Genomic DNA, 144,179 nt, shown 5'->3' on the forward strand with positions numbered 1-144,179 from the left:
GTGGCAAGAAATTGAACATATGAAACAAAGACTGTCTCTGACACTGAATCACAATGGTGTCATAAACAGGAAGGGAAAAAGACTAGAGATTGTGGTGAGTTCAAGATATTTGATATAAACTGTTACACGTTACCCAATTATCTTAATGAAATAGTTTTCCATGAATATTCTGTACTTTTTCTCCAAGATGTTTTAAATCAGTAAATCAGGAACTAGAGATATAATTACAAGTAGAATACAGTATGAATACTCCTACTCTGTATTTAGATAAGCAATATACATTAAAACAATCTGTTTTAGAAATAAATGCCAGGAAATGGAAACCTTCATACTGAAGATAATTGGTCAAAAAGTATTTCTCAAAACCCTATTATATATGAGGAAATATAGTGTAGTCAGTATTTATCACACACTTTGACAGCTAAGGAAGTTACTCAACCCTGTTTTGAGTTAAAGGAGGGATAACGGCATCCATCTCATGTCACTGTCCACAGGATTGAGTGAGTCAATACATGCAATGTACATGGAATAGTAACTGGCATGTAATAAGCACCCCAAATTTTATTTACCCTGTGCAAGGCACTGGGAAAAAGAAGACTGCAAAATAAGTAAGAATCACCAGTTCTAAGAATTTACAATTTAGGGAGGCAAAAGTAACTTACATGTGACAATCTGAGGATTAAGTGTAATACTAATGACTAGTAAAGATGCAAACTTATCAACTCAATGTTTTAAGGAAAAGGCTTTCCTGTTATTTTTTGTTCGTAAAACACAATCAGACAAGTAACAGTTGGCAGTGGGTGATTTTTCCTTCAATCCTTAAATTAATTCAAGTATAACTAACTGCATACTTGAGACTCAGGAAATCCACAAACTGAAGATGAAAATTACTAATCAAGAGCCTCACCAAATCACTCACTTAAAAGAAAAAGGATGATTTAGCAGTACTGGGACTAGAAGTGAGAAGCTACCAAATTCTAGGCCAGTGATTTCAAGACTAACACCATTGGTTCTGGAGTTTCTGGTTTTATGTATCACAGTCAATATTACATTGACTTCCATATTTACATCTTACTGGAAGACTACGGGAAGGCTCAGACTAGAAAAATACAGCTAAAAGCACTTAGCACGAACGGTCTGGAAACCCTTCTTTCCAACTCTACATAAAATGGCCTGTCAAAATAGCCTGTATTTTGTATTGATAAATTATGTAGGGCTTAGCTAGAGCCATATAGCTACTTAAAATTCCAATTAAAACATTTTTCCAGATCATATAAAAGAATCTAAATCTTTCCACATAGGGTCTAAAGAAGTTTCCACCTTAAGAAAACCTAAATCCAGAGACTGAGATCTGAATCCATTGTAAGTTTATGGAAATAATCTACTGATGTATTATTTTGTCTGGCGGTTGAGTCAGTGACTTACAAACAGATGCTCAATAAATATATGCCAAATAAATGTGAAGAGAACCACAATCCAGAAGGTGTTGTTTCCTAGCATGGCCACCGTGCTAACTGCATCGAAACTGTGTAAGTAACGAAGGTTATGAAGATTTTGGGGGATGATGGGAGAGGCAGGAAGGACAGGTATAAGATGAGATAGGCCCGGAAGAAGAAATGTTCATATTTTCTAAATCCTTCATCAGAATTAGCAATACACAATTATTTCTAAATAATGTCTTAGGAAATGTTTTTGTAAAGGTCTGGAGAATCATTATGTTTATTTTTTCTTTTCACATTTTTATCACTTTCTCCAAAGCATATTAATTATTCTTCATTAAATTTACCTTGTCAAAATAAAATGAATTCTGAATTAATATTTTTATGTTCCACTTGACAGTATTTTGGTTGATTTTGTCTCCTTATCTGACATCATTTGAAAACCAAAATTCACAAGTTACAACTATCATAAACTAACATTTCCTAGAAATTATCCTTTCATTCATAAAAAAAAGCTTTAGTCTGTAACTTGGGACTTAGCAATGTCACTAAATCTTTTATAAATATTTTTACTTTTAATACAGTATAGTAGTCTGGGAGAAACATAATTATTATGGCAGGATTTTTCCAACACGGAGAATAAGGATAGCTACAAGACACACAGATGTTTTAGGGACACCCATCGACTCAATGAAATACGCAAAATCTCTAAAAACATATGCAAACTTTTTTCTAAGAACGTAGCACTCAACTTACATGACCACCTTCCACAACCCACATGAAGCAGTGAAGAAGAGGTCGGCTAAGTCTGAAAACAGAGATATCCTAAGGAAAACATGACAGTGTGATCTGCATTCATTTTTAGGATCTACTTAGCCATATGACCTATTTTGTTAAAACACAATGTTTTTGACTTTTTTAAAGCCACTGTTCTTGAAATTTTTTCTGACTCTATTACAATTTCTTATTGTTACTAGATAACTAAACTTCTTTTAGTATAAAAATGCTACCTTTCTGAAAACCTAGGAACATTTCCTGATCTGCTATCTTGTTTGCCATTTGCAAGTTGATTTAATAAATTAAATATGACTTTTCCCCTTAGTATTGGTATTTTTGGTAAGAAGACACATGAAGTGGGCCGGGCGCAGTGGCTCAAGCCTGTAATCCCAGCACTTTGGGAGGCCGAGGCGGGTGGATCACGAGGTCAACAGATCGAGACCATCCTGGTCAACATGGTGAAACCCCGTCTCTACTAAAATTACAAAAAATTAGCTGGGCACAGTGGCACGTGCCTGTAATCTCAGCTACTCAGGAGGCTGAGGCAGGAGAATTGCCTGAACCCAGGAGGCAGAGGTTGTGGTGAGCCGAGATCGCGCCATTGCACTCCAGCCTGGGTAACAAGAGCGAAACTCCGTCTCAAAAAAACAAAACAAAACAAAACAACAGAAGACACATGAAGTATGTTATTTCAGGTTCTAGATTCTAACAAAGTATCCTAACGTAACTATTAAGATTTTTTTTTTATTTTAACAAAAAGGGATACATACCATGTATGCCCAGCTTTTAGGCTATGGCAAATTAGCCTATAGCAAGTAAAGGTCCAGATGGTCTCTGCAGTCTGACTACCCAGCTATGCTGAATGATGTGCAGAGTACTGTATTCTCCTCTATGACCGACTTCAGACTTCCAAACACAGTTGGGTATATCAGAACAGAGAACTAAAGCTGGGTTATTTATCTGCCATTCCCTAGCATAAACAGACTAATGGGCAAGATTAGAGTTCAATCCTGGCACTGTGCTTTTGACTATTCTCACAAAAGCCTGATCAAGCTTCAAGCTTCACTAATAGATTTCAATTCCTCTAGGTCTTTCTTCTCCAAATACTGTTTCTTCACACACTTCCCCTACAGTGTTTTCCAGGCAGCCTCAGGAATCTCAGGCTCTCTTACTGACCTCTAGGCTTTCAAGGTCAGTATATTTCTCCTCCCAAATCTGAGTCATTCTGGGGGCCTAAAAGTTTCTGAGCATTCAAGTATGAAATTCAAACAAACCATGCAACTGAAAAACCAACACTGATGAGAAGAACCAAAGATAAACCCTAGAAGCAGAGAAATCTTCTGTACACAGTATGTAAGCTGCTTTTTGCTCATTCATTAATGCACTCACTCCAACATTAGGCTGTACAGTGCGCCCAGATCTAGAGATTCACATGAAATAAAACAGCATCAATCCTCAAAAATCTTAGACTGTCAAAAAAAATTGAAATGTTTAAGTTTGATTCAAAACTATGTGCAGAAATTGCAGCCTTATTTGGGCTTTACACAAACTCAAAAGTACAATACTAAAGATACCTAGAGGAAATCATTGCCCTTTTTAAGTATCTGTAGTAATAGAAATGGTTTTTAATTTTATTCTTTACTTAGGATGTTTATCTATTACACTTTATAATGACATTTCAAACTAAGGAAAAAAGGTAACTCGGCTTTCAAAACTCAAGCTGAGGTACAGGATGAATAAAGATGGACTTGTGACCTGATTGTGTACCTTTATAAAAGTATGAGAGGAAATTATTTTGCACACTGCTATTTTCTTTATACTTAATTACATTACAATGATAGTGTAACTAGCAGTTATAAAATTTTCTCTGTTCTGGTTAAATGCCTAAAACTTTAAGAGCAACATAACTGTAAATGAAATCTGAACAATACACTATTCTTATAGCAGACAAAAGGGATTTCCCTCCTTTATTAAGTTCCTATTTTAGGACATATCAACTCATAGTCCTCATAAGAGGCAAGCATTAAAAAAATAAAAAAGATGAGTTTTTAGCCTCCTATTTCCAAAATTCTTATGAGTCTCCCTGCAAGACTATGAGCCAAAAAAAAAAAAAAAAAGTAACATGTACAATACATCACCGCATTTTCCAATTCAGTTTTTTTCCCAGACGGTACTTCTATAAATTAGATAAACTAAGTAAATCAAGATCAGCAAACTGTTAGGTGACGAACAATTTAAACTTCCAGCATGTCAACAATTTGGCAACTCAACCACGCAACGCAAACCTAGTAACACAAAGGCAAAAAAGTCAGGATTCTGAGTTACAATGTGGGAGTGTATGTGTACTTATGTATATGTGTATACCCATATTATAAATGCATGCCTTTAAAATCTCAACAGTGCATTTCCTTTATACTGTAGTACCGTAAACTCTCTATGAAAGTGTTGGTTTAAGCCTAGGTAAGAATAAAGTCTGTTTTGAGCATTTATCATTACCCAAAACAGTTTGGAAAATACTGCAGATTACAAAAGATATTTAGCTTGGACTACAGCTGATAACTCTGAAAAACGTTTCTGAAATATTTAAAGAGGTAGTAAGTTTTCTTTACCTGTTAAATTACTGGACTTTTTTGCCAAAAAAAAAGTCATCTAAATTTTCTAAAATGAGAACTCTGAGTTTACATTAAACATCTCTAAAGTATTTAATAGTTTTAAAACATACTATGGTGAGATGCATTTGTAAAATAGTTACCCAGAGTCAGTAAGAAACTTAAAAAGGAGAAGCCTAGAACATTATTAATCCTTTCCCACATGAAAAGTGCAGATATTAACAGAATATTCACTAAGTAAAAGGAAAATATTACCTGGTTTCTAAGGCACACAGTTAGCTATAACATCTAAAGTGGGATTTATTTGCATTAAGCTTTCAGAACATTTGTTGCATTTGGGCAGAAATAGGTATGTATTCACATAACATGTAAGTCTGTAGTCCAGAAAGGTATTTCAACTAAAATATGTCACTTCTCACATCTGAAATCCTTTCGACATTACTGATGCAGTACTTGGAAGAGTGTCTGTACAGAAGATTTCTTTTCGGCTGACAGTCCTTCATGCTCGAGAGTCAGATAAACGCAGTTCTCTTTCGTTCAGCAATGCCTCATTTCCAGTACATCAGGCTTGGTCAGTTCCACTCTCCAATGCCTGCTTTACGTTGTGTCGTACTTCGTTGGTACCACATAAAGTGATTACATTATAAAAGGACTCTAGATCACTTTGTTCAAATGTAACAGCTGGTTTTGGTAATGTTCCAGGAACAAGGGAACTCTCTCCCACAATTCGCAGGTTGATAAATTTGATTTTCCAAGTATTCTCCACAAAAGGGCAGCGGATGAGTCCAAAAATTTGTTCAAAAATGCCCAAACAAGTGTTCCCTCGATGGACAGTCCCAGCAACTCCAACCATAACCAGCCCATGAGGAGAAGATGCACACTTCAGTCCACGTGAATCTAGGTTGGGGCTGAGAAAAAGAAATTCTTCTTTTACTAGTGACAGCAAACGAAGGCTCACAATTTCTGCTCCATGGTAGTCCATCACATTTTGTTCTGATGTGTTGTAATAAAACCTAAGCTTTACATCATGCCAGAAGTGCTGTGGTCCCCATTCATCTTGAGGTGGTCCCAGAAAAGGATTCTGAGAATTAAGAAGTCCAAAGAACCAATGACAGAATTCTTCTCCTAGGCGATGAAAATCAACGTTTTCAGCTTTTTTATCTTCTTTCACCTGCTGATTGAAACAAATAAAATAAATACAAAATAACACTAAGTTTGAACTTTCATATCTATTTTACTATTTAGTCTATTTCAGAGTTAAGTTTGAATATACTGATTACAGCAGAGAGAAGTGAACTATATGTGACCTTGCTGAACCTATCAGGCATAATAAAAATCTTTTTTCAAAAAGAGAAGAACCATTTTAGAAACTTCCAGCTTAAACTGCTGAAAATTCAGCCATGAGAGTAGGGTTTAGCAAGGCCTCTTAAAAAATCAGTATGCTTTGGGAGGCCGAGGCGGGTGGATCACGAGGTCAAGAGACCGAGACCATCCTGGTCAAAATGGTGAAACCCCGTCTCTACTAAAGATACAAAAAATTAGCAGGGCACAGTGGCGCATGCCTGTAATCCCAGCTACTCAGGAGGCTGAGGCAGGATCCAGGAGGCGGAGGTTGCGGTGAGCCGAGTTCGCGCCATTGCACTCCAGCCTGGGTAACAAGAGCGAAACTCCGTCTCAAAAAAAATAAATCAGTATGAATAGTCAATAATAATGATTTATGTAAGTGTTTCCTCAGATTGTGGCAGTGTTTTCACAGGTGTCTATCTCTGTCAAAACCTTCAAAACGTTCACTTTAAACAGATGCCTTTTGCATATAAATTAATAAAGTTGATATAAGTAAGCATTTTCATTGTCTTTAAACAGATACTCTAATGGCAACTGAAATGCGTTATTTTCTATAATTGGGATTAATTTTATTCTCTTTTTAAAAAAAAAAAATGTTACTGTAAGCCAGGCGTGATGGTTCATGCCTGTAATCCCAGCACTTTGGGAGGCTGAGGCAGGCAGATCACTTGAGGTCGTGAGTTCAAGACCACCCTGGCCAACATGGTGAAACTCCGTCTCTACTAAAAATACAAAAATTAGCTGAGTATAGTGGTGCATGCCTGTGATTCCAGCTACTTGGGAGGCTGAGGTAGGAGAATCACTTGAACCCAGAAGGCAGAGGCTGCAGCGGGCCGACATTGTGCCACTGTACTCCAGCCTGGGTGACAGGGCAGACTCTGTCTCAAAAAACAAAAACAACAAACAAAACAAAAAAGTTACTGTAAAAATAAATCTGATTCACTAGATCTCATTCGTTCATCCATGTGCTCCAGAGCACAGTACTATTAAATGGTAAGAGGTCTTAGGTTTACTAAGCATCTGCTATTTAATATAGTGGGCACTGTGCGTGGCACTTAAGAGCCATTTCTTCCTATCTTCACAATAAGCCCTAGGACACAGACATTATTGTTATGATCATTTTACAGATTAAAAAAAAAAGGTTCAGAAAGGTCATTATTTGCCTAGTATATTGCAGACCCTAATTTGAAGTCATAACTGTATGATTTCAAAATCAATGCTCTTATCAGTATATAAAGCTCTTAGAAGACCCTTTCCTAATGTGAAGGCAAAGCTTCCTCACCGTGAAACCTCATTAATTCAAATAATGTGGTATGTAGTTTAAAAATCTGCAAATTACCTAGAGATCAGCTCAAGCAACACTTAAGACGTTTGTGCAATACCTAAAATGTACAGGAGATACAAGGGACAGAAGCAGCCAATGGCCACTGGAGAAAATGTCTACAACAGGACTTTTTCCAGTTAAAAATAAATCCAGCATCAAAAAGATTTCTATGCACAGGGAGCACATCAAAAAAAACAGCTGACACATGATGGGCTTAACACCTAGGTGACGGGTTGGCAGGCGCAGCAGACCACCATGGCACACGTTTCCCTATCCAACAAACTTGCACACATATCCCCGGAACTTAATTTTTTGTTTTAAAGTAAAAGTAAAATTTTAAATTTTTAAAAAGTAAAAAAAAAAAAAAAAAATTAGGTTCCTTTCATGACATTTTTGCAATACCAAAAAGTCTTAAAAGAATCTGCATTAGAATTCTTCTAAAGTAAAAAGATTACACAGAACTAGAGGACTAAAGTTAAATTAACTGTGCAGTTTAATCTTTAAAAATCGATTAGTCCTCATTTGATACTGATTGATATTGAAAAATACTTTCCCCTCACACATCAGTAGATGATTATATATGCAACACTCTATGTCAGAAATACTTCTTTCTTTAGTTGCTCTACTGATCTTCCTTCAGGTTAGAATATGAAATAAAATTAAAATTTTAAAATATAAATAAAACAGGCTGGGCATGGTGGCTCATGCCTGTAATTCCAGCACTTTGGGAGGCTGAGGCGGGAGGATCACTTGAGGGCAGGAGTTTGAGACCAGCCTAGGTAACATATGAGAACCTATCCCTACAAAAAAATTTTAAAAGTTAGCCAGGCATGGTGGTATATGCCTGTAGGCCTAGCTACTCAGGAGGCAGAGGTGGAAGAATCACTTGAGCCCAGAAGTTCAAGGCTGCAGTGAGCTATGATTACACTATTGCACTGCAGCCTGGGCAACAGAGTGAGAATCTCTTAAAAAATAAAAATTTTAAAAACCCAACAAACATTATCAATCACGTTCCCCAAGATCTATGCTTATCTACAAAGTTTCAGACAGAACAGAGTTTCAGAATATAACCATAAGATCTATTTTACCTGTCGAAAGAATTGCATGTCCTCTGTCTTTGTAAGTGGCTCTGGTATTTCCTTCAATTTCAGTTGTGATTGCTTTTGCCAGTAATCTTTTGCATGCTGAATAAGACTGTGTTTTTCAGTAGCTGGAGGTATAATAATCCCCTGCGTTGCCAAGTACTTAAATATGATGTCTCGGTGGACTTTTCTACGCCTCAGAAGTTCTTCTGCACTTTGACTGTATACTAATATTGCATGAACAGCATCTAGAAAGAAATTTCAAGATTAATAAAAAATCATGAGGCACTTACAAATTTGTGCCAGGTCAGTAGAAACTCTATCAAAGATTATTTACAAACTCTTGTCACAGCATTATTGCTGCTGCATGATAGCCCTCATTTTTAAAAAATAGGAAGTCTATTGTCAGTTTTTAAATTTTAATGTCTTTATGCCTTAAACTTCCCTTATCTAAAATCTCTTCTTTTCACTTCCCATAAATGACAGTGGAATTCTAGCATTTTCTCTTAGAGGACTGAATTTTAAGAACACATTCAAGCCAGAAAAAATATTTTTTCTAATAAGGCCAACAGTCCTAAATTCACAAAGAACCTCTAAAAATAGGGAAAATTACAAAATTTTAGATGTCAAGGAATTTTAGTCCTATCTCCTCACTCTACTGATAATGAAAGTTGAGGCCATATTAGGTATCAATTATTATATTTCCAGAAAGTGGCAGAACCAGGACTTATATTTTATTTTTTTATTTTTATTCTTCTGAGATGGAGTCTCACTTGTCACCCAAGCTAGAGTACAGTGACGTGATCTTGGCTGACTGCAATCTACATCTCCCAGGTTCAAGTGATTCTCCTGCCTCAGCCTCCCAAATAGCTGGGGTTACAGGTGTGCACCACCACATCCAGCTAATATTTGTATTTTTAGTAGAGACGAGGTTTCACTATGCTAGCCAGGCTGGTCTTGAATCCCTGGTCTCAGATGATCTGCCCGCCTTGGCCTCCCAAAGTGCTGGGATTACAGGCATGAGCAACATGCCCGGCTGACTTGTATTTTAAAAAATTTATATTAAACACAGACCAAAGAATAATTCAGACATGTGCGAGTTACACGGAATGGCAATAAAGCGAACTCCCATATGCATACCTCCTAGCTTAGGACATAAGAAATTACCACTCTTTGAGGTCCCCAATTTGTCCCTCCCTAATGCTATTGCTTTCTTCTCATCCACCTCAGAGTAGCTACTATCCTAAATTTTGCTCTAGGATTCCCTTTTTTTACAGTTGTACAGCATAAGTATGTATCCCTGAACTATATTTGGTTTGATATGGTTAAAATTATGCTATAATTCAATCCATCCATATACAGTATACAGCTTTCTGCAATCAGCTTTTCAATTAGTATTTTCTGGATTAATCTAATACATAGCTAACTCGTTTTCACTGCTATATCGTGGTCAGTTATATGAGTGTATACAAGGCATCTAACTACTCTGTTTACAGACTTCTGTTCTGTGTGTCCAATTACAAATGCCGTTACTGTGAACATTCTCCTAGGTATCTCCCAATGCACAAAGGGGCAAGCAGCAGAGCATCATCCTGGAGCTTGTTAGAAACAGAATTTCTGGGCCTACCCTAAAATTAATGAATCAAAACCTGCATTTTAACAAGATCCCTGAGAGAGTCAAAAGGTTTGAGAAGACTAGGTCTCAAGTATGTGTCTAATCTGCCATTCTAGGAGATGGCAAATTTGTTTTTCAAAGTGGTAGTTTTAACTTACACTCCTTCACTAGCGAACTGCTTCACCCGATCATGAACACCTGAAGTTACAGTTTGTGTGTGTGTGTGTCTATATAGATTTTTTTTTTTTTTTGGCCAATCTGGTACATAGAAAAGACAACTTCTGTTTCCGGTTTTCATTTCATTAGTTTCCAAAGACGCTGAATATATTTTCATATGCCTGTTTTTTTTCCCCCTAAGAAATGTTGCTTCAAGTCATTTATTTTTTTTTCTTATTTGCTTTTAGATCCACTATCAACTAAACGCAGCATGTTGTCCATTATAATTTTAAATTCAAACTCACCATGATTGTAAAAAGGTGAAAGCCATGTAAAATAAATGCTGAAGAACCATATAAGTCTAAAACTATTTTCTGTCTTAATTCTTTGGAATTGCCTCTTTTAGCGTCCACGGTTCAAAGTGACAAATGGCTTTCTTCAATGCCAAAAATGAAATCCGACTTAAGCAGAAAAATCCAGTTTTAAAAGGGTAGAATCTTTTAAAAATAATAATATACTAAAATGGGGATCTGGAATTTTTCACGTTTTGAAGTAAAATTCAGCACATTTGAAATAAACCTAGCTACCCGATACGCAGAATGAACAAACGCTTTCTATTTTTACATGGACTAGTCACGATCAGGCTTAGTACCCTTAAAAACCCACAGGAATCTGTATTCAGCTCGCTTGTATGTATTCCTAGTACGAAAATCGGCTCAGGAAAATGTCGGCTCCAGAAGACCTGGATCCCAGGTACCTAGTATCTGCCTTTTTATTCCAGAAGTTGCTTTCTACCAGAGGCTGATGGGAAATGTTTGCCATCCCCTTCCCCCTCAAACTTGAAGGTGGAAGCAGCTGACTCCCTTCAGCAGATCGAAACTGAAAATGCAAAACATTCTGGCTCCCCAGAAAGTTTTTAAAAATTACTACTGACTTAGGTGAATCCTCGAATCAACAAGCAGTGTCCATATTACTGAAATGGATAAAACCAGGAAGCCCAACCACGGTCGCCGCCGCCACCTCCCTCCCTTGACCCCGCTGCCCAAGTCTGCGTCGTGGTTTCAGAGCTGTGGATCTGCGGCGACGGCGGCCAGGATTCCCGAGGATGCTGCCTTAGCGGGGTCGGGGACTAAGTGGGTGCTGGGCCTCGAACCCCTTCCACTCCCACGCTCCAGCGACCTGGGGTCGGCGTGAGGCCTGGGGAGAGGCGGCCGCCTCCTACGTGAAGGGCCTGCTCTTACCTTGGCGGCTCTCAGGCTGCACCAGGCGGTTGGTGACGGTGTCGCACAGGGCCATGATCTCGTCGTTGTCCAGTAGGCCAAGTAGTTTACGGCAGCCCTCCATCTCTGGAGAGCTGAGTCGCGACATGTCGACCCCCGGGACGGGGGAGCAGGACGACGGCAACAACGTCGCCCCTGCCGCCCAGCGGGCCGGCGCCTAGGCAACAGACACCGGAAGTGCCTTCCTAGTAGCTCCCGGTCCGAGGGCCTTGAATATTCCAGGCCCCTGGGCGGAAGTAGTCGCCAAAGAGGTCGATCGAGAATCGAAGTGCTCCCACTAGAGGTTCCGGGCTGGGGACGGAGCGAAGTCCCACTATCTCAGTTAAGGGAAGTGCCGGGTTTACACGGAGAACAGAGGCGTTCCGCCAGGGAGCCGACTCCCGGAAGAGAAGTCCCTCCTCCAAAGCGGCGTCCCGGAGCGCTGCGCAGGTGCAGGTGCGTGGAAAGCGGCCCGCCACCCCGGCGCCCGGCGAGCTCCCGTGATGCCGCGGGGCCGGCCAATGGAGTCGGCTCCTCCCCGCCCGCGGGCCGGGCCCCCGGGAGCGCTTGAATGTCTTCTGCGGCCACTTCTGAGTTGGGTGAGCCGGCAGTTTGATTCCTTAAATTACGTAAATTAAAATAATTTTGTTTTGTTTAACAGGATAGTATGAAAAATTAAAAATAGGTAACCCACTGTGCCTGCCCGCCTTCCAGCGGACTTTCAAACACGCCGGGACCGTCTCCTGCCTCCATTCCCCTTGTTGCCTGCTCGGCCTTAGGAGAGGCGATGTCGTGCGCAACTTAAGGTTGGGGGTTCTGGTCGCCAGATGACCAGGCTTTTACCCCGCCGTTTACTGTGACCGTCAGCACGCTCCGTAGCCTTTTCCCCTTGATGTTCTGAAGTGGATCTAGTAGGGACGCCTACCTCTTGCTGTTGTGGGGGCAGGGTGCAGTGCATGGGGCTGGGAGGAGCTGTTATCACTATTGGCATTGTAGCAACACACATTTCCGAAATAGTCATGCCCTGCCAAACTGGAGTCAGACCAAGTACATTGTCACTTGCCTTTTTCTCTTTCTGTTTTTAAGTCCTATTTTTGTTCCGTTGACATTTAATTAGGGCATTGCCATTAGTAGCTGAAGTGTACACATCTGCAGATCCTGCTGAGCAAATTTAACTTTGTTTAAAATATCATGACTTGGCCGGGCGCGGTGGCTAACGCCTGTAATCCCAGCACTTCGGGAGGCCGAGGCTGGGAGATCACAAGAGGCCAGGAGTTAGAGACCAGCCTGGCCAATATGAAGAAACCCCGACTCCACTAAAAATACAAAAAACTAGCCTGGCATAGTGGAAGACACCTGTAATCCCAGCTACTCGGAGGCTGAGAGGCAGGAGAATCGCTTGAACTCGGGAGGCAAAGGTTACAATGAGCCGAGATCGCGCCACTCACTGCACCGCAACCTGGGTGCCAGAGACCCTGTCCCCAAAATAAATAATAGCTAATTATCAGTCATATAGTGTACATGTAGTCTTTAAAACAAGGCATTCAAAATGTGTTCGAATTGTCAGTGGATGTTATTTGGGGTACCATTTACTCAACGTGTAGCAATTCTTCATTGTTTAAATTGTTAATGAATGCCTACATTGTTAGGTATTGAAGGTTGAGACAGGACCCTGGCCTTTCAAAGAGCTTTTGGGAGTGGTATTAGTAAGAAGATTACGAGTGCTAAAATACGTTGGTGTGGGACCATATGGAGGGCATGTCCTAACTTCTTTCATTCGTTCATTAAAAAGTTTATTATTGAGCACCTACTTGCCAGTTATTGTTCTTTGTTCCGGAGACAAAAAATGCTTGCATTTTGGTAGAAGGAAATACACAATAAACATATAAGAAACTATATGCTCGGCCAGGAGTGCTATGGAGAAAAATAAATCCAGAAGACGGGGATGGTAGAGGATGTTAGTATTTTATGCAGGTTGACAGGAAAGCTTCTTTATGTGACGTCGAAGATCAAAGAAAGTGAATGAACCGCAGGAAAAGCATGTTAGGAAGAAGCAACAGTAGAGATTTTGAGGAAGGAGTCCAGGAGACTGGAGCAGTTTGAGCAAGGAGGAGGCAATGAGCAACGTGGTTGGAGTTGCAGTTACGACTCATCTAAAGCAGGGTTTCTTCATCATAGAACTATTGACATTTTTAGCAGGATGATCTTTTGTTGAGGAGATTGTCCTGTGCATTGTAGGATGCTTAGCACATCCCCATCCTCTACCCACTAGGTGCCAGTAGCACCTCCTTCCCGCGCTGTGGCAACCAAAATTACCTCCAGACATTGTTACATGTCCCCTGCAGGGCAAAATCACCCACAATTAAGAGCCACTGATTTAAAACCTGTCAAGTTGCTTTTCGAGATGATGAAAATGTTCTTTTTTGCTGTCCAGTACAATAACCATCAGCCACATGTGGCTCTTAAGGTTCTTAAAATGTGTTTAGTGCAATGTAGGATCTGAATTTCAAGTTTTATTTGAATTTAAATTTTAATAACCACACATGGCTAGTAACTACTGTCTTGGATAGTCTAGGTCTAGAATATTCTAAAGCATTATATGGACTTGGGGCTTTTATTTATTTATTTATTGAGACGGAGTTTTGCTCTTGTTACCCAGGCTGGAGTACAATGGCGCGATCTCGGCTCACCACAACCTCCACCTCCTGGGTTCAGGCAATTCTCTTGCCTCAGCCTCCTGAGTAGCTGGGATTACAGGCACGCGCCACCGTGCCCAGCTAATTTTTTGTATTTTTAGTAGAGACAGGGTTTCACCATGTTGACCAGATGGTCTCGATCTGTTGACCTCATGATCCACCCGCCTCGGCCTCCCAAAGTGCTGGGAGGGGCTTTTATTTTTTATCTTTGACTTCCTTACTATTCTGTCAATCTCTCCAGACTAGTCAGTGGTTCCCTTATCATTTGTTCCTTCAACTTGCCATACATGGTCTTGCCCCAAAGCATTTACTCTTGCTCCTGGCATATTCTTCCCTTGGATATCTGAATGGCTCTTACCTATACTTTATTCAAGTTCCTGCTCAAAAGTCACCTTATCAGAGAGGCCTCACCTCATCATCTTGCTTAAAATCACCACTGACATCATGCTTACTTACGCATTTCCTCCACACTTTATTTTTCTTTATAGCACTCATACTGTATGTTTGTTGTCCCCCAGTAGAGTCTGAGCTCTGTGAAGCAAGGAGTTTTGTTTTTCATTGCCTGTTACATTGGCCAGCACATGGCAGGTATCCAGTGAATATTTGTTGAATAAATGAATGAGCTTTGAAGGTACTGGCAGGTTTTAAACAGGGATAACATATCTGACTTGTCTCAGAACAGGATTACTTTGGCTGCTGGTGTGAAGACTGAAGGGAGGGAAGGGTAGAAGCAGGGAACTCAGTTAGGAGACAACTATAATAGTCCAAGTTAGAGAAAATGGTGCTTGAATTAGAGTGAAAGACATGATATTAGTCAGGGACTGTTACAAGGTTTTGGTTTGAGCAACTAGTTGCCATTTATTGAGAGGAGGAATGCTGGGAAAATCAAGAGATCTGGCTTTCTGGCAGAGTGGTGATGCTTAGGAAGGATTAAATCAAAGAATGAGAGATGAGATGGGGAGAAAGGTGAACAACCAGTAAAGGGGACAGTAGTGAAAAATGCATGGACTAAAATAGCATCCTGAGAGTAGGTGGGGTTTCAAATATGGCTGGAGCCAAAGACAGGGTATAGGAGCCATAACATGAAGAGAAATTTAGCAAAATTATGTATCAGTGGAATATACAGCTCTCCACAACCATAAAACATTCTAGCTAGAATTCGCATATGACGGACCCCACATCTCTTGGCACTGTCTCCACTAAATTCTGTTCCGGTAGGAATACAACTTGAGCAAAAAAACAACAAAAAACCCTCTAGAGCAGTTTGGGATATGAGATTGTACTACTAAAGTATCCTTTCACCCAACAATTTAACCTATTCATAGGGAACTTCTTTAAATGTCTTGGAAACTAATTTTTAGAAGGTTCTATAAATTTAAGGGTAAACAGTTTATCTTCTCGGGAAATACAAAGAAGCTTATTGCTTTAGATCTATGATTTTCAAACCTTAGCTTGTATCAGAATCACCTGGAGAATTTGTTAAGGCAGATGGCCTCCAAACTGACCACAATTTAGCATTTCTAACAAATTCCCAGCTGATGCTGGCTCTGCTGCTCTCGAAACCACACTTTTAAGAATCAGTGCTAGAAGATAATACTACATCAACCAGAATTCTCTCTCCCAGGCTTCATCCTTTGACTCTGAAATCACTGATCCTCAGGCAAATCTGACCCTATTTGGATTATTAGATCCACTCATGCTCTGCCTTTCTAGGGAAAACTGTGTGGCACAATGGAAACATGGTTTTAGGACACATCTGATTTTTCAGTCACCCTCTCCATTTATTAACTATGTGACTTTAATCAGGTTAACCTTTCTGAGCTTTGGTGTCTAAAGAGCAGAGTTCATATTTACCCTTGAGTTGTGAGAATTAGATGGAGCTTATGTAAACAAGCCATTTCTTCCTCCAGTGTGCAGTACCCATCAATAAGCCATGAAACTTTCTACCATTTACAATTTTTATTCCAAGTATTAGTTGATTGTTTGAAATCTTGATTTACAGTTAAAACATGTTTTATCAGTTGATTCTTGAAATCAGTACAGATACTATGCTATGAAAAGCAGCTTAAATTGGTTATCTTGGAAGCTTATTTAGTAGTATTTACTTCCCAGAATTCCTCAAATTTCAGAAAAGGAAAATGAAGTTATCTAAACCCCAATAACTCTGTCCAAAAACCACAATACGCTCATTGTTCTGAATATGGAATATATTGAGTCTAAGATCATACAACCATAAATCAGACTGATAATCTTAGATCTCAATTCTAGAATGCTTCAGTAACGTTTTCATAGAGTTTCAAGGCATAATGCTTGTAATATGCACAAATCATTTTATCCCATTATCTACTGCAGTGTGATCTCATTATTATCGAAAGTATTTTTTTCCCTACTTAGAGCCCCATTTTATCCAATTGCAAGTTACAGCAAATAGTATGGAGGGTTTTCCTTTGTTAGTGAGCCAAAACAGTAGGAGCCCTCTTGCTCAAGGGCATCACTTTTGGTTACAGCTTATTGACTTAAATATTTCCCCATTGAAATTATTTCCTAGGAAGTAATTTTCATCATCATTTATATTGTAATATTTCAAAATGATTTCAGTCTTTGTTTTTTTAAGTTGTACCAGAAGCTCTTCATTTTCTGACAGATTTATCTACTCTCTTACCTTTGGAGTGTTCCTACACTTACTAAGTTTGCAAAGTACTCTATCACACCGAACCCACTTACCTGAAGTGACTTTAGTAAAACAGAATTCTGTCAGCTTTTATTCCTGCATACAGGCATTCATTATAATGTCCAAAAGTGCCTATTTTGTGTAAAATTTTAGATGTTTCTATTTTTGATAACGTTTTAAAAATCACTCAATGCAAGTATGGTGACTGAAATATGCCATTCCTTTGTGAGACATAATAGGTATCATTTCATGTATACCTCATATAAGTCTAATTCCTTCTGAAAGCAATGTATGTACTACATAAAATTGAACACTTGATTACCAACAAGGACAATGTTTTATTGAACAAATCTATGTACAGTACAAAAAATTTCTTGAAATGAGACACTATTGTTGATTTATTGCAGTTCAATGGCTCAGTTTTAATTTGTACTCTTATAAAATGCAAAGTAAAATAATTTAATGTTCAACAAGGAAGCACAAATTTCCTTTCTTGCTGAATCTGTAATATCTTTCACATATTAACAATTCCAAAATGCATATGCAGCATTTTACTCATTCTGAAAAGGTGTTTTACAGTACCAAATAAATTAAAAAATAAACACTATCATCCCTTTTAGGTTTTTCATCCATACAACAGTATTAAACGGAACATGAAAGGAGTACAGCTGAACCTTCAGTGTGATTTGAAAAGAATCACAAGTTCAATGATACAAATTACTTACGTATTATATAATTGGTGGTTTTGGAAAAATGAATATGGCTAAAGCCCAAAGTACCAGTGTCCTTGTCCACGGAAATTCCCCTTTTTGCCTCCTCATAATATCTGAGCAGCAAAAATTCAGATTTGCTGTCTTCTTGACCTTACTGACACACAGCGGAAATTTAACATTTAATTTTTTTGAAGGAAATTTTTATTTAAAAACAAAGATTTGAAACTTGGTCCATGTAGGATGAATACATCCTCAAAACAGGAGAAGAAAAGGAGAAGAATCTGAGGAATAAGAAGCAAACTTCCTTTTTTTCTGAAGCTCAAATTAGAACCCTTGGAAGTTTATGCACTCTATAAAAGCAAAATGATGTAGGTTTATGTTTTAAAAGACACAAAATAAAATGAACACATTCTTTCAATAGCTATTTGAGAAGTATATAAACCGAGGTTAGAACAGTGTGGTCAAACAGAATTTTATAAAACATTCCTTGGTTTAGTTATATGTAAACCAGTTTGATCTGTCTTTCAGAAATAATTTTCTCTTAGCAACACAAAAGTAGAAATAAACCTCAAAGACAAGTAACAAATGGAATACATTTAAAACATCTTGGCATGAACAGTAAAAGTAATGAAAATGGAATACTTTGTGGGCATGGATTTATGTCAATTGTACAACTTGTAAAAAATGTGATAAAATATTAAGTTAAACTTCTGGAAAATGTACAAAGCAGAAATTATATTTAAAAAAACTTCACTGTTCAAATAAGCCAGTTTCCAAACAGACTTTTTATTATATGACATACTTTTAGAATGAACTGAAATAAAAATCATTACATTTTTAGTATCAAGAAATACAAAAAACCTTTTTTTTAGCTGACCTTAAAGAAAAGATTTTAAAACTTGATTATGAATTGTGTTTAGTTACCTAAATGTAAATTCCACAGCCTAATGTAGGCTACATAACAAAAACAAATTTAAATTTGGAATGGACTTAATGGCCATCATTGCATAGTAGTGAAAGTTAATGATAAACTAATAAAAGCCGGGAAATTAAAAAAAAATCATCTGATCTATCATGATCTGGAAATCCTAATAAAATACAGATGCTACCTGGAAGAAATTCCCCACTTTCAGAAGCTCTAATATAGTAGGGTCTGATGGGATTATCTGCCTGGAACAAAGATTTTATTATTTAGAATAACTGGAATATTTGACATTGGGACAGCAGGAGATCTGCTTTGAAACAGTTTGGCTTTTTATCACTGTTTTAGATTTCACACTATTAGGTAAAAGAAGGCTTTAAGCATCTTCCTTTCAATAATGGACAAGTGGAAAACATCTGAGGGCATTTTTAAAAATATTTATTGTTTTAACAATTTATTAAGTTAAAATCTTCCCTGGGAAAATAACTTATCACCAAGGAAAACAATGCATGAATGTATTTTATTGTGTTCTTCTTGTGCAAATGCTTCCTTTTACATATAAAAATTACTATTCAGACCAGACTCATCACTAATGAATTAAAAAACAGGAATAGTATGGCTTATTTTGGAATTACCTCTCCTAATAGAATAAAATGAATGAATTCTCAACCTGATTCTTAGCTGATTTTTTGAGCCAGTTGTTTTAATAGGACTGTACTTAGATAACTCACATTAATGTCTAAAGGACCTTACTATGAATCATCAAGCAATGTCCTAACATATATACAAATAGAAATATCCCAGTGTGCTTTTACCATTATTCACATTGAAGAATTTGCAATTCAGTGTTTTCCTTCAACTACAAAGCCTGTAAAGGTCTTAGATTCCTTTCATCTCCCCAGAGTTACTGATGGGGTTTTTCTATTTTATCGACACTGCTGCCCTTTACATGTAACTAACATATACCACAAAAGTGGTTGGTGGGAGGTTCTATCAAGAGCTTACTAGCAAAGCATTGTGTTTTTTTGTTTTGTTTTTGAATTTTCAATGCTGGCATGCCATTCATTGAACTTTGACCTAATTAGTCATCTGGGAACCAGTTAGAATCTTTAATTGATAGCACTGTGGTAAGTTAATGTATAAGTTTCTAAATCATATCACAAACCAAACAGCAGCGGTTCCTTAAACCATGTTTGACCAGAGGGAGGGGACATAATCTGATTATGCATGACAAGAAAACAAACCCCATTTGTAGAATAAGACTTTAAATTGTTTATTATTGTAAATCACCCCCCTTCCCCACACACACTTTTTCATAATGGGTTAACTTCTCCCTTTCTGTAAGGCCATAGCTGGTTTTCTGATTAGTTGCCTAAGCATGTTTCTCATATAAGCGAAACTGAACATGCTGCTGCTATTAATCATAAACTTTTTAAAAATGTGGCTTTCTGGAAAACTGGTACTTTGGGAGTTTTATAATAACCCTTTTGGAGTCTAAGCCAGCACATCTCCTCTGTGAGTTCATTCTAGAAAATGTGCTTTGTCTTTATCTTTAGTAATCCGAGACCACTCTAAAATTAAGGCCATCAGGGAAATAGCAAACTGATGATGCATTTTCTTATAGTGCTTTTTTCACACTACTGCTTGATTGGCAGATCTTTCTGAAACATTTTTATCAGGCACCTGTAAAATGGAACACATCTGTTAATTCAAGTTTTACGACGTTTGACTGTAATTCCAACTCAGATTCCTGTTTAATTTATACCCTGTCATTTTAAAGGATACTGATATTAGTAGAAAAGTAAGCTCTTTTTCTGATTTTGTCTCTCAATTATTTTCTGTTCTTGTTTTACTTCTATTTTTCGAATAGACACACTCACTTGATTTATATTCTGAAATGCATATGAAAAATAATTCCCATCAAAATTACAACTTTCATTACATGAAACTTGGAATGAAGAAAAACCTTTGATACAATAATGGAAGAAGTATAATCAGAGAATATGAAAAACCCGTGTTCAGGTTCTGCCTTGCAAGTTCATAGGCAAATGCCTATCCCAATTACCTGTGAATTTCAGTTACCTGATCTAAAACAGTAGTATTAGCATCACCTCACACTGGTTGTATGTATTAAAGAAAATAACACATGGAGTAGGGCAATCTCAAGGATCTATAATCGTTATATTTATGCCATTTTCTCTTTCTACAGATATATCTACTAAGAAGACAAGACTTACTTTCATCATCTGAATCAAATCCAAAGAGTGTCTGACATTTCTTTTGTGCAAGATGAGCCTCAAGTGCTTCTGCATTACAGTAGGTGGTCAGGCATTTGCCACATCTTAATCTTTTCACTGATTTTTTATACACGTTATCTTGATCAGAACAGGCATCTACTCTATCAGTCAGAAATTTTCTGCGTTTTGGCATACTGAGATACCGTTCATCAAGGTAACTGGGAGGCAATGGTCTGACGTATGGTTTTGTTAAAATTAAGCCATACGAAGTATGTTCACTTGTCAAATTTGGTTTGGAAGGTGCCTGAGATACTGGCAAGGTATTGTGTTCTTGTGGTACAACACTGGGTAAAACGGAACCATTTTCTGTCCTGATTCTGTTTGTATCCATTTTCAAAGCAGGATTTGACGAAACTAAAGGTGTTTGCTCTACTTCACTGTGTCCATTGACTAAATCACTACTACTACAATTATTTTCAGAATTTGGCTCTATGTCAGGCATCTTTTGGTCTATCAAGCTTATATTTGAAACAGTGTCATCAGAACGTTCATTTCCATTCTGAACTAAACTGTCTGTTTTCTTTTCCATACTTTCTATACATGTCTTTGGTTCTGTAGAATCTTTCCTTGATTTGCTAGTAGAAACTGGCAGACTAATAGTTTGTTTCTCATTACTAGATGAGTCTTTTTCCTGATGAATAGGATCTGAGTCTGTATGAACATCCCAAAGAATTGTTTCACTTGGTTGTGCAGATGATTCTGGTGTTTTACTTAAATAGTGCTGAGCTTCATGTTCATATAGCAGAGGAAGATCTTCAAAAAGCTCATGGCATTCTGGGAAACTACACTGAGCTTGAAATATCCTGTGACTTTTTATATGCTGGGCAAGCTGGAATGGCAGCTTAAATGACTCATTGCAATTAAAATGCAAACAAAAATACACATTTGGATAGCTATGTCTATTAAGGTGGTCTATGAAATGCTGAGAATCTTCAAACTGCCTTTGACAATATTTGCATTTTCCTTTGCTCCACTTCATTACTGTTTGTCGCACATTTAAATCAGTTGGATGTACGGTCATTGCATGTTTATTTAGAAATCCAATTCTTTTAAATATTCGGACACAGCCAAGAGCAGGGCACTTAAAGTTTCCTTCTTGATCTGTGGCATATATGTCCTTTGGATGGCACACAATTCCATTGATTTTATGAATTATTGAAGTTTCTTGATTCAGGTCATAATCATCTTCTTCATAATCACCTTCTTCATCCTCTTCCTCCTCATAATCATCCCCACATTCAGGTAAAGGCTTCAAGACATTATTTAAAGAAGTATCAGGACTGCCATTTTCAATAACATCTTCTGGTACACTTATGGGAATTTCAATGAGTTCAGCCACATGCTCAGGGGTGACTTCCTTGTTTCCGTCACTAGAAGAAGTAAGAGTCTCTACTGCCAAATCCTTCCTATCAGAATTCCCATTTTCAAATGAAATGGAAGAACAATTTATTTCTTCCAAAGCAGTGACTTCCTGATCATCCTGTTGAGCTGCAGCAATTTGCTGTCTCTGTATCTTCTTAACATGATTCTTTAAATGCTTCTGCATAAGTCCTCTGTTTCTAAATTTCCTACCACATATTACACATGCAAAACTGCCTTTTTTCTGATGAGCCTGGGCATGCCTTACAATGTGACCACCTAGAAATTCCTTGTTACATAACATACAACGATGCCTTGGGACATTGTGATCTACTCTGGAAGTATTAAGAGCTGTAAGGTTTTTCTTCGTATTGATTTGACCTTTAGGCAGCACTCCAGATGCATCATCAGGATCAGTCTCTCCAGTGCTCTGATCTGTAAGAGAGTCAAACCCTTCATCCAATCCTTGCTGTTCCACTGTCCTTTTTAGATTACCTGCATTATTTTCCAGTGTGCTTTCGCTTAGAAATCTAACTGCTGATTTATCACTCAATAATGCTACACAGTTTTTCTTAATCATTACAAAGTTCCAAAATTCAGGGTCAAAGAACAATCCCTTTTTCAAAATTGGAAGTAATTCAAAACGAACACGATTTTGAACACTACTTGTGCCTTCATTATATTCTTCATCTGGACGTTTGTAAAGCTCTTCAACAGTACGATATGCTTCTAAGGAGCGCTCCAGAAAAAATATTGAGAGTGCACAAATCCTGAGGATCTCCAAATCATTTGGCAAAAAATGTGCAATTGTTTTATAAATCAGACATTTTGTTTTGGGGTCATCATGAAGGTCGAGTTGCAGAGCACAACCACATATTTCCACACAAATTTGCAAGCCTTCTTCTTCAACCTGTAAAAAGAACAATATTAGTGCTAAATACTTCTTTTCTTCCAAAAAGATGGTTATACTAGTCCATCTTTAAAAAAATACAACTCTTAAAATGAAAGCTAAATAAACATGGTATTCCAATGTGCAATTTTCCTTATTTAGCAGCCTTCACTCTTTATAGACCTTTCTCTCTTTTTTTTTTTAACCTTGGGAATAATCTGGAATAGATAGCCTTTTAGCTTCTAATTTGTTTAATTTTCATGTCTCACAAGCCCTACTACCCATAATACAAAATAGACTTATGGTGATTCATAAACTTATGGTGATTAAGATTTCTTATACTTCTAGACCCCCACTTATTATTTTAGGTACAAATCTCATATTCTTTGAGAGAAGGGTCAAAATTACATGTATTTTAACAGATTTGTCAATTTTCCACATCAAGAAATAAAGTAGGCTTAAAAAAACTGCCAGTGGGAACTTTTATTAAAATGCTACATGAAAAAATACTACCTATTTTGCTTATTAAGTAATGTTATTTATCCAAGTTGTCGACCCATCTTAGTTATAGTAGTGTCTCTAGTGGTTTGGAATAATCTAAATGCTTATTTTGATTGGAAGAGACACCACAATAATGTCCTTAACATCGTATTTATGTACATACACCATACTGCCTACATATGGTATATTATAGATTACAGGGAGGACTACCACCTTCCTAGCCTCACGTTTTCTTAGTCTCTTACATGCTGTGTAACCCTGCAGAACTACTTACCACTCCCACAGGCAGACCTTAACTTTACGTATCCTATTCTCACTTTATCCCGCCAGTTAAATTCCTACTGATCCTCCTATTCATTCTTTGAGAATCAGTTCTTCTCTGAAGGTCTCTGCCCTGAAGTACAGTTAAAATTCCCCATTCTTTCCACCAAGAATAACTTATTTTTTTAAAAATTTCCATTTTTGTTTTTTTTTTTGAAACAGAGTCTCGCTCTGTCGCCAGGCTGGAGTGCAGTGGCGCAGTCTCGACTCACTGCAACCTCTCTGCCTCCTGCGTTCAAGCAATTCTCCTGTCTCAGCCGCCCGAGTAACTGGGGCTACAGGCGTGTGCCACCATGCCCAGCTACTTTTTTTTTGTATTTTTAGTATAGACGGGGTTTCACTATATTGGCCAGGATGGTCTTGATCTCTTGACCTTGTGATCCGCCTGTCTCGGCCTCCCAAAGTGCTGGGATTACAGGTGTGAGCCACCACGCCCGGCCTCCATTTTGTTTTATAAACATCTTTGTATGTGTGTATCCTCACCCAACTTAGAATTCCTAAATTACAGGGGACAGTTTCTCATTTTTTATATTTCTCTATTGTTAGCATAACAGTTGGTGCAGTAAGCTCTGAATAAACGTCTGCAGAATGAGTGAAAATCAGACCTCTTCCATGTACTTAGATAAGCCCATCATCTACAACCTGGAATCCTTTCTGAATTCCAACTTATTTCTAAATGTCAAATATAATTAGACTTTACTACCTAGATTTTTCAGCTACAGCAAATTCAAAATCCATTCATTCAAAACAGAATTCCTTTTCTTTCTGCAAACTTCTGTCTATATCCTCTATCTTTTTTATTATTTTATTTTTTTGAGACAGAGTCTTACACTATCACCCTGGAGTGCAGTGGCCTGATACTGGCTCACTGCAACTTCTGCCTCCTGAGTTCAAGCAGTTCTCCTGCCTTAGCCTCCCAAGTAGCTACGAGCCATCATGCCTGGCTAATTTTTGTATTTTTAGTAGAGACGGGGTTTCACCATGTTGGCCAGACTGGTCTCAAACTTCTGGCCTCTCGTGATCCGCCCAACTTGGCCTCCCAAAGTACTGGGATTATAGGCATGAGCCATTGTGCCCAGATTACGTCCTCTATCTTGGCTCATAAAATTATAATGTATACAGATGCTCAAGTTTAAAAATGTTAGTATTATCAAAAAAGAGAACAGGCTACTTCCTTACCTGAAATCTTTTGATGGTCCCAGGATATTTAGGAATTGAAGTTTCAGTTTGTTCAATGAAATGCATGAATTGTAGCATTCACAACCCTTTAAGTATCTCCAACAACCACTCCTACCACACACAGTCTCTCCGTTAGTCTCATCTCCCTCCCACTTCCCCACATTTCTGTGTTACCCTTTGTCACCAGATGGTTGTAAAAAACAAATAATAAAATGAAGAAAAAGTGCTCTGTAAACTATAAAAGTCTATACAAATGTTAGTACTATTCTCATGTCATTAAAACCTCAGCTTGAATATTTCTTCTGTGAACCCTTTTGAGATGTGCCATCTATAATGTCTCCTGAGCTCACATAGTATTTATGACTCTTCACAGTACTGAGGCGATTGAATGATTTATTCCAACAAATCTAAGTCTTTTTAGTAGAGTATAAACAGTTAAGCATCATATTTTAATACTTATTTTGTCTTTGAATTTTCCTTTTATAGTATATTATGAGGTTTACCACACATGTGAAAATAAGAAAGCTCTGTGATGTCTGGCAAAACCTCACTTACATTGTAAACTTTCTATAATAATATATCTCAATTTATGGTATAAATAAGAATCATGGTACAAAAATATGGATACATCTTTATTTTTTTAAATTAAGTTTACAGGTGATTCTAATGCACATTAGAGGTTAAGATGTGTTCTGTAACATAGTTTTCCTTTTTTGCTGGAAGGGGAGGTTAACTTTGAGAATGCATTTGAATGATAATTCACTATTTAATAAGCATACCATGAATGCAATTAGCAAAATAAATTAGAAATAAAGAAGAAAAAAACAAAGCCTCTGATAGAATGCTGCCAACTTTGTATCATGGTAATATGTCATTGCATGATCACACATCTAATGAGTAATGTGATAATGAATGTGATAAATGCATAGATACGTAAAAAATTAAAATGTAAACACGTCCTTATGTATTTAAAAGTGACCAACATAAAGATTCAGTTTAATGGTGCTACCTAAAATGCAAAGTGGTTTTATCTTTATACTCAAAGTCCTATTGATATTTTGGGGGAAAAACTAAAAGATCTGCAGGATCCTCTTTCATGTCTACATGGCCTTAAAATCTTCCTTTCCTTCAATTTTAAAATCAAGTAAATTTTATTAAAAGAGATTCAAGTTTCAGTGAACTGTTACTTCATTTTAAATTCAAGGGATAAATATATCCTATTTACCTCATCTTTAATGATTTTCATGAAAGGAAATATGACTCTCACATTAGTTGCTGTTCTTAAAAGCTGGTAGCACTGATCTACAAAAACTTGTTTGGAAGGATGAGATTTAAGCTGTAGTTTGCTCCATATGAAAATCAACTCCCTGTAAATGAGAAAAAAAGAGAATTATCACAAATATAGTTGATTTAAATACAGACATTAGCTATCTTTCCCTGATTCTACAGTGCCCTGGCTGGAATGTATATGAGTGTAAATACGTATTACATTCACCCCCAAGCTACTTCTGCTACCTATATGAGAGTAAAATAAGTTGGGAGAGAAAGAAAGATCAGAAATTACAATGTACAGTGGTAAGGAACAAATTCAAACAATATGCTGGCACACCTAAGATGTTTCCGTATTGGATCAAAACAGAAATTCTAATCCAAATGTAGCAATACTGATACTACTTAAAAATAATAAACTTTGGCTTTTAGTTAAGATTTTACTTCTAAGGTTAGAAACCAATGTTGAAGACTTTCTATAAAGAAACGGTTCATATTTTTCATTTTCAGTTTATTAAGATATCAGATGTACTAAATAAAACTGCAAGTATGTTATAGAATTGACTAAGAAATAGTATGTTTCAGATTTTCTACTTTTAAACAGGCAGGCTATGGACCATTTGAACTGTTTCATAGGTAGATTCTGTTCTAAAATATGGCCACTTATTGATATATATATGATACACAAGGCTAGGAGCACTGGGTTTTGAGGCAAAGGCAAATCACATGATAGAGCTGATATGTTTGGATGTCACATTTTAGCAAATTAGAAGTCTTTAAAATGTCATAAAAGTGTACAAAGCATCATAATCTAAAAGTATTAAAATAATGAAAATATTTTTAAAAAGGGATTTACTGAGCATATGCTTTGAGTTCAGCACATACAGGCATTAAATCTAAGGAGAGCTTGATTACCATCATGAGGGTGCACATAGTCTACTTAGACAATACAGAAAACACAAAACAGAAAATGACAACAAGCAACACATGAGAAGTAAAACCAGAATTCCACTTCTCTTTCACACTAGCTATTTATTAAGTTTCAGTGCACGAACTCCTTTTTTGCACCCATACTCCTTTAGAACTCTCACGAGGTTTCATGCCTTCCTACCACGTCTCTAGCTTTTACTGCTTTCCAGTTGTCATGCTTGGGTATTTCCATTTATATTGCTTTCCATCCCCTTAACCCACTCATAACTAGTCATATTCCTGCAAAATTGATGATTTCCTAGATCAGTCACTGACAGTAAACATTCCTCTATCCTGGTCTGGTTCTAACCTGTGTATCTTGCAGGGTCTTACATTTCAAGTCTACTTTTGCTCTCATCTATATCATTCTTTCTCAATGTTACCACATTAGGCCCTTTGATTTTACAAACATACTTCTACAGTGGTTTCTAACCTGATCTGTTTTCAGCCTCTCGGATTACATTTCATTTAGTGCCTACTCAATATGCTCTATAAAGTTAATAGCAATAGAAATGTGGGTTTTAGAGTTAGAAGGTTCAGGATTTAAACCTTCTTAGGAACTCCTTACTCTCAGCTAAACTCCTTCATTTATTCTCACTTTTGTTTATGCTGACTGCCGTACTTGGAAAGTACTTCATTCCTAAGATAAGCTTTTTTTTTTTTTTTTTTTTTTTTGAGACAAAGTCTCACTCTGTCGCTCAGGCTGTAGTGCAGTGGCTGGATCTTGGCTAACTGCAACCTCTGCCAGCTGTGTTCAAGCGATTCTCCTGCCTCAGCCTCCTAAGTAGCTGGGATTACAGGCTCCTGCCATCATGCCTGGCTAATTTTTAAATTTTTAATAGAGACAAGGTTTCACCATCTTGGCCAGGCTGGTCTTGAACTCCTGACCTCGTGATCCACCCACCTCAGGCTCCCAAAGTGCTAGGATTACAGGCATGAGCCACCACACTCAGCTTATCTTTCAAAGGCTCTATATCAAGTATCTCTTCAGGAAAGCCTTCATGAATACCCCAAACTAAAGTGATACCTACTTCAGGAAAGATCTTATCCCTGTTACTGATTTCATGCCTATCATATGCCTCCTTGTTTAGATTTTATAGGTCCTACCTATTTCCCCAACCATTAATATATTGTAAATATATACCCTGACACATTGTTTAGTCAGTGCAGTGGCAAGAACATGAAATTGGAAATAAGAGAGACCTAAATCTCAATACAGCATTATACACTAATTGGAGTGGCATACCCAGTTCAATAAGCCACCCTTTTCCAGGAAAAGCCCAATACACAAAGGTAGAATAGCAGTGGCCATGTCTCCACTGTAACCCTCCTCTGCACTCCCCTTCAGATATTAATTCAGGGGTGAGAAAGTGATCCCCGCCAGGCTAGTCAGAATCTCTGGGATGCTCTCAACTCTGAACTACTAAGCTTAGGGGTTGCTGATGCTCCTCTGGTCTGCAGCGAGAGAGACTTAAGCCAATGACAGAAGCATTAGCAATCTCAGCATCCCCGGTAGCAGTTACCTTTGAGAACCAGCAGTGGCCTTCCATGGAGCTTTCATGTAGCTCATCCTGCTGCACCCTAAATCCTTTTTTCCTACACTGGTTAGGCACAGATGCTATTACTTACAGACTAACTAGTACAAATTCCAGCTGCATCTCTTACTAGCTGTATGACTGTTACCTCTTTTATACAGTTTTCTTATACATAAAGGTCGGGATTCTTCCTATTCAATATCTTTATTAAAAGAATTCAGAGAGAGAATTGAAAAACTTAGGTGAACTGTCTGGCATATACTTCCCCTAAATGCTGAAAGCATTTAAAATGTACATTGCAATATCCTAATAAGTTTGCCAAGAGAAGGCTATCAGGATGGATCTTTGCTTTTGAGCAGGCAAAGCAGAAATCTCAGAATAGTGTTATGAAGCTCCATTTTGACTGGATTTACAACATGGGATCTGAGGTTTTAGTTGTACAGTGGATTCTGAAGGAAAAAAAAAAAATTCCGAAAACCATCGATAGTCTTCTTTTAGAAGACCAAACAGAGCAGGTTTAATGAAGCTTTTATACATTTTCCTTTATTCAGAGTAACATTAGAAAACACAGCACTCATTCAGTGTTCAAACACATTTCCCAGGTAACTGCTGATAAAAGACCCTATTAACTAACTAATATTACGATTAAGTTATATGCTTTCTGAGAAAAGACTATATAATAAGGTCAGTTACCCTTAAAATGCAGATTTTTTTTTCCGACTTGACCCATTTATTTTAAATAATTTTAATATTGCAGAGGCTGGAAGACTGCCTAAGTCTGAACACTGGCTTCACTAGTTACTAGCTGAACGGCTTGAACACAATATTTTCTCCATAAGCTTACTGGATTAAATGACATGTGCATATATAAAGCAAAGACTGTAGGAAGCATTCAGCAAATATTTGCAGCTGTTATTATTATTAATGACTGTGTAAGAGAAATGGGCTTAGCAACTTGCCCCACTGGCTTAGGATACAGCAAAACTGGATCTGGTTCTGTTCACACAGAGGGGAGATAAATGACAAGCTGACTATAGGTAAGGCCAGGATGAAACAGACAGCACGGACTTTGAAAGCTGAAAGTAATCCTGCATGCCAAATTAAAGTAAAATTAACTTTTAGAAGGAAGAAAAGGGACCTTAACATTCAGAAATATAGAAAAGAGGCAGAAGAAATAAGAGGGTAGGCCATCAGAACCCACACTACTTAGAAGGAATGGCCAAAAAGAAAGCTAAAGACTCCTTTCAGGTTAGGCAGCTGGAGACACTGAGCTTCCATTCTTAGAAGGTATCTGTGGTCAGGAACTGGAAGATAGGCATTATAAAGGCATTATAATATTTTTTAAGGTCCTTCCCTAAAGAGTAAAAACTGGTTACCAAGAGAAGAAGGAAATAAAATGTATTTTTCTCGTTTTATGTGTATATACTTGATTCTAGTTATTTATGAGAGTATATTACAATGAAAGAATTAAAGATACTCTGTTTAAATAGTGTGATATAGCTAAGGACAGAAAACATTCCTATTCTATAGGAAAATACCTATTATAACTGTCATGACTTTTCAGTTTCCAAATAACCACATATCAAAAAATGATAATACTTCAAAACTGTAGTTATATGCAGTATAACAACACTTCAGTGAACAGCAGACTGCATATACAACAATGGTCACATAAGATTATAATATATTTTTACTGTACTTTTTCTATATTTAGATATGTTTGCATAGATAAATACTTACCATTGTGTTATAATGGCCTATGTTTGCATAGATAAATACTTACCATTGTGTTATAATGGCCTACAGCATTCAGTACAGTAACACTGCCATACAGGTGTGTAGCCTAAGAGCAGTAGGCTATGTCATACAACCTAGATATGCAGGAGGATATAGCCATCTAGGTCTGTACCTCTACAATATTCACGCAAGGAAACAGCCTGTTGACATAGTGCTTAGAATATATCCCCATCATTAAGTGATGCATAACTGTATATAAAGGTGTATATGTCTTACCACTACTCCTAATCTCTTTCTCTATTTGAAATTTCAATTTACATGATATAAATTAGAATAAAAATTAGCATCATCAATCTAACTAAAAGTATATTGTAATCCATAGAAAACAAATTTACTTGTTTCTAGATCTACGTCTGCTACTAACTAGCTACTTAACTCTTATCTCTGAGTTTGAAGATTTTAATCTTTAAAACAAGAAGAGATCCAGACACAGTGGTTCATGCCTGTAATCCCAGGATTTGGGGAGGCTGAGGAAGGCAGATTACTTGAGCCCAAGAAGTTCAAAACCAGCCCGAGCAAAATGGTGAAACCCTGTCTCTACAAAAAAATACAAAAATTAGCTAGGCATGGTGGCACACATCTATAGTCCCAGTTACTGGGGAGGCAGAGGCGGAAAATCACTTGCACCCAGGAAGCTGAGGCTGCAGTGAGCCGTGATTGTACCACTGTACTCTAGCCTGGGTGACAGAGTAAAACCCTGTCTCTCACCTACTCCTCAAAAAAACCAGCCAAAAATATTGAAGTAGTATGATATGCAGCTATATGTTTTCAAGTTATTGTTTTAAGTATCTGAGATTTTTAAAAAGTGTTTATAGCCCATGATTATTTCAGATTCTTAATGTTTAGCAAATAAAACCTAGTTTTTTGTTAAGAATTAATGAAATAGCAACGTGCTAAGAGTTTTTCTGTGTCTGTGTGTATATTGGTATATGGGTGTATACTGGAGTTGAGGAAACAAATTCCTAATAGCCCTTGAAGAGTTTTTATTGTAGGTACCTAAAATCACTCATACTACATTTTAAATTACATGATTGCTAGGGTAAACCTGCTGCTTCATATATCCTACTAGCAACTTATAAATGTTTTAAAAACTCAGACTCCAAATTAAAATTTAACTTCGAACCATTGTTTCATTTGAGCACATCCCTTAACCATTTACACTCTCAGTTTAGTGGTACATTATCTTTTCTTTTTACAGTCTCCAGTTCTTAGAATCTACTATTGTTCCTTACACAATACATTTTTTTGAAAAGTAGCTTGACATTTTCAAACAATTTAAAAAATAAAGTCCACACTCTGCTAGGCAATTTTCTTTCTGTTGCCCATCTTACCATTCCAGTTTCTTTATTACAGACACTTACCAGATACAGTACATATCCCCATTCTGGAGCTGTGGAATAAGAAAGGATTCACAGAGTTGCAAGGCTAACATAGTTTTGCCTTCTTTTTCAGCATTACAGATGATATCAATTCCACTCTTACAATCAGTTTTCAATAAATGCTGTAAGAGGAAAAGAGAAATCAGTTCATATCATTAAAAATATCCAAGAAGCTAGTTGCAATAAATGTTTAAACATTCAAAAGAAATTACTTAGATTTCTAGTTTTCTTCTACAAAGACAATGATGATGCACAGAAATATTTTCATGGTTTCACTGTACAGCACCTACATTTTACAGTGACTACTTTTAATCTCATTAATGTCCACAACCTAAAGGTACATACGATCCATTAGGAAAAGATTAATTACTTCACCTTAAGAAACAAAATAAACACGAGCATTTTACCTCTAGTACTTTATTTTGCAAGATCATAATGCTTCTTGGGTGTTTTTTTTTTTCCCCTCCTGGCAAGCTAGCAGCTTGTTGGCTTTTATTTGACCTCTTCTCCATCACATCCAAAGTGCAATGTGAATAATACTTATTAATGAGTATATTTTATTGATTTCATCATTTGTTAATATCAGATTTTTCAACATGACCTTAAGTTATGGTGCCAAAAGAAAACACATCTAGATCATGTAATCCTTAAAGCTTTGGCATTACTGTGAAAGGAATTGAACAACAGTGGGCTACTATTTTTTTTTTTTTTTGGTAGGGTTAAAATGGTAATAGGCAAAAATAGTCTCAAACAATACCTCCCGGAATAGCTGATCTTCTACAGGTGACATAAACAGACATGTGAAGAGTGCTTGATGGAAGTATAAGTCTTTACTGATTTCTGGGTGATTTATACAAGATTTAATAAGAGCCATTGCTTCGGGTATGCGTTCACAAGCAATTAGGTATCTGGCACGTAGTTCAAAGAACAGTGGATTTTCAGAACTTAAATATTTGTTCACTATATTAAAAAGAAAACAGACTCTATTACTCTCAAGAAAAGATTCTCTCAAACTTTGTTCTTTGAAACTTTACCATTAAAATATGGTTTCTAATTAGATGTAACTAGTTAATGAAATAGCATTTTCCTTAGTAGGAGTTTATTTGTGAAAAGAATATTCAGTTATATGGTTGGAAAAAGGAAAATAAGAGTGACACCAAAACAGTGCTCAAGAAATATTTGTTGATTTCTTCTCGGTCTAAAAACTAAATAATAAAAACAAAATTTTAAAAAGAAAAATATTTTCTTCTTTCAGTTCATTAATATGTTAAAATAGTTTCCAAGTAACATGGGTCTGTGATGTCTTTTTAGTCTAAGATTACATCTTTATCTTCTTACTGCTCAATATTTTCTTTAAGATTAAAAGGCTGAATCCTAATCTGTCACATTAAAACCATGTTAGTTCACATCATAGATGTAATCTGAATGAATGAAAAAGTTGAATTACCAGAAAAATATATTTTATTTAAAGATAAAATTAATCCAAAAGTAGTGCCAAATAGGACTGCTTATTAATATACATTTATGTATCACTAAGGATAACTACTATTTTTACATAATTTTAAAATATATAAACACCATTAGCTACATAAGTTTATTTAGACCTAACAACAACCTTATGATGGGTATTATGTTACTAGCTTTACAGATTGCAAAACTGAGTCTCAGAGAGGTCAAATGACTTGCCCAAGGACAAAGAATTAAGTGGCAGAGCAGGAACTGGAACCCATATTTGTATGATTTTGAATCCAGAAGTATTTTAATTACTTACATTTAATTAGTAGCTTCTACAGTGCTTATGAATGTTTTATTTTGGCTTAAACATATGTCTTGCAATTCCGTTTACAATCTATGTTATGCATACGTTGATGTGTATAGTTAATGCAGAGATAACTTCAGTCTGGTCTTTACCCTAATGATCACCAACTAGAGAAAAGTCATCCATATAAATGAGGCTCTAGAGCAGCTTTTCCCAAAGTGTGAGGTGTGCTAGTACAGGTGTCAAAGGAGTATTTTTTATCTTAATGTAATTCCCAGCCTAAAAGGCCATCAGTCCTCAGACCAACCAACAACAGGTTTATTCTAGACCTTATGTTAGTGAAGCCTAAATCTCCCTTAAAATCTCAAACCTTCTTCTCCCTGTCCTCACTTCTCTTTGTCCAGCTCCTTCCCACTCTGGCCACATGTAATCTCTTCATAATTTCCTCCAGTCTATCACCCTTGCCTTTCCTATATTTGACTCTTCATACTTCTTCAGTAACCTAACTCTTCTTCCTCAGCTCCAGCTCTCTCCCTTTTCAGGTTTTGTTTTTTTTTAAATCCCTTTCCAAGATCCACACATCAAACACCAGTGTCCTTTTTATTCCTTGGGTTCTTCATAACACTGTCACATGTACCTTAACCCTACCCTCCTAGTCTTGTTCCATCTCCCATTCCATCACAGGTCCTCCTCCACTCAACTGCATTCGCAACTCACCCTAACCCCTTCACCTGTGACTGACTAATGGAGATAACCTGCTCAACAGGATATGTGGTATGAAGTGTCTTTCTCACCAAACCAAGGTCTAACTGGTTTCAGGATTGGGAGGTCTTGTTTTTTCCTCTTGGCTGTCTCATAACTGAACTCCATAGGCTCTCTCCACACTTTTAAATGTTTGCCACACTTCTATGCTTATTCACTATTGCTGAGCTTACATTCTACAGTTTTGGTGATCCAAAATGTTCTGGGGGTTCAGGAATAACATGGGGAACATTTTTATAAAGAATTAACTAAAAGAAGTTGACAAAGCCTTCTGCCTTGAAAGGAAATTTTGGCCTTCAAAGGACCACCGTTAAATCAGATTGGACAGGAGTTGATACCAAAGAAATATACAAGGGTATGAGACAAAACTTCTAATGCATAAAGTTTGGGAAATACTGCTCTAGAGTATTTGGCATTCAAATGTATTCACTCGGTAACTTATTCACTCATGCATTCATCATGTGATCATTCATTCAATCAGCAAATTAAGCATCTACTCTATACCAGGCACTGGGCTAGCTATAGGATATGCAATAATAGTGACAAAAATTCAGAGTTCCAGCCCTCATGGAGTTTCCTGTGTAAGGGAAGGGAGATTCCATGTGCTTTCATGAAAAGCAGAGTTTTTGTTTCTTAAAGAAAAATATGTTCCTACTTAAACAGATTTTAAAAATATAACTAAAGTGACAAAATATACTCTTTTTAAATAAATAACATCTAGTAGATGTGTAACCACTCAGAATTTCCATAATGAGAAATAAATATACCAAACCTGGTGTCAGAAATCACTTGGGGCCAGGTTAGAAAAACAAACACTTTTCATGTGAAAATACATCACTCCATTATTCAGTATTATAAAATGAAGAAAAATCATTGTTACTGCTCTAGTTAGTAATGAAAGTGTGTTTGCTTCTCACAAATGCTGGTCTGATTTTGAATCTCCTGAAGTACCTATCTCCTGAGATGCTGGCTGAGCTTTAAGGACAGCTTGCAACACTGGATCTTCCCATGGGCCACCATCTCTGATGATTCGAGTCACCAGTTCCAGATTCACATTTCCATATCTGCGGAGGTGATTCTGGCATTCCTAGGAGAGAAAAATCATTTGGCTCTGTGAATTTAAAGGGGTTAAAAACTAAACTTGATCATTATTGTCAATAAAATGACTGATGGCCAGCTATTAAATTATAAAAGAGAAAGGGTTACTATTGTAACTTAAGTAGGGTGTCAAAACCCCATGAACACAAATAGGCTTTATTGCCAAAGGTTATACAGTATGCATAAAACTGGATTTAGAAAATCCCATTAAAACAGGGATGATGTGTAACCTAAGGGAAAAACCTAAGGGATATATCATTTCTAGGAAAAGAACCAGGTTGCAAAAAACTGAAACTTAAATGTTTAGTTACATTTATATAAAGGCGCATAAAGTTCCTCTTAATAATGGCAGGCAAGAGCCTGACCAGAAAGAGAGAGGGCGGGGCAGGGGGTGTGGGGTGCCTTCTGAATGCAGTCTCTGGCTGGCAGGTAGACAGACGTCCCCTGTCCTGATCCCAAACGTATCATCTGAGTTGTGGCAGCAGGCTGGAAGATGGAGATTCTATTTCCCTTTATGGGATAATTAGATTTGCATTTTGGGGATAAAGAAATGACTGGTTAAATAAATAAATCTAACCTATAAATAAGTAAATCCAACCTCTACTTTGCTTTAGATTTATGATAAAGATGTACTGGTAAATTGGGCAATAGCTGTGAATTTGTCCATACATTTTCTGGGTTTTTTTTTAAAAGATACTTGAAATGTTTTTCAGAGAGTATGCTTGGACTTGTCATTAATTTAATGAATGTGTAAATTTCATTTAGTAGATTTAGACTTACAAGATTTGTTAAGTTTGATTATGCTTTTTGATTCATTACATACTTTGTTAGCTGTTTTTGTTTTTTGTTTTTTGTTTTTTTTTTTTTTTTGAGATGGAGTCTTGCTCTGTCCCCCAGGCTGGAGTGCAGTAGAGCAATCTCAGCTCACTGCAACCTCTGCCTCTTGGGTTCAAGCGATTCTCCTGTCTCAGCCTCCCGAGTAGCTGGAACTAAAGGGACGTGCCACCACACCTGGCTAATTTTTTGTATTTTTTGTAGTGATGGGGTTTCATCGTGTTAGCCAGGATGGTCTAGATCTCCTGACCTTGAGATCCACCCACCTCAGCCTCCCAAAGTGCGGGGATTACAAACATGAGCCATCACGCCCAGCTGAGGTATTGTTTTTCAAAATGGTTCAGAGAATTTAATTTGACAATTTTAAAAGATTAACTGAATATCTAGTAAAAGTATTATTTTTAAAAATGTACAAATAGAGCTTAAAGCCTTAAGAAAAAAACTAGATGTAGAAACTGGCAATGTTAAAAAAACAAAAAAAAAAAGCTGACTACTAATTGTACATCAATCAAAACACAACCAATTGCCAGAATTTAATTCTGTGCTCACAAAATCTCTCAGATATTAAAAACTTAGTAGAATGTATAAAGCAAAGCTTCAGAATTTAAAAAAACATATCTTCAAAAATGTTACTTATTAGATGAATCAAGGTTACCTATTCAAAGTGGCTACAAACGCTTGGCTTTTATTAAACTGTCCTATTCTTTCATTATTTGCTGAGATTATAAAGTGATTTCTATATGCCACATTGCATTCCTGGTTAAAAATATACAAAAGGTTTTACTTATTTTATAAGAGAACAAAATAGTAGAAGAAATCAAGTTTTAAGATAAAGAATCATTCAGTCAAAAAAGTCAAAACATTATTTATAGTCAAACATTAGGAAAATTAATATCTTCTAAAAGTTATTTAAGGCTGGTCCCAAATTAAGCAATTGAGCAAACAAAAATCCTACGAACAGTGGGCAAGTTCCTTAATCTCTGTGCTCTATCAGTCATTTCCTTTACAAAACGGATACTAGAACACCTACTTCATAGGATTGTTGTGAGGATGAAGTAATAGTATACAGCATGGGAAAGTGCTTGAGACAGTGTCTAGTAGTAAACACTCAAAAGATGTTAGGCACTATTATTTCTTCTAGTATTTTTTAAATAGTTTGAATAAATATTTTATTTTAGGACGTCTAATTTCCTTGGCATTAGGAAATTTCTGCATGTCCACATGTCAGCATGTTAAGAGCAGTCATTAAATAAGGTAAATATGAAGGGATTGATCATCCATGAATTTAACATACATGGAACATTATAATGATTTCTGGCAACAGCTTTATGGGTAAAAACAGTGATAACTGAACCCTCCCAAGATAAGCAAGGTAGCAAGCTCCCAAATTACTCTAGACCTACAGATTACTGCCCCCAAAATTCAACTAATGTAAATTAGCTTTTGGTCCAATCAAAGCAAAAGATACCATTCTACATAACTGGTCTGGACCCGTCAGCGGTTTATCATCAGATGAAGATCTTACTTCAATCTCAAATATAAGGACTTTGGGACTTAGCTACCAACTCATTCACCTATTGCACATCATGAATTCTTTTCTCGAGCCTGGTCTCTTCCATATCTCCCAAAATTCACCTCGTCTTTTCTTACCTGTGCCATTTCTCATGTCATTATCTTACAACTTCCATAAGCCTATCTAAATCCTGTATTTCCACAAAACCACTTTCCCCAAGAAACTTCCACTAGCTACCTTAATCTGTAATAAACTTAGTTTCTTTTCCTGCCATACTGAAAATTTGTACTAGGACACTCTTCTGTACATTATTGTGTAAGAGGAAAGCCTTGCATTACTATCTTAAGTGTTGATATCTTACTTTTTAAACCAAAACAGAAAAGGAAAAGTGTGCCAGAGAAGATACCTCCTCAATAATAAATAACCTTTTAATCAAAATAGGGTTGCATGGAAATCTGTGTAAATGGAAGCACTATGAATCTGAATGAAATGAAAATTCCAGAGTAAAGCTACACACCACCACCTCCAATTCACTCATAAGCAAGCTACTGCTGCAAAGTAAGACAGAAATGTAAAGGGTCTTCAATGTGGCTAATCTAATAAAAATATGATCTTCAGAATACAGTCATCTTTATAATACTTTGAAATGAGAATAATAAATCTTATTATACTTTCATTGGTTACCTCATAGAAAAGCAGTTCATAAAGTTATAAAATTTAAGGATGTTATATATTTTCTTTTACAAAAAGGCAATCATGTTTGATTTGCCATTCTTTTTTTTTTTTCCTGAGATGGAGTCTTGCTCTGTCTCCCAGGCTGGAGTGCAGTGGCGCAATCTCGGCTAACTGCAACCTCCACCTCCCAAGTTCAAGTGATTCTTCTGCCTCAGCCTCCCGAGTAGCTGAGACTACAGGTATGTGCCACCAAGCCTCTTTTTGTTGTTGTTGTTGTTTCGTGTTTTTAATAGAGACGGGGTTTCACCCTGTTATGCAGGATAGTCTCAATCTCCAATCTTGCGATCTGCTCACCTTAGTCTCCTAAAGTGCTGGGATTACAGGTGTGAGCCACCATGTCTGGCCAATTTGCCATTCTTTTTTATGGTAAGTTCCTGAGAATATTTACCTGATAATTTCAAAAATTTATCATTCTGAGTTTGCCGATATAAAATAAAGGGGACAGTTATAACAATGAAAAAGAGTTACTGTTTTTCAAAAGAAAGTTCTTACAAAGAAAATCATTTAAAATGAATGTTTGGAATTTGGAAGTGTTTGCATTATGATTGCTGTTGCCAAAAATCAGTGTGTAACCTATAATACTTCTATGATGCCATTAAAGAAATAATTTTCTGTTGAAAAAATTTTCAACTCAAGCATTTTAATGACTTTTGAATTCATTGTTAAAAGTGGTTAGTATTAAAGAAAACAGATTGACTTTAGGAATACAAATTTGGTAGCTAAATTTCACTTTCACATAATTAACAGAAGGCATTTTAAACTAAGCATTGTGATTCAGAAAAGACAATTTTCTTTTTTTTTTATTTTGTTTATCTTTGGTTTCTTTTTATTTATTTATTTTCTATTTTACTTTAAGTTCTGGGAAACATGTGCTGAACATGCAGGTTTGTTACATAGGTATACATGTGCCATAGTGGTTTGCTGTACCTATCAACCCGCCATCTAGGTTTTAGGCCCCACATGCATTACTTATTTGTCCTAATGCCCAGAAAAGAAAATTTTCTATCCTTTTAACTTACGACCAAACATCAAAGTAAACTGAACCTAAAATTGAATTACTGTATCACTGTGATACAATAATTTTGAAAATTTTTCAAAAATATGGCATAATCACACTACTGTCACTTTATATTCTTGAATTTAAAACATTCTTTTAGTTTTATCCTTTTTAAATGTACTTATAGTATGAGTACATGTGCATAAGTAACATATACATAAAGGGGATATGTGCTCAAACTGTATTTTAAAAACTGTATACTATATCAGAAATCTGGAGCTTCCTGGTCTTAGGTATTATTTGTTTTTATATTTGTGTTTGGGGCTGAATATAAAACTCATCTTTGTCTTCCATTGATTATCATGTCAGTTTTCTTCACCATCTCCTGATTTGCTTCTTCCTTGCCATTTCTACAATTACCAGTCTAGTTTAGGCCTTATCAGCTACCACTCAGATCACCAAACTCAATTTCTTCATCCCTCCCCAACTAATAAGGCAGACTTCAGGTTTTAAAATCTTAGACCATGAAGCTCTCAAGAGAGCAGTATAAATAAAACATTTATATAAACCTGTTCTTTTGCCATACACATTACTGTAAACATATGAGCATATCATTATTTATAATAGATTAGGGAATATGGCCTTGAAAGAATCCTGGGTTGAGAGTAAGACTTAGGCCCACATTCTGTTTCTATCAACCTCAACTCTGTTGGGGCTTAATTTCAGATATGTAAAATAAGGGAATTGGATAAAAAACTTTTAAGATGACGCTGTCTCAAAATTATAAAAATGTGTGAATGCTTGTAAGTTACATTATTTGATTTTAAAAAATAAGCAGAATTATATACTCATTGAACTATTTAAGGATATCCTTTTTGGGACTTTTAAAACATGAATAGTTAAAATATGAATAATGATTCCTTGTTTAATAAACTTGATAAAAAGTAACAGATGTACATGCTACTTTAATTAGCAGTTTTATCTGAAGAGGAAGCCAGTCATAACTACAGTAAAGCCATCAACTAAAAGCAGTTATTTTTCAAAATTAGTTGATAGTTACAATCTAATGGAAGTACAACCCTATCATTAGCATTTTAAAATAAATAATGAATTAATATGGCTACCATCTTAATGTCACTGTTCCCACTACTGTCACCATCCTGACCTGACCTACACAGGCCCTGAAGCAGAATTAAGGTGCATGCAAGATTTTTTGAGCACAAGTTCGCATACAAAGAAATAAATATACAATTTGATTTAGCAGAAAGAATATTAGAGTCAGTCCAGAGAACAGGTCACAGTACTGCCTAGGCTAGTTACTTAGTCTCCCATAATGGTTGTTTGACCGATTAATGAATCTCTCTGGTACTTAGTCTCATCACTTATTTAAAAATGAGACTGAACTTAATGCCCTGTGCAGTTCCTTATAGCTTACATTTTCTATATTTGATCTGGAAGAATAGAAATTGTTTCAAGCACTAATATGCTGAAAGGTCTAGTTGTTATGTATTAGGACACTCTACATGATCTTTCAGTGAACAATGAATGCTTCAATGATGTGTTCTCAGAGCTAGTTTTGAAGTGTTAATCGTAACACTGATTTTTAAAAGCAGTTACATGCCTACTCTTGACAACACTAGACTGCAAGATGCTCACAATCTTTGTTTATGGTTGGATGTACCCTCTCCCGAAATGACTGTTCTGTGTCATTATTCCCATGTCCGGGTATTCTGGCCTTTCCTGAAATGCATACAGTTTGTTGACACTGACAGTCCTATCTTTTGGAAGCTTGCTCTTGATCCCTTTGGCTTAACTGTCTCAAGTTTATTAATTACAAATTTTATGTTTGAAATAACTGTCTCTTGTTCCTCTTCAAGATAATTATACAAGTTCAACGGCTGAATTGAAGTAAGGTTTTTTTTCTCAAACAGAAGGTTATTTTGAAAAAACACAGAAAGTGAAAATCTTTTTGATAGTGATATATAAGAATTATTAAACAGGATGAACCATTTCAAATAGATAAAATCCAATGGCAAAACATCAAAGCTTTACCCATTGCTACCCAAAAATTATGTAAGAAATACAATCATCATGAAGTGATTTCAGAATCTGAAACTTTAAGTCAGTCCTTCCCTCTCCCAATGCTAAATGTATGACACGTTTATCAAATATGTTTCTTTCATAGATAGTGAAATATTTTCCTTATACTTTTTCTCACAGTTGAGCATGTTTCAACTTTTCTGCATATTGTCAAAGTAGACTCTACAAGTAATGTTTGATGTTTTCATCCCACCAATACATTTACTGATTCATCCTCCATCTGACTTTGCAAGGTGGTAACAAATGGACTATGTAGACAATACACCTATTTCGTGTGTGTGTTACGGGAGGCACTGTTTTATACAAGGTGGTTAAGGAAGGATGTTAGTTTTTCTTTAAAAAAATTCACCTAATCTTTTTTATTTCTAATTGACAAGTAAGAATTGTATATATTGGCCAGCTGTGGTAGCTCACACCTGTAATCCCAGCACTTTGGGAGGCAGAGGCGGGTGGATCACCTGAGATCGGGAGCTTGAGACCAACCCAACCAACGTGGAGAGACCCTCTCTCTACCTAAAATACAAAATGAGTTGGGCATGGTGGCACATGTCTGCAATCCCAGCTACTTGGTGGGCAGAGATCACACCATTGCACTCCAGCCTGGGCAACAAGGGCAAAAACTGTCTCAAAAAAAAAAAAAAAGAATTGTATATATTTACAGTGTACAATGTGATGTTTTGACATATGTATACACTGTAAAATAATTACAACAACCAAGCTAATTAACATATTCATCACCTCACATACTTATTTTTTTATAATGAAAACATTTAACATTTATTTCTATAGTAGTTTCCGAGTGTACAATATATTATTATTAGCCATAATAACCATAGGTATAATAGACCCCCAGAATTTATTCATCCAGTCTAACTGAAACTTTGTACTCTTTGACCAATATCTCTCCATCCACTGCCACCTTCAGCCCCTGGTAACCACCATTCTACTCTTGGTTCTGTGAGTTCAACATTTTTACACTCTACATATAAGTGAGATCAGACAGTATTTGTCTTTCTGCACTTGGATTATTTCACTTAGCATAATACTCTCCAGCTTCATTCATCTTGTTGTAAATGACAAGATTGCCTTATTTAAGATGAAACAGTATTTCACTGTGTGTGCGTGTGTCTATGTACACACACATACACATATCTCATACCATATTTTTAAATATCCACTCATTTATTAATGGACACAGATTGATTCCAATGCTGCAATAAATACAGGAATGCAGGTATCTCTTTGACATAATGATTTCCTCTTTTTTGAATATACACCCAGTAGTGGAATTGCTGGATTATACGGTAGCTCTGTTTTTAGTTTTTTTGAAAAAACTCCATACTATTTTCCATAATAGCTTTACTAACTTACATTCCCATCAACAGGGTAGAAAAGTTCCCTTTTCTCTATGTCCTCACCAACACTTGTTATATCTTCTGGTTTTTGTAATAGCCATTCTAACAGGTGTGAGATGATATCTCACTGTAGTTTTTATTTGAATTTTTCTGATGATTAGTAATGTTGAGCATTTTTCATATGCCTGTAGCCATTTATATGTCTTTTTTTTTAAGTTCTGGGACAGTTTTGCAGCCAAGAAACATATGAAAAAAATTTCAACATCATTGATCATCAGAGAAATGCAAATCAAAACTACAATCGGATACTATCTCATGCCAGTTACAACGACAATTATTGAAAAGTCAAGAAACAACAGATGCTGGCAAGGCTGTGGAGAAATTGGAACGCTTTTCCACTGTTGGTGGGAATGTAAATTCAACAACTGTGGAAGACAGTTGTTGGAAGACAGTTGTGGAAGACTCCTCAAGGATCTAGAACCAGAAATACCAATTGACCCAGCAATCCCATTACTAGGTATATACCCAAAGGAATATAAATCATTCTACTATAAAGATACATGCACACGTATATTTACTGCAGCAGTATTTTACAATAGCAGAGACATGGAACAACCCAAATGCCCATCAATGATAGACCACATAAAGAAACTGTGGTACATATACACCAAGGAATACTATGCAGCCATAAAAAGGAATGAAATCATGTCCTTTGCAGGGACATGGATGAAGCTGGAAGCCATAGTCCTCAGTAAACTAACACAGGAACAGAAAACCAAACACCACATGTTCTCACTCATAAGTGGGAGTTGAACAGTGAGAACACACGGACACAGGAAGGGGACCATCACACAGCTGGGACAGTCGGGGTTTGGGGGGTGGCAAGGGAAGACAGCATTAGGACAAATACCTAATGCATGCAGGGCTTAAAACCTAGATGATGGGTTGACAGGTGGAGCAAACCTCCATGGCACATGTATACCTATGTAACAAAACTACACTTTTTGCACTTGTATCCCAGAACTGAAAGTATTTTTTGTTTTTTAAACTTCACAAAAGATGATACATCACAAAAAGAAATGTTTTATAAGAGAGGCATGCCTAAACTTCAGAAATGACTGTGGACCTACTTATCTTTCATTTGTTTGGCAAACATTTATATCGTACTAAGGGATTAACACTACTAAGTACTGGAGAGACAAGAATGAAAATCAGTCTCCACCCACTGGATCTAACCACAAAGAAAATACATGGGGATTAGTGCTTTGTAAGTAATGGTGGAAAAACTTAGCGGAGGGCGGGGGAGAGTCACACACAGTCCAAGTGTAGTTGAGTAGACCCAGAAGAGAGCTATCTGAGCCGAAAATATGGTAGCAGTTTTGAAAATTCTCCTCACAAAATGCCTTGCTCTTAAGCTGATATGGTTGTTTTCTTTAAAAGCCTTTTAGCTAGCACTACAAAGGCTGTTTTGAATACCAACATTAGGACTTTCCCAAATTAAATCTTTGGGAAACTTATTCCAGGTACTCCAGAGGAGAGTCATGGTCCAGGTTGTGAAGGTTTAGTGGAAAGTCAGTAGTTGTAAACACCTTCATCTTAGCTAAAAATAATAAAATCTGGCAGGTTTGCTGGTTTATGATGACTATATACTCTTATTAGGGGAGATCAACACTTGCCCCAGGAAGCAGGGTAGGCTTTTCAACTCCTTTCTTGTGGCTGGCTCCTTTGATTTTTTTCCACTTCCGCTATGGTGCTACTGCACTGAGACAATCTTGAGCCTCCTGCTTGGGAAATGATATCCCTTACCAAGTCCTAACTCTCTTTCCTGACTGACCCAAAGGAAAAGCAAGTAAAAAACAGGTTGTGTCTCAGGGAAAGAAGGCTTAACTAAGGCCTACTTCTAGCCTGAACAAAAAAGATCTTTGTGACTTATATACTGGCTCCAAGGGATAAGGATAGAATTTTATCCAAAGTCAGGGCAGGCTCATTAAAACATGTGCAGAGCTTTGGTAGTAAGATTTTTAGATTACTAGTTTAGCTGGCATTTCAGTTACTACCCTACAGTTGCTTTTTCCCCTTATTATTAAAAAATAAATAAATAAATCATCTTTGTTTCTCTTAATTTATAAAAGTAGCAAATGTTCTTTAAAAAACAAAAAACCTAACCATCTATTGGGCAGTAGTACTTGGACGTTCCAATGACATTTAAAGCTCAGTGTGTCTAGAATGAAACTTGATATCTTTCTATATGCTGCTCTTCCCCTTATATAATCACTGCTTACTTAACACAATGTCACCACTCTGTAGTTATTTCCACATAGATGCCCAAGAATACATTTGATCCTTCTCTGTCTTCCTTATCTCCATCCAATCAATACCATAACCTGAGATTTTAGTTCTAGATTATTGTGTGTTTTTTCAATTTCTATTTTGCTTTTCCAGAATCATTTGACATTAATGGAGTCTTCATGACAGCCATAATAAAAATGCCTTGCTTCTTCCTCAGGTCAGTCCTATTTCTTTTATTCTATAATGACCGTCTTTGTAAATCTTTATTTTGATCACCTGGCATACTACTTCCCTGTCCTGATAAAAGAACTGTCATTGGTTTGTTTCCAAGTACTGGAACTATCTATCTCTGTTGTCCTGTCTTATAAACTATAGAGCTTGACAGCTGTATTATTAAATCATATTTTTCCCCTTAAAAATCTCAAGGCATTATTTCTGCTGGCATTTATTACCATGGAGAGTTTTATTGCTGTCCTGATTTGCTTTTTTCCTTTGCGGGAATCCTGTTTCTTCTGCCTACATGATTCCTACATTTGCAGGAACTTTCCTTTATCCCCAAAATTAAAAAGGATAATCAAGATACATCTGTAAGTAATTATGAGCTGTAAATTAAATTATGGTTTAGAGATTATTTCCTTCATTAATTTGGTTTTTGCTGGAGTTAATCTGCTAATTGCCTTCACTGTACTTTTAATAGTTCCATCTCTATAATATTTAACCTCTACGTGTTCTTTGGGGTTGTCCCTTCTTTGCAATTTCACTTAATTTCATGGAAAATATTAGGAACTCAACATCGGCAAAAACATAAGAAATGCTTCAAGAAAAGTGATTTTTTTTTTATACCTCTTATCTTTCCATTTTTAACTGATGATAACTGAGGTATTTATCCTCTTTAGTCATCTTCATATAGAATATCTAGAACAGAGACCTATTTTACTAACAGGTGAATAAGTCTCTGTCAAATCCTTCATGTCCAAACAAAGAGAGGAGGAGGAAGTTTATATGTAGTACAGTTTAATTTGTTAGATCATGGCCTATCAGAGTAAAGAGGAAGCTCCAGTAAAAGACAACCAAGCCTCTCTTGTAAGACTGTCTTATCTTCGGGTGTTGGGGCTGGCTGCATTTAGTCTGGGTCATACCCTCATTCTCTCAATGGAGAATGCTCACATGAAAAGCATGTATCTTTCTTTCTTTCTTTCTTCTTTCTTCTTTCTTTCTTTCTTTCTTTCTTTCTTTCTTTCTTTCTTTCTTTCTTTCTTTTTCTTTTTCTCTCTCTTTCTTCTTTCTTTCTTTCTCTCTCTCTCTCTCTCTCTTTCTCTCTCTCTCTCTCTCTTTCTTTCTCTCTCTCTCTCTCTTTCTTTCTTTCTTTTTTTTTTTTTGAGACAGAGTTTCGCTCTTGTTGCCCAGGCAGGAGTGCAATGGTGCAATCTCAGCTCACTGCAACCTCCGACCCCCAGGTTCAAGGGATTCTCCTGCCTCAGCTTCCCTAGTAGTTAGGATTACAGGCATGCGCCACCACACCCTGCTAATTTTGTATTTTTAGTAGAGGCAGGGTTTTTCCATGTTGTTCAGGCTGGTCTCAAACTCCTGACCTCAGGTGATCCGCCTGCTTCAGCCCCCTAAAGTGCTGGGATTACAAACGTGAGCCACCACGCACAGCCCATGTATCTTATTTTTAACGTGGGTATAAAAATCACTCAGGATTCCTGTTCTTTAGGTTTTGCTGCATGCCTGATGCACTTCTTAGAATCAGCAACAAGGATGAAACTGACCACACCCCAAATTCCTACCATCTGCTACTTCCTCCAGCCTCTGTTGTTACAAGCAGGGGATATAGGGGGACATGACTGTAAACTATTGAAAGGTCTCTCTCTATATAGATTATCTTTTCCTTTCTCACACATTTCCCTATTTCATAACATTCAGTCAATCCAGTACTGTTTGGCCCATCCTTCAATCTGGTTTCATCCCTGAGCAACTCACATAAAGCCCCCATCCTAATTTCCAGCATTGATCATTATTATTTTCCCTCATTTTACATTATTTTTGTCATTTTATTGGGAATCTTGAAAACTGCTAGATCTAATGACGATGATGAGGCAGGTGCATCATATGAGAAATGTAAACAAAAATGACTGGAAGCAAAAGGCTAAGAAAGATAACTTTAGAAGCCAGTAAATGGAATGTTTGGCTCTAAGAATGAAGTTTCCTCTAGAAACAACAGAGAGAAAAAATTACAGTCAGTAGGTAAGGAGTTAAAAATTTTTACTTGAACAACTCAGATTTTAGGAGATCAGAAATTCATGGAAGAAAATAATAAATCTAAGAGCTTGGTTTTGTTATTATTGTAAAAATAAAAATACAGGTAGTAAGACTTGAGAACCCATGCCCTTCACCAGACAAGCTCTACTGCCTGCCTTAAAAACAGTGACACGATCATTTTGCCAAGAATTGTGGCACTTTACTCATTTCACCCATAAAGTGACTATGCAGCAAGTACAGTTATTGCCCTCATTTTACAAATAAAGAAACTGATACAGAAATTATGAAATTGGCCCAAGATGGCACAGTGTAAGTAGCAAAGCTGGTAGCAAAACTCATAGTCGAAAAACAGGGTGGGAAACTGAAGTTAACTCAACTCCAACAAAGAATACCTTGGTATTCAAAGTGTGGTCCAGGGGCTAGCAGCATCACGATCACCTTGGAGCTTATCAGAGATGCAGACTGGCAGCGCCCCTCCCACAACTACTGAATCATAATCTAAATTTTAACAAGATCCCCAGGTGATCTTTATGTTCATTAAAATATGAGTAGCACTGTGTTTGTCCTACTTACGGGAGAAGAGAAAGAACACCATCTTATGCTGGTATGAATCTGTATGAAAGATGTATAGAAATGAACCACTTGGGGAGCCATGGTGCACTTGCACTAGTACAATAATATATTTTAAATATTTCAAAAGGTGACATTTGTGTTGTTATTGAATTGGTCACTGTATTATCAATATCAGTCAAAAGCCTGGAGAATTCATAAGCTTGGAAAATACAAGGTTTTAGGGAGATATACATGATGGACTACATGTGGCCCTTTCGTTCCTAAGGGCACAGGCCTGGGAAGCACCTACAGCAGAAGGTCAGTTCAGCAAATGAAGGCCGTTTCGCTAGGTAAAGGTAACATGGGAACAAAAGGTAAAACCTCTCCTAGAAGTTAGGAGTTGGAGGCTCAAGGAAATTCTGCCACAAAAGTGGCAGAAATGGCAGTTTTTTTTTTAAATGTAGGGGGATGGGGGTTGGTTAGTGGATAGGCTTAGAATCAGCCAGGATTAGAGACTGGCAAAGGATCACAGCAGGAGATAGAAGTATGCAAAACTGTTAACTTTTCCTTGAGAAACTTATTATTTTCATAACTGAATGGGCATCCTGCTTTCAAGGGAAAAAATAAAGGATATATCCCTTCACAAATGTTATGTTTTTGATACATTTAAAATAGAAGTTAAATACTGTCCCTCATGTACTCCAAACATTTCAGTGGTTCTCATTATCGCTGGTCAACCAACATCTCTGAGTTATTTCACCTCCCCATTTCATACTGAAATATCCTTCCCCAATACCACCATGCTAGCACTATCCCTGTCCTCCTTTTATTTTTCTCTAAGGAATCTGTCACCTTATAAATATTTTTCATTTATAAAGGTTTGATTTATCATCTTTCTGTCCCTATACCAGAATTGTTAAGAACTCCACAAGAGGAGGGTTTTTGTTGTGCTTACTACTGTTTTTCTCAGACCTGAATGCACAGCACTGTAAGGACTCAATAAACATCTGCAGAGTAAAAGTTCAAGAATGAATCACCAAGAATACAAGTGTTAAAAGAAAAATGGAATGGAAAATTTAAGTTTTAAATACTTGAATATATACTCTAATTGGAACGTAAGTTCCATGATGGGTTTTTTTTACCTCTTTTGCTGGATGTAAGAATGGTTAAAGTAGAATGTTCAATATAATGTACCTAATACAACAGTACTGGTTGTCTATAAGCCTTTCTTTTAACACCGTGGTAACAAATACAAGATACGTTGTCTGTATATTTCAGTTCTAAATGGGTGGTTAGAGACACTTAATTCCTAAGGGGAACTCAAAGTACATCTTCCTTTTACTTCACCGAGTGGATCAAGGTTCCTTCCCAATAAGTGGTAAAGAGATCAAATGTTATTTCATCTATAGGAGAGGTCTTGAATCTTTTGTCATTCCCATCTGAATTTACTCTTCTCTCCTACACCAAGTGCCCCCACCTCAAAAAAATAAATAAATTTCTGCCTCCGAGCTTGGCAACCTTATTATGAGAGAGAAAATCAAGTACAGCCAAAGGAAAACTAGCATGGGATAGACAGCCTGCTTCAAGTCTAGCAAAGAAGATCATTTTTCACCAGGGCTAAGTTCTAGAAATCTACAAGGGTTGTAGAAGGCTCTTTTCTAGCAAATGTGGAATAGGAACTCCAGCTATGAACTGCTTGGGAATATCATTAAAAATTAATTTTAAGAGTTTTCTTATCTGCCAGTAATAACAGGACCTTAAACATTGCTATCTTAGCAACCATTAAAAACTTATAAGCAATAAATAACCAATAAGCTATATTTAGGGGGAGCATAATGGCCTATTTTAAATGTAGACAAAATGTGAAGTAGTAAACTGTTTTTTTACCTGGAATGATCCAAGAATATCCTTTAAGGGCTCTTCATAAAACTCATCTCTTCCAAAGAACAGCAGCAACTCAAAGAAACTCCTAGAAAGAATAAGCAAATAACTTTCATTGCTGGAGTTCTGCTCCAATTACAAGATTATCAAATAGTAACAGCTATCTAATATCAAATATTTGACTTAAAATTTTTTGATTTAAAAAAATTGTACTCATCACTAGAATTCACATTATATTTTCTCTAAGACTTTAAAAGAAGTGCCTTCAAGAAGAATACAAACAAATATACTTAAGTTTCAGAACTATGGAATGAAATAATTATACTACTCATGCCTACAAATGACCACACTGCAGTAAAATTTAATGGCATACAAAGTCACAACGATGATGGCTATACATGGAAGGATCATCTAAACTGAAAACATGAAGTCCGGCTTCACCCTAATGTAACGGGACTCCAGAGAAAATCCAAAATCTCATTTTTTTTCAGGGTGATATAAGAGTTGAATAAAATTAACACAAAAACATAAGACAAGTTAGAGAATCACCATAAAACTCTAGGCCAATATTTATATTATAGCATATACTAAAATTATATCTAATAAATGACATGTGGTTCCTCACATTAGGCTTACCTTGATTATCCCACTCATAACAGGATTGCTCAAATTCTGTAGTTCCTCCTTTTTAAATAAATTATTTGGAAAATACTGTTACTAAATACTTTATGTGCTTTTAATAATTTATGAGTTCATAAAGAAAGGAACATGAAAAATTATAAAATTATTTATTTAGCAATCCAAAGTAGTACAGGTAACAAATCCCTCTAAATCCTATATCTTAATTCATGTAGCAGATCCTCAAGTGTGAATACCTGAGGTTGTTTCTTTTTTAGTAAATGGTTTTTGCTTTTAATCAAATCACTAATAAAGACTAAAATTATAATATATAATATAGCTATTGTAATAATAAAGACTAAAATTATAATATATAATATAGCTATTGTATAAGCTTTGAAACTCTAAGACCTAATATTATACGCACTTATAAATATAGCACAATTATCATACCCCGTAACCTGATGTTTTTTTAAATCTGACTACTACAAAATCTTAAAATATCAACAGACCAAAAACTTAAAACCAGTCAAAAGCAAACTGATACACTGAGGATTCTATGATGATTTCCTTAATTTAAATGCTTCTACAAGTTAGGTTAAAAAAAAAAGTCAATAACCCAGGGGAAAACTGCAAGAGAATATTTCACAGGAAAGAAATGCGAGTGGATTTTTTTTTCAAATAGGAAAACAAGCTCTTATTCATTAAGCCAAAATTATAAAGATGAAATGCCCTTTCTCCTATCATATTTGTGAAAATAAAAGAGATGGTGTGTTCTGTGATGGCTTTCGTTTACAGAAACAGGACCTGCTAATCTTGTTGGAGGGAATGTAAATGGTCCTATACTCATGACAATTTAAAATGTACACATACCATTTAACTCAGCAGTTCTACTTACAGAAATTTCATCCTCTAAATATACATAGATAAGTTCAAAAACATAAACAATATATATTACAAATGGTTTACAGTAGCTGTAACTGGAAATACTCTAAATGTATACCATAGGGTACTAAATATATCCATACAATGAAATATAATACAAATATTAGTGAGAATATAGCTCCATCTATATGAATAGATTAAAAAAATCCAAGATATATTGTTCAGCAAAGACACAGAGACATATACTCATTACATTATCTTTGTGTAAATGGGAATGGAGGTAAGGGGTCAGGGAAGGAGGTAACATGTACACCAATACATAAAGTTTGTACACTGTCAGACTATCTAGCGGGATATCCAACAAGCTAGTAAAAGCAACCGACTCTGCAAAGGATAAATAAGAACTAGGGGTCAGGAATGAAAGGGATAATTTTGTGTTATTAATCCTTTTGTAATTATTCATTTTACTATTAATAAGTATGAAACAAGCCCAACATAAAGTACCTCTGGAATCTTCTCTATTCCTATTAACAAAGCACTAATTTACACCTATCTCATCTTTAAACATCTAAAGGACCTCCACTCTTGACATTCCGTACTTACTCAAAATCAACCTTCAACACAGCAGTTATTATCTTCCTAAAACGCAGAAATGAACCCACTGCTTACGGACTTGACAGACTGCTGTTTGGACTGTACCATCTAAAGCACAGAAGGTAGTGTGCATGCCCCACTACCACTTAGGAAATAACATGGTCCAACTCCATGATAATGATAGTAAAAAGAGAAAAACCACAAGCAAAATGATTGAATAAAGGCAGAACACATGGTTTAGCTACTTTTCCTTATAGGAAGCTTTAAGGAAGTCAAGTATTTATGAAGTAAGAAAAGGCTGAAATTACTGTAAGAATCTAGAATACATGTAGAAGTAGAAACCTCTCGTTTCCAACCTGTTGGATTTCTTGCTGACTGTATAAATGATCAACTAAATGTTTAGAGATCAACTTGTATAGCCCTCCTATGGAAGAAAACTCTGTAAGGTGCAGAGTAAATGAGTCCAAAACAGTACAAAGTAAAAGCCCAAAATATGAGTAACAGCCTACAATAAGGCTGGTAAACCACTGCCCACGGCCAAATCTGGCCCAAGGAAGGCCAGTGTTTGTACATTATGTGAGCTAAGAATGGTTAGCCATATTTATATTTTTTTAAGTCAAAAGAATCGTATTTCGTGGCAGGTGAAAATTACATGAAATTCAATCATCAGTGCCAATATATAAGGTATTATTGGAACAGGGTCATATCCATTTATTGACATACTGACTATGGCTGCATTTATACCACAGTGGTAGAGTTGCGTAGTGACAACACAGGCCTATAATATTTACTATCTGGTCATTTACAGACACATGGTCTAGCTGTTTGGGTTTGAGTCTCAACTCCACTACTTAACTGATTAATAACCCTGGGCAAGTTACTTAATACCTCAGTGCTTCAGTTTCTTTATAGTAATAGTAACCACCTCTTGAAAAGCACTTGGCACAATTCCTGGCACTTAGTGCTATAGATATTGGCTGCTTAAAACATATAGTACTACCATTATTATTAACATCACCATCCAAATTTTCTTCAACAATCTTCAGAGGTTTGTTCTGCTCCACTATGCGTATGTCAATTTTGTTGAAATATAACAGGCTAACTGTTCTTAAATTATGAATATTTTTAAAATATCTGATTAAAGTCAAAAGATTTCTTTCCAAAAATGTATTATTGTATCTAATATTTATCATTTTTCATGTTGAACATGTTTAATATGTGTGTACAGTAAATATGTTTAATATATTTATTTTTTTACCATGTTTAATATGTTAATAGTTTATGCATTTATTTATAAAAAATTTGGTTCATATTATGTTATGTACAGTTCATTTACCTAAACTGAAATAGTTATCCAGAATAATCCCAAACAGAATGATTTACAGTTCACTCTTGAACAATACATGTTTAGATTGTGTGGGTCCACTTGTAAACAAACTCTGACTTCTGCTAACCCTGAGACAGCAAGATCAAACCGTCTTCTTCCTCTTCCTCAGCATATTCAACACGAAAACAATATATTCACTATTCATTCAGTTAATGAATAGTGAATTACTTTCTTTATGGTTTTCTTATAACACTTTCTCTCTAGCTTCCTTTATTATAAGAATTTAGTGTATCATACATGTAACATACAAAATGTATGTGCAGCAACTATTTATATTATTGGAAGGCTCCCTACCAATAGCAGGCTATTAGTAGTTAAATTCTGGGGGAGGGTGGTCAGCACCCCAACCCCTGCATTGTTCAAGGATCAACTATACATACAGACAAACATAATTTGTGGTAAGACAAATACATGGTAAATGATATGCCTTTTGAATTAAAAAAAAAAAAATCCATGTTACATAATCATACCTATTTGCCTTTTATCAAATCAGTATGTTCCTATCTGCTATGCAAGCTAACTAACTAGAGTACTAATAAAGTCCCTATTTATGAAGCATATTATATTCTGTCATTTGGATGCTAGGAATTCAGACCATTATTTTCCCCCATGCAGTTATGCATCACTTACTGAAAGGGATACATTTGAGAAATGCATCCTTAGGCAACTGTGTCACTGTGCAAACATCATAGAGTGCTTATACAAACCTATAGCTAGTGTAGCCTACCATACATCTAAGCCATATGGTATATAGCCTATTGCTCTTGTATCACATTATTATACTGACTGTTATATGCAACTGTAACACAATGTTAAGTATTCGTGTTATCTAAATGTACCTAAACACAGAAAAGGTATAGTAAAAGTACAGTATTATGATCTTATGGGACCACTGTCTTATATGTGGTCAGTCACTGACCAAAACGTTGCTCTGTGGCACGACTGTATTACAAATGGTGATAAGGTACCAGACTTCCCTAAGATACACAGACAGACATAGAGTGTTTGATAATGATAAACAGAATTATTATTCTTTTTTGGATTTCTGTAGCATATTAGTAATTTTTACACTAAAATACAGGAAAGTAGATTTGTGCATTTATTTACTATAGGAAAATTCCACTAAATATGATACTTAACTATCCAAATAAAAAGAAATCCACTTACCAACTTAAGTAAAGGAAAATTAGGTCTACTCTACATGAATCAAACAATAATATAATAAACTTTTATTACCCACATTTTATTTAAAACACTCAACTTTTAAGAACTTTTTCTGTATATACTAACTGAAGCTTTGGTATCTTACAAAAGTTTCTATTCAGTCCTACTTAACAGTAACAAAGAGCATGTGAATGTGGGTAACGCTAAGATACTCAACCATTCTAATACACTTCAAAATATTTTCTTCAGTAACATTTTTAATGAGGGAGGAAAAAGTTAACAGTTTTGTTCCTATATATACTAGTGCTCACTTGTCCTCAGGGGATACATTACCAGACTCCTTCCCTCCCACTCAATTCCTGAAACCAAGGATAGTACCTAACCCAGTTTCCATCAATTTGAACATGTTTCTGTTCATGTCTCCCACTCACAAGTTTAATGCCTTTTCCATCTTAACTAAGCACCTTAACATGCACTGTGTGGCTTTAAATTTTGGAGTTTGAGGGGTGACAATAAAACTAGCATGAATTTATTTGTCCCTCATAATTTCAGAGATAGGAAATTTGTTGTCACTATGAGATTTTAGCAACCTCAGCATACAATTTTTTTTATTAAGTTGAGAACTTTCACCTTTTCAACGGAAGCACTTTATAGCTTCTCTTTGGCATATATGAATTACCAGTATTACTACTCTTGGCTTTGGAGCCACTATTAAGTAAAAAAGGGTTACTTGAACACAAGCACTGTGATACTCATGAGAGTTGATCTGATAAACTAGAGGGCTACTAAGTGACTAATGGGCAAGTGGCATATACAGTGTGGGTACACTGAACAACGGAGTAATTCACATCCCAGTTGGGATGGTGTAAGATTTTGTCATGCTACTCAGAATGGCCTGCAATTTTAAAATGTATTACTTCTGGAATATTGTATTTAATATTTTGGACCACGGTTGACTATGGGTAACAAACTGCAGAAAGTGAATCCACAGATGAGAGGAGACTACTGTACAGACAAAACTAAATAAACTACATTGTATTTTCCATAGTATGAATCACTAGGTACCTTGAATGATTCTCCCTCTGAAAACAATTAAAGTGCTGGATAAAACAGCTTTCCTTGACTAAAAATTCAAATAGCTACACCAGTATATTATTCCTACATTTCTAGACCGGACCCAGGACAGTTCAGCTCAGTGGGAGGAAGGGCAACAACCACTACCAAGGCAGTTCACACAGCAGCTGGGCAGAGCCTGCAGCAGCTCAGCAATGCCTCTGCTGCCAGACTGTAACTAGACTACTCCTTGCAGGGCAGGGCTTCTATGAAAAAAGGCAGCAGCACAACGGGAACTTATAAATAAAGCCAACCTTCCTGGGACAGAGCACATGGGAAAAGAGGTAGTTATGAGTTCCACTGCAGCAGACTTAAAAGTACTTGCCCAGCAGCTCTGCACAGAACAGAGCTCTCAATACAGCACTTGAGCTCTTATAAGGGACAGACTGTCTCCTCGAGCAGCTCCCCCCAACTCCTATACCCAAAGAGACACCTCATAAAGGACAGCTCAGGCCTACATCTGGCAGGTACCCTTCTGGGACAAAGATAACAAAAGAAGAAACCAGCAGCAACCCTTACTGTTCTGCAGCCCCTGCAGGTGATCCCCAGGCAAGCAGTGTCTGGATTGGACCTCCAGCAGTCCTGCAGCAGAGGAGCCTGACTGTTAGAAGGAAAACTAAAAAACAGAAAGAAATAACTTCATCATCAATAAAAAGGATGTCCACTCAGCGACCCCATCCAAAAGTCACCAACTACAAAGACCACAGGTAGATACATCCACTAAGATGGGAAGAAAACAGCTCAAAAAGGATGAAAAGACCACAAATCAGAACGTCTCTCCTCCTCCAAAGGAACACGACTCCTCACCAGCTAGGGATCACATAAGGATGCAGAATTAATCTGATGAATTCACAGAAACAGGCTTCAATAAACTTCCCAGAGCTAAAAGAACATGTGCTAACCCAATGCAAAGAAACTAAGAACCTGGAAAAAAGGTTAGATGAGATGCTAACTAGAATAAACAGCTTAGAGAAGAATATAAACGACTTGATGGAGCTGAAAAATACAGCATGAGAACTTTGCAAAGCATACACAAGTTTTAATACCTGAATCAACCAAGCAGAAGAAACAATATCAGAGATTGAAGATCAACTCAACAAATAAAACGAGAAGGCAAGAATAGAGAAAAAAGTGAAAAGAAATGAACAAAGCCTCCAAGAAATATGGGATTATGTGAAAAGACCTAATCTACATTTGAGTGTACCTGAATGTGGTGGAGAGAATGAATCCAAGCTAGAAAACGCTCTTCAGGATATTATCCAGGCAAACTTCCCCAACCTAACAAGGCAGGCCAATATTCAAGTCCAGGAAATACAGAGAACACCACAAAGATATTCCTCAAGAAGAGCAATCCCAAGGCATATAATCATCAGATTCACCAGGGTTGAAATGAAGGAAAAACTGTTAAGGGCAGCCGGAAAGGTCGGGTTACCCACAAAGGGAAGCCCATCAGACTCACAGTGGATCTCTCCACAGAAACCCAACAAGCCAGAAGAAATTGGGGGCCAATATTCAACATCCTTAAAGAAAAGAAGTTTCAACCTAGAATTTCATATCCAGCCAAACTAAGCTTCATAAGCAAAGGAGACAGAAAATCCTTTATGGAAAAGCAATTGCTGAGAGATTTCATCACCACCAGGCCTGCCTTACAAGAGCTCCTGAAAGAAGCACTAAACGAGGAAAGGAACAAGCAGTACCAGCCACTCCAAAAATGTACCAAATGGTAAAGACCATCGACACAATGAAAAAAATGCATCAACTAACAGACAAAACATCCCGCTAGCATCAAAATGGCAGGATCAAATTCACACATAACAATATTAGCCTTAAGTGTAAATGGGCTAAATGCCCCAGTCAAAAGACGTAGACTGGCACATTAGATTAAAAAGTCAAGACCGGGGAGGGACTCAAGATGGCGCGGTGAGAACAACCCAGGATTGAAGCTCTCGGTGAATGCGCAGAGAGGGTGAGTCGGGGCCGCATTTCCAGACAGATCTTTGTTGCCCACAGAACGGGGAAATTCCCAGGTATAAAAGAGACGCTGGACACCAGGCAGAGGTTTGGGCCGGTGCAGCCAGCAGCCGGCGCTGTAGCACAGCGGCGCTACACAGCGCTCCGCGCAAAGCGCACTGGTCCAGGTGCCCTGTCGAACTGGCAATCTGAGACATGAGAGGGCTGAACTTGAGACTGAATGGGACTTGGACAGTGAGCCAGCCCAGGAGATTACAGGGAAACAGCGTTTGGGGTAGCACAGTGGGACAAACAAAACGGCGATTCCAAACGCTCCAGGTGGAGAGGTTCCCAGAGGGCACAGCTGAACCCAGGATGGTGCAGCTCCATGGGGGAAGGGCGTCCGCCATCACCGAGGCAATCTGCTCCTACTGAGGTACACGCCCATTGCTGATGCAGCCTGCCGTTGCCGAGGCAACCCGCTACAACAGAGAGACTCTGCCGCAGGGCGGAGCCCATGGCAGCAGGGCGGAGACCGCACCAGCAGGGCAGAGACTGCAGCAACAGGGCGAACCTCACACCAGCAGGGTGGAGCCTCGGCAGGCAAACAGTGACTAGACTGCCTCCTAGCTGGGCAGGAAAGCACAACAGACACTCACAAAGAAAGCCCCAACCCCCCCGAGACAGAGCATCTGAGGAAAAAAAGGGTCTTTTTATGAGTTCTCTTGCAGCAGAATTAAACGTAGCAGCCTAACAGCCCTGAATGAACAACAGAGCTCACAGCTCAGCACTTGAGCTCCTATAAAGTACAGACCGTCTCCTCAAGCAGCTCCCTGACCCCTCTATATCCAAAAGACTGACATTTGACAGGCATCATTCTGGGACAAAGATTGCAGAAAAAGAAACTGGTAGCATCCCTCACTGTTCCGCAGCTGCTATAGGTGCACCCCAGACAAGCAGGGCCTGGAGTGGACTAGACTGCCAGTGGAGGGGCTAGACTGGTAGAAGGAAAACCAAGTAACAGAAATACTTCATCATCAACAATCTGGGCATCCACTCAGAGACCCAATCGAAAAGTCAGCAACTACATAGACGACAGGTGGATAAATCCACAAAGATGGGAAGAAACCAGTGCAAAAAGGAGGAAAACACCCGAAACCAGAACACCTCGCCTCCTAGAAAGGACCAAAACTCCTCACCAGCAAGGGAACAGGGCTGAATGGAGAATGACTGTGACGAAATGAAGGAATTAGACTTCAGAAGGTTGATAATGAGAAACTTTTGTGAGCTAAAAGAACATGTTTTAAATCAATGCAAAGAAACTAAGAACCTCGAAAAAAGATTTGAGAAAAGATTCAAGGAAATGATAACAAGAATGGATAACTTAGAGAGGAATATGAATGAATTAAAGGAGCTGAAAAACACAATACGAAAACTTCGCGAAGCATGCACAAGTTTCAACAGCCGAACTGATCAAGCAGAAGAAAGAATATCAGAAATCGAAGATCAACTCAATGAAATAAAACGAGCAACCAAGATCAGAGAAAAAAGCGCAAAAAGGAATGAACAAAGTCTCCAAGAAATGTGGGACTATGTGAAAAGACCTAACCTACGTTTGATAGGTGTACCAGAATGTGACGAAGAGAATGAATCCAAGCTGGAAAATACTCTTCAGGACATCATCCAGGAAAATTTCCCCCACCTAGCAAGACAGGCCAACACTCAAATACAGGAAATACAGAGAACACCACAAAGATATTCCGCAACAAGAGCAAACCCAAGGCACGTAATAGTCAGATTCAACAAGGTTGAAATAAAGGAGAAAATACTAAGGGCAGCCAGAGAGAAAGGTCGGGTCACCCACACAGGAAAGCCCATCAGACTCACAGCAGATCTCTCGGCAGAAACACTACAAGCCAGAAGAGAGTGGGGGCCAATATTCAACATCCTTAAAGAAAGGAACTTTCAACCCAGAATTTCATATCCAGCCAAACTGAGCTTCAGAAGTGAAGGAAAAATAAAATCCTTTGCAAACAAGCAAGTACTCAGAGATTTTGTCACCACCAGGCCTGTTTTACAAGAGCTCCTAAAAGAGGCACTACACATAGAAAGGAACAACCAGTACCAGCCATTCCAAAATCACACTAAATGCTAAAGAGCATCAACATAATGAAGAATCTACAACAACTAACAGGCAAAACAGCCAGCTAGCATCAAAATGGCAGTATCAAATTCACACATAACAATATTAACCCTAAATGTAAATGGACTAAATGCACCAATCAAAAGACACAGACTGGCAAATTGGATAAAAAGCCAAAACCCATCAGTGTGCTGTATCCAGGAAACCCATCTCACATGCAAGGATACACAAAGGCTCAAAATAAAGGGATGGAGGAAGATTTACCAAGCAAATGGAGAGCAAAAAAAAGCAGGAGTTGCAATTCTCATCTCTGATAAAATAGACTTTAAAGCAACAAAGATCAAAAGAGACAAAGAAGGCCATTACATAATGGTAAAAGGATCGATACAACAAGAAGAGCTAACGATCCTAAACATATATGGACCCAATACAGGAGCACCCAGATACATAAGGCAAGTTCTTAATGACTTACAAAGAGACTTAGACTCCCACACAATAATAGTGGGAGACTTCAACACTCCACTGTCAATATTAGACAGATCAACCAGACAGAAAATCAACAAGGATATCCAGGGCTTGATCTCAGACCTGGAACAAGCAAACCTGATAATCATTTACAGAATTCTCCACCCCAAATCCACAGAACATACATTCTTCTCAGCACCACATCACACCTACTCTAAAATTGACCACATAATTGAAAGTAAAGTACTGCTCAGCAAATGCAAAACAACTGAAATCATAACAAACAGTCTTCTCAGACCATAGAGCAATCAAGTTAGAACTCAGAATTCAGAAACCAACCCAGAACCGCACAGCTTCATGGAAACTGAACAACTGGCTCTTGAATGTTGACTGGATAAACAATGAAATGAAGGCAGAAATAAAGAAGTTCTTCTAAACCAATGAGAACGAAGACACAACATGCCAGAATCTCTGGGACACATTTAAAGCAGTCTCTAGAGGAAAATACATAGCAATAAGTGCCCATATGAGGAGAATGGAGAGATCCAAAATTGACACCCTATCGTCAAAATTGAAAGAGCTGGAGGAACAAGATCAAAAAAACTCAAAACCCAGCAGAAGACAAGAAATAACTAAGATCAGAGCTGAACTGAAGGAGATAGAGACATGAAAAACCCTTCAAAACATCAATAAATCCAAGAGCTGGTTTTTTGAAAAGATCAACAAAATAGACAGACCACTAGCCAGATTGATTAAAAAGAAAAGAGAGAACAACCAAATAGATGCAATAAAAAATGATAAAGGGGAAATCACCACAGATTCCACAGAAATTCAAACCATCATCAGAGAATATTACAAACAACTCTATGCACATAAACTAGTAAACCTGGAAGAAATGGATAAATTCCTGGACTCCTGTGTCCTCCCAAGCCTAAAACAGGAGGAAGCTGAAACTATGAATAGACCAATAACAAGGTCAGAAGTCGAGGCAGCAATTAAGAGCCTACCACACAAAAAAAGCCCAGGTCCAGATGGGTTCACAGCCAAATTCTACCAGACACACAAAGAGGAGCTGGTACCATTCCTTCTGAAACTATTCCAAATAATCCAAAAAGAGGGAATCCTTCCCAAATCATTTTATGAGACCAATATCATCCTGATACCAAAACCCGGCAGAGATCCAACAAGAAAAGAAAACTTCAGGCCAATATCCATGTAGAACATAGATGCAAAAATCTTCAATAAAATATTGGCAAGCCGATTGCAACAGCAAATCAAAAAACTTATCCATCATGATCAAGTAGGATTCATCCCAGGGATGCAAGGCTGGTTCAACATACACAAGTCTATAAACGTAATTCACCACATAAACAGAACCAAAAACAAAAACCACATGATTATCTCAATTGACGCAGAGAAGGCATTCGACAAAATTCAACAGCCCTTTATGCTAAAAACCGTCAATAAACTCGGTACCTATGGAACGTATCTCAAAGTAATAAAAGCTATTTATGACAAACCAACAGCCAATATCATACTGAATGGGCAAAAACTGGAAGCATTCCCTTTGAAATCCGGCACTAGACAAGGATGCCCTCTCTCACCACTCCTATTCAATATAGTACTGGAAGTTCTAGTCAGAGCAATCAGGCAAGAAAAAGAAATAAAGGGTATTGAAATAGGAAAGGAGGAAGCCAAATTGTCTCTATTTGCAGACGACATGATAGTATACCTAGAAGACCCCATCGCCTCAGCCCAAAAACTCCTGAAACTGATAAGCAACTTCAGCAAAGTCTCAGGACATAAAATCAATGTGCAAAAATCACAAGCCTTCCTCTACACCAATAACAGACTTAAAGAGAACCAAATCAAGAACGAACTGCCATTCACAATATAGTATTGGAAGTTCTAGCCAGAGCAATTAGCTAAGGAAAAAAAAGGGTATTCAGTTAAGAAAAGATGAAGTCAAATTGTCTCTATTTGCAGATGACATGATTGTGTATTTAGAGACCCTATCATCTCAGCTCAACATCTGCTTAAACTGATAAGCAACCCTGGCCAAGTCTCAGGATACAAAATCAATGTACAGAAATCACAAGCATTTCTATACACCAATAACAGACTAACAGAGAGCCAAATCATGAGCAAACTCCCATTCACAATTGCTGCAAGGAGAATAAAATACCTAGGGATACAACAAACAAAGGATGTAAAGGGCCTCTTCAAGGAGAACTACAAACCACTGCTCAAGGAAGTAAGAGAGGACACAAACAGATGGAGAAACATTACATATTCATGGTTAGAAAGAATCAATATTGTGAAAATGGCCATACCTCCCAAAGTAATTTATAGATTGAATGCTATCCCCCAACAAGCTATCTGTGACCTTCGCAGAACTGGAAAAAGCCACCTTAAACTTCATATAGAACCAAAAGAGAGCCCGCATAGCCAAGGCAATCCTAAGCAAAAAGAAGCTGGAGGCATCACACTACCTGATTTCAAACTATACTACAAGGCTACAGTAATCAAAACAGCATGGTACTGGTACCAAAACAGAGATATAGAACAATGGAACAGAACAGAGGCCCTGGAGGCAATGCCACACATCTACAATCATCTGATCTTTGACAAACCAGACATAAAGCAAGCAATGGGGAAAGGATTCCCTGTTTAACAAATGGTGTTGGGAAAACTGGCTAGCAGTGTCCAGAAAGCAGAAACTGGACCCCTTCCTGACCCCTTACACTAAAATTAACCCCAGATGGATTAAAGACTTTGACATAAGACCTAACACCATAAAAACCCTAGAAGAAAACCTAGGCAAAACCATTCAGGACATAGGCATAGGCAAGGACTTTATGACTAAAACACCAAAAGTATTGGCAACAAAAGCAAAAATAGACAAATTGGACCTAATTTAACTCCAGAGCTGCTATACAGCAAAAGAAACAATCATTAGAATGAACTGGCAACCCACAGAATGGGAAAAAAATTTTTGCAATCTACCCATCTGATAAAGGGCTAATATCCAGAATCTACAAAGAACTTAAACAGATTTACACTAGAGAAACAAATCCATTCAAAAGTGGGAAAAGGATATGAACAGACACTTTCATAAGAAGACATATATGAGGCCAACAGACATATGAAAAAATGCTCATCATCACTGATTATTAGAGAAATGCAAATCAAAACCACATTGAAATACCACCTCACGCTAGTTAGAATGGCGATCATTAAAAATCTGGAGACAACAGATGCTTGAGAGGACATGGAGAACTAGGAACACTTTTACACTCTTGGTGGGGGTGTAAACTAGTTCAACCATTGTGGAAGACAGTGTGGCAATTCCTCAAGGACCCAGAAATAGAAATTCCATTTGATTCAGCAATCCCATTACAGGGCATATAACCAAAGGATTATAAATCATTCTGTTATGAAGACACATGCACATGTATGTTCATAGTAGCACTGTTTACAATAGCAAAGACCTGGAACCAACCCAAATGCCCATCGATGATAGACTGGACAAGGAAAATGTGGCACATATACACCATGGATTACTATGTAGCCATAAAAATTGATGAGTGTGTTTCCTTTATAGGGACATGGATGAATCTGGAAACCGTCATTCTTAGCAAACTGAAACAATCCCAGAAAATCAAACACTGCACGTTCTCACTCATAGGTGGGTGCTGAACAATGACAACACATGGACACAGGGAGGGGAGCATCACACACTGGGGTCTGTTGGGGCGGGGCACGGGAGGGACAGCATGGGGTGGGGAGGTCAGGGAGGGATAACATGGGGAGAAATGCCAGATGTAGGTGATGGGGGGGATGGAGGCAGCAAACCAAACTGCCACCTGTATACCTATGCAACAATCCTGCGTGATCTGCACATGTACCCCAGAATCTCAAGTACAATAAAAAATTTTTTTAAAATCTCATCTGAGTTTTTTTTAAAATAGAGCAAAAACACATCAGTAACGTATAAGTTAGCATTCATTCCAATGAATTAGTGTTCCAATTTCATTTTACTACAAGATAAAGTATATAAAGTGTCTACTTCAGTAAGTTAAGAGCCAAATTCTCCTTAACTAATTTACAAATTTACATACAGTAAAAGTATGTCCAAGTTTTTCTGGAGGTAGGCAATTTCATTACAAAGTTGAATAAGGAAAACCATGAAACAACATGAGCAATGAAAAGGGACTAGACAATATCATATTTTGTAAAGCCTCTATAATTGAATCAACATTATGTTTGCACAAAATGATATCAACTTCAGTCACAATAAGAAAAATACAAATTAAAAATATACCAAGATGCCATTTCTCATTTATTAGTCAAAAAAAAAAAATCGAAAGATTGACAGAATAAATTGTGATGAAGTCAGAGATAAACAAGGCCAGATTTTGTGGGCAGGAATGCAAAATGGTACAAGCCCTATGGAGGGAACACTGGGCATATTTAGCAACATTACAATGTGTTCATCCTTTGACCCAGATTCTAGGAACTTACCCCCAAAATCTGGCAAAAATTCAAAAAGAGGTATCCAAAAGAATATACTCATAGCACTATTTACAACAGGGAAAGAATGGAAATAATTCAAATGCATACCAGTAGAGAACAAATTGACTAAACTATGCTACATTCACACCACAGAATTCACAGAATACTAGAAATTGTAAAAAATAAATCTGGAATAGTCTGTGTCACTATGGAGTGATCTCTAAGATATAATACTAAGTTAAAAAAGCAGGGTATCTGTTTACCTAAAAATGGGCAGGGGGCATGGATATGTTATTTGTTAGTTGGACCTTGCTTTTCTATCAACCAAAATCCTGTCTTTAATAGGCATAGACCATTTAAATTTTATGTAATTTTTGTTTGTTTTCTGAGACAGAGTCTTGCTTTCTTGCTCAGGCTGGAGTGCTGTGGTGTGATTGGGCACACTGCTACCTCCGTCTCCTGGGTTCAAGCGATTCTTGTGCCTCAGTCTCCCGAGTGAGTAGCTGGGATTATAGGCATGTACCACCACACTTGGGTAATTTTTGTATTTTTAGTAGAGATGGGGTTTCACCACGTTGGCCAGGCTGGTCTCAAACTTCTGGCCTGAAGTGATCTGCCCACCTTGGCCTTCCAAAGTGCTGGAGAACAGGTGTGAGCTGCCATACATGGCCAAATTTTATGTAATTTTTAATATGTTTAGATTAAAACCTATCCTCTTTGATAGTTTTGTTTGTTCTATCTATTGATTGTTCTGTTTCACCTCTTCTTCTACCATCTTTGGGATTGAGCAGTTTTAAGATTACATTTTGTGTCCACTTTGGCTTAAAACATCCACCTGTTTTTAGTGGTTACTCTAGGGTTTACAAATATATATGTTTTTAAAAATCCCAGCCTAACCTCAAATAATATTATGGCACTTTAGGTATAATAACCTATGTGCTATTTTTGTCATTCATTTAATTTTAAATATGCTACAAACCCAATACTATTTCACTACAATTTTTGCTTTATTCCTGGCATCTGGAAAATATAGCCCATAGGCTGCCTTCCAGTTTCTATAAAAATTGTGTTAAAACAAAACCTATCCATTCATTTATGTAGTGTTTATGGCTGTTTTCTTGCTGCAAGAGCAAAGTTGAGTAGTTACAAACAGAGACCCTAGGGTCTATGAGTCTAAAATATCTAGCCCTTTTAAAAGCTGTTTTGTCACCTGTAATCCCAGTACTCTGAGAAGCTGAGGCAGGTGGATCACCTGAGGTCAGGAGTTCGAGACCAGCCTGGCCAAAATGGCAAAACCCCATCTCCCAAAAAAAAAAAACCAAAAAATTAGCCGAGCATGGTGGCAGGCAACTATAATCCTGGCCAATTGGGAGGCAGAGGCAGGAGAATTGCTTGAACCTGGGAAGCAGAGGTTGCAGTGAACCGAGGCTGCACCTGCGCAACAAGAGCAAAATTCGTCCCAAAACAAAACAAAGCAAAGCAAAAAAGCTGTTTTGTCAACCCCTGCTTTAGACCATTCATTATGTTTTACATTGTTCAAAAATAAGAAAAACTTAACTTTATATTTACCTACAGTTTTTACCATTTTCAGCTCTAATTTCTGTCTAGAATTTGGTGCTCCCTTTAACATTTTCTGTAGTTTAGGTCTTCCAGAAATGAATTATCTCAGGTTTTGTTTATATACTTCTCTCTTTTACTTTAAAAATATATTTTCTCCAACTGAAAGTTTGGCTGGGTGTGGTAGCTCATGCCTGTAATCCCAGCAGAGACTGAGGCAAGCAGACTGAGGGCAGAAGTTTCAGACCAGCCTGGCCAACATGACCAAACCCCATCTCTACTAAAAATAGAAAAATTAGCTGAGCTTGGTGTTGCGTGCCTGTAGTCCTAGCTACTCGGGAGGCTGAGGCAGGAGAATAGCTTGAACCTGGGAGGCAGAGGTCACAGTGAGCCAAGATTGCACCATTGCACTCCAGCCTGGGTGACAGGGAGACTCGGTCTCAAAAAAAAAAAAAGAAATTAATAAATCTTTTTCTTTTATCACTTGAAAGTTATCACAGTATTGTGTTCTGGCTTTCAATTTCTGAAGAGATGTCCACTACACACTATCTTCATTCTATTTGGGTTATTTTCTGTTTCCTTTCACCTACTTGGGTTCTAGTTTCTGGGTCTGTAGTTGGATCCTTTTAATTATTTTAAGAAAATTCATGGCCATTGTTTTGTCAATATTTATTCCACCTCATTTTTTTCTTCTTCTGAGATTCTGGTAGATATGTTATACCATTTTACATTTTTCTCCATTCTTAGACACTGCTCTGTTTTCTCCTTGCCTTTTAGTTTGGGTATTTCCATAACTCTACATTCAAGGTTCATTCATTCTCTCTTTAGCTGCATCAAGTCTACCAAGGAATCTGAATGCCTTAGCAATTCTTCATGTGACTGTGTGTATTTCCAGAATGTCCATTTAAGTCTTTCTTAAAGTTTCCATCTCTGTGCTAACATTTCCAATCTGCTCAAACGTATTATCTGTCTTTTCCACTATAGCCTTTTTATCGGGGTCTGGTTCTACTGATTGTTTTATCTCTTAATAGTGGGTCTCTCTCTCTTTTTTTTTTTTAATGTGTCTATAATTTCTGGTTTTTGAAAGCTGGACTTTGTTATATAAGGCCATTATCCTAAGTGAATTAATGCACGATCAGAAAAGCAAATACCACATGTTCTAATTTATAAGTGGAAGATAAACATTTGGCACTCATGGACATAAAGATGGTACAGCAAACATGAGGGACTACTAGTGGGGCATGGGTAGGATTTAAAAACTAATGGCCGGGTGCAGTGGGTCAGGCCTGTAATCCCATCACTTTGGGAGACTGAGGCAGGTGGATCACCTGAGGTCAGGAGTTTGAGACCAGCCTGGCCAACATGGTGAAAATAGAAAAATTAGCCAGGCATGGTGGTAGGCACATGTAATCTCAGCTCCTCAGGAGGCTGAGGCAGGAGAATTCCTGGAACCCGGGAGGCAGAGATTGCAGTAAGCCAAGATCGCACCATTGAACTCCATCCCGGGCAACAAAAACAAGGTATTATCTCAAACACACACACACACATACACACACACACACACACACACACACACACACGGTTACTATGATTACCACCTGGGTTATGGGATCATTCGTATCCCAAACCTCAGCAATATATCTATGCCACAAACTGGCACACACGTTCCCGGATTCTAAACTAAGAGTTAAAATTATTAAAAAAAAAAAAAAAAAAAAAAAAAGATAGTAGAGGTTGAGGTAAACAGCATTTATGCCTAGAAAGAGGCATGTTTTTTCTCTTGTTAGAGCTTTATTGTGGAGCATATAAGTAAAATCGGTCAAAAATTAAACTGAATATGGGTTTTGTTGTTGCTATCATAATCTTAAGTGTACCACTGGCTTCAAATTCTTGCGCTATTATATGGGTTTAGGGTAGAGACTGGATTACCAGATATTGGTTTAGGATTTGGCCCGTGGGCCATAGTTTATGAACCCCAGTGGCAGAAAAAAAGATTTGCCATGTTAAGTAAAGAAATGGAAGACACAAAAGACTTTCATCAAGCTTCTGCATATAAAAATATAATGTCTGAAAAGAAAAATACATTGTATGGGATTAACAGCAAATTTGACATTATAGAAGATATTATTATAATGGGTAAACAAAAATATAGCAAAAGAAAACTATTTAATATAAAAGAGAAAGACGAAAAATGACTAGAGCTGTCAATAAGCTATAGGACAGCTGTTGTTGCCCTTCAGGTAGCATCCCTGAAGAAAACATAATAGTGGTTTCTAAAAGAAGTTTTTTGAAGAAATTTCCAAAAATTGACAAGAATTATAAAAGCCCACAGATCCAAGAAGCTTAAAATCAAGGAACATGAAGAAGATAACACAAAACATATTACAACCAAATTTCTTAAAACCAGCAATAAACTTCAAGAGACACCAATGAGAAAATGGAAAGACAAGATACAGAGTGAGATAAATTACAAATCACATATCTGATAAAGAATTTCTATCCAATGCCTGTAATCCCAGCACTTTGGGAGGCCGAGGCAGGTGGATCATGAGAGGTCAAGAGATCGAGACCATCCTGGTCAACATGGTGAAACGCTGTCTCTACTAAAAATACAAAAAATTAGCTGGGCATGGTGGTGCATGCCTGTAATCCCAGCTACTCGGGAGTCTGAGGCAGGAGAATTGCCTGAACCCAGGAGGCGGAGGTTGCGGTGAGCCGAGATCGCACCATTGCACTCCAGCCTGGGTAACAAGAGCGAAACTCCGTCTCAATTAAAAAAAAAAAAAAAAAAAAGAATGTATATCCAGAATACATAAAAAATTCTTGGAACTCAATAAGATGACAAATAATACAATTTAAAAATTGGCAAAAATTTTGATAGATTTTGCCAAAGAAAATAGCAAAGTACACAAAAAGATGCTTACCAATGACAACACTGAGGAAATGCAAATTAAAACCAAACTGAAATACTACTGTATAACCACTGGAATGGTTATTATGAAGAACATAGTAAGAAGTATTAGTGAAGATGTAAAGAAACTGGAACCTCTACAGAAAACTGGTTAGAATTTTAAAAGTACAGTTGCTTTGGTTATAGAGTAGCAGTTTTACAAAACTCTAACATAATCATACATCTAACAACTCTATGCCTAGGTATCTACCTAAGAGAAATGAAAAGATGTGGCCACACAAGACACATACACAAATATTCATAGCCCAAAACTGGATGTCATCCAAATAGCCGTCAAGTACCAAATAAATAAAATGTAATATACCCATATACTGGAATCTACGCAGCATAAAAAGGAATGAGCTGCTGATAAATGCTATAACATAGGGGAACCTCAAGAACGTCATTCTAAGTGAAAAATGGATTATAAACTGAATTATAAACTGACAATGAGTAAATTATATGAATTTATACTTTTTAATAAAGCTTTACATAAAAAAGATAAACTAGTAATGGGTAAGGAATGGAGAAGTAAATGAAGTAAGATTGATAATATACTGGTAATTGTTGAAGCTGGGTGACAGTTGCTTCTACTACTTTTACTTTCAAGTATACTTGAAAATTGTCATAATAAAATGTTATTTAAAAAAAACAGTTGACAAAGGTGTGAGAAAACGTATTTTCTTACATTGCTGGCAAGAATGTAAATTGGTTCAGCCTTTACAGAGGAAATTTGGCAGTATCTATCAAAATGAAAAATTACATTCTTTGTATAAATGTATGGTAAGTGATAAATTATACTCTTTGATCCAGCAATTAACTCTACTCCTCGGATACACCTAGAATATACAAATACCCTGTACACATTCCACTCATACATGGTAATTCATTAAAGGTTTGTTGATAACAGCCAAAGATTGAAACAAAAGCTAAATAATCAGTAGTAAGGGGCTGGTTAATTACATTTTGATATACACATAAAAGTGAAATACTCTATAGTTAATATGATGACCAGAAAAGTATGTTGATGAGGAAAGATACCTAAGTGGAAAAAGGAGGTAAAAAACAGTGTATATGGTATACTAGCATTTGTCTAAAATGAGAATATGAATTTTTTTCTTATATATGCATAAAATATCTGAAAGGAAAATTCAAGAAAATAAGTACACTGGATGGCTACAGAAATGGAAACTGGGGGCCAGGCGCAGTGGCTCTCCCCTGTAATCCCAGCACTTTGGGAGGCCAAGGCAGGCAGATCTCCTGAGGTCGGGAGTTCGAGACCAGACTGACCAATGTGGAGAAACCCTGTCTCTATTTAAAAAAAAAGAAATGGAAACAGGGAAACTAGGGGACAGGTAGATGTAAATGGCAAGGGTATCTCATTGTACACTCTATACTTTTTGAATTTTGAAACATGAACATGTATTACCTACTCAAAAATTAAAAGAAAAAATGATAAAGATGAAATCTTAAAAGCAAGTTCCTAAAAGGGTACATTATACATGCAACCAGATGAAAAGCAGACTTTTCATCAGAAGAAAATGTGGCCAGAAGACACTGGATGGACTTCTTTAAAGTATGAGGGAAAAAAAATTGCCAACCTAAAATTCAATCATCAATGGAAATGTCTTTCAAAACAAAGGTCTTTGGCCTCTGGTTAGGTTTGGCTAAAGGAAGTCAATGGCAGAAATCTGAAGTCAGGAGGAAAGAGAAATGAGGGTCTTTTTCCTCTTAACCCTCTGCTTCAGGGTCCTCTAGAGCAGTAGTTACAGCTCTTCAGAGGTACTCTCTCGTACAAATCAGTGCTGCTTCCCCTCTTCAACTGTCTCCTGTCTTTGGGCTCCAGCAATACTTTCTTTATCCTCCTCCATTTCTAGAGCTAACAGCAACTTGCCACATTGCCAATGTCTAGGTTCACCATTTCCTGTCTATTCTCCCAGATCATCTAATACGTTTTAAAGTGATTCTATGAATAAGTTCCTTCTATTGAATTACCTAGCATGTTTATATTTACCTAATTGAACCTTGACTGAATATATCTTAATCAAAAAGAAAATGAAGGTAAGTCTGCCAAGCCCTAGACCTGTGCAGGGAGGCCCCTACTGATAGCCCAGAGAGAAAAAAGGAATTGGAGGTAATCTGGGACACAGTGGCCTTAGTCCTTCAGGTGGAATAGTGCAACATGGAAAAGAAAACCAAGCACACAGCTGGCAGTTCTTCAGAGAAGGTGCTAGAAAGGCATGCGATTAAGGGGCAAGTAGAATATCAACTGAAGTGGAAAGGCTTTTCTGAGGAGCACAATACTTGGGAATCTAAGAAAAACTTAGATTGCCTTTAGCTCAAAAGTGTAAAATGATGAAGGAGGGTTAAAATAAACCTAGGAATAAGTTAGAAAGTAGTGAGAAAATCCAATTTCTCAAACAGTGCTGACAGTATCAAGTCCAAAAAAGGTAACAGAGCAATGGTATTTATTGCTCCGGGCTTTGAGATAAGACTGGAACCAGAAAAGATTACTGGGAGTGACAGATTCCCGTGGTGATTTATGGTTTTAATGAACTGGAAAGACACAGATGAAGCAGACCTGGTTCTTGCAAAAGAAGCTAATGTGAAATGTCTACAAACTATGACAGCATTTTGTGAAGAGAGACTGATGTTGCATGCATACTTTGAGGATGTAGAAAACAAGAAAAGAAAAAACAGCAAAGGACTAAAGGAGGGAGTGATCTCTGTCATTTTTCTTAGAACATAACATATTCACATTCCTGTCTCTTCCCTTCTCCCTACCCCTTCCTATCCTTAACCTATCCTTAAGCACATGAAAACGTGTGCTTATCACTGTGCTCCATAGGAGAAATGTTGGTATTGGTTCTCTTTAACATAACTGATAGTCTGACTCATGAGAGTGAAAAATTAAAAGGGAAACAAAAGTGAATTTATTGAAAATTATTCCCTACAAAACAAGGAGCAAATTGTTTCTTATCTCAATTCCAAAATTAAAAGGGAAAACCTTTTCAAGATACCATAGCTTAACAAAACTATAGCTAATAGGCTTCAACCAATAAATTAACTACTAAAAATATATGATTTGCTTAAATATTTTGAATTCTATAATTCTGCCCATTGCTTCTTATACAACAAACTTAGAAGAAATTCTTCCAGTACCTTAATCCTGGGATAATTTCTCACAAGTTTCCTTTGTAAGAAGCAGTGAGCAAAATTTTGTCTATTTTATAATTACAGAAGCATTTCATGTATTTTTTTTTCATTTCACAGTGAAAGCTGACAGTATAATATTGTAGTCTAGTTCTATAAACCAAAAATATTAGTGGGAAAGAAGTTAAAAACAAACAGTTCTGATCTGTAGTTTTTAATGATCTGACTTAACACAATATTAAGCATTCAAAATAAAAAATTTCACACGTACTTATACCATTCATAATGAGTATATACATCTTTTAAAGAATAATCTTTAAATAAAGATCTTCCTAATAGTAGCTTGCAGTCTACTGCCTTTTTCTAATTTGTTTTTATCCACACTGACAAAGAGAACTATCAAGCTTTCCTTCCTTTAGCTTAGAAAAACAATAAATACTATTTTCCAAAACTACACATGTACAGCCCTCTAGATTCTGATATATACTAATGTGGGTGGGAATTAGAGTATTTCTTTTCCCCTGATCCCTTTCCATCCCAGCCAACACAAATATACCAATTAGTAATCTCTTTGCACAGGAAACAACTATAGTTCTCTACCACTTTACTCCAAAATCAATAAAAAGAGCAATAGAAAGGACCAGAATTACAGGGGAAAAGATACTAGTCACAACTAAGACCAAATGTAATACAAAGTTTCTAACCATGGCCAATATAAACAAATGCACTAAGGGTTTTTTAATGTTGACTTTTGTTACAACAAATCCTATAGACAAACTATTGTAGTGTAATAAAGAAAAACAAAACCATCTCATGAAGTTTAGTAAGAGAAAAGAATTAAGACCACCAACTACCTCTAAAAAAAAAAAAAGAATAGTCTCTTCCTCAGAGAGAAGACAAAGAAATAGAAGGCTAGACAGCCTAGATTTTTCTCTCTTTTTTTTTTTTAAGGAATATGGAAGCTAAAGCTGGAGAGGTGGTTTGGATCAAAGAGCTGAAGCTCTTAGATTTTTCTCTAAAGTGACTAAGTTCACATGTCACAAATGATCAGTAAAGATAACAGATACAAAATTGGTTAAGGTGTTGAATAAGTATTAGTCAATATAATTAAAGACTCAGGAAGTTGTATGAGTGCTATATGCTATGGAGATGGGCAATACTCATTGGGCCCTACAAGACATACACCTTTTGTGGGCTCCAGCCCCACCAAAAAACAAAGGTGCCTTTATAATTTCCCTTTCTGCCTTTGATTTCCAAGACATTTCCTCAACTATTTGAAAGCCTAGACTTAAATTATAAATGCAACTGAATAAAATGTGGGTATTATACAGTAGAGTTAATAACAGTTGAAGTTAGACTTGGCACAAGTTGTTGTGTTTGAAATACAGTACAATTTAGCAAAATAATCAGAAAGGATTGGTGATCTACCATTACATGTGTGGTCTAGTCCAAGAAGATCTAGCCACTCCAAGTAAGAGACTGATTATACACACTTAGCTCCCTGAAGACAAGACCCTTTCATCTTCTCTCTTAGACAACCTGGCGTACACTTTAGTCTTTGCCAGTGCACACACAAAACGCTACTAGCTGAACTAGTTCCTCCTCCAGTGATTCTTGTGGATCTAGTGGCCGTCGGGCAAATACCTGCTATCCCATCACTCACCTTGGCCTAGAAAGCTGAAATCTATGAACAACTTTCTGTTGGGTAAAGGGAGGTTGTGAAGGCAGTATTAAAATTTGCTTTTCTTTTATGTAAAACTTTATAAAGTCTTCTACCTGAAAGTCCACTTAGTTTCAGGGTGTTTGGGTTTTTTCTATCTGGGAACAAAGGAATCAGTATTTAACCAATCTAAAACAAGGCAAAAGGAAAAAACCAGAACCTAATTAACTTAATGTGCAAAAGTCTCCCAACTTCTCAGGCTTTGGTTTTCTTATCTACAGAGACTGAATCTGAGGTCCATATACACAAAGCAAAATCTCCATTTCTTAAGAAAATACATCTTAGAAGGAGAGTCAACCCAGGTAAAGTTAGAAAGAATCATAATTAGCTGATTTAAGACAATTCACTACATGACTTTTTATTTTTGTAACGTTTGAAATAATACTCAGGTATGAAAAAAAGCAGAATCCCCTTTCCTTCCCTATAAAGAACACTAGCAAAACTCTAATTTTTTGAGTCTCCCAGCAGACAGACGGCAGATCAACACCGATGTATAATTACAAAGTAGATAAACGCTTTTATTAAGGTCGATATATATATACCAGAGAGTACTTTCAGAGAATACAGTAACTTACAGCTTTTCCATAAAACATATTTTATTTGTTAATGTTATACATATATAAAAGACAAAATCTCCCTCTTAAATTATTTTATAACATTATTTAATAAGCTTCATATGTCAAGCGAATAAAAAATTTAAAGCCATGATATAAATCAAAAGAACTGTAAAAACAGATACTAAACATACTGAAATCTGTAATATCCAGGTGCCTTAAACATTCTGTTTGCCATCCCTAAGAGGCACTTCTGCGCCTTCATCTAAGTTATTCCTGTCATTCCTTTGGAGTACAGCAAGTTAGCTCTCCCAGCACATTTTCACTGACCTCCAAGACAGGTCACGTCCCTGTTATGCCCTCTCATTGCACCCTGTAATTCTCTCCTAACTACAATTAGGTAGCTCTGTAACATCTTTGAGAACAAGGATTTATCTATCTTATATTGTTTTATCCCTAGAAGCAAGCAGAGCTTTACAGAATAAACAAATAATTACACAATAATTGTTAGAAAAATTTTTGATTAAATATTTATTTGAATAATATAATATACTGTTGTAAACTGACTACTCTTTTAGTAGAACCAGCATGTTGCTATTTTCCCATTTTTCTTCTGGTATGGAAAATACAATTAACTTCTCTGTAAAGTAAATACAAAAAATGCAAAAAGGTTTCCTTTAAAGAAATCTTACTATTTAATAAGTCATCAAGGTAATATATTTCTTTTGCCTTACACTGAACATCTTAGATAAGATTTGCTTTTATTTAGCACATTATTTTTTACATGGGCAGTAGTAAAAAAGCTAGTGTATTACTCTATTTTCATACTGCTATGAAGAAACACTGGAGCGGGCATTTATGAAGAAAAAGAGATTTAATGGACTCACAGTTCTATAAGGCTAGGGAGGCCTCACAATCACAGCAGAAGGCGAAGGAGGAGCAAAGGCACATCTTACATGGCAGCTGGCAAGAGAGCGTGGGAACTGCCCTTTATAAAACCATCAGATCTCATGAAACTTATTCACTACCAGGAGAACAGCATGGGAAAATCCCAACAGCATGATTCAATTACCTCCCACAGGATCCCTTCCATGACACATGGGGATTACGGGAGCTAAAATTCAAGATGAAATTTGCGTGAGACACAGCCAAACCATACCAGCTAGTAGGCAATGAAAGGGAAGTCAATAAATGACATTTTAAACCAAAGAAACTGAAAGTTTTAAGAGAAGTGTCACATAACAACACTGAAGTTAACCAAGATTATATAGATGAAGGGGGGAAAAATTCCAATAGGCACTGAAACAATAACAACACTTACTGCTTACAAATAATTTCTTTTATACTTATTTTCCTCAAAAATCAGTGGAGAATAACTGAAACAGTTTTGGTAATCTGCAAAATAATATAAAAATATTCCCTATAGTATCATCATTTTTATTATTTTTGTCTACATAACCAATTCTTTAAGCAACTGCTTATCTCTCCAACATTCTATGGTTCTGATGGAGCAGCCAACATAGTAGAGTCATATGTTGCTTAATGATGGGGCTATGTTCTAAGAAATGCATCATTAGGTGATTTTTTCCTTGTGTGAACATCTTTAAATGTATTTACACAAACCTAAATGGTATAGTCTACTACACACCTCAGCTACAAACCTGTATAGAGTGATACTGTACTGAATACCATAGGTAACTGTTACACAATAGTATTTGTGTAACTAAACACAAAAAATACAGTAAAAATACAGTAAAAAGCAAGCTTGTCCAAACCGCAGCCTGCACACAGCCAAGGATGGCTTTGAATGAGGCCCAACACAAATTCATAAACTTTCTTAAAACATTACATAATCTTTTTGCAATTTTTTTTTCTTAGCTCATCAGCTATTGTCAGTGTTAGTGTATTTTATGTATGGGCCAAGACAATCCTCCTTCTTCCAGTGTGACCAGGGAAGCCAAAAGACTGGACACCCCTGGTATAAAAGATACAAGCTGTATACGTGTATAGGGCATTTACCATGAGTGGAGCTTACAAGAAGGATGTTGCTATAGGCGAGTGAGTGAGTGAATGGTGAATGCATGCGAAGGTCCTGACATGACTATACACTAATACAGAAATATAAATACTATATATGTAGGGTATATTACACTTATAAAAAAAATTTTTTTTCTTCAATAATAAATTAACCTTATTGTAACCTTTTTACTTAATAAACTTTTTAATTTTTTTAACTTTTTGACTATAACATTTAGCTCAAAACACAAACACAATTGTACAGCTATATAAAAAGATTTTCTTGTATCCTTATTCCCTAAATTTTTTCTTTTTAGTATTCTATATTTTTGTTGTTGCTATTAAAAACTAAGACACCTACTGAACAGCGTAGCCCTACACAGGATCAGGGTCATCAATATCACTTTCTTCCACCTCCATCTTGTCATGGTAGAAGTTCTCCAGGGGCAAGAACATGCATGAGCTGTTGTCTTGTATCATAACAATGTCTTTTTTCTGGAATGCCTTCAGTAAAACCTGCCTGTGGCTCTTTTAGTTAATCTTTTTAAAATAGGTATAAGGGGTACACTTTAAAATAACAATAAAAAGTATAGTAGAGCATATACATAAAGCAATAATATCACTGTCAAGTATTACGTACTATATGTATAATTCCACATCCTACTTTTATAGAATAGGCAGAGCCGTAGGTTTGTTTACACCAGCACCACCACAAGCATGAATAATGTGTCACACTGCTTTATGGTGGCTATGACTTCATTGGGCAATTATAATCTTATGGTACCACCATCTCACATGAAACATCTGTATGCAGCACATGACTTACTCTCTTTTCCCCTAGCCAGGGACTAGCCCAAAATCTTACGACATTCTTAATACAGTGATTAATCTAAGCAGTAGGCACATAACTGAGGCCTGGCAGAGTTCTTCTCAAGGTATTTTTGGGATCTGAAGCAGAGAGAAGGGGTTTCTTCCTCCTTGGTTAAACTGAGCTTAATCCTAGAACTGTCAACAGCCCTGAAAAAGTAAAGCCCAAAGAGGAAAAGATGGAAAGAAACAGTTCCTAGATATTAGCTCATCTAACTACTGTTGAGATATTCTACTCTCTAGATTCAGAAAATCCTGTAACTAGTCCCAGTTCTTGCTTTTCTACGGCTTAGTTATCTAATAAAGCACTCTGCCCTTTTTTTATGTTTTTTGTTTTGTTTTGTTTTATACTTAAGCTTGAGTAAGATTTGTCAGGTAAAATCAAGAAGTTCAAATACAAATACATTCATATATTCCTTCAGGCATCACAAAATAAATATATATAGTTTTTGGTATAGTTTTTCTTTTTTAGGCCAGGTGTGGTGGCTCATGCCTGTAATCAATCCCAGTACTTTGGAAGGCTGAGACGGGCGGCTCATCTGAGGTCAGGAGTTTGAGACCAGTCTGGCCAACATGGTAAAACCCCATCTCTCCTAAAAATGCAAAAATTATCCAGGCATGGTGGTGGGTGCCTATAATTCCAGTTACTTGGGAGGCAGAGGCAGGAGAATCGCTTGAACCCAGAAGACAGAGGTTGCAGTGAGCCAAGATCATACCACTGCACTCCAGCCTGGGCGAAAGAGCCAGACTCCATCTTAGAAAAAAATAAAATATATATATTTTTTAAACTGCCTCACTCTTACAAGTCTCAATAATATATTCTAAACTCTTCTTTCCACCTACAATTTTAAATATATACAAATCAATTTTTAAAGAGGCACAATGGTACACAATTTTTAAAGAGGTACACAGACACATTAAAATTTCCCTTTGGTTTTGTTTTACATTCTGAATTAATTCTTTAGCTTTACATCTTCCTTTATATTTCATTTTTAATTTATTTTCAACATTAACACTTTCTTTCAAAATTATTTTTCACTTTTTCATTGCGTGTTTTTCATGTTGAAGGCATTTTAAAATATCTAATGATTCTTATTCATTAATATGTAAAAACAAGGCCATATGTAAATAACTAGGAGCCCTATGAGCATGAGTCTGGAGTTTCTTGACTGATGAATTTTTCTTTAGAGTAATTAAGTAATTAGCTAGCAGTCTCAATGTGGAATCTGTAAATGCCAGAATACAAAGGTCATTACTCCAGGTTATTTAATTTATATAGAGGAAATAAAAAAGTAAGATAGGTTGAGTATGCCTTAACTGAAATGCTCAGAATTAGAAGTGTGTCACGTATTAGATTTTGTAGTATTTGTATTTTACACCTACTGACTGAGCATCCCTAATCCGGAAATCTTAAATATATAATGTTCTGACGAGCATTTCCTTTGAGTATCATGTCAGCACTCACAGAGTTTCAAATTTTGGAGCATTTCAGATGTCACATTCTGGGTTCTCAGATTAGGGATACTTAACCTCCAATGCTGTTTCCTCATCCTAACCTGACCCTAAGGCCTGGTGATTGAACTAAATGGAAAAATCGTAATTAATTTCTTTATCTGCATTCTCCCCAAAATATCTCATTCCCTAATTTATAGATACATAAAAATGTTTCACATAATAATACTTATCCTATGAGACAGACTCTGATACTTTTTATTGCACTTTGTAATGATAAATGATTTTACAACTCACTGTTGTGGTGTGAGTATAATCTGAGATATAAATAAATAAATAACAGATGACGCTGTGACTGGCTCCACTGTGTTTCAATGACCATTCCTCTATTTGCTTTCTGTCCCCCAGAAAACTAGAAATCGTTCATTCACTGATAATCTTTACCTATTTCTTTTCACATTCTTCTCTCTTTTACTTCTTAACTATAATTTTAGTAGGTTCCTAGGAGGGCAAAAAGGATAATCAGAAGTGTTCAGTTTTTAAACCTGAATTTGAAGTTCTCTATCAGCATTTTTTAAAATCCAGGATTTTCAGACGGGAGTGGTGGCTCACACCTATAATCCCAGCACCTTCAAAGGCCCAGGCAGACCGATCACATGTCAGGTATTTGAGACCAGCCTGGCCAACATGGTAAAACTCCGTCTCTGCTAAAAATAACAAAGTTAGCCAGGCATGGTGGTGCACACCTGTACTCCCAGATACTCTGGAGGCTGAGGCATGAGAATCACTTGAACCTGGGAGGTAGAGGCTGCAGTAAACCAAGATCGCATCGCTGCACTCCAGCCTGGGTGACAGAGAGAGACTGTCTCAAAAAACAAAACAACGACAACAACAACAACAAAAAACCCAGGATTTTCCTAACCTCTTTCTGGTGTGATTTAAGGTGTCTCTACTGACTATCATAGCCTTAACTGCTGTATTCTGGGACTTACCATTAGAGCTTCCGAAGGCAATCTGGAGAATTAAAAAGGAAAGTAAAGTGCTTATAGTAACCAGAAAAATCTGTATATCAAAATTCCACATAAGTCTTAAAACTTAAAGTAAAATTATGGTTACATGTTCAAAATTAAACCTAAGTGAAAAAATAAACATTTCTTTTTGAAGGAGTATTTTAGGAAAGGTTTCTTCTTCAGAAGAAATGATCAAAAACAAATTCTCAAACACATCAAGAAAAATAATGCATTTATAAGAAGTAAAAAGTACTTACACAGCAAGGCTACTCAGAACATATTGTACGTGTTCACATTCGTCTGGGAATGACGCACTGGCTGTGGTAAAACAGCAAAGCGCAGTCTGAAGAACCTGAAGCTGTGGCAAAGGGACCTGCCATCTTCCAGCGTAATCTTCAACCACCTGACAGGGAAGCAATCAGACATGACTAAAGAAGATGTTCTCAACATCCCAACTTTAAAAATGTGCATAAAACTTACTGGACAAATTAAAATATTAGTTCAGCATTAACACAGCTGACTAGAGGGAGGGATGTTCTATACTGTTTTTTATTTTATACCTCTGAAAATAAAATCAATTATGTTTGAAAAGATGAAAAATACCGTGTATGAATGTCTGTACTATTTAACTGCCAATTTTTTACCAAATTTTGTTAACTAATGCTCTTTACCTCCCATATCCAGCTTTTGTGAAAATACTAATTATTAAATTAAAGAAAATTAGAAACTATCATGCATCATTATTATCATTATTATTTATAAGGTTCTAAGCATTCTGGCAATAAATGAATATTCTGGCAACAAAAGACATATAACATGATACTCTGATTATGAATATTTAACCTGTACCACATTATGGGGAAAAGAATCCAGAATACAGTAAGTCTTGACTCTTGTCACTTAACTAGTTTTATGAATCTGGGTAGGTCAACAGGTCATCTTCCTTCTCAATGTATTAGTTTTCTCACCACAAAATGGAGATGATAATGCTCTCTGAACCCAAATTGGGGTAATTTATGAGAAAACATTTTAGAAACATCAATTGCTATGTTGCAAGAATGCTATATTAAAACAACATATTATATTAACAAAATCCATCATCTAAAACTACTACCTGCAAGCCAAATTTGGCCTGCCACCCATTTTTGACCATCCACGAGGTAAAAGTGGTTGGAAAAAAAAATACTTTCTGATATGTGAAAATTACATGAAATTCAAATTTCAATGTCTATAAATAAGGTTTTATTGGAACACAACCAGGTTCATCCATTTATGTATTGTCTATGGCTGCTTTCCTGCTACAACAACTGAGTTCAGTAGTGTGACAGAAAAAATATGACTTAAAAAGCCTTAAATATTTAATGTCTGTCCCTCTATGGAAAAAAGTTTGCTGACTCCTGATTTATAAGCTAAAAAACCTAGAATAAAAAAGCCAAGAACACTCAGAGCCCAAAGGACTTTTCACTAATCACTTCCTACTGGGAGACAATTTTCCATGGGTCTCTCACATTTCTATAATTTTTCAAAAAACCCTAGCTGACTTTATCTTTTCAAAGATATTTATAGGAAGCAGCCTCGAAAAACAGAGATGATGCCCTCCTCCAGAGCAGAGGACCTGTTCACATTCAGTATAATAAAGATACTGTTTCCCTCTAGGGCAAAGGTGAGGCAGATATGCTTGCAGACCGTTATAAAAGATTAGGGTTTCTTAAACTTGGAGCTCCTTAACTGTGATGAAAACCTACTAAGTCTAGCATCCACTTGGGTACAATGTTAACTATATGAGACTTGAGGGAGCAAAGGGAACCATCATAAACATGAAACTCATGCTGCTTGCTGTGCCATAATTAATAAAGTCCATTATCTCTGACTCAAGAGTTTCATGTCTTCTGCCAGCATCTGAGAAACTGTGGCAGGCAAACTTGGATAAAATCTCACTCTTCACAGTTCTTGACAATTCCAAATGACAATACCAGGTAGTCACTCACACATCTTTCCAATGTTTCTAGGAACACATACGGATAAAAAAGCTAAAGGAGATTGTCTCTGTGAACTTGTTTCTCTTCTGGATCTTGCAGTTCTCATTAGCTGGAAAGTAAAAACTATTACTAACTATGTTGGCCCCAAGTAAGACAGACCTTTCCAAATCATCACTACAGACCAAAAAAGGAGGAACGTTAGAAAAAACACTGGTTCCCTGGCTCTAAATTTTCTCTTCCCTGAAGTCTCCGACCAGCTTTATCACCTTTGTCTGGTTACCAAACCACTACTCTGGTGCCACATAAAAAATAGGTACCTGACAACCTCACATTTTTCTTGTTCTCTGTCCATGTCTACTTGCAACCTTATCTGCTTCCTATTTATGGGTTGGGTTTATCTTCTTAGAATAAAAGCTTTCTACTTTCTCAGGTTCTGTTCTCATTATAGCTTCCATCATTCACACAGATTCAACTACCAATGCAATGCCTGGTCTAGCTGAGCCCAAACCTAACACAATAAAAGTCCTTGTGGGCAACACCTCCATTAGGTTTGCTACAATACCCTGAAAGGGACATAAACAAAATCAACTGAAATTTAGATACCTTCTTACATTGTTTAATGTTATGTCAGGCACTGCTAATTCATAACACTATTTCTCTTCAATATTTTCCTTAAAATATATAAAACAAGTATATTACATTGCCCTATTAAAATGAAATTTGTCTCTTATGCTGTGAGTGCTCTCATAGGCACTCAGCTAATCTGTGGGTTCTAGCAGGCCCCAAAGCAGTAAGTATTGCGTCCCACAAAGCAGTACTACGTCCCACAAAGCAGTAAGTACTACGTCCCACAAAGCAGTAAGTACTGCGTCCCACAAAGCAGTAGGTACTGCGTCTTTCACCTCCTTTCTTTCTCGTGTTCTAACAAGTCACCATTAACTTGACGGTGGTCAGGATAATGCTGGAGCTGCAGCAAACAAATAACTGTGTTTTCTTGGCTTTTAAAAACCCTCTCTTACCACAGTTCCAGACTCTTACAGAAAATGGTCTCAGAAGCAGAAGATTAAGGCCAGCGATCTTTCATGGATCATGGAAACCCTTTTCTCATTTTGAAGAGCATAATACACATTACTGTGGTGAGTATTTACAGAAAATACAGGAATACTCTGACAGAAGCAGTAGCCAAGGCCAGAGCATGCTACGATATAAGGAAGGTTGAAGAGGACAAAGCTGTGCCAAAGAAAGACGTATTCTAATAATCCGGCAGCACTTTGAAGAGCATCCACTCTACTCTAAATGGGATATAGCATATGCTATAAAATGTCGGACCTTAATCAACCAAGGTAAATTAATGTGAGAATGAGAAAAGATTCACTGTCAGTCAAAACTGTCAAAATGTAAAGTTAATATAAACCTATTAAGTTAAAATTACATTAATCATTTAGGAACACTAAAATATATCATCTAAATTGTTAAGGACTGAATTTTGTCCTCCTAAAATTCATCTGTTGAAGCCCTAACCCCCAATGGTACTGTATTTGAAGACAGGGCTTTGAGGAAGTAATTAAGTTGAAATGAGGTCATAAAGGTGAAATTCTATTCCAGTAGGATGTGTTGAGAAAGAGGGAAAGTGAGGAAGACTGAGGAGAAGTGAGGAAGAGTGAGGAGGAAAAGGAGAAAAAGGAGGAGAAGGAGTACAGGCCTCTGTCTTTCCCTATGCATATGTACCAAATGGCGGCCATGTGAACACACAGCAAGAACACGGCCATGTGCAAGCCATGAAAAGAGCCCTCACCAGAACATGACCATGCAAGTATCCTGATCTGGGCCTTCCAGCCTTCAGACTGTGAGAAAATATATTTCTGTTGTTTAAGCTACCCAGTCTATGGCATTTGCTTATGGCAGCCTAACTAATACCCTATTTAAATATATTTTATAAAGTAATCAACTAAAATATGGATATCTGTTTCTTAACTGAGCTCTCCTTATTTGTAATATAACAAACCACCAAACATTAGATTGTCACTGAGCAAACAATGATCTTCATACCTAAACCCATATTAACAGATTAGATCACTAACACTAGATCATCAAGCATGTCTTTATTTCTATTAGTTGGCTATTCATATCCCTGTTATTCTGTCTCCTCCCATTTTCATCAACTTTCATTACATCAAACACCTCACAGTTCATACGTGTCATTCAAGCTGTTCACTAATACTAAGTTCATCATTTGTTTACAACGAATCCAGCCACTTTTAAAATTTGATTAACAAAGCAGAAGATGTGTCACAATTACCCTTCATTCTGGAGCATTAAAGAATGGCTGTAATACATACCTGTATGAATGTATTGAACACAGACAAATACAATCTATGCATTGATAAGTCTGCTAATTTTCTAAATACCTAAAATGTTTTAACACACATTACATTAATCCTACCTCCTTCAGTATGATTATGTTATTCATTTGTAATGTAATTGTATATATACAAATATTTCCTAGCTGTCCACTGAGACACTCTAGAAGCAAGGACTCTATAGTAACAGTAAACGCACTTAGTGCACAAATCTTGGTCTCTAAACACCATTCTCCAATAAAAAGAACTTCGGTTCCTCTACAAAGCAGTTGATTCCAGAGCTGGGATAGGGAAAACACAAGATAAGCCTGGAACATCTTGTGGTGCCAGAAAGTAGAAAAATGCTGTGAAAAACAACAGGATATGAGAATATGGGAGCCAACCCGAAGGAGCTCCTAAAGGCTAAAGCTGGCACAACTTGAACAACACAATAATGATAGCCCTGGACTTTAATCCATACAATAAATTAAATATACATAAATCCATACTGATACAAATCATCAAATAAATGTTAGCAATGACATGGCTATTTCTTACAGTGAACATGGAAAAAGAGAAACAGAGAAGCATCATTAGGCAGACACCACAATGATAAATGTTGCAGATAAGATCAATGCTAATCAATGCTCATCAATGCTAATAGTGAGTTAAAGTTTGAGAAGAAGCAGGATTTGCAGTCCAAAAGTATCTCCCCCAAGACATTTATTAACTACAGACATAAAGACAGTAACGTTAGGGTGGAAAACCTCACAAACACAAACTTAACAAAGCCATCAAGGTAAATATCACCAGTGAACTATGTAACAAAATAAATCATTATCATGAATCTCTCCATAACAGTACACTGAGAAAGTCATTTTTTGTGGTACTTACACCAAAAATGCATAGACTGATTCCAAGCACGAGAAAACATCAGTCAAACCCAAACTGAGGGATATTCTACAGCATATTAATAACTGTTCAGTGCTCTTCAAAAACGGCAAGCAAAGACAAGGAAAGACTGAGGAACTGTTAGAGACTAAGGAGAAACAACTAAATCCAATGTGAGATCATAGATAACATCCTGGAATGATGAAAGAACATTAGCGGAAAAAGTTTAAAAGGTCTACAATTTTGTTACTATTGTATCAATGTTACTTTCCTGTTCCTGATAGCTGTACTGTATTCTGTGAGTCTAAAATTAGTTCAGTTGTTAAAAATTTTAAAACAAAGCTGTCTGTTCCAACCTTTCCCCTCAAATTCCAATGTTGTTATATATTTTTCTGGGTGTTATTTAGTAACAAAAGCACATTTCTACATTTACTTTTCCTACTTTATTGCCTGTTTGCACCTCAAGATTTGCCCTTGCCTGTAGGTATTATTTTAAGAGTCAGATGGAAAAATAAAGCAGGTAAATTGGCAGCAGAATGGAAAGAGTATAGACTTTAAAATCAGACAGACCTAGGTTTGAATTCCAGCTCTGTCACTTATTAGCTGGTAACCTTAGCAAAGTCACTAAACTTCTCAGTCTAAATGAATTTAATATCACTTTAATCATGGATCTATTGAAAAATTAAATAAGACATATATTAAAATCTAGGATAATTCCTGGCATGTAACAAACAAGAGTTCTCATTACTAGTGTACCTTGTTTTAAGAAAAGAAAATACAAAATTAAGCTTGCTTCAGTGACAATTTCATTACATCAGTATGAACTGGTCCATTATTTATTTCCAAGTATGATTAATTACAACAAATTTTACTCACTTTTAGCAAGGAAACAGATCACTAAGTAAAATCTATTGAAAAGGACTGCTGAGTTTCAGCTACCAAGTTCGATACTCATCTGACAAACGAAGCATATCCTGCATATAGCAATATAAATAAAATGCTACACGCCTAAACAGATAACTGAAGATTCAATGTTTTTACAGTTCTCCATGGAGAATGAAAAAGATAAACTGTTTGGAAAAAAGAGAGTCACTTGTCAATTTGACCTTTTATCAGGATAATCATGTAATGGAAATCTAAAAGTCATATTTTAAAAAACACCAAAATGGTTTAGAAATACATTCTAATAAGTTAAAAATTGTTTGAAATCTGCAAAGAACATAATCTACAGTAGCAAGCAACCTAAAACCCGGTACTTGTGAGGGCTCGGTAAAGCATACTGCCCAACCTACTGCTCCTTAAGTTGGCATTTATCCAACATTAATGTATTTGACAGGTTCTCTGAATGTAGTAAGACAAAACTTTTTCAAACTAGAAAATGGAGTAAGCATCTATGAAAATTAATATTCCATACCATCATACTGTTAAAAGGAATCTTGAAGATTACCTAGTCTAACCTACCAACCAGAGCAAAAATACCCATTACAGTATCACTTCCAGAACGTTAATGAACATGAGTATTGTTACTGATGGGTAATTCACGATCTCAAATAACAACTTAGTTAATTTTACAGACACCTTTGTTAGAAAATTCTTCATTATGAACCCAAAACTGTGACATCCATCTATCAGTTCCAGTTTGAAGTTTTAAAATTATATAAACAAAACATCCAATGTTCCGTCAAATATTATAAGGTAACTATCACATACATTTTTATTATAGCTTCTTCCTACATTGAATATCTCCTATCCTTTCATCCATTTTAACTATTTCTCTATAGTCTACAAAATTTTCAGTTCTCATTAGCATATCTGTTCATGTTCCAGAATGTGCACGTTCCTCTTAAACACAGCTCCCAAAATGGAACATAAGACTTCAGTCAACTCTAGTCAGAATTAGTTGGACTACCATCTCCCTGTTTTTGACACTCTGATAATATTAATGTAGCTTGAAGTTACTTTCAGTTTTATTGATTTTCGAGTCAGCCAAGAATGCTCTTTTTCATAAAGATCTCATAACTTTTTATCATTGATTTTTTACAGTGTAACTGTACATTAATCCTTTCACTTTTCTCATTCTTAGTTTTACCCCAAACCTTACACTGCATTTGGAGCCAATTAGCTTTTCCTCCCAGTTTGTGTCACCTATAAATCTGAAAAGAAAGTTTTTTATTTTATCATCAAAGCTGTATACAAAAAAAAAAAATTCACACAGAAATATTTATAATAGAACTAAGCTGAATTCCTTAGCTATCCTTAGAACCATTAATCAATATTCTTTAGGCAACAGTGTTAGGTCAGTTACTAATACTAATCCATACTCCATCTCCCTATCTATCTAGAAGAATACTATGAGAAATCTTGCATACAAAACCATGCTGAAATCCATATATGTTGAGTCTGTCATATTTCATTCATATCCTTTACCAATAATCCATTTTTTTTAAAGTAGAAACAAAAATTTGGAATGACCGGATTTAATGAAACCATAGTGATGGCTAGAGATGAAGATCTTCTTTTCTAACTTTTCAGTAATTCTGCTCAACATTATACTACTTTTAGTGGCCATCTGTTTCCATAACCTACCTTTTTGGAAAACAGATTATTTGCCCTATCTAAACTAACAGCATCTCTTCAGTTCCTTGTGCCTTCAATCCTTCCATAAAGCGCTCCTGTCCTACCCCCGGCCCTAGTATACTAAGAGGAGATTGAAACGTATATAAACCCTCTACCAGCTTTCCTTAACTGTTTTAGGCTTTAATACTTTTAACTACATTTATAGTTACTAATTCACCTTGCTAGAAATTTCAAAAATAAAATGAAGTAGTTTTATTTTTCTATGCAAAGCAGAGGGTCTACCCCCTTCATTCATACCAGTTGATTTAATAGAAGATAATGAACATACACAAAAAGGAATGAAATTAAATAAAGTTATGTTATAGGAATTAATCCCATCCAAGAGAAAAGAATACATATGAAACCCTACTAACTAGTTTAACAAATAAATCAGTCAGATACTCACAAAAGTTTGAAATGTAAAGAGCATTATACTTGCTAATATAGGGATTACAGTTAGCATATTAAACATGTTTTATATTAAATACAAATAAATTTCACAGAGGAATTCTGCCTAGGAAGTGGTTTTATTTACATTCATGATAGTCACCTAAAATTCCATGTATATACAATACAATGGGTTTTGAGGACTCATGAAATATGGTGAAGCTACAACATAGAGTATACAGAATTAATTCTACACTAAAAAACCACCTTGGTTTTGAGAAATGATTTCCATTAAACATGCAGTAAATAACTCTGTGAACCAAGATAGCTGACATTAATATTTAAAATCAGTTGTGACTTCTTCAGTTTTTAAAATATTCTTTTAAATTGCATTCTGTTAGTTAACATATAAATAGTAAGTATTACAGCATGTTTCATTTATCTTTTCCATGTGTTATTTTGAAAAGGCATCCCTATCCCAGAAACCATGTACTTTTTTTGACATTCCATAAATGGAAGTTTTTCATAGGTAAATTTCATAAATTAAATGAGGAACAATGATTCCCCATACAAAGTTAAGTCCATAACTTTTTCTCTTTTTTGTAGCCACCAAGATTTTATAAGCCAGGGCAAAGAAATAGAAAGCAGACTGCCTATATTGGTGAGGGTAAGAGAGATGAGTAGAGAAAGCCAAACAACAAAAATTCATTCAAAATCCTCCTCCTCTATTCTGATTCTTATATTTTTATTTTTTATCTTCTCCTGAATTCTGGACATAGTAAGTTTGGAACAAACTTTTTATCTTTTCCTCTACATTCCTGTTTATAAAATAAGAACTTACTCCTTCTAAAAAAAAATACCAGTGAGAGGATGATTTTCCTCCTTCCCTAAAATTCTCTCACTCCATGGAAGTAAAATCAGTAAGACTAATAAGAATCTATCGACTCCAGGCCAAGGTTAATGTATTGGTCTGGTTCTCATATCCCTCTTGAGTTTTCTACTTCCACCACATTTGAGGCAAGGTCAGAGTCCTCCATGTGGCAGCTTAGATAGCTACCTAAAGATCCAACTTTCCTCTTATAAGTAGTAGGTCATTTTAAAGACTTTTGATAAATTTTGATCCCTGCCAATTTTTCATTTGATTCCAAAATCAGAGGTGAGAGCAATATATTAAATGCTTCCTTCATAAATATTAAAATTGGTGCATGGACAAGGGAACCCCAAAATGTATGCAAAAGAAGTACATGAAGATCAAATTAAAACAAAGGATAAAGAAACACCAACTCTAGGATGAGGTTTGCTCAGTTTCAATAACTAAATTTGTTAAAACAAAGCAAAACAGATGCACTCACAAAGTAACAGTGGAAGAATTAAAGAAAAATAAAAGGAGGACATACTGATTAAAATGGAAGAAAGGAGGGACTTCCTAAGGAGTAAGAATTCACTCTTCGTGGCTAGGCTAGACAGATATGAAGCGTTCCATATTTAAAAAAAAAGAAAAAGGAAATATATATCAGAAGTAGCTGTACTTAAAGATGAAATTAGGGAAAATAAGATTATAGATGGTACTCTTAACAAAGGAAGGGTGACTGGTTACAAGAGTAACTCAATGAGGAAGAGAAGGTAACTACAGGATGGAAATGTCAAGACTGAACCAGACTGGAGATCCAACTATGGCAAAAGCTTGCCTTTTTAAAGACAGATAGAAAGTCTATAATAAGAGCAACTGAAAAACCGCACTTTAAAGACTGAGACTACTATACAAGTAATATAAAATCTGTACAGATTTGATAAATTAAAGAGCAGAGAGATTACCTTAAAATACTTGAAGCATTTCAGGTTAAAGTTACTACAAATGACCACATGTAGTATGGCATTGTGCCAGAAAGAAAAGTGCTCCAGAAAGTCAGTTAGGTCTCGGGAGAGTGAATGGGAAAAGCTACACTGAAGAGAAACAAAGTTAAGAGGTCAGTGCTGGGTTTGATGTTGTGCTGGTAAGATTTTTTTCTTATGTCAGCGATGAGAGTGAGCAAAATGTGCTTGATACTGAATGCTTTTTGATGAACTCAGAACGTGACTTTCTTCTCTAACATTATGGAAGATACTACAAGAGATAACTGAAGGAAGAAAAAAAAATAAGAGAAAAAAGGAAGATAGGTGAGGCCAATTTCAGAACAGGCTCAAATGTAAACAAACACAAAAACCACCTGTTTATCTGAAATGACATGTCTTGCTATTGCAGAAAGTATGACAAAAAGGAACGTTTATACTGCCGATAAAGTAGAACAAATTATGCAAAGCCTAGAATAATTAAAAGCAGAGCAAAACAAAGATCTTAAAGAGCAAGGCACAGAAGAGATACTGTCTTTACTAGGCTCCTAAGAGTACAGACTTCAGAAACAACAAAAGCAGTTCCACTTTGGGTACTTGTTCAATGGTTATTATCCAAATAATACAAACATGGGGGTGCAAAAGGAGTTTTTTATGATTTAGTGTTTTTATGATAGGCTCAAAATTTTCAGGGGGAGTGGCAATGGCCCAGGTAGCACAGGACTAAAAATTCCTTGGCACTTGTTTGGGGCTAGAGAAATACAGATGCAAGGGCAGAACACAGGTTATGGAGACTGCAAGACAATGACTATGCTTGAAGCTTTACAAACTACAAGTAAGTGATACGCTCTTTATAATAGGCAGTAGAAGCTGTGCCACTAAACAGATTCCATGCTGATTTCAGCACAAGGAGTACCAGAAAAACACAGAAGAAACACAACTTAAAAGCTTTTAATATGATGGAAATCTAAAGTAGGAAACATCAATTAAGACTAGGTACCTAGGGCTACCATCCATGTATTTGTAAGCTTTGCAAAAAGACAGAAATTCAGATACTACTTCTAGGAAGGAGGGAACGGTCAGTGTAAGTGCTCCTCCCCAAAACAAACAGACAGTGGCACAATTAACCACTTGATGTGTTTTCTTAGTAAAATATAAGCACAAGTTATGGACACTGGCAGCTGGCACAATTAACTGGCACACTGGTGAGCCCGGTAAGGATGAAACCAAAATTCACTTGGTATCCTGTTTTCAGTACATCCACTGTCCTTCTGATATCACCAATTTTTACTGGCAAAAGTAATGCGGGTCAATTATAATATGCACTAAATTCAGGGAATTACTAATAATCCTAAATTTAACATGTATTGGGCTGGTTGTGGTAATGTTTGCCCTACTGATCTTCAAGACTCTTAAGAAAGTAAGACACAGGTCAGGCATGGTGGCGCATGCCTGTAATCCCAGCACTTTGGGAGGCTGAGGCAGGTGTATCATTTGAAGTCAGGAGTTCAAGGCCACCTGGCCAACATGGTGAAACCCTGTCTCTACTAAAAATACAAAAATTAGCCGGGCATGGCAGCGGGTGCCTGTAATCCCAGCTACGTGGGAGACTGAGGCAGGAGAATCACTTAACCTGGGAGGCAGAGGGTACAGTGAGCTGAGATCGAGCCACTGCACTCCAGCCTGGGCGATAAGGCGGTGAGACTCAGCCTCAAAAAAAAAAATAAATAAAAGACAAATTTAACAAAAGAGCAAGACACAAAAGAGACTGGAAGGTAAAGAATTCTTCTTTAGAGGGTAAAAGAAGCCACTCCCAGTCAGAGGAAAACAGCAAAATTACCCATCTCTAAATCACAGAGGCACATGAGAAACCTGCTGGCTCAGATTTGGTAATACTCTAGAAAGAGAAGAATTTGGGATCTTAACGTCTTTAGACTCTGGACTTTAATTCTTCTTTGTGGACTCAAAAATGGGAAACAAATGATCAAATCTAGCAGATTCTTATTTTTGTGGACATTTGGTCCCCTGTACCAAATGGAAAGGAAATTTTCAACTAAAAGTCTATTATAGGTTAATTAGCTTTCTCAAACACAGAAGCTGCATCTCTTAAAAGCCTTATACTCCAAGTACTGAGATGTTACTAAAAGGAGAAAATAAATTACGAGTTTTACATTTTGGTAAACTTTACCATAAGTTACCAGAAATTCCACTGCTCTGTTCTTAAATGGGATAAATATATTCAAGATTAATAAAAATGTATATTGTGGCTACTGATTAACAATTTTTATTCTTCCTTTATTTAAAAGAATGCACTGGGGATAAATATACTCAAGATTAATAAAAATGTACACTGTAGCTACTGATGAACAATTTTTATTCTTCCTTTTTCTTTTAGAAGAATGCACTAACTCTTTAAACCCCATAGAACCAAAACTATGCTGTTCATTTAGATCTCTTATTGTTCCTTCCACCATTTATTGCTAATACTATCACTACACTCTCAGATATTTAGATTAGAAACCCAATATAACTTCGTAGAATTATTTGGTGCCTTGTCTCCACTTTTAGCAAAATGCTAAGTAGTTTATTATACATAATAGTCCTTGAAACTGTTCCAGCCACTCCATTTTCATTGCCATTATTCAGCCAGGCCCTCAATTCCTTTTCTGGGACACTTCTATAGCTTACTTTTTAAATGAAGACTTTCATTCTTTACCTCCTGTGGTCTATCTTGAAACAGTATTTTAAGACTAATAATGGCATGACTTTGCCCTTAAATGCTATATTAACCCACAGAATTCAAATGCCTAAGCCAAGCCTCAATCCATTTTTCCAGTCTTATTATCTACCAGTACTTTTTTGAGTCTATGTTCTAGTCCAGTGGCTCTCAAACTTTAGGATGCATCGAATCATTGGGAAAATGTGACAATCAGTTTGCTGAACCCTAGTCCCACAGTTCCAGATTCTGTCGGTCTGGGTGGAGCCAATAATTTGTACTGCTAATAGTTTTCAGATGATGCTCATACTGCTGGTATGGAGATCCACGCAGTAGGAATCACAGTTCTAATCAATCAACTACTGCCATTCATAAATATGCCATGCCATCCATCTTTTCACAAATTATCTCCTCTGCTTAAAATGTTCTCTCACCCCCTACTATTTCCTTTATTCATGCCTACATTTTAATACCAACAATTTGTAAAGAGTCAAGTCAAATGCTATTTCATCCATTAAAATTTTCCAAATTATCTCTATCAGAAGTGGTCTCTTCATATGAACTTGCATAGTGACATTTTCCCTATTTTAGGGTTTATTTATATTTATTCATTCATTTATTCAAACCTTAGAGTGCCTACTATGTATCAAGTTCACTGATACTTTCATTTTGTTTTTTAATGGAGGGATAAGAGGTAAATGAATATACATTAGATGGTGTTAAGCACCTTTAACTATAATACTAACAAAACACAGGTAAGGGGAAAAAGGAATACTAGAGATGGGATGCTACCTTACGTGGGGTGTTCGGGAAAGGCCTGTATCTCTCTAATAAGATGCTATCTGAACAGGATCCCACAGCAAACCATATAGATATCCAAATGAAATGTATTTCTGGCAGACAAGAGAAAAGCCAAGAAGTAGATGCATACAAGGAGTGGCAAAAACACTAGTATTTGTGAAAGTAAGTAGTAGAGGGGGAAAGTAATAAAAGAAAAAGTCACAGAGCTAGACAGGGCAGGATTATGGAGTCCTGTGGTCCACTCTAAGGATTTCAGCTTTGACTCCCAGATAGAAAAAGTCACAGAGCTAGACAGGGCAGGATTATGGAGTCTTGTGGTCCACTCCAAGGATTTCGGCTTTGACTCCCAGATAGAAAAAGTCACAGAGCTAGACAGGGTAGGATGATGGAGTCCTGTGGTCCACTCTAAGGGATTCGGCTTTGACTCCCAGATAGAAAAGCATGGAAGGTTTGGAAGAGACCTTACTCGTGTCTTTAAAAGAATCACATTGATTGCCATGTAAAGAATAAACTGAAAGTGAGGAAAGGTGGAAACAGGGAAATAAAATAATCCTGGAGAAAGGTAATTACGGTTTGGATCAGTCATAATAGAGAGAAATAATAGTCAGATATGCCTTTTCCCCCTTACTAGATAATTCAGTTTCTTGAGGGCAAGGATTGTATGGTTTTCCCTTTAAATCCCCTATAATCACAAAAATGAAGCTTTTCACATAGTACCTAGTTTTTTCTTAAAGGAGTACCTTTTACAATAATCAATTATTGTATTTTATGTATGTGGATTTATGCCTAAGCTATCTAAGGATATTCAATTGATTGATATTGAGAAAAAGAAATTTATATACTGTCTGACAAGACACATACAGCACTTTATGAGCACTTATTAGTTTTGAGCATTTAATAGTTGTTGAAGTTAACTTCAAAATATGAGAGAAGACAAAAAGTCTCAAAAGTTAAGTACAAAATGGCTTCACTTCATACAGAATCTTTTTTTTCTTTGAGATGGAGTCTCACTCTTGGCACCCAGGCTAAAGTGCAGTGGCGTGATCTCAGCTCACTGCAACCTCTGCCTCCTGGGTTCAGGCGATTCTCCTGCCTCAGCCTCCCAAGTAGCTGAGATTACAGGTGCCCATACCACACCGGGCTAACTTTTCTGTTTTTAGTAGAGACAGGGTTTCACCATGTTGGGCAAGCTGGTCTTGAACTCCTGACCTCAGGTGATCTACCCATCTTGGCCTCCCAAAATACTGGTATTACAGGCATGAGCCACCATGCCCAACCCGATACCATGCCCAGCCCGATACAAAAGTTTTCTTTAAGAAACGAGATAACGGAATAATTTCTTACCATTTTTTTTTTTTTTTTTTTGAGACAAGAGTTCCGCTCTTGTTACCCAGGCTGGAGTGCAATGGCGCGATCTCCGCTCACCGCAACCTCCGCCTCCTGGGTTCAGGCAATTCTCCTGCCTCAGCCTCCTGAGTAGCTGGGATTACAGGCATGCACCACCATGCCCAGCTAATTTTTTGTATTCTCATTAGAGACGGGGTTTCACCATGTTGACCAGGTTGGTCTCGATCTCTCGACCTCGTGATCCACCCGCCTCGGCCTCCCAAAGTGCTGGGATTACAGGCTTGAGCCACCGCGCCCGGCCAATTTCTTACTTTTTAAATAAAATCAAGAATTGAGAAACTGCATAATAAGAGTTTTAGATCCAGGAAGAAAAGCAAAAATTACATATGTACTCTAAGTTTATAAACACAGGATGAGAGGATGATATGCAGGATATCCAAGTAATACACTGAAAAAAGACGAATGAGTTCTAACATTCTCACAACCCTCTTCTGCCTATGTTTTATATCTTTCCCTCCTCTTATAATGTTTTGATTGTTATGTACACACACTACAGTAAATTTGGATAATATAAGAGAAAAAAATTATCCATCGTCGCACTGTCCACATCTAACCACTGTTAACATCTTGATCCCTTTTCTAGCTGTGTCTCTGAAGGTAGCTGCTTAATCTCTCCGAGTCTCAGTTGCATCATTCATAAAATGACGATGAAAACAGTACTTATCGCACAGGGTTGTTGCAAAGGATAAATGAGAATCTAGGACAGGAACTGACATACTTTTTTCTTAAGGAGCCAGAAAGCAGCTTATGGGCCATACTTTCTCTAACCCAATTATTCAGCCCTGACGCTGTATCATGAAAGCAGTCACAGAAAATATAAAATTAAATGGGCAAACAACACTACGATTTATTTGCAAAAAAAACAGGTAGTATTACCTGTGCCATAGTGGCATATAACAAAGGTTCATAACTTTTTTGGGGTGTGTCTGGATTATTGTTGGGTTGTATTTGTTTGGCAAGTTTTGACATTCTTAAAAGAATCTGATTTTTTTTTTAAGAAATTTGGACCTGCTCACCAAGAAACTGCAAATAAAACTTTACCTAGATCGTTACACAGATACTGAAAAGATCATTTTTTATGGCTGCATAAAATTTTAATTTATGGAAGATGAAATGATATTCACCTATTTTAGATTTTCTGGTTGCTTTCCCATTTTAATTCATTTATTACATTAATTATAATTAATGCTATGAAGAATAGTATTTTGTCCCAATTTATAATTTGCCAGAAATGAATGCTGTAAGAAAAATGACTAAGTCTATTTTAAGGTTTCTAATATATCTTGATAAACTGTAGTCCAGAAAAGTTGTGATAATCTGTACTCCCATCAGCTGAAAAACAGATCTTCACACTCTTATGAGGACGGACTATATGTAAATTTTACACTTTAAAAATAAATTCTATAATTAGAGAGATCTGTCAAATTATAGTAGGACAGATAAAGGCCAAAAAAGCACATCTACTGTATTGGGACTGGTAGGATTTCCATATATTCAAGGTTAAATCTAAATATGGAGAGACTGACAAACTTTAATAATTTAGGAAAAACATTTAAAACACATCCCATACCCTTCTGCCTTTAAAACACAAGATAATAAACATAAAATAATTTTTACTGGTTTGTAGTCACCATAAATTTACATTCTGAGAACTGCTATAATTTGTGTAATATAAGAGATCCTAAAGTCCAGTACATTAAGACTCTATTCTGTCAATTTTCCAAAGCTGTGATGAATACAAAAATAACTAAAAGACTCTTCATCTAAGCAGCAGAAAAGTCGCCAATGTGAATGTTGAAGCTTGTCAATTATATAAGGCACTGGGGATATAGCGGTCACCAAACACTGCCCTATTTTGTGTACAGTCGTAACTGCTATGAAGAAAAGTTGTAACTGAGCCATTGTTACTATCTCATCTAAGTATATCCCATTCAGGTGGGTTGGGGAGTGGACCAAGAGTTAAGAATCACCTTTTTTTTTTTTGTTTTCTGAAACAGAGTCTCGCTTTGTCACTCAGGCTGGAGTGCAGTGGCGCAATCTAGGCTCACTGCAACTTCTACCTCCTCAGTTCAAGCGATTCTCCTGCCTCAGCCTTCTGAGTAGCTGGGAATACAGGTGTGCACCACCGTGCCCAACTAATTTTTTTGTATTTTTAGTAGAGACAGGGTTTCACCACGTTGGTCAGGCTGGTCTTGAACTCCTGGACTCAGGTAATGCACCCGCCTAGGCCTCCCAAAGTGCTGGGATTACAGGTGTAAGGCATAGTGCCTTGCCTGAGAAATCACTTCCAATGGGGAACTTCTGATAGGTTGCATTTGATATTTTTTGTTTCACATTTATGAACATTTTTAGTTTCTGCTGCCTTGATTCTTTTTAACAGTGTCCATTCCACTGCATCCACTCAATCAAAACTGCTTTAGTAAGCTATAGTATTATCAAATACATGTGCACAGATGGTACAATAGATACAAACGCATATTCCTAGATACAATACAATGTATATGTATACCTTAGAGGCTAAGTGCACTGGCTGGCTTTTGACTGTCAAACTGGCTAGGTTACTGTCTGATTATCACATACCAGGCATACAACTTAGGCCATTTAATCTCTTCTGATCTTACTTTCCTGACCTATGAAAATGAGAATAATGAGGTAGCTAATCCTAGCACTTTGGGAGGCCAAGACTGGAGGATCACCTGAGGTCGGGAGTTTGAGACCAGCCTGATCAAATGGAGAAACCCATCTCTACTAAAAATAGAAAATTAGCTGGGCATGGTGGCACATGCCTGCAATCCAAGCTACTCGGGAGGCTGAGGCAAGAGAATTGCTTGAACCCGCGAGCCAAAATCGCACCATTGTACTCCAGTCTTCGCAAGAAGAGTGAAACTCAAAAAAAAAAAAAAAATATGAGAATAATAGCACATAGCTTGTAGGGTAGTGGATTAAATTACCTAAGACAGTCCCTGATTCATGGAAAGCATTCAAAATGAGTTATATACATATCTACAGCATATGCATATGGAAAGCATTCCAGTAATATCTTTCAGATATTAAAAATATACCACATCAAATCACTGGCAAGAATATTTACAATATTTCAACTAGAGTAACCGAAACATACTGTTTAATGTCAATAAACTCTAGTAGTAGAAATACATATTAACGAACTATACATGTTTTATTAGGACATTATATATGCACACTTATCTTCACAGTACACAGGGCAATTCTGTGTTATTGATATGTACTGATACAATCACTTCTCTTCCTTCTCTTCTCCTTTCACTTCTCTGTACTGTTTTGCCACAGATGAAGCCCAAAAATGAAGCTGTTCCTTTCTTTCTCAAAGTTAATTAACTGATTTATCATAGTCTACACTCAATCCTGAATGAATGTAACTCATTTTCCATGCCTTCACCTAGACAAATAAGCACTAAACAAAAGTACATACTAGTAGTCATTCTGCATTCATACTGATCTTCAAATGATTCCGCGGGTGAATTCAATATACCTCTCCAATCAGCTACCAACCACCTCCAGGTACTCTTAACAGATGAACTGTATTCCTACCACAAAACTGTATAAGGCAACACTCCTCTACTTGTGCTTTGAATCTTGTCCTTCCTCCCCTTTAGGGTTTCATAAAATAAATAATCCCTTCTTTTGTAGATTTGTGTCTTTCTTTCAAATGGATCATTCTCACCAGATTTTAAGTGTGCACACTTCATACCAATTTACTAAAAAAAAAGAAAAAAAAAATTCTTACCTTCAATCCCCACTGCCTCCAGTTACCACCGTATCTTTCCTTCTCCTTTATAGGTAATTTACATTTACTTACTTTTCCTTCACCTCCCACTTTCAAACTACTCCAACCTGAATCTCTCATCACTACACCAAAACAATTCTGCTCTGAGTCACCCAAGACTCCATGTTAATCACTAGTGGATCTGAACCGTTTGCAATGCCAGTTAACATTCATCCCATCCTAAAACATTCTCTTCCCTTGCCTTCTGTGACACCACAGTTCTCTGGGTTTCTGCAACCTCTTTAATCCTTCTAAAACTTTATTTGAAGACTCATCTTTTCCTACTGAGACATTTAATTTTGAGGCTCCTCAAGCTTTGGTTTTAAGGTCCTCTCCTTTTCCTATTTTCTCTCCCTATGTGAGCTCATTCACACATATGATTTTGAATATCCACACAGCTATGATAACCAGACCTCCCTTTTGAGCTCTGGCTTCTGTGAGTCCAGCTATCTTTAAGATCTCTCCTTGGATGAGGCAAAAGCACCTTAAATTCAGCATATTCAAACTAAACCAAAGGATCTCAGCAGAGCAGAACTTGCGCAGGTATCCAAATATAGACAAGCCTCCTATTAGTTCCCATTTATACTACTGCATACCTTTTCTTCATAGCACTTATCAAAGGTATAACTGTACACAAAACTGGGCAATGTCGGGTTGCTTACCATTATATCCCCAGTGCCTTATATAATTGACAAGCTTCAACATTCACATTAATGACTTTTCTACTGTTAGATGGAGTCTTTCAGTTATTTTTGTATTCACCACTGCTTTGAAAAGTTGACAGTATAGAATGTTAATATACTGGACTTTAGGATTTCATAAATCACACAATTCAACCTCCTCTCAAATTTAGTTTCCCATAATGTCTCCAAATCTCCTAATATCCTTAACATTACATATTAACATATAATTACAGTGTCATTCGATTGACCAGATTTAATCGATCTTATTTTTTTCTTCACATATCTTACCAGACACATATTTTACTACAAGTTTCATCGAGTTCTTGTTTTTGTTTTTGTTTGTAATTGTTAAGGTATAATTTAGCACATTTTGGCAGGAAGGCCAGAAAATTCAGTGCCAATAATAACAGTACAAATGGTGCCTTACTTGTGTTTGGCAGAACCATGCAAAGATATAATTCAAAAACTTAAAAGCAATAAATTCCATTTAAATATATTTCCTCTTACCATTTTATCTTCACAATTAAAATTGAGAATTTTTTTTTCACAGAGTCTCATTCTGTCACCCAGGCTGGAGATCTCCGCTCACTGCAAACTCCACCTCCCCCGGCTTAAGCCATCCTCCCACCTCAGCCTCCCAAGTAGCTGGGACTACAGGTGTGTGCCACCATGCCCAGCTATTTTTTTTTTTTTTTTTTTTTGTAGAGATGGCGTTTCACCATGTTGCCCATACTGGTCTTGAACTCCTGAGCTCAAGTGATTTGCCTGCCTTGTACTCCCAAAGTGCTGGGATTACAGGTGTGAGCCACTATGCCCTGGCAGGGATAGATTTTTTTGAAGCAATGTAATGAGTGATTATTTGCAATAATAGTCATCTATCTAATGAAAGACTGTGTATAAAAATGCCACTGAAGTTTAGAACCTCACTGGTCGGTCATTGGTATAATCATGATTAATGTAATGAACAAACTAAAATGGTATTCAATTTAACCAATTCTTTTTTTTTTAATAAAAGGATCTTACATGTTTTGGGGAAACAAAGCATTAAAATCTCATCATACTCAAAATATCCTTGCATCTATTTAGACAAAATAAACATCTACAGAATAAACAATCTAGGGCCAGGAGCACTAGCTCACAGCTGTAATCTTAGCACCTTGAGAGGCCGAGGTGGGTGAATCCTTGACCTCAGGAGTTAAGACCAGACTGTTAAACATCATAAAACCTTGACTCTACCAAAAAGCTACAAAAATTTAGCCAGGCTTGGTGGTACACACCTTAGTGCCAGCTACTGGGGGTGGGGCCTGGTGGTGGCTAAGAATGGTTTGAGCCCGGGAAGGGGAGGTTGCAGTGAGCTTAGATGGCAGACAGGGCACTCCCAACCTGAGCAACACTGCCAGACCCTAACTCAAAAAAATAATAATAAAAAAATAAACAATCTGTGAGGTAGGAAGAGAAAAAAGTTTATTTATACTTTTTCTTTGATTATAGCTTTAATTTTTAAAAATTAAAAAAAATTAACAAATGCAAAAGGTAAAATAAAACTCAGCCATAAAATACTACTACAAAGTTAACAACAATTTGGTATATTTCAGTCTTTTTAATTTACAAAAGTGAAATCACCCGTGTCCTGTATCTTTTCAGCAGTTATACTATAAACAGTTTCTCGTATGAATAAATATTCCTTAAATACATCATTGTTTAGGGAGAAGGGGCATAGGATTACATTACATGTACCAACACCCCTAACAATAGTCATTTAGGTGGTTTTCAATAATTTATTACAAATAATGTCATTATGAACAATTAGTTCAATTCAACTCTGAAAGTAACCTATAAAGGCATTAAAGAGTGGCAATAACAGAAAAAAAGAAAAGATTTAGCTCCCCAAATACAGCCATCAAATCTAAGGTTCATTTGTTTTGTTTTTTCCTAATTATAATAAATAAGTTAATGTCTTTCCAGGGAATTCATCTTTTATGAAGACTTGAAATAACCCAAATGTGCCAAAATTTGAGAACCACTTTTTAAAAAGCTAAAATTTTCATTTTCAATTGAGAAATAAAATAATTTTGCCAAAAAGAACACATAATGCAATTAAATTATTTCTAGCTCTGCATATTCACTACAGAATAGATCAGAAAACAGGATACTCCTTTTCAAAAGTGAATAAATGACTGCAAATTATTTTCAATACTTTCCTTTTCATCTTTCACACTATTATTTACTGAGCTAGAAAACTAATTTGAGACTTCTATTTAAATGCGACAGATTGAACACACATTTACGTCTGATCCTACTTGAAAACTCCACTAAAATAACAGTAAAAATATTTGTGTTTTAAAAGAGCTAAACCCACAGGACAAAGGAATGAGAAAGGAGAGATATCTACATATGGGTAGTTGGAAATTAGATGGATGGGTGGTAACTGACTTAACAAACCTAAGAAACTGAAGCCAAGCCATCAGTAGAGGGAGTTTGGGAACAAGATGATTGTGCTTGAATCAACCCCAGAACCCCAGAAAATCTCAGGAATTTGAGGCACCACATACCTTCAAAAGAAGACATGAAAACAGAGTCAGAAACAAAAAGATCAGTTCAAAATCTCTCCCAGATCCCTCCCCTAACAAAACAATGAAAACTAACTCCTAATTCTCTCAAGAGACTGAATATCTGGACACAAAGAGGGTAAGGGGAAAAAAGGGGATAAACAAAAAATGGGGTATAATCAAAAAGCACACAGTGGACATGCTCAATTCTGAGATCAGTAGTGAGACGGTAAAGTAGTCCCTATCTCCTTCCTGTAGCAGGTCAACTGACTCCACCTAAAACAACTAGGGAAAAAAATACTTAAAAATATGGAGGCAAATATCAAAACTCAGAGTTGCCAGCGATAGCTTCTGGAGAATAAGACACAGGAAAGGAAGGGAACAGGGCATGACTGCTATTTTTGGTTATAAGCTGTCGCAAAAAAAAAAAAAAAATTGTTTTCTTCAATATCCATTTACGTTTTCTTCCTTACTGACAAAATCATAGGCACGTGTTGATCAAGAAACAAAAATTTGGAAAATTTCCTAACCTTTCTTTTTTTCTGTTTTTGAGATGGAGTCTTGCTCTGTCGTCCAGGCTGGAGTGCAGTGGTGTAATCTTGGCTCACTGCTGCAACCTCCGCCGCCCAGGTTCAAGTAATTCTCCTGCCTCAGCCTCCGAGTAGCTGGGGTCACAGGCAAGCATGCCATCACACCCGGCTAGTTTTTGTATTTTTTAATAGAGATGGGGTTTCACCATATTGGTCAGACTGGTCTCAAACTCCTGCTGACCTAGTGAATTGGCCCACCTTGGCTTCCCAAAGTGCTGGGATTACAGGTGTGAGCCACCCGGCGGAGCCTCTAACATTCTTTTCAAATGGGGATAACTCAAGATGAAAGTGAGTCATTGAGTAGACTTTAGAATAACTTGGATTGGTTTACACCACAGTGACACCCAGCTCCTGCCACTGGCAAGTCAGATGTGATGGTTGCGACTCAAGCAATTACCTTGGATCCTGACACCAACTCAAGATGGTAAGACAAGGATGACTGACAAGAAAGAGCAAATGATCGTATTACCACCACACCGTCTCTACACTGGCTATTCAAGATATTTTTATAGGGGAAATAAATGCCCACCTTATTTAAGCCACTTAGGTCTCTATTAGCAGAAAAATGCAATTCCTGGTATTTAGGCCTTATATGACTTCAAACTATGTATATTAATAAAAAACAAAAGAGACGTGACAATCAAAACTATCTCCCGAAATTGCCAAATGTCCCCTATGGGAAACAAAATCTCTGAGAACCCCTGCCATAGAGATCTTACAAACCCCGCCACAGTTATTTTATAAATCATTGTGTTTCACCAGGAACATTCAACTTTTCTAGTTAAATAAAAGAATTTAAGAATTCCTAGAGTTTCTCTAAAGTTTAGTGCAAGACGCAAATTATAAGCTACTTACAGATTATCTCTAATGTCGCTCTTAAATCCTCAGAGGATTTTACAAGAGAGAATATTAATAGCATCTACCTATTTAAGTTCTATCTATGTGCTAGGTACAATACTAAGTACTTTATGTTCATTCTCTCTTTTTACATTCATGACATCCTCACAGCATGAATATTAACCCTATCACAGTGTATAATAATTTTAAATTATATTTTAATCAATATATCAAAGTGGTTACAGAAATCCTTTTTTATTAATCATTATGTTCATTCTAGGACTGAACTAAGAAGAAAGTGTCTTAACTTCCTCAGTTTACAACCAATTTATGCCCAAAAAAATCAATGTATCTGGTGGCAAAATAAATGGAGTCATTAAAACTTTCAGGAATTAGAGAAGTGTTTACAGCACTTAACAAATCAGACAGTAACAGACTGCTTCTTGAAACACTTTTTACTACTGTGTCATAATGCAGGAGCACTTTATAAATTTTTCATCCATGATACCAAGTTATTTCCAGAAACTTCTTTTTCCTTTGACATCACTTGCAAAAAAAAAAAAAAAAAAAAAAAAAACCCTCTTTAATTGAGGATTTACTTATAATTTCAATCTGCTTTTCAGCAGAAATTGAAGACTAAGTTGAAATCCCAGCATGTCTACATAGTGGAAACTAAGACACATTAACTTGTTCAGGCCTCAATTTCAACCATGTAACTTGCTGTCTGAAGCTTAAGAGCTGGTAAGCCTTCCCTAAAAGTTACTTTCCCCTACCTTTCCTCCTCAAAGCAAATTAAGTATCAGTTAAGGGCCAATTTTATTTTAGCATTTATTGAGTCAGCTAACAAGAGCCAGGGGAGGATGAGACAGGGCCAGTCCAACATTACACTGTATCTTCTGCTTTACTTTTCCTTATGATATAAGACACAAAAACCTCTCTGGAAAAGAAGGGTTCCTTCCTCTCTCACTGTGCCCACATAACTAACTGCCAAGAAATTTTGATTCATATTTCCCTCTAAAAAGAGGAAGATAAACTGGAGACTTTCTTTGAAACACGACTAAGCTGTCTGTATAATTCATGTATGTAGTTAACTGCCGCATACCCCAAGTGCACATATCCATTTCATCACTCACGATTAAGTCATTTACTAATAAATAATTAGTATATTATATATTATATTTAATATTAATATTTTATATTATATAACATTTAATATTAATATTAAATATATAACATTAAATATACTGTGTATATTATATTAAGTATAATTATACTTCATATATTATACATAATATATTATACTTAATATAATAAATATAATATGTATATTATACATAATATAATAAATTATTATACTTAATATTAGCCTCAGTAAGTGTCAGAAAACCAAAACTTTAAAAAGATATCTTCAACTAGGAATTAAATAATCCCCTGCTTCCCTTACTGGCAAATAAAGCAATTACTATGGTAGAATTTTATTTCTCAGTAGATAAAATTCAACTTAATAAAGGAATATTTTATTCCATCTAAAAGTTTTAATATCAGAAAGGACTTCACAAAGCACAATCACGACAGCACCTCAGAGCAGCCCCGTCGGTAATCTAAAGTATTTTAAATATGTAAAGTTTCCAGTAATAAACTATTTCCAGGTAAAAGGTGGTAACATGAAAGTATGTCAGTCTAAACATAATTTAGCAATAGAAAATACAAGTTCATTAAGTTCTTCCTGTTTAGTTTTATTTCCTTGGATATACAGGAGGTAGGGAAGTCATAAAATAGTCAACTTCATTTGTTCTTAAAATATTGTACTGTCACTATTCAGACATTGTTTTGCAGGCTAAATCTGTCATTGGTTCTAAAAATTTTAGTTGCTTGCTAATGGTATAAAAAGCAAAACAAAAAATTAAAGAGATTTTTCAGCCCTTGAATATATTAAAAACATGAATTGTATCCTAATTTTCCAAAGTTTAAAATTCCAACAGATACAAAAATCTACCAGTAGCGTGGTTTCTATATGTAAAAAGTATAGTTAGAAAACAAGTGCTCTGAAAAGACGACACTGAACCTCTAAATTCAGTGAATGCCAATTATCAAAATAAAAGTATATTTTCAAGAAAGTCATCAACTAAGCAATGCCAAAGAAACTGACACACCCTTCCTTCTTTATGACACGGGGGAAAAACATGAACAAAAGGCAAGTTAAATTAAAACATTAAAAACTTACCTGAATGTAAGTTCAACTTGTGTTCAAAAAATGTCAACTCCATCCTTTTTCTTTCAATGCTTGTAAGGGAATTCTTACAGGCATTCCCTTACAGGCCCTGAAAGAAATCCCTTACAAGCACTGAAAGACATGTCAGCAAACATGATGTCCACTTCTCATTAACTTTATTTCCTGCTTGTTATCAGAATGGAATTAATAACCTGATCCAAACCCTTCACATAATTGAACTATTACTCCTCTTTGACAGAAGGGGAAACAGAGACACGGAGTAACTTGTCCAAGGTAATAAATTCAGCTAGGAGATGGTGGGGCCAGAATCTGAATGCTGTACGTCCAAAATAATAGACACATTTAAAAAGGGGTGGGATGGAAAATGAGCAGTTAATTGTTTTTGTTGTTTTTCCAAGTAGCTTGCAAAACAAGACTGTTGTGAAAAGGAACAGACGTTTAAAGTATAAATGCAACTAGGTAAGAATGCAGAATACACAAACTGTACCCCTAAACAAGTCGGGGTGTATTGCTATATTTGACTAACACTTTGAACAACATCAAACCCCTGTGAGAGTCGACAGAGTAAATAATTTAACGTCACCGTTCAGACACTGTGTTTTACAGGCTGAATAAAATACGCTAAAAATTGAAGGATGGGGGGGGTGGTGATGTTAACCGGAGCAAGTTTCAGGAAAATTACTCATTATAAGCAGTTAATTAGAAAAGAGTGCGTGTGTCAACGGAAGGAGGTTTTTAAAATAAAGATGACAATCACACTGCCTTAACGCACCCTCTGTCCGAAAAAAAGTAACTAAATCACCGCGGGGCAGCGTCTACGCCAAGGGGGAACCGGCCCAGCGGGCTTTTGTGAGGGGATGACAGGAGACCCTAGAAGAGGGGGAACGGTGGCAATGACAGGAAAGAGGGCAAGTCTCCGATCCCGGAAAAAAGGGGAGAACATCGGGGCAAGCGGCAGAGAAGGGAAGACAGAAAATGTTACGAGAGGTGCCAAATGAGGTGCGAAGGACCAAGGTAGGAAGCGTAAGAAAGGCGGGACTCAGGCAGGAAGGTGTGTTTGGGGTAGGGAAGGCTTGTCAGGGCACAGCTCTCCGGACAGCCGACCTTCCTCCTTCCCAGCTCCTGCATCCCCAACAAACTCTCACTTTCTGACCAACCCTGAGCCCGCGAGTCACCCTCGCCGTGCTCCCCGCCCCCCACCCCCTGCCGGCTAGGTGGAGGAGGGAGCTTCACCCTCACCCGCCTTGTTGGGGCAGAAGATCGGGCACTGGACAGACACCAGATTCACGGACGAGAAGGCCAGGAAACGCAGAAAGGCCCAGGACCCGGGTGACAAGTCGGGGCGACCAACGGGCGCCTCACCTGACAGAAGCGTCGGCAGTAATCCCGACTGCTGATCCCGACGCCGGCGCCGCAGCTGCCGCTGCCAGCGCCGCCTCTGCCGTCGCCCGCAGCTCTAAGCCCCACAGGGCCCAGCGGGGACTCCACAATGGCCACGAGCTCTTCTCCGAGGCGTTCGGCCTCTTGGTCGCTCTCTTCCTCCGCCATGAGGCTCTCGCCGCCCAGCGCGTACCAGCCCTGCGCCGCCGCCGCTGTAGCTGCCTAGGCTAACCTCCTCCTCCTCCCTAGTTCCCTCCCCCTTCCCTCCTCCCTAGCCGGACAGGGGCCTCTCGGCTGGGCTCTACTTCCGGCTCCGCCCACCCACGCCCCCCGTTTTTATTGGAAAACGAGAGCTGCCAATCATGCTCATGCCCGCCCTTCCACTACTATTGGTCAAATTAGCAGTCTGTTTGATAGACCGGCCATCTGTTGGTCAATGCTGCTCGGCGGTTGCTGGGGACCGCCTACGGGCTCTGCCATAGGCGGTGCAGGCGGACGGGGCGCGGCGGGGGACACGGCGGCCGCCGCGGGGCTTGATCGGGCAACGGCAGCGACGGCGGCAGCGACGGATCTTCCTCCTGCCTTGTTCCTTGCTCTTTCTTCCTCCTCTTTTCCTTTCCGGCCGAGCCTTGTCCACTTCCCTTAACGGCGGTCTCGATCCTACGGTACCAAGGAGCTAGGGAGGCCGAAGGTGGGCCCGGCCGTTGGTGCGGGCTCTGGGCCCCGGGCCTTCCGTCCTGAAGCTGGAACCGGGGGCGGGGCCGGGGCACAGTTGTCGGCGGGAGGAAGAGGGAGGAGACGGGAAGCCTGACAGCGGCCGCCTCCGCCAGGCGCCTGCTGCCGCCTCCCTTGAGACTGCCGCCAACTCGGCTGTCGAGTTCCCGGGCCCACAGCTGGCACCTGGGACTCGGCCCTGCCCGGCTAGCGGGGTCGGGACGGTGGGGCGCCGGCGTGCTGGGCTCGGCGCCGAAGGAGGGAGCCCAGACGCCGGGAACGTCCCGCGCCCCGGCTCTCCCCCGCCCCCGCCCGAACCTCGGGGCCTGGGGAGCCTGAGGAGGTGCCTAGCGGGCGGACCCCCGAGGAGGACCTGGGGAAGGGAAGTGTTAGGGTAAACGTTGGAATCGAGTTTGTAGTGTGGAATTAGCTACCAAGCGGTTTTGGAAACACCTGCGTGGTGGCAGTTGTTGACGTTCTTGTTCATCTTTTCAGTCACCTCCTTCCCTTCCGTCCCCCATTTTTTTCCCTTCCATTTGTTTTTCGTGTTTTACAGTAAAGGCATGACTTCCTGGCACCACAGGGAAAATCGGGTGCAAGCCCAGAAACTATTTCCCCACCACCACTTGTTGAAAAACTGATTTGAAGGCATCTTCGGGATTGAACGAAAAGTGCCAGGATTTGATGTGCCTCTGGTTTTGCTCTGGAGACCCTTCCTTGCTAAGTATCAAGACGAAAAAAACTGGAAACTAATCCGGTAAACCCTGAAACTTGAAAATTTATGATGAGTTTTGTTTTGATCTAGTAAATGATTTGCTTTTTCCCTTTTGTTGGCTAACTCGTGCACTTTTTAATTTCTTCATTTGTTGAAAATATCTTTATCTTCTATTAAACATTTTTGTTCTTCTGGTATGTAAACCCAAGCCACCTCTACTGGGTGGAAGTTTGCCTCTGCAGTAACACAGACAGACTTTTTGAAATTATAAAATCTTTGGAAAATATAGGCCTTTCACATTAGCAGAAATAATTGAGCATTTTATGCTACAAAGAATTACATGCTTGGTTACTGTTTTTGAAATCCAAATATTTAAAGATACAAGACTTTTGACATAGTGAGATTTAGGCATTACAGGGCACAGATATTTCATGTTGATCACAACTAGGTTAGAACCATTAATCGTAGTAATTGGTACTGATTTGTCTTGGGAGTGTAAAACATACCGTTTACTTAAAGTACAAACGTGTAATGGTAAGTACTAGGTAGGAATCATAACTGTCTTCTCTGCCGTTGCAAACCTGTAGCCTAACACAACATTTGGCAAATGAGAGTTGTGCACTTAAAATAAGGAAATGAAATATATTAAAACCTAGACTTTATTGTACTTTTCAGAATTTCTGTGAAATGTTTGATTTTTTGCATCCGTGGTGTCTGATACACTGGCAGTTTATAGTTCTTTTGAAAGAGTTCCTGTTACCCAGCTATTCTTTAGTATGTGTTCATGGAATACTCCATAGTTTCTGATTACACTTATAAAGCATAATTCTTCAGAGCACACTTAGAGTTCTTTCTCTAACGTATTTATGCAGACAGAATTTCATCTGGAATTCTGTCAAATTCACTTTAACTTCTTAAAAGTGTTGGTTATTGTAAGAGCCTAAAGGTATGGCCCCAGGGAACAATTAAGACTTAATGATGCTTTTCACCTACCAAAGTATGTTCCTTATCTAAAGATTTCGATGCCCATAAGGCTGTGATTTTGTTACTTAGTGCTGTGGTCATGAAAGGATGTTATTAGGATAAGTTGAGAAATTATTAAGCTGCTTCTACATTAAATAAGTGTAAGTATTTGGACAGATAGTGAAGATACTCATTTATTTTTTCCATCAACTTGTTAAATTGAGGTTTTGCTGTATCCTAGACACTATGTTCTTGATTTTGTTCTTACTAATCAGTGAAATAAATATTAACAAATATAATTATTAATTTTAATTTAAAAAGGAAACGAAAGTATTAGAGAAATAAGACTTTGCATATCTTAACACCTTTTGGAAAACAGGTGTACATGCATTACAGAATAACTTACTTTGAACTCTATTTTGGCTTTACAATTTAATGTCATTGTTGCTGTTAATTGCATTTGGTCTGGGTTTTGTTTTTTTGGAGCTTTTACTCAAAAGAATTTTTGAAATTATATTCATCTTCATATAGAATTATGGCAGTTTACAGGCCCACCTGTTTGAAAAAACTTTTTCCACAGTTTGTTCCTAAAATCAGTCATCCCAGAATTGTGACAGGAAAGAAGCTCTTTTAAACTAGAATACATATCTAAATTGGAGGAGAGTAATATAAATTATACCCTAAATGTTGACCTGCAATTAGGTTTCCCTGAGTAACAGTGACATCTGGGTTAGTGTGAGTTCTTTCTTTGTAGTTCTAATTTATTTGAATTTCATAAAAATCAAGGAATGGACCTGAGTGTTACCAGTTAGTAACTTGTTCTAGTTTTGCCTTTCCTTATATATTTCGGGTAAGTTAAGATTAGTAGACACACTACTAATTTGTAGTTTATTGAAGTCTTTAATCTTAAAGTGTTTATATACCGCCTTTTATTGTTAATTACTTTGAGAATGAACTGTTGTTATAACACTTATCTTTGTTTCTTTTGTCTTGAAAGAACCATATTTATTTAGAGTGAGAATGGAGCGATTTGTAGTAACAGCACCACCTGCTCGAAACCGTTCTAAGACTGCTTTGTATGTGACTCCCCTGGATCGAGTCACTGAGTTCGGAGGTGAGCTGCATGAAGATGGAGGAAAACTCTTCTGCACTTCTTGCAATGTGGTTCTGAATCATGTTCGCAAGTCTGCCATTAGTGACCACCTCAAGTCAAAGACTCATACCAAGAGGAAGGCAGAATTTGAAGAGCAGAATGTGAGAAAGAAGCAGAGGCCCCTAACTGCATCTCTTCAGTGCAACAGTACTGCGCAAACAGAGAAAGTCAGTGTTATCCAGGACTTTGTGAAAATGTGCCTGGAAGCCAACATCCCACTTGAGAAGGCTGATCACCCAGCAGTCCGTGCTTTCCTATCTCGCCATGTGAAGAATGGAGGCTCCATACCTAAGTCTGACCAGCTACGGAGAGCTTATCTGCCTGATGGATATGAGAATGAGAATCAACTCCTCAACTCACAAGATTGTTGACTAGAAGTTTACCACCATTGTGATCAAGATAAATGTGGAGTATTAAAGTTATGTGTTGATTGTGTGGTTCATTTTTATATTTATTTCATTTAAAATCATGTGATGCAGAATAGTTTTGCAATGTGTATATAGTTGCAGGCAAAAAGAAAAAAAAAAAAAAACACCTCACTGCAAAACTTAATGTTTAGTCACCAATGGTATAAAGCAAAACCTAGGTTTAGATTGTGCTAGGATACCTGAAACCTGATGGTTATCTTTAAAATTGATGGTTTTTCTCCTGAAATGTTTGTGCATGGAAGAACTGCCCTGCTTTTTACCCTGTTGCCATGTATGATTATTCCTTGTGAGATTACTTAATTACTTGGCTTGAAGACTAGCCTATTGAAGCTGCTGCCAGGCACCACCACTTAACAGTAACTTAAAGGAATTATTTCTTTAGAGGATCGTCTTCAAAAAGGAAAGGATAGTGGGAAACTTCTTATATCTTCAGATCCCTAGCAGAAATGACTGTGTTTATTTCAAACTATGTTTTACTTGTATGTGATGTAGTTAACTATCCTTCAATTCTATATTTCCCCTGCCCCCATTATAAAGGCTTATTGTATTTTGTAGCAGCTTCAAGTGACCAAAAGACTAAAATCTTTCAATGTCGATGCCAAAAGCCAAGGGGAATTTTGCAGTGACAAGATTTTAGTCTCTTACTATGAATACAAATTTTGAACCATAGCTTTCATTTTAAGCATCATCTTGAATTTGCAAACTTTTCTATGTCTTGGTGTTAAAAGATTTCCAAGATTGGCATTTTTATTTAAACAGGTAGACATTTATGGTTGAGTTTTCTCTTTTTATGGATAATTAGTAATGGTTTTTTTGGCTGACAGATCAGATAAAGTTACTTTCTATTCATTAATTTTTCCATGTGATTTTATGAATTTATTTAGGTAGTCTAGACTAGAAACAAGTTGACTTATTTTATCTGCTTTGCCTCTGGTGGTACAAGGTTTTTAACATGGATGGTAGACAGTTGTCTAGAAATTCTGGCAGGCTTTTTGTAGTGGAGATCTGGCAGTATCCTGCATAACTGTTTGAGTGAGGAAATCGTTCTCTTAAAGGTCACCTGTGTTCAGGAAATGATCTCTGTCTCAACCTCACTATCCTGTAAGATTACCCAAGTAGCTTAGCCCAGCTAAGTTCTCTCTATCAGAGACCCAAATTATATTTTTTAAAAAATTAACAGCTGGAAACTTGGACTAGAGCTTTAATTTTAAAAAATCTTAAATTCTTTGAAATTCAAGTTAAAAATATATATATTTCTATTACAAAGCAGTGATAAATGATGCCCTATGTAACTTGGAGTTACCTTTTGATTTTCACCAATAATCTTCACGTATGAAAGAAAAAGCCAAAGGGAAAAACAGATTGTGTATTTTTCAGAAACTGCTTTCCATGGGTTAAGATTTTTTTACAGATTTAAGTTCTAATTCAGGTTGTCAAACTGGCCATTTGATTTTAGAGATTTGTTTTCATTTAAAAAAATAAGCCTGCCACCAAAACAAATCACTTACCAAATGTGAACTATTTGTTTTGCTCATGTTCAGTTACATTAAAGTAGTAGGATAAATGCATGCCTAGAGTAGTGCTCTCACTGATGAAGCACATGTATGAGGAGACCAGCAGCAAAACATAAATGTGTTTTGCATTTACTTCCTCTGGAAAAGAATTTGTGGGCAACCATGTTTCATTATGGTAGAAGATTGTAGAAGCTAGGAATAATTGAGTTTTATAGCACTGTTTTCAGAATTCAAAAAGTTAGATATACAATCATTCTGTTTTTTTAAATTCCATGTAATTCAAACTGCTCCCTATTGTTTGGGTATTAATTTGCACTAATGGCAAAATGTAATGACAGATCAGCTTTGAAAGTAGTCCTAAGCAGTAAACTGGATGATGTTGCATTAGAAAAACATCAATAATTCATATTTAAGTTTCTAGTAGTTACTACTGATTTGATAATCACTTACATTTTGTATATCTTAATGTATTTTTTCAGACTCCTAATTCCCACATTCACTGTACCTAGGAGTATAGTCCATTCTGTTAGGATTATATCCTCTCCTTAGAAATGTTTTCCATCCTGTTGTGGGAATTTGGTATTAATGTTTCTTCATTGATTATGAAACTTTTGTTCCCTGAAACTAGTTAACTTTGTCTAAAGTTAAGGCAGAATGATGGCTTTCGCCTGCTCAAACTGGTGCAAATCCCTGCAACAATGACTGGCATATGTTAAGTAACAAATGAGGATGTCTAAGAGGCATATGCTGCTTTGGAGGTGTAGTGAACGTGTGTACAGAAGTTTCGATCTTAACTATATAGTGTTAGTGTGATGCTATACTATTGGAAAAATAGCAACTTTTTTCTATTTTGTAAGTTGTATGCATAAACATAAGATTTGTAATGTTTCATTTATAAACTGCCTTCTTCAACACATGTTAATAGTGTTTTCTCAAAGTATTGATAGTATGTCTTCCAGAATTTCACGATATGCTTACAGTAAATAGTTCCTATCTTGTTGAAATGTTAAATTCTTTGTTGGCTTTCTTTTTGATTCTGTGGGGATATATAACAAGCCTGAAGGACATTGTAATCATTTCTTACAGGGTGAAAATTTAGAAAGATTGTGTATGAGAGCCTATATAGTTGTTTTATCCATTATCATCTTCAATTAAGACTTAAAAAAATGCTATTTCCAGTTAGTGCATTTGGCCCTATTGAATTTTCAGGGACCAGAAAACATTAAAGAAAAAGTTCTGCATCTTATAATGGTAACCGATTAAACTTGAGATTGTTCTGAAAGTTATCATTTGCGTTAAAACTATTGTAAGTACCGTCGGCAAGATCACCAAGCTGAAACTTCCATGTTAAATTTGCACATGAATGTTAATGGAAAACACAAAACTTAAGATGGCCCAAAATAAAAGCCACAAACAGTTCATCATCTGGTGCTTAGTCTCTGTTAAGGGCTCTCTGTGGTTTGACTTACACCAACTGCCATTAAATGAGGACAAATCACCTTCAAACATGTTCATTTGATTCATAACAAGGAAGATGGGTCTATGATTTTATTGCAAATTGTAGCCTAAAAGAAAGTGCTTTAGCTTCTGGCAGCACTGATTAAAATGTGAATAGTGAAGTGGCTATCCTAAACTTGGTTTATCTCAACTCACACTCTTACAGATTTCTTAGGATATACAATTCGTATCTAGTGGCATTCTACTTGTATTCAGAATACTGTATTAATTAAAGTTTTACTATTTCATTTTTGTATTCCGTGCTGATTTTTTTTTGCTCACGCATGTATCTTTAGTATAAACGTGTCACTTTTAAAGTTTTGTCTGACTTTTAGAAATAAATTTCAGAAAAATTGTTTCAAAAGATTTTGAAAGCACATTTTTTTGTGAGTCAAATAATTTCATGATTCCAAAACAGCAGAACCTTACTGAGTTATCTTTCTACTAGTTATAGCTCTCTTATATTAGTCATTATACTCAATGTAAAATATAGTCTATCAAATCAGATTCACATCCCAATCACTGCTTTTAATTGGAAACATTTAGTTTTTTTTACTTTTGGAAGTATTATGATGGCCCTAATTTACAAGTTTCACTGCTATATTTTCATTGCCACTGGTGACAAAAAATGCATATAAATTAAAAAATCACTTTTACATAATTTTGAAGGAAAATAATCCTGCTACTAATCACTTCCGTTTGGCAAAAAGTTAATTTATCAGGCAACTTTTATTTTTTCTGGCATCAAAATGGTAGAAAGTACTTTAAGAAATTAGTAAATACTTCCGCTTCCAGTTTACCATTGCCGAACCATGAGAGTTCTCTCTTCACTCTTCCTAAGGTGTCTCGCCATGAAATGTGCCTCTGAGTCTCCTAGCTGTTTCTCTCTCTCTTTTTTTTTTTCTTGTTTATGTGTGAATTGAGTTGAATTATGTACCTGTGATATGTCATGATGCAAAGATACTTCTGGTAACAGACCAGCTAACCCCCTAGCACTGTGAAAACTAAAACACTAAAACTAGGAAGTAGAACAAGACTTGGATGTGATGTGTGATTTACGTGATATGTATAACATTACTTTTAACAAGTTACCCTTGCATTATGTTACTTGCTTTCAGTTGTTTTTATGTTTACCATTTAGAGTTAATGCTTTTTAGCTCTTCCTTGCTTAAATGTTGGAATCAGATAATTTAAAAGCCCATGTCCTCAAGTTCTTCGCTAAATTTGAGTAATATGCAATCAATTAGTATTTATTGAGTCTCTATCTCTGACACTACTCTAGCCACTGGGGGATACAGTAGGAAAAATAAAAATCCCAGCCGTCAGTGAGCATACATTCTAGTTATTATTCATTGTTATCATATAGTGACCCGGGGGTAGGGAGTGGTTAGGGAGGTCTTTGTCTTTTCTAGGCAACTCCTTTAAGCATTTATCTTAAGACTGGTTGCCAGTAAATAGTTACCAATGGTTCATCTGGATTCTAAGTCTTATTTTGTATAGGAAGAGCAATACAATTACAAAATTTGAAGATTTTTAAAAGATGTCTGCCTATCCTTTGAAAATCTGGTAGTCTATATAATCTATAAAATATCAATTTTCAGAATCTATTAAGTGATAGGGCTGAACAATTTAAATGCCTATGAAGTAAGAACCTGCCACAGACATTTTACTGAAATACAGTAAGACAACTTTGTTGAATATCTAATACCAAGATAGTCTCTGGTAAATCTATTCACTCATTAATGATTATCATAATTCAGTCTTCTGGGTTAGTATGTATATTAGATGATATACTCTTCAGGCTGGGCACGGGGGCTCACGTCTGTAATCCCAGCACTTTGGGAGGCTGAGGTGGGTGGATCAGAAGATCAACAGATCGTGACCATCCTGGTCAACATGGTGAAACCCCGTCTCTACTAAAAACACAAAAAATTAGCTGGGCATGGTGGTGTGTGCCTGTAATCTCAGCTACTCAGGAGGCCAAGGCAGAAGAATTGCCTGAACCCAGGAGGCAGAGGTTGCAGTGAGCCGAGATCGTGCCATTGCACTCCAGCCTGGGTAACAAGAGTGAAACTCCGTCTCAAAAATAAATAAATAAATAAAGATGATATTTAAAGATGTCTATAAAGATGATACTCTTCAAACTTTTCTAACATAGCAGGAATCAGTGTGTAATAGACTTTGTTTTTATATTCCTTTTTCCTTTTAGAATTTTTTCTTTTTACCATGCTTAGGTAGTACCTACCTATTCAATAATAATGATGATAATATGATGATTTTATATATTTTTAATCTAGCAAATTCTACTTTTATGAATATATCCTACAGAAATAAAATAGCAATATATAAAGATACATGTAAAAGGAGATTAATTTTAATATAATAGAAACAACTGCAAATATTCTGAATGTCCTCAGTAGGGCAATGGTCAAAACATTATAACACATCTATATTATGAGATGTTTAAGTGACTGAAAAGTATAGATCAGAAGAGATGTCTATAGTAATTGCTAGTTTAAAAAATTACGGTGTATTTTGTCACTTTTGAAATAAATAGAACAATGCTATATAAGTGCAATATATTTGTAACAGATGAGCAGACACACACAGAATATTAAAATCACAGACAAGTGGTGACATTGAATGGGGCAGGGGAAGAATATTTATCTGCTTTTTTATACACTCTCATATGATGGTTATTTAAACCAATTATATATATATACACATGAACTATAAGGCAGACTTTTATTGAAACCTGTTTACACAATAGTTATATCCAAACTGTAAAGAATAGCAATATGACGTAATTCATCTATCATATAAATGAAAATATTAAATCATTTTAATTCTTTAATTTTCATTTAAGAATTTTAATTGAAAAAATATTTGTAAATATCTTTTTTTATTCTTTTATATAATTTAGTTGACATTTACGAAGTCATTATTTTTTCCAAGTCATTCATTACTAAGCAGGTAACTGGGTAGGGGGGTTGACTTTAGTATCCCTGCATTTTTACTCTAAAAATAATTTATGCCTTCTAAATTGTTTGCAGTAGTTGTATAAATTACTCCACTGTGCTTTAGTAATGCCAATAACATAAATTCAATCACTGCTAAATCCCTGTAGCAAAATCTGTTAGTTAATGGGAATAAGATCAATGGCATAATCATCAGGTAATTCTTTATAACACACCAATTTCTATATGCCACCTTAATTTCCTTTTTCAGAAAACCGGTATCAGATAAGGATTGGAATTTGGTGCCTGGTAATCGTTTGTCATCTTCCTCTCCAGGAAGGTTGCTAATTCAGCATTCACAGCCTTTTGAGTGTTGTTTTCCTGCTGAAGAATCGCCTAGGACCGCCTTACAATACTAGTTCACTTACTACTCACTGTAGTAATAGTAACACAACACAGTCAAGGTGGCTTGGTTCTTCATACTAAGGAAGTTCTTAATCTTTCTTTCTGAATCTGTTCTTAATCTTTCTTTCCTATGTTATTTTGTTCTTTCTCTCCTAATGCCTCCTCCTCTCCCTTGTAGATTCTAAATGCTGCACCTTTGACCCAAATTTTTAGGGGGATCCACAAAATGAAGCAGATTTTGTGATTCAGTCTTCAGATACTGCCAGAATGCTGCATCTAGCATCTTCATCAAGACATACGTGGTCATGTTTCTGGATTCTACATTTCTATAGAAATAGATTTTACATAAAATTTTTTTGTCACTGTTGTTAGTCAATTAATCTTAAACTCATTAGCTGAATATTAATATGTCTGTTAACATTGATTTTTGTCTTTAACTGCTATTAACCATGAAGCTAATGCTATATTATATATATGATCAATTTATCTGTTTCCTTAAGGCTATATAAAGTATCAATGTATTAGCATTAGCCTGTCTTAGTCTGTTTTCACACTGCTATAAAGACCTGCCTGAAACAGGATAATTTATAAAGAACAGAGGTTTAATCAACTCGCAGTTCCACATGGCTGGGGAGGCCTCAAGAAACCTACAATCATGGCAGAAGAGGAATCAGGCACGTCTTATGCAGCAGCAAGCAAGAGAGAGCATGTGAATGAGGAACTGTCAAACACTTATAAAACCATCAGCTCTCGTGAGAACTCACTCACTGTCACGAGAACACCATGGGGGAAACCACTCCCATGATCGAAGTACCTCCCTTCCTTGACACATGGGTATTATAGGTCCCTCCCTTGACATGTGGGGAATATAATTTGACATGAGATTTGGGTGGGGACAAAGAGCCAAACCATATCAATGCTACATTTAGGAAAGAACTAACATTTACAGGTATGTTTTAAAATTATATTAAGCATACAATGGTATCATTTTATTTGCTTCTGTATTCCTTTTTTTTATTGCATTTTAGGTTTTGGGGTACATGTGTAGAACATGCAAGATAGTTGCATAGGTACACATATGGCAGTGTGTTTTGCTGCCTTCCTCCCCTTCACCCACATTTGGCATTTCTCCCCAGGCTATCCCTTCCCAGCTCCCTGCCCCCTGCTGTCCCTCCCCTATTTTCCCCAATAGACCCCAGTGTGTAGTACTCCCTTCCCTGTGTCCACTTATAGGCGGGTGTTCTCATTTTTCATCACCCACCTATGAGTAAGAATATGTGGTATTTCATTTTCTGTTCTTGTGTCAGTTTGCTGAGAATGATGTTCTCCAGATTCATCCATGTCCCTACAAAGGACACGAACTCATCATTTTTGATTGCTGCATAATATTCCATGGTGTATATGTGACACATTTTCCTGTCCAGTCTATCATCAATGGGCATTTGGGTTGGTTCCAGGTCTTTGTGATTGTAAACAGTGCTGCAATGAACATTCGTGTGCATGTGTCCTTATAGTAGAATGATTTATAGTCCTTTGGATATATACCCAGTAATGGGATTGCTGGGTCAAATGGAATTTCTATTTCTAAGGCCTTGAGGAATCGCCACACTGTCTTCCACAATGGTTGAAGTAATTTACACTCCCACCAACAGTGTAAAAGTGTTCCTATTTCTCCACATCCTCTCCAGCATCTGTTGTCTCCAGATTTTTTAATGATTGCAATTCTAACTGGCATGAGATGGTATCTCAATGTAGTTTTGATTTGCATCTCTCTAATGACCAGTGATGATGAGCATGTTTTCATAGGTTTGTTGGCCTCATGTATGTCTTCTTTTGTAAAGTGTCTGTTCATATCCTTTGCCCATTTTTGAATGGGCTTGTTTGTTTTTTTCCTGTAAATCTGTTTGAGTTCTTTGTATTCTTATTAGATAGTATATTTTTGCTAAAGCCATACATTCACATAGTTTAAAAATCAGATAATGCCAAATGACATAATCAGTAATCCCTGCCTCACCATTCACCTATTTTAAACTCTTTTTGCTATTTCTTCTGATACTTACTTTTAGTTTTTATTTCCTTTCTTTTTGGAGATGGGTTCTTGCTCTGTCACCCAAGCTGGAATATAGTGGCACAATCATACCTCACTATAGCCTTGAACTCCTGGGCTCAAGATATCCTCCCCTCTCAGCCTCCTATGTAGCTGGGGCTACAGTCAAATGCCACCGTGCTCAGCTGACTTTTAAATTTTCATGTACATATAGACAGAGGATCGGGGGGTCTCGGTTTGTTGCCCAGCTTGTCTCAAACTCCTGGCTTTAAGCTGTCCTCCTGCCTCTGTCTCCAAAAATGCTGGGATTACAGGCATAGGCCACTGTACCTGCACTTACTTTCATAGTTTTAAATAATAGGCTTATAATACATTTTTATATTATCAGTTTCACACATGAAGCTTTAAATGAAGATTTTGTTCTTCTCTATTACATCCCACATTTTCCTCACTATAGGATTTTTATGTAGTTAAGATCAATAGACATTATTTCGGTTTTCATGTAAATGATTGTTCACCATCGAACCAAATGGTACACTGTGATTATTTCCCTTCTCATACAACTTTTCTTAAAGCTAATGATTTTATCTTTGCTTTGCATTCTATTTTTTTCCAAATGCATCAACAGATATGGCAAATACCTATAAGGAATCTTTCCAGATGCTAACATATGTCAAATAAACTATAAATTTCTTTGTATTTTTTTCCTGAGGCCTCCCGTCTCAGCCTTCTTTTTTTCTGCTTAAATCTGAACTTATTTTTCTGTAGGTCCAATACACTGGTTATCGTGGGATGTGCCTCATTGCTTTCCTGGCTAGAACCTTCCTTTTCTGTATCCCAGGTCCTATGTCTTGCTTAATCCATTGCTTGGCATAAGCACATCCTCCAAAAGCTTCCTGAGGAAAACTGTGTTAAAGGGCTATTTCTTCATATCTTGTGTGACCAAAAATAGCTTCATTATTCCCTGATGATTAATTAAAAGTTTGGCTGAGTAGGCTGAAAATAATTTTCTTTAGGAATGTTGAAGGCATTTCTCCATAACTATAAATCACAGTGCACTATTTGGTGTTTTGGTGTCTAGAGTTATACTAAGAAGTGCCGTGCTTTTCTCAATATTGTTTTTAAATATATAATATGATTTTATACTATTTGATATTATATTTATAACACAAATATTAACCACCTCGAAAGGAGCAAAGCAAAGAGATATCCCAGGATGACTGCTGTCTTAGACCTGCAGAAATATAAGTTCAGATTGCAGAAAGAGAAAAGAGGCCTGAGAAGAGAGACCTTCAAAAAACTGACTGTGAGATATACTATGTTATATTGTATTATTGCTCTGATGACATACTCTCGTACCCTAATTTTATCCACTCTGAATTTCTAGGACATCTTTATTCTTTTCAGAGCATTTGTTCTTAATAGGGTCCCATCGTAGGTCTATGATTACAATATATTCTGCCATCTCTCTGTGACTATTAATTACAGTTTTTTAAAGCTTTCTTCTACTTCTGCATCATCTCTGTTTCCTCTATTTCTGACCGCTCGTTTAGTGTGTCTCTTTCCTATTAGAAACATTTTATTTTCCACACACATCCTCATTATGACTTTCCCTGTGGACCAAATACATTAAAAAGTGAGAAGAAATTCATACTTGCCTTAAAAGGAAAGAAACAAACCTATGAGCAGATAAGACGTCTTGAGGAATTTCTGGACAAGGGAAAGTTGATTTACGAATGATGATAAGTAGATTGTATTAGATTGAAAAGCAAGAGAACAAAGAAAATCCAAAGCCCAAGTGCTTCAAAGTAAAACACTTTCTGAAAGAAAACAAAAAACAAAACAAAACAAAAAAACACTCCTGAATTCAGACCATACTCAGAAAAATGGCAAGTGAAAGTAAACGAAAATGGAGTTGTGGTCTCTGCATGATTATCAGGGTAAATGATTGTAAAGCCGACCAGTGTCTTGCCATACTTCTTACATATGCTAAACAGAAGGCAGCGCTGTTTAATGGTTTAGAGGAGAACGTGAAACCTATAAACTACACTGTAAAAGAATGAACTGCTTATTATCACTAATATAGCTTCTACTATAACATAGAAAGGCCCAGAAAACATTATTCCCAAAGGAATTTGTGATGTCTAGACTACTGTCAATGAAAGAAAAGAGGCAAATATCTGCCCAACTCCTAAGTTCAGCAAACTCCTTTCCCATCTGTGATGATTAATTGTATGTGTCAAGGTGACTGGACCTTGGGTGTCTGGATATTGGTCAAATATTATTTAGGCGCATGTCTATGAGGGCATCTGGACGGGTTTAGGGCATGTCCACGAGGGCGTCTGGACGGGTTGAGGGCATGTCCACGAGGGCGTTTGGATGGGTTTAGGGCATTTCTATGAGGGCATCTGGACAAAGTTAGGGCATGTCTATGAGGGTGTTTGGATGGGTTTAGGGCATGTCTATGAGGGTGTTTGGATGAGTTTAACACTTGAATCAGAAGACGGAGTAAAGCAGATTGCCCTCCCTAATGTGGGGTTGGGGGACCCATCCAATTGGATGCAGGCCTGAATAGAATAAAAAGGCCGACACTTCCAAGTGTAAGGAGAGTCTCCCACCACCTGACTGCCTTGTGCTGGGACATTGGTTTCTTCCTGCCTTCAAAATCAAACTGAAACACTGGGTCTTCCTGAGTCTCGAGCCTACCAGTATTTGGAATGAAGCCATATGATTGCTTTGCCTGGTTTTCAGCTCTTCAGACTCACTGAAACGACACCCCCACCTCTCTGCTGTCTCCAGCTTGCTGACTGCACCTCTTGGGACTTGTCATCCTGTGTCATTGTGTGAGGCAATTCCTTAAAATGTATCTCTCACCCAGATAAATAGGTCTTTCTCTGTGTGTATACATGTATATACACATACATATCTATATGTTTATATATTTCTGTATAAACAAACAGAATATATATATATATATACAGAATGGTAACTAATACAAATTTTGGCACTAACAGTGATTCTAGAGGAACAGAATTTTAAGGATGAGTTTTAGGCATTAATTCTGGGATTTCTGGAATTGGATCTCTAAGCTGATTAAATTTATAAATGCTAATGATTATATTTTCAGTAGTTAAACGAGCACTAATAGTTTATGACATGGCCTAACAATGGAGATGCACAAAATATCATTATTGAATACTCAACTACTTACAAGAAGCAATAATCTGTTTAACTATGTATAAGATACTTTGAAATATTTTTGGCAAACTAATGAGTATAATGAGATGGGCTGGTTGCTTCTAATGTCATTGAATGAAGTTGAGAAAGAAAAGAAAAGAAAAAGATGAGCTCAGGCATTTAAATTTCCAACTCAAGTGCTTGATAAAAGACCTAAAAGCTTCATTGTATGCCCTGAAGAAGACCCTTAGCTCTGGTAGCTGCAGGGCTGAGATTGCTGAAAATCAAACACAGATTCTCATCCTGAGACTTGATGAATTACAATGCAGTTGAACTCCCAGCCTTCTAAAGTATGAACTGTTAAAGTGAGGGTATTGATTGGGAAGGAATAGGATCCGAAAGTTGGCATGGGCATGTATGGGAAGGCCCTGATAAACTCCAGTGACGCTGAACCCCTCAATGCCAGTGGGGTGCCTCCTGAACCCTAGTAGAAGAAGCCTCTCCACCTTCACTGAGAGTTGTTTCTCTATTCCCATCTGAGAAGATTCACTGCATTACCTGAGGAAATCATAATGGTATCCACTAAAGCGTTGCAGTTGCCATGCAGGACAATCATGAGTCTTCTCAGGATTCATTCCCACCACGCTTCCTTGTTTCTTGGCCCATAAATAGACAAAAGACCCAACATGTTCCTAGAGGTGAGGCACAAAGTGTGGTTCATAAGTTGGAGAGCTACACTCCAAAAGAATTACTTGAGTTTTTAATTTACACAAGAAGACATCCCAGGGGAACACGTGGTAATAGATATTAAGGGATAATAGTGGAAGAAATATAAAGTTGGATAAGGCCATGTTTGTCGATATGAGCCCACTAAGCAGAGATTCTGCGTTTAATGTTGCAGCTCAGAATTGGGCCTTATGGAGGTCAGGTGATCAATGGATTTTTAGTTGATGTCCATCTCACGGTGAGTCCAGTGCATTCCTAAGCCTAGCCTATGGTTATTTCCTCAGTTCCAGAAAGCATCATTGGCATAAATATAAGCAACAGCTGACAGAATCCCCATGTTGGTGCCCTGACCTGTGGATTGAGGGCTATTCTGGTGGCAAAGACCAAGTAGAGTTACCTCTACCTAGAGAAATAATAAAACAAAAGCCAGAGCACATTCCTGAAAGGATTTCAGAGATCAGTGCCCCATTCAAGGGCTTGAAAGATGTAGAGGTGGTGATTCCCACCGCATCCCCATGCAGCTTACCTATTTGGCCTGTGCAGAGTGCAGATGGACCTTTCAGAATGACAGTGGATTATTGTAAGCTTCCCCAGGTGGTCACTCCAATTGCAACTGCTATACCAGATGCAGTTTAATTTATTGAGCAAATGTCAGGCACCAGGGGATGTGTCGTACCTGTCAATAAAGACCATTTGAAGCAGTTTGCTTTTAGCTGGCAAAGCCAGAAATATACCTTCCTGGTCCTACCTCTGGAGTCTGTCAGCTCTCCAGCCATATGTCATAATTTTCTTCACAGAGATTTTATTGCCTTTCCATTTTATAAGGATCACACTGGTCTGTGATAGTATGTTGATTGGACCTAGTGAACAAGAAGCAGCCACGACCCTATATGTATTGGTATGACATTTGTATGTCAGTGAAATAAATCTGACACAAACTGAAGACCCATAAAGGCAAGAAAACAAAAGACAAACAAAATAGGAAAAAAAGGAGTGATCTTCTACCTCAATGGAACTTCTCAGGGTCCAGTGGTGTGAAACATGTCAAGATATTCCAAGATGAAGGATAAGTTGTTGCGTACGACCCTCCTACAAACAGAAGGGAGCCACGATACTTCCTAGGCCTCTTTGGATTTTGGAGGCAATACAGTCCTTATTTAGGTATGCTACCCCAGCCCATCTAGTGAATGAGCAGAAAAACTACTAGTTTTGCCTGAGACTCAGGACAGAAGAAGGTTCTGCCACAGATCCAGGCTGCTATGCAACCTCTCTGCCAGGGCCATATGATCCTGCAATCCGGGGTGTTGCAAGTGTCAGCAACAGACAGGGTTGTCGTTTGGAGACTTCGGCAGGGCCCTGTAGGTGAGTCACAGTGTACGCCCTTAGGATTTAGAGCAAAGCACCGCTATACCTTGCAGGTAACTTCTCTGCTTTTTGAGAAACAGCTCTTGGCCTGCTACTAAGTCTTAGTAGAAACTGATTGCTTAGCCATGGGCAACCGCAAAGTTACCATATGACCTAGCTGCCTGCCCATCATGAGTGGAGAGAAATCTGATCTACTAAGCCATAAAGTTAGGTGTGTACAGTAGCACTCCATCATCCAATAGAAGGGGTAAATATTTAAATCAATCACAAGTTAGTTACATGAATAAGTGGCCCAAATGTTCATGGTCTCCACACCTGCTACATTTCCCTCTGTCTCCCAGCCTGCACCCGTGGCCTCATGGGAAGTTCTCTACTGTCAGTTGGCAGATGAAGAGAAGATTCAGGTATGGTTTATAGATAGTTGTGTATAATATGCTGGCACTAGCCCAGAGTGAACAGCTGCAGCACTACAGCCCTTTTCTGGGGGCTATGAAGGACCATGATGAAGGGGAATCTTCTTAATGTGCAGAATGTTGAGCAGTGCACCTGGTTGTTCACTTTGATTGGAAGGAGAAATGGCCAGAAATGCAATTACATGTTTACTCATGGGCTATGGCCTGTGGTCTGGCTAAATGGTGAGGAACTTGGAAGGAACATGATTAGAAAATTAGTGACAAGAAAATCCGATGAAAGAGTATGTGGATAGACCTCTTTGAATAGGCAAAAAATATGGAGATATTTGTATCCCATGGGAGTGTTCACTAACAAGCATCCTCAGCAGAGGAGGATTTTAGGAGTTAAGTGAACAGGATGGCCTGTTCTGTGGATGCTAGTCATCCTCTTCCCACAGCCATTCCTGTCATTATCCAGTGGCCTCATGAACAAAGTGGCTATGGTGGTAGGGATATGGTCAGGAGGGAGGAGGGCAGGGTCCTGGCAAGGGCCCAACCTCAAGCCTGGACCTACAGCCCTAAATGAAAACAAGTATTCTTGTTTTCACCCCAAAAATTGCCTTTTGACCCACCATGGCACCCTATCCTGTGCCCATTTAAACCCCAAACCCCATGATCCATAAGCAGAAAGCAGCAGAGTGGTGTAGCAGAGAAGGATAGAAGAGACAAAGCAACTGAACATCAAGAGGAGTTCAGCTGGGGGCAGTTAGAGAGGGGGATTGGCTGAAAACAACCAAACTCCACGGAAAGATCATCTTCCCACTCTATCCCCTCTCCAGCTCCCCATCCCACTGAAAACCACCTCCTTCACTCAATACAATCCCCACATTTACTATCCATTAAGTCTGTGTGACCTGATTCTTCCTGGATGCAAGACAAGAATTCAGGATACATTGGTGTGGGAACCCAAAAAGGCTGTCACACTGACTCTATACCAAGTTGTTTAACACTTAAGCTGTCCCCAGTGGCAGGGCTAAAAGAGCATGGTAACACCCCTAGACACTGCTGTGAGACCAGATCCCAAAAGCATTTGCCCTGGACCCTTCACCTGCTCACCTGTGTGAATCCCTTCCAGAAGGCATTTGAGTGCATGGTGGCCAACAAATGAGCCACACCTCTGTCACATGCCCCATGAGGCGGTCAGGGAACTCTCATCTTTCAGCAGGATGGAGGTTATGCATGGGCTCAGTAGCATAAAATCCCACCAGCCAAGGCCAACCTGGTTATAGCCACAACTGAGTTCCAAATCTACCAGTGGCAGAGACTAACACTGATAGGCACAATTGCCTGGGGTGGTCACCCAGGTATCCAGTGGCAGGTTACATTGAATCTCTTCTGTCATAGAAGGGGCAGCATCTTGGAATAGATGCTTGCTGGAATAGACACTCTTGATATGGATTTGCCTTCCCTGCACATACTAATTCTGCCCAAACTATCATCTTTGAACTTACAGCTTTCATTGTGTACCATAATAGCATTCTATATAGAAGTTATTTTCATCAACGAACTCAATTTTCAGCAAATAAAGTATAGCAATGGGCCCGTGCTCATGCATTCCCTGGTCTTACCACATTCTTCATCATCTGCAAGCAGCTGTCTTAATACAGTGGTGGAATGACCTTCTAAACACATGGTTCTCGAACCAGCTAGGTGGCAATACCTTCCAAGGCTGGGGCAAGCCTCGTCAGAAAGCTCTATATGCTTTGCATCAGCATCCGATACATGGTGTCATTTCTCCCAGGGCCGGGATTTATGAGTCCCAGAATTAAGGGATGAAAATGGGAAAAGCATCATTCCCTAGTACCCCTAATGACCCACTAGCAAAATTTGTGCTTCCTGATTCCTCAACCTTAGGTTCTGCTGGTCTAGAAGTCTTAGTTCCAAAGAGAGGAATGTTTCTGCCACGAGACACAGTAAGTTACGACTGCCACTTGGGTACTTTGGGATCCTGGTGCTTATGAATCACCAGGCAAAGAAGGGAGTTACTGTTCTGATGAATGTGACTGATCCTGACTAGCAAGGGGAATGGTGGTAACGATGAGTATGTGTAGACTACAAGAGGTCCCTTAGGGTGTCTGCTATTACTGCCATGCTCTGTGATCAAGGCCAAGGTAAAACTGCAGCAATCCAATTCAGGCAGAGCTATTCATAGCTCAGACTTTTCAGGAAAGAGAACTTGGGCCACCCACTAAGTAAAGAACCATGGTCTGCTGAAGTTTCTGCCGAAGGCAAAGGGAATACAGACTGGGTAGTGGAAGAAGGCAGTTAAAAATACCAAGTATGCCCAGCCCTTTGGGAGGCCGAGGCGGGTGGATCACGAGGTCAAGAGATCAAGACCATCCCGGTCAACATGCTGAAACCCCGTCTCTACTAAAAACACAAAAAAATTAGCTGGGCACGGTGGTGCGTGCCTGTAACCCCAGCTACTCAGGAGGCTGAGGCAGGAGAATTGCCTGAACCCAGGAGGTGGAGGTTGCGGTGAGCCGAGATCACGCCATTGCACTCCAGCCTGGGTAACGAGCAAAACTCCGTCTCAAAAAAACAAAAACAAAAAAAAAAAAAAACCACCTATGGCCAAATAACCTGTTACAGAAATGAGAAATGAGGACTGTAATTGTAATAAATATTTTCTCTTTACTGTCGGTGTGTGTGTTTATGTGTAGACAGATGCACAAAGCAAATATTTTTGTTTTCTTCCCTCTCTTCTCCTCTCATCACGTAAAATACAATGTGTTGACTTTATGTCACTGAGTGTAAGTTACAGGACATCAAGAAGAGGAGTTAATTTTACTCTAAGACTTTATCTCCTCTTCTAAAATGTTAGTGTGTTTCTGGTTGTAAACAGGATAGTTTTATTGTGTTAGGAAGAAATATGACCTTGCTGTCTTTTTTGAGATTAAATATGGTTTAAGGAGATGTTATAGGTACCAAGATGACGAAAGGTAGTTTTATGAGTTTTACATGTGAATCGAGTAGACCATGGGGTGACCAGCTATTCGGTCAAACATTATTCTGGGTGTGCTTATGCAGGTGTTTTAGGATGAGGTTAACCTTGAACTGGGGAACTGTGGAAAGATTGCCCTCTCTAACGCGGGTGAGCCCTGACTAAAACCCTGACCCACGCGTCACTCAAATAAAGCCTTCCTTTTGGAGGATGCGGAGGCATGGCCTTGTTTTTTTATTTTGTTTGCTTGCTCTTCACCTACACAGCCTTCAGTAATGCCTCACTTATAAAGTTCTTCCATTCCGGGGAGAAGACGGGGAGGAAAAGGACTCACATAGCTGTAAATGAAACTCAGGAAATCCACCTGTATCAGTTTCCTGGGGCTGCTGTAACAGGACACTACAAACTAGGTGGCTTAAAGCAACACAAACCTATTTTCCCACTGTTCTAAAGATTATAAGTTTGAAATCAACGTGTTAGCATGGTCCTTCTTCTCTGAAGCCTGTAGGCGAGAATCCTTCCTTGCCTCTTCCTGGGCTGGTTTGTGGACAATCTTTGCTGTTCCTCGGTTTCCAGTTGCAGGACTGGACTTCAATCTCGGCCTCTGTTGGCACATGACATTCTCCCTCTGTATGTGGGTACAAATCTCCCTTTTCATAGGGGACCCCAGGCATAAAGAATTAGGGCCAGCCTAATGATCTCATCTTGATTACATCTGCAAAGACTGTATTTCCAAATAATGTCACTTTCTCTGGGACAGGGTCTAGGATTTTGAAGTATCTTTTTGGGTGACACAATTCAATCCATGATAGGACCTTCACTCATCAACCCAGAGCATCAGTCAAATAGTTTACCACATATTTGAAAAAACCAAAGGCGTTAACTAACACGGCCAATTGGATGATCCAGGTAACCATAAGAGAGCATTTGAAAAATGAATTGACTATCTTCAGTGAAGCTGTTTTATAGCAGGATAAAGTATCCACAAAATAAGAACAGACAACAATGACAAGGTGGCAATCAGAGGAAAACAGTTTTTACAAATTAAAAAAAGTAAAATTTAACAAACATTCAATGCCAGTAAATGATTTGGAAGGTAAAGTTACAGAACTGCCCAAACTATAGAGCAAATGGCAAAGAAATGGTTACCATAGAGAAAAAAAAGTAAAAAAAAAAAGGAACAATTCACCATACATAATCCTACCAGTTAATAGTACCAAAAAGATAGAAAAAGGGAAAATGAGGGGGATAAATAAACAAATGTATAATTGTTGTAACCCCTTAAACCACAAGTATTGAGATTTCAGAGAGCTCTAAATGTTAAAACAAAAATAAACAAAATAAATCTGTGCTTTAGACAATTACCTATAAAATTTCGGCACTTTTAGGACTCAAATAAATTTCTAAAAGCTTCCAGAAAGAACGATCACTGTCTGCACAGGAACTGGCTGTTGCAAACTCCGTGCAGAACCACGTGCAGAATATTCCCTGGTTTTGTGTCCCAAGTTCCAGCAAACGTTCCCTGAAGCTGAGCAGTCAGGCAGCACTGGACGGGTATTACACTGTAAAAGTCAACAGATCAATGCTTGCAAATGCTGTGCTTGAATTATTTTGAAACTACAAGTTTGTTAAGTATGTAGTTATCCAAACTAGAATTTAGATGTGAGATCAAAATAAATAAATATTTTGACCTGTAGAGTCTCCAAAGGTTACCACCTACAGAATCTCTCTGAATAATTGACAATACATAATAGAAATAAATAAATAGGCCAGGCATGGTGGCTCATGCCTGTAATCCCAGCACTTTGGGAGGCTGAGGCAAAGGATCTCTTTAGGTCAGGAGTTCAAAAGCAGCCTGGGGAAACCCTGTCTCTGAAAATACAAAAATTAGCCAGGCGAGGCAGAAGAATCACTTGAACCCAGGAGGCGGAGGTTGAAGTAAGCCAAGATCGTGCCACTGCACTCCAGTTTGGGTGACAGAGTGAGACACCGTCAAAAAAAAAAAAAAAAAGGAAAAAGAGCAAGCAAGCAAGCACATTAAAAAAAATTCCAAATTAAGAATTTTTATTGATTTAGATTGATCTTTCACCAACTAGTCCCAAATAAAATTTTGTTATTATACTTAGGAGAGAATATATTTCTTCTTAATGCTATTTATTTATATGTGAATTATTCTGTTGTATATTTGTGTATATATGTGTGTGTAGCCAATTCTTTATTATGGTATGGGTGACCTATTCTCATTATTTATTATATTTCAGATTTGATTTTTTCTGATGCCATCTTTGTGTCTCTCTAGAAAGTGAGATGTGTACATTTCATGAAATGTGTACATTTCATTTACATTAAAATATAAATGAAAATTTAAATTTCATTTACATTTTAATCTGTTGGCATAAAGTTGTTCATCATTTCCCTGTATAATGTTAATTTTTGTAGGGTCTGAGAGATGTCCTTATTTCTTTCTTTTTGTTTTTTTTTTTTTTTTGAGATGGAGTTTCGCTCTTGTTACCCAGGCTGGAGTGCAATGATGAAATCTCGGCTCACCACAACCTCCGCCTCCTGGGTTCAGGCACAATTCTCCTGCCTCAGCCTCCCGAGTAGCTGGGATTACAGGCACGTGCCACCATGCCCAGCTAATTTTTGTATTTTTAGTAGGGACGGGGTTTCACCTCGTTGATCAGGATAGTCTCGATCTGTTGACCTCGTGATTCACCCGTCTCGGCCTCGCAAAGTGCTGGGATTATAGGCGTGAGCCACCGCGCCCGGCGGAGATGTCCTTATTTCTGATTTTAGTGCATTGGGGCTTGTCTGTTTTGTTCTCGGCAGGTCTTGCTAAAAATGTATCAATTTGCTGATATTTACAAAGAGCCAACTTTTAACTTTGTTGATATTCTCTATTGTCTTTTTTGTTTTCTATTTTGTGTTATTTATTTTTAAATTGACAGGTAAAATTTCTGTATATTTGTGATGTACAAAGAAAGAAGAAGCAGTGGGATCCGCTGAAGGAAGAACGTAGTTTATAAAAATGAGTCATGAATACCAATCAGACTGAGCCATGAGACAGCCATTGACTGAAGATTAATAGTTCTAATTAAGTTTTTTTTTTTTTTTTACTTGCTTTCAGGACATTTAATAGTTTCTATGATTTGGTGTTCTGGAATTGGTTAATTTGTCATTTTTTGATAATTTTTCCTTCCTAATTTCCTAGCAAAATTTCTTTTGAAAGAATGCCAGCACAAAATACATATGCTGTAAATACAACTGCAGATGTTCAGCAAGTCCTGGATGCTGGTTCTGGCTCGTGCATACACTGTTTGCATAATTTGGAAGAGTTCATATCAGCTTCTCTGAATCTGTTTTAAGTTCTGTGAAATGGCAAGTTTGGTCTATCTGGTCCCCAAAATACTTCTTGACTTAACGAGAGAAGTTCTGGTTCATGTTGAGGTGCGGATATGGTGGAATGCTCAGCCTGCTCTTTAAAGAGGCGAGAGTCTGGAAGTATTTACACGGTCAGAGGCCGAGAAGGAGCGAGTGCAGACAGCTGTAGGTATTATGAAATTTCTCCTGAATTACTCACCTATATTAGTGTATAAGTAATTTAAGCGTAAATGTAAAAATATCTTAGTGTCAACTTTAATTGTGGTGACAAAATATATACAGTGCCCATAATATTAGGTAGAATTGGATACAGCTATAAGAGTAGTACTCTGAGGGGTGGGTGCAGTGGCTCACACCTGTCATCCCAGCTCTTTGGGAGGCCGAGTTGGGGGGATAATGAGGTCAGGAGTTCAAGACCATCCTGGCTAACATGATGAAACCCCGTCTCTACTAAAAATACAAAAAAAATTAGCTGGGTGTGGTGGCACCCACCTGTAGTCCCAGCTACTTGGGAGGCTGAGGCAGGAGAATTGCTGGAACCTGGGAGGCAGAGGTTGCAGTGAGCTGAGATTGCGCCACTGCACTCTAGCCTGGACAACAGAGCAAGACTGCATCTCAAAAAGAAAAAAAAAGAGTAGTACTCTGAGAACCGAGGGGAACAAAAAGCTTTCTTTCTTCCTTTTTGGTTTTGAATAATAAAATTTTTTGAAAAATATCATCTGCAAGCAAAACTGTTGAAAGTTAATTGGGCTATGTGGTGGATTAAGTATGACCCCAAATTCCTTGACATTCCTCCGATTGTAACATGAAGATCTGTGTCCCCTCACTTTAAATCATAGTGGGCTCAATGACTATTTTGACAAATAGATTACAGCAGAAATCATGGTATGCCAGTCTGTAGGACCAGGCTTTAAGAAACTCACAGCTTTTACTAAATGTAACTTACAAAACTCTTTCTGGGAGCTCTAGGTCGTCATGTGAGAAATACTATCTTGCAACTGCTGTGATGGTTAGGCACATGTTGGTGCTGTGCTCAATGGTTTCAGCTGAAGTCAGCCCTTCAGACTCTTTAACAAAGGTGCCAATGATGATCTCAATCAATCCCACATGGAGAAGATTCTCTCAGTTCACATCTGCTCGACTTCTTTACCCACAAAATTGTGAGATACAATGTAATGAAAATTGTCGGTTGACACTGCTGAATCTCAAGGTAATTTGTTATGTAGAGATGGACAACCAGAATAAATGACAAAATGCAATAGATAACCAGAAAGTAGATCATATTTTCCCCGAAGTTTTATTCGCTTTGTGGTATGCTGGAAGACAGTTTATAACATCAGACCTTCTAATCTTGGGTCTTTTTGATGCCTTCTTGAATGTTAAATATAGACAGAATTGCCTATACCCCTTTTTGCTCCTTCTCCCTTCTATTTCTAGGTGGCTGGGGTGGCATATTCCTTTAGGTCTGTTTGTTTGAATGGTAATCCAAGCCCTATTAGGTAAAATCCAACAGCCTCTTATTTATTTTTTTAAACTTATTTATTATTCATTTGATTTTTTTTTTTTTGTAGAGATGAGATTTGATATGGGTTGGCTCTGTCCCCATCTAAATCTCATCTTAAATTGTAATCCCCACACGTTGAAGAAGAAACCTGTAATCCCCATATGCTGAGGGAGGAATTGATGGGGTCATGGGGTGGTTTCCCCATGCTGTTCTCACGATCGTGAGTGAATTCTCATGAGATCTGTTGGTTTTATAAGTGTTTGAAAGTTCCTCCCTCATTTCTCTCTCTCCTGCCGCCTTGTGTAGAAGATACCTGTTTCCCTTTCTGCCATGATTTTTTTGTTCGTTTCCTGAGGCCTTCCCAGCCAGGTGGAACTGTGAGACAATTAAACCTCCTTCCTTTAGAAATCACCCAGTTTCAGGGAAGTTCTTCATAGCAGTGTGAAAACAAACTAATACTAGGCCTTACTATGTTGCCCAGGCTGCTCTCAAATTCCTGGCCTGAAGTGAGCCTCCCACTCAGTCTCCCAAAGTGCTGGTACTACAAGGGTGAGCCATCTTGCCCAGCCGGCTATTCTAAACAGCAATTTCCCCCCAAATATTCCTGCTTGCATGGTTGATAACATGTTGGGATTGGGAGAAATTCCATATTTATTTTTTTATCAGCTAAATTGGAATAGGAGAGCTAAAACTTTTAAAATAGAATTAAATTTTTCTACTTAAATTAATCTTGTTTCACCTCAGGCAAACTACTAGATTTACTCTTTTATATTTTTAAATAAAATGAAGATAGTAATTTCTACTTTGTTGTGAGGTTGGTAGCAAGTGTATACATAAAAAGAAAGTGCTATAAAATAACTTGGCAATAAATATGACATATAGTATGAAAAGAACTTGACCATTAGAATTAACTTTTCCCAAGTTCAAGTCCCAATCTGCTTCTCTTTCTGTCACTTCAGCTATTACTGAATTCCTGCTGTATTTCAGGCTATGATCTAGATACTGGACATACAAAGATGGATAAGTCACAGCTCTGGCCTTGAGGAGCTCACAGATCAAAGAGGAATTAGGAAATTTAATCAAATATGTAAAATCATAAAACTCCACAGCTGAGGCATTGGAAGGGCTGATTTATACATCACAGCAGCTCTAAGAACAAAACACAAAATCTAGGGAAGTAACTAAGATGTAGAACTCAACAGGGGAAATTCCCCACAAACACCGTGTGTGACAGGAGGCAAATCACGTTCTGAAAAATTACAGTGAGAGGAGATACTTGAGAACAAGAAAATTATTGTCAAACCCTGGGCCAAAGAAAACCCACAAAAATCGAAAAACAAACAAAAAAACCCAGGTGAATTAAACGTGCAGAATTAGCAAAAGCTTCTGGTCAACATTGGTCAGAAAAAGATTTGGTAAAAGGTTGTAAAAGGTTTGGTATAAGATGCTAGTCCTTTGTCAAAGAGGTTTAAAGGGAGGTAGAATTGAACAGTTGATGCCGACAAGGCTGCAGTGCCTGGAAGGCAGCACCGCCAGACTGGACCCTGACACAGAAACTGAAAGTGAAACCAATTGCAATAACATCTCAGTGGCTCACCAGATAACATGAATGCATGAGTATGTATGTTTACATCTGATCCACAACTGTTCTAAAAGTCACCTAGAGTCACGTTCAAGGGCGTATAACACCTCACACCCACTCAACTGGAGGCCTTTTAGAGACAAAACTCACATTTATCCCTATCTGCACCATCTTCCAGGCTCCAGCTCCTGCCTCCTGAACTTCCCTGTTACTATTCCAGACAGAAGGGTTCAATGAAGGCTATTTAAAATAAAACGATAGGCTATAATTATACATGTTGGCTCTTCATTCCTTCAAAGGTATTACTTGAGTACCAGCTGTCTTCCCAGTATAATAAATTATGGAAATTATATTTTCAACACAAATGATTCATTTAGCAAATGGTTTTCATGGACTCTCTGTTATTAGACTTCTGACAGCCTTGATATCTTGAGATCCTGGAGCCCAGCTTTCTTGGGGAAAATTATTTTTGCATAAAGGGAAGTTCTGTTCTGTCTGGATTCCAAAATAGATCACCAAATTTAAGTATGTCTGTTTCTGTACAAAGCTATGTTTGGCTTAAGACAAACTATCAGTTTCAATAGAATGGAAAATTCATGAATAGATAATTTGGTTGCTACATTCTGTAAGTATCTAAAACAGAGATAAATAGTATCTCCATTAAGGATCATCATAGTTTTTGGAGCATAAGTAAATAAGCATTTAGACATTAATCTAAACATGCCTTAAGGTGCAGCTACTTTAAAGAGCATTAAAATATTTTAAAGTAAAAAAGATAATTAAAACATTAAAATATGATATAAAGCTAAGACTTTAGGATCAGATAATATAATTAATCATTTTTAGAATAGTTTAATGTTTGGTTAACTACATTTTTCCATGATTTCCAACTTTCCTATTTAGATATAAAACTTAAAAAATTTTATAATGATAAAATTGATAGGATGCCAATAAAATGTTTTATTCTGCCGAAAATCTATCTTTAGAATTTTATTTTGCTGTTTACTAGAAAATCATTTCTCATTGGATTATGTGAATAAATGGTGAGAATTACAAAATCTAGAAATCTTGGCTAGTATATTTGATACATAAGAAGAAATATATTTTGTTTGGCTATCTTTAAGTACAAGATGCTTTCTGTATTTTCTATTTACAAATTATACCAGTGACTTCTTTCATTGCATGTTATTACTTTAATTGACTCATTTGGAATAATCTAAAGGCTTAAATTGGATAAATACTTATTCAATTGAAATTGATAATATTTGATTATTGAGTAGGGGATTGAGAATATTATGGCTAAGGTTTACTCAGAGATAAAGCAAAATAAAACACAAGGGAAAACCTGAATCAGAAAGCAAATCCCCAAATCCTTCAAAGAGAGATGTCCATTAAATTGACTCTATGAAAGAGTATGATCTTTATATTATATGAAATATAACTTCTATTTCATGTAATTAATAGTAAATAGTGATATAAACATGATTTTTTTGACCTCTGGCAAAAATAGTTGTTAGTCTCACTTTTGGATCATGTTATGCTGTGATTATTTGTACAGCCCTTCTCTTGTTTGATTTTTGTCTCATTTAACTTAATTTTATTTCCTCTTCAGATTTGAATCCTTTTCAAATCTATTCTCTTCTCCCCAGGGTATATTCTAAGAGATTTTTGTATCTTTAAGAAACTCATAACATTTGTTTTGTATTCACTTGTTTTTAATTTACACAAATGATATTACAGTAGGGTTTTCTTGTTTGTTTTTACTTAACAGCATGTTTTCCACATCTACCCGTGTGGCTTTGATCACACCTAATTCATTATTTTTGACTACTTCATAATGTTCTGTAACGTGGTCACCACATTTAACCCATCTATTATCTCAGTGATGAACAACTCCTCACTTTCATAAGTAATAATGTGAGAAACTTGTAACTGTTTCTTTATGGGCCTGTATAAGATTGTCTCTGGGCATACTACCCAGAGGGGTTCTAAGTCATCAGTATTTACATGTCCATCTTATATGTCTTCCCAAATAACCAGCTTTTGTTTTGTTGATCTTTTTTTGTAAATTTTTATTTTTTTGTTGCTGTCCTCTATTTTATTATCTCTGTATCTCTTTCTGTCCTTTCTAGCTTCTTGAACTCTTAACTCATTTATTTTTAATTGTTTCAGTTCTCTGATAAATATATTCAAAACTATACTGTTTTCATGAAGCATGACTTTAGTAATGTTCCATAGACTTGATGTATAGTACCAAGTATTTCATGAGTTCTCCCCCTTTTCTTTTGTTAACCAAAGGGTCATTTAGTGGTATGCTATTTAAAATCTCCAAACATATGGGATTATTAAAGGCATTCTTTTATGCCTAGCTCTATAGATGAGTTGGCTTAATATGTTGTAATGAGCTAAAAATGAATTGCTGCTGTACCATAGACCTACTCAGGTGTTGCCCTGAAACACGACGATGAAGGAAAATCCTCTGGGGCTGGGGTTCAAGCAGCATACTAGGTCAGCACCTTTGTGGATAGAGAAGTGGTCTGAAAGAAGACTGTATGTACTATTTTGGAAAGTGCCATGTAGGGTGTCTGGTGGGTCAATAACTCAGAATAAGATTGGAAGATCAGATTCAAAAAATAGTGGGGAAGAGGCTTCTAGATACATCTAGATGAGCATAAAATAAAGGAAGGATTCAAACAACCGGGTTACAGAATAACTCATCTAATTCAGCTAGCTACTGTTATCTTGTCCATTCCAATGCCCACAATGAGCCCCCAAAGAGTGGTCATGGTGGTGCAGATGGAGGCTATATACAGGCCCAACAATACAGATTCCTCCTACCAACATTAATCTAATTACTACAGCTATTGATTACCTCAAATCTGCCAGCAGCAGAGACTGATGCTGAGCCCTCAAACAACCATATCACACGTTACCCTCCTCTGTAAGTCTGATAGTGAAACAGTATTGTTACCTTGACCCCTTCGCAGGACTTGAAAAGGGGTTGGCTTTTTAATCAGCCCACAGTGCTCAAACCCTTATAAAATATGGGGGACACAGGTGAATGGGTGCAGGGCCTGGGACAAGTGCTTCTGGGCACCGGCAGGAGCAGAACTCTGTGCAGCCCTACAGCAGTGTCTAGAGGGATACCCATGACTCTTGGAGCCCCAGAGGACATGTGTTACAGCTCTCTTTTAGCTTTGCCATCCACGGATGGCTTAAGAGTTTAACAGCTCAGTTTGACAGCCCTCTGTATCTCAAGCTCTTGTTCGGCATCCAGGAATAATCAAGTAGCACAAACAAATTGAAGATGGTAAGTGTGGGAGATTTTATTGCTGAGGAAAGTGGCTCTCAGTGGGATGGAGAGCTGGAAAGGGAATGGAGTGGGAAGGTAGTCTTCCTCTGGAGTTTGACCATTACCAGTTAAAGTCTTCTCCAGTGTCCTGCTGTGAAGCTGTCCCTCTGAAGTTAAGCTGCTTCTTGCTGATGACGAACTTTTTCTTCTCTTTTAAATCTGCCATTCTGCTGCTCTGCTAGTGGAGCCTGGGGGTTTTATGGGTACAGGATGTGAGCTGGAATGGGCCAGAGGTGGTTTTGGAGAAGGCAACATTTGGGTGGGAAAACATAAATGTGTGTTTTCACTTTGGGCCATGGGTCCAGGCTTGAGGGTGGGGCTTTGCTAGAGGCTGCACCCCTTTCTGCCTAGTATTTCCCTGACCCTTGTCTGTTTCAACAGAATGTTGACATGGCCTCTTAACAATCATGCTTGTGGATGGCATTGTGGCTTTTGAGTGCTGTTGGTTTAGGATATGATATATATTTTGAACCAATGACCATTATATGTCCTATCACTGTGACAGCTAGAACATACGATTTCAGAAATCAAAGGACAGAAGTAGGAGTGGGTCTTACCTTCACTCACAATGCACCACTTTGGAGGTTTGTGCTTTCATCTGCAAAACTCGTGTTATACTGGGCTATAGGGAATCAGTAAGGTTCTACTAAATTTGAAGCTCTGGCTGCCACTGGCTATTTTTGGCTCCCAGGCCAATAGTCCAGCAAACAAAGAATGGAATTAGTATGCAGAAGCTGTAATTGATCATTAATGTCCTGAGAGGTAAAGTCACTAGTACTTAATGGTGGCAAGGAGCATAATGCCTTGAATTTAGGGGACTCACTGGATTCCTCTAGGTGCTTCTATGTCTAATGATCACAGTGAACAAGCAATTACAGCAACCATGGACTGATTAGAGAACAACGAGAACGGGATCAGACCCTGAGGGATGTGGGTCCGAGTTTCACTAAAGTGAAGCCACATAGACTGGGAGTGCTGGCCAAGGTTGAGTGAAATGCAAAATGTCTGCTAAAAGGAAGATGGTGAACAGCAGTGATAGCCTCAGGCCAACTGTGGCAGCACACTGCAGTTTGTCCTGTTGGCTTCCTATTGCTAGTATTTAATTTCATTTTATTTTCAAAATTGTGACTAGCCACTACATTGAAGAATAGCGACTAGACGGAAGGAATTTAATTCAACGCATGAGTGAATCTGTGCAGTACAGTGGGTACAGGATTGCAATTACAACCATATCCCTGGGAATTGTGTTTTTCATACATGCCAATAACTTCTTACTTGAGGTATGTGCATCCCTTAGCCAGAGGGTTTCCTGTGTCTCAGGAGGGCAGCTGGCATCTGTAATCTCCAGGGAGTTACTGTCCATGAGCACAGCTTTTAAACAACGAGGAGTAGAAACTGGTGGATCAAAACTCCACCTTTCTTGCTCCTTGAATGGAGCAACTCTGAGGCAAATTCTACATCTACTGGAGGTCTCCAGTGAGACCTAATCCAATTGCCCCAAGTGATATCATGCTTGTTAAGATATCCTGAATTCAAATTAGTTTTCTGATATTCTCTATTTCACTTCTGCAGTCCCCTATTGGTACTTTTTGAGATCACCATACAAATGCAAAAATTTGCACTAAAATCCTTGGCTGAGGATTTTAGGGATTCTGGGAAATCCAGAAATCTGAGGATTCTGGGAAAATCCAGCCTAACACAATATGGATATACTCCCTTCCAAGATTAGTACCTTAGCCCTCTTTTAACTCCCACCAATCTTTCTATCATGTTTCAACTACATTGACATTACTATTAGTTTATCTAAGAATCCTTATGATACAAACAGGGGACAGGGAAATACTATGTAAAAGAGGACAGTTCCCTGGCAAAGGCCCCACCTTCAAGCCTGGAAACGCTCAGCCCTTAACGGGAACAGGCATTCCTGTCTTTGTGCCCCAAAGCTGTCTTTTGGCCTGCCACACCCCACTAACCTGTACACACAAACACCATAAACCACAGGCTCTATGAGCAATAAGCAGACAAGCAGACAAACAGAAGAGCAAAAGAGTGGCAAAACAGCATGGCAGAGAAGGAGAGAAGAAAAGGAGTGCCTGAACATTAAGAGGAGTTTAGTTGGGGATGGTTGGAGAGGAGATTGGCTGCTAGACAGCCAAACTCCAGGGGAAGATCAGCTTTCCACTCCATCCCCTTTCCAGCTCCCTATCCATCCCACTGAGAGCCACCTCCATCACCCAATAAAATCCCTGTATTCACCATCCTTCAAGTCCGTGTATAACCTGATTCTTCCTGGATGCCAGACAAGAACCTGAATACCAAGAGGGCACTAAACTAGTTAACACTTAGGCTATCTGTGGATGGCAGAGCTAAAAGAGCACTGTTAGCATACCCACTGGGGCTTTGAGAGTCACAGGCACACATCCCTAGACATCACTGTGGGTTCAAAGCCTAAAGACACACACCCTGGGTCCTGCATGTGACCATCTGCGTGCTCCCCCTCCCATAAGGGATTTGGGGGCAGTGGCCAAACGAGCCATATCCCTGATGCACATTCTGTGAGAGGGGTCAGATAATTCTCCCATTTCACTTATTGATGCATTGTTTTCATTTCTTTCCCTTTTTATTTATTTTTTCTATTTTTGGTAGTGGTTATATAAAAACACTAAGTGTTATTCATTGTTTATTTCCAAAAGTGTTTTCAATAATGATTTTGTTTTAGTGTGATACAAATTCTAAGACTTTGTATGCTTGAGAACATCCTCAACTTACCTTTGCATTGAAAAGATTATCTACGGTGGCTCAAGCCTGTAATCCCAGCACTTTGGGAGGCCGAGATGGGTGGATCACGAGGTCAAGAGATCGAGACCATCCTGGTCAACATGGTGAAACCCTGTCTCCGCTAAAAATACAAAAAATTAGCTGGGCATGGTGGCGCGTGCCTGTAATCCCAGCTACTCAGAAGGCTGAGGCAGGAGAATTGCCTGAACCTAGGAGGCGGAGGTTGCGGTGAGCCGAGATCGCGCCATTGCACTCCAGCCTGGGTAACAAAAGCGAAACTCTGTCTCAAAAAAAAAAAAGAAAAGAAAAAGATTATCTAGACATAAAATTCTAATTCAAAGTTTCTTCAGCACTAAAAAAATAGTACTCTGTTTTTCCCTTGCTTCTGCCACTGTTGTTGGGAAGACTGATGTCATTTTAAATCTTTCTCCATTGTATGTTGTCTTGTTGCATCTTCTTGGAAACTTTTCTTGTACCACCTAATTTATTTTCGCAGTAAGTGCAAGATCAGATTGTCCATATGACATAATGCTAAGTTAGTATATATTACATTTGGCATTCAAAAGCTGTGTAATCATTATGGAGAAAGAAAACTTCAAGGGCCACTATAATTTGAATAGGAAATGTGACAGCCACGGAGGTGTGTTAGATCTTTCCTCAAGAGACAGCCTGCTACAAAGAATGTGGTGAGCTGACAGCCTCCAGCTCTCTCCCGTCAGCTCCTTAGAGACACTGAGAACACCAGGGGTACTAGGTGACTAAGCCAAGCAGGGTAATCAGGGCATTGCCATTTCCTCTCCACTTGAAACTCCTCTGTTAGCAATCTGTGCACTCGAGCTCCCCATTGGGCTCACTGAGATTTTCTGCACCACAAAGATCTGCACCGCAAGGGCTGCACCACAGTGTGAGGCTCTTCCCCGTCCGTCTTTCTTCCTTACGCCTTTTCTTTCTCAGGTGTCGGACTTGCATGGTGGACTGTGGGCTATCTCTGCCTACTCTCACTTCCTCTGCTCCTTACCTTGCACAAGTATGACTCTCATTATACCCCTTGAATTTCTGACTACATCTTAGTGTCTGCTGCTGGGAAACCGGGACTAATAAGAATAAATGAGTGTATGTTGTCTACATAAGTAGAAAGCCCAGCCCAAAAAACTTGCAACCTGGTAATTTCCCACACGATGCCATGGAATTATACCACTGTCATCCAGCATCCTCTACTTTTCCTATTCTCAGCCCCATCAGGGCTTGCAGTGAAATTAATTTGGGGCTATCAAAATTAGATAGGTTTTTTTTATTACAGATTCTTTTCTTTTCTTTTTCTTTCTTTCTTTTTTTTTTTTTTTGAGACAGAGTTTTTCGCTCTTGTTACCCAGGCTGGAGTGCAATGGCGCGATCTCAGCTCACCGCAACCTCCGCCTCCTGGGTTCAGGCAATTCTCCTGCCTCAGCCTCCTGAGTAGCTGGGATTACAGGCACGCGCCACCATGCCCTGCTAATTTTTTGTATTTTTAGTAGAGACGGTGTTTCTACTAAACACCAGGATGGTCTCAATCTCTTGACCTCGTGACCCACCCCCCTCCGCCTCCCATAGTGCTGGGATTACAGGTGTGAGCCACCGAGCCCGGCCCAAATTCTTTTCACTATAGCCTTTGCTGGATTGACGTGACGTATTTATATTAACAGTGCAATAAGAATGCAAATGCTTACCATTGTCTCTTTAACCCATTCACAGGTTACCAAACAGGCGAATTTATAGCAAGTAGATTCCAACTTGGATATAGATTTGGTGGTACTGATTACATTGATCCTGTGTGCTTTCACGGCTTTAAGAAATCTGTGAGTGGTTTCTGACTCAGTTAACATTTAATCCGTGTCATAAAGACAGGATAAGTAATGTTCAAAAAATCAATAATTTTTTCCCATTTAAAAATGTTTGTAGATACATAATAGTTATACAGGTTTATGGGGTATATGTCATATTTTGATACAAGTATGTAATGTGTAATGATTAAGTCAGGGTAATTGGGATGTCGCAAACAATTACCATTCTTTTATGTGGAAAGCATTTAAGTTCTTCCAGCTATTTTGAAATACACAACACACTATTCTTAACTATAATTTTTCTACTTTACTATTGAATGCTAGAACTTATTCCTTTTATCTAACGGTATTTTTGCAAACATTAACCAGCTACTCTTTCTCCTCCCCTACTCCCACTTACCTTTCCAGCCTCTGGTAATTACCATTATTATCTTCTACCTCCACGCGATCAACTTTTCTAGTTCTCACATGTGAGTGAGAACATGTGATAATGGGTTTTTCTGTGCCTGGCTTATTTCACATTACACAGTGACCTTCAGTTCCATCTAGTTGCTGCAAATGACAGGTTTTCACTTTTTTATGGCTGAATACTAGTGCCTTGTGTATATGTACCGCATTTACTTTATTCTTTCATCTGTTGATGGAAATGTAGGTTGATTCCGTCTTTTGGCTCTTGTAAATAGTGCTCAGTAAACACAAGGATGCAGAATTCTCTTTGATCAACTGATTTCCATTTCTTGGTTGGAGTGGGGGGTGGTACATACCTAGCAGTGGAATTGCTGGATTGTATGGTAGTTCTGTTGTTAGTTTTGTGAGGATTTCCATGCTGTCTTCCATACTAACTGTACTATTTTACATTCTCACCAACACTGTATAAGCTTTCTGTTTTCTTTACCACCTCGATATCCAATCGTGGTAAGATGATATCCAATCGTGGTAAGATGATATCCAATCGTGGTAAGATGATATCCAATCGTGGTAAGATGATATCTAATTGTGGTTTGGTTTTCACGTCCCTCATACTTACTGATGTTGAGCATCTTTTCGTAAACCTGCTGGCCATTTGTAAGTCTTCTTTGAGAGATGTTTATTCAGAACCTTTGCCCATTTTTAAAGTGGAGTTTTGTTTTTTGCTATTGGGTTGCTTGAGTTACTTATATATTCTGTTTATTAGCCTCTTGTCAGATAAATAGTTTGCAAATATTTTCTCTCATTCTGTAGGATATTCACTTTAAAACATTGTTTCTTTTGCTGTGCAGAAGCATTTTAGCTTGATGTAATATCATCTGTATATATATATATATATATAT

General features: G+C 37.4%; 4 protein-coding genes and 1 long non-coding RNA gene across 7 annotated transcripts in view; 3 read left to right on the top strand and 2 right to left on the bottom strand.

Moving 5' to 3' along the window:
• The window catches only part of C21H3orf38 (chromosome 21 C3orf38 homolog), a 12,571-nt gene extending 779 nt beyond the window's left edge, over positions 1-11,792 (bottom strand). The window contains exons 1-3 of one of the 2 annotated variants that reach the window (XM_003735367.6): positions 11,588-11,792; positions 8,582-8,823; positions 1-5,999 (exon numbers count right to left, since the gene is read on the bottom strand). The exon at positions 1-5,999 is cut by the window's left edge and continues 779 nt beyond it. In XM_003735367.6, coding sequence (XP_003735415.1) covers positions 5,388-5,999; positions 8,582-8,823; positions 11,588-11,714 — 981 coding nt within the window. In that variant the 5' untranslated portion in view covers positions 11,715-11,792 and the 3' untranslated portion in view covers positions 1-5,387. The remainder of the gene's footprint in view (positions 6,000-8,581; positions 8,824-11,587) is intronic. The other variant, XM_008986452.5, reaches the window with a different exon arrangement.
• Positions 11,793-17,290: 5,498 nt separating this feature from the next.
• ZNF654 (zinc finger protein 654) lies at positions 17,291-107,642 on the bottom strand. 2 transcript variants are annotated; one of them, XM_008986450.5, is made up of 9 exons: positions 107,378-107,642; positions 80,610-80,755; positions 50,246-50,327; positions 35,575-35,710; positions 32,860-33,062; positions 32,085-32,224; positions 26,379-26,520; positions 20,845-23,173; positions 17,291-20,290 (listed from the first exon to the last, which is right to left on the bottom strand). In XM_008986450.5, the coding sequence occupies exons 1-9, from the start codon at positions 107,561-107,563 to the stop codon at positions 20,283-20,285; spliced, it is 3,372 nt and encodes a 1,123-aa protein (XP_008984698.4). In that variant the 5' UTR covers positions 107,564-107,642; the 3' UTR covers positions 17,291-20,282. The 2 variants fall into 2 exon arrangements, with proteins under 2 accessions (XP_008984698.4, XP_078214703.1); XM_078358577.1 differs by lacking the exon at positions 32,860-33,062.
• On the top strand, positions 38,861-49,397 carry LOC118149916 (uncharacterized). Its single transcript, XR_004737671.3, has 3 exons — positions 38,861-38,982; positions 45,698-45,761; positions 49,270-49,397. It is a non-coding gene; the product is annotated as an uncharacterized LOC118149916 (long non-coding RNA).
• Positions 107,643-107,902: 260 nt separating the features above from the next.
• On the top strand, positions 107,903-114,627 carry LOC100402209 (CGG triplet repeat binding protein 1). Its single transcript, XM_008986447.4, has 3 exons — positions 107,903-108,060; positions 108,666-108,866; positions 110,785-114,627. Exon 2 carries the CDS (start codon positions 108,673-108,675, stop codon positions 108,748-108,750), a length of 78 nt encoding a protein of 25 aa, XP_008984695.2. The 5' UTR covers positions 107,903-108,060; positions 108,666-108,672; the 3' UTR covers positions 108,751-108,866; positions 110,785-114,627.
• Positions 110,791-114,627, top strand: LOC128928030 (CGG triplet repeat binding protein 1). The gene has a single exon (XM_054249047.2). It carries the CDS (start codon positions 110,808-110,810, stop codon positions 111,309-111,311), a length of 504 nt encoding a protein of 167 aa, XP_054105022.1. The 5' UTR covers positions 110,791-110,807; the 3' UTR covers positions 111,312-114,627.
• Positions 114,628-144,179: the final 29,552 nt, after the last annotated feature.

This window comes from Callithrix jacchus, chromosome 21, assembly GCF_049354715.1.
Source record: "Callithrix jacchus isolate 240 chromosome 21, calJac240_pri, whole genome shotgun sequence".
Classification (NCBI taxonomy): domain Eukaryota; kingdom Metazoa; phylum Chordata; class Mammalia; order Primates; family Cebidae; genus Callithrix; species Callithrix jacchus.

Bases quoted from the DNA above. Each gene is read 5' to 3' on its own strand.
- ZNF654 (XM_008986450.5), bottom strand. From the start codon at position 107,563: ATGGCGGAGGAAGAGAGCGACCAAGAGGCCGAACGCCTCGGAGAAGAG. The intron at 50,328-80,609 runs GTAAGTACTTTT...TATTCTTTCTAG, and splicing joins GTTCTGAGTAGCCTTGCTGT to GAGTTTCTTTGAGTTGCTGC. The intron at 26,521-32,084 runs GTAAGTGTCTGT...TCTCATTTACAG, and splicing joins GGGGATATGTACTGTATCTG to GGAGTTGATTTTCATATGGA.
- LOC100402209 (XM_008986447.4), top strand. From the start codon at position 108,673: ATGACTTCCTGGCACCACAGGGAAAATCGGGTGCAAGCCCAGAAACTA.
- LOC128928030 (XM_054249047.2), top strand. From the start codon at position 110,808: ATGGAGCGATTTGTAGTAACAGCACCACCTGCTCGAAACCGTTCTAAG.